Here is a 113,200-nt window from a genome sequence, read left to right as displayed (position 1 = left end):
ATGAACCGTTCTAAACTTTCATGTTTTACATTATGCTTTCACCTTTTTAAAGCTTTTAATATTATGCGGCGGTTTCCTTTAAAGTATAGAACGTAGAAAACCACACTCCCCCCCTTGCTAAATTTAAAATAAGAGGGATAGTTTTTCTTGTGTTTGGGTTTACTTAGGTTAGGTAAGGTTATTTTCAGTAGCTCAGGAGGGTTGAGGCCCCGCAAATATTTTGGGGGAAAGCACCCACTAAGCAGGACCAGAATAAAAACAATACAAAGAAAAACCAGATAAGATATTCACGAAACCTAGCCATTTTATCCTTCACCTTTAGACTATTATACTGTAGTTAGTTATAGAATAGCTCCGTTATTTACAAGTGTTATTTAAAGCAATAACATGTCCTGAGAAGTAAACTATTTTTTTTGCTTCAATTTATAATTACCTAGTGGTTTCACTCACAGTCTCTCCGCTTGGTTGGGAGGTCAGATTTTTTATTCAAATTGAAATGACAGAAATTATGCGGAGTTGAAAACCCTTTATCAAAAATACATTTATTATTCTTCCATTTGCTATTTCTCTTGGGAGGTTTGGCCTCCCTCCCTCCAAAAAAAATAAATTAAAGAAGAGTCATAAAAAATTGCGTTTTCACGTTTTATAACACAAACTTTATTAGGAGCATGAAAACAATTTAAGTGGTAGGTTTTATTTGTCGGAAAAAGATTTGAGATAAGTTTCACATAGGTTCTGTGATGGTTTTAAGCTATTTTATTTTTGAATTTAATCCTGGGCTGGTTTCAAGCTATTTTCTGACCCCTTTCTTCACTAGTTGCCAGGTGCGTATATAAAGTAAAACAAATTTGTCCATAGCTTTAGATATCTATTACTATTGAACCGATTGAGTTCCCTATTTTAGGGAAGCTTTACATGGATCTTGAGATGCTTTAAGGCCATTTCTAGCACTTCAAATACAAAGCCCTTTTATTCTAGAGGCGCAGCCTCTAGTTGATTCATAAAGCGTCAACTATTTCAAGAATTTCTCTTATTTGTTTTTCAGCAATTGTAGATAGATTTTTAATAATGTGTTCTAAGTGATACTGTGGTAATACGACACCCAGACGGACAGGCCGTTTACAGAGTTGCTTCGCTGTGACTTATGATAACAAACCCCCCGCACTAATCCTATTATATCACCATCCATCTCATGACCGCTGTTGACCCCGCACCCAGCGGTCAAACTAGCCTGCCTAAATGTGGGGAGGGGACTCAAACATGCAACTATCACGAGTCCCTCACGCGCTTATATAATCGGGAGGCGTTGCCTCCCCTTTTACCACCGCTGCCCCCACAGCCTGTCTACCGTCGGGCGCTAAGCCCTAGCGCCCCACACCCCCTTCAAACCTAACCATTGTCATATTTTGTTGTATATATATAGTAAACATAACTTGTAAATATTATTCAGTTTAAATATATAATTTCTGTATGATTGAATCCTGCTTGTTTGTTTGGTAGAATACTTAAAGGCTAGGGCTCGTTGAATCCGAACTCGTTACCCCGTGGGCCGAGAACGCTCGGCTTACCAGAACTTGGTGTCAGCGTGTTTCAATCGAGCCTTACAGAAACTAGCCTATTCTACCTCTGATTGGACCCTTTGGCAAGTAAGGGGACAATCAGCCGCCAACTGACCCGTGAGACGGCCTTTTTAGGTCGAATTTCCATCATTTTGAACGCAATATGTGGGCCTCTGGCCTACGGCAAGCAGATTTAGCCTGCTAAAAGCGCCAGTTAAGACGCTTTTTCCGTGTCGTGTAGGAGTAGCGCTAGGTGCGCAGCCACGGCAATCGGATAATTTAGCTCAGACGGCTACAGAACTGAGTCTAAATTGGCAAGTGTAGCTGGGACAAGCCCCAGGACACCCAGGCCAAACCTACGAGACAGACAGCTGGGTGCTGGTCTCCCTAAGAAGGCAATGTGTGGCTGCGAAGCTTCAGCACACAAGTAAGCCCTACCACTGCGACGGATAGCAGATTTTGAGCCACAGGCACGGCAGGACGGGACATTCCCTGCCGCTGCCTCCCAGGATTCGAACCCGAGGCGCTGCAGGACGGGCCATTCCCTGCCGCCATTTTCGGGATTCGAACCAGCGGCGCTGTAGGACGGGTCATTCCCTACCGCCGTCACCCCTCTGAACCTTGCAGGACGGACATTCCCTGCTGCCAGTGCTTCCAGAATCACACCTAGAGCTCCTAGTGATAACAACACATAAGTGTGTATAAATGTCAACCAAGTGATAAAAATAAATATAAAATTGTTGACCAAGTGATAATTAATAAGCTCTAGTGATTCGAAGCTACAGTCTAAGCCACCATGGTAAGCGATACCACCATAGCTGCGGTGCGGCCACCACCAAAGTTTCTGCCAACCCCAGCCGAACGAGAGGCCCCCTTGTCTCAAGGGCAGGACCTCCACTTCCCCTGCCATGTCAGGGTGAGGTTTCCTACTCCTGACCCTGCCCAGCATGTACAGGTTGATGCCATGATTGATTCTGGCAACCGTGTACCAGGGTCTGCTGTAATTTCTGAGCACCTCATGCACGCAATGGGAGTGCAACGCATGTTGATTCCGGACAACACCCAGATCCTGACTGCTAATGAGGAAGGCCAGCCCCTCCAGGTAATCGGAAAATTAAAAGAGTTATATATGGCAGTCTCACACACTCTTATACTCCATCTATACCACGTGACTGTGGTCCGGAATCTCTCACACCCTCTGAACCTAGGAGGGTATTTTCTCAAGGAGTTCGGAACTAGGCTCTGTTTCGACATGCAACCACCTTGCTTGTGGGTGCGTGGGGAGTTTATCCCACTCCGTGGCGTCCCCATTGACCGGGAGACAGCCGAGAGAGAGCTAAGCTATGAGGGGCCTCTGCCAGGCCCCCTGCCTGAGCAGCCGCGTGTGGTTGAGAAAGGCACACACTGGGTGGACGCTGAGCTCAACGCACACAAGGGAGCTAACCTGCTAGCCATGGGGTTGCCCCCAGTGCCCAAGGTGCCAAGGGAGAGCCTGCCAACAACGTTTCCTGAGATTGCCAGCCCTCCAGAACCAATCTTCTCCGCCGACACCTTTATCAACGGCCAGCCGTGTCCACCTGGCCCCCTCTACCTGGGACCTCCAGCCAGTCCACCAGCCAAGCCCGAGTCCAGACCCGTCAAGTCGCGGTCTGATGTACCCGGAGCCACACTCAACTCTCAGGCCCCAGCCTCTCCCGGCGCCGTGCCCGTCAAGTCGCGGCCGGACGCCCACGGAGCCAAAGCTGGACCCAGCACTTTGGCCTCTCCCAGCGCCGAGCCCGTCAAATCGTGGCCGGACGCCCCCGGAGCCACACCTGGCTCCGACACGTCAGCCCCTCCAGAAGCCGAGCCCGTCAAGTCGCGGCCGGTGGGTCCCGGAGCCAAAGCTGACCCCGCACCAGCCACGTATAGGCTAAGCGCTGTCACTCCAACTGATGGCCAGCCACCCCAGCTCCGCACAGCCAAGCGGGTGGTCCTGCCTGGCCGCGGGGTTATGGCGGTCCCTGTTGAGCTAGTAGGCCATCGCACCAAGGATGCCATTCAACTAGCTGCCCCAGAACAGAGGTTTGGGGAGGATCTTGTTATTCCAGAGGGCCTGTATGCCCACAGGCCTGGCTCTGCCACTGTGTTTAGAGTACTGGTGGTCAATGAGGGGGAGGTGCCCCTCTTGCTGGATGCTGGCCTCCCAGTGGCAGGGGAGCTGGTCAAACCCGACATTTTAGAGGTCTCTGATACGCCTCCCCCGCGTCTCCACTCGTTCCAAGAACCTGCTGAGCCTATAGACATGCAGGAGTTGTGGGAGGCCCTGGAGATGGAAGACAATGAGTTCCTACGCAAGGACCCCTTGCTCAAGAAGGAGGTCTGGACTATGTTGTCAGAGTACAGGGACGTCTTCTCCAATTCTACCCCCGGCTGCACAGATGTGGTTGAGTTGCAGCTGCGCCTCAAGCCAGGGACCCAGCCGATCCGCCAGAGATTTAGGGATCTGAACCCGCGGCAAGAGGTTGAACTGGAGAAACAACTGGACACCTGGCTACAGGAGGGAGTTATAGAGCCGTCAGACTCCGCCTGGAGCAGCCCCCTGGTGCCCATCAAGAAGAAGGACGGGAGCACCCGCTGGGCCGTTGACTACAGAGCCCTCAACAAGTGTCTGGAGCTGGACAGCTACCCCCTGCCTAGGATCCAGCAGTTGGTGGAACGAGCTGGCGGGCACCGTGTCTACAGTGCTCTAGACGCGGTGGCCGCATACTACACCATCCGTGTGTCCGAGGACAGCCGGCCCTGCACCGCCTTCACCACCCCCAGGGGCTTGTATCAATGGAAAAGGATGCCCTTTGGCCTGGCTACGGCACCGTCTGTCTATTCCAGGTTTATTGCAGGGGTCCTAAACCCACTAGGCACAGCCAACCTCCAGTCATACCTTGACGACGTCCTGACCTTCCACCAGGATACCAGGGCCCACCTGGCCAGGCTCCGAGAGGTCTTGGAAGCCCACCCTAGGGGAGGGATCCGCCTCAAGCCAGCCAAGACCAAGTTGTTCCGATCCAAGGTGGATTACCTGGGCCACACCCTCAGCCGTGAGGGGATAGCCATGCAAGAGGACTATATTGACCGTATCTTGGACTGGCCAGCCCCTAGCACCCCCAAGGATTTGCTGGCGTTGCTGGGGTTCTTTGGATACTACCGCCTGTTCATCCCAGAGTATGCAGACCTCACCTACGAGATGAATCGGCAGAAGACGGCCAAGGCCCTAACCTGGACGCCTGAGATGGAAGCCCAGCTGCTGCAACTCAAGGACAAGTTCCGCAAGGCCCCCATCCGAGCGCCGCCCAGGTTTGATTTGCCAGCGGTGTTCCAGCTCACCACAGATTTCAGCAGCCGCGCCATCTCTGCCATACTGAGTCAATGCCAGGAGGGCAAGGAGAGGCTGATTGCCGCCGTGGGGCGCAAGACAACCGACCCTGAGACGCGCTACCCGTCCTGGAAGGGAGAGATGGCCGCCATCATGTATGGGATCCAAAAATTCCACGGCATCTTGTCCTACCGCAGCTTCCAGATCAACACTGATTCCTCTGCCTTGCTACAGATGAAATCACTGAACACATCCACAGGGATGGTGGCCCGCTGGCAGGAGGAGCTAGCGGCCTTAGACTTTACCGTCTGCCACAGGCCTGGCACCCAGAATACCAACGCCGACGCCCTCAGCCGCCGGGAAGATGACAACATGCCAACGGCTAGCGCCGAAGAATTAGCAGAGCAGGCTGAGTATATCCACAACCTTTGCCAGCTAGGGGAGGCCGCAGCTAGCCGGCCTCCTGCCGCCCGACTGGATTCAGCTAGAGTATTGGAGGCCCAGACACAGGACCCCCTCCTGCTCCGTGTCCGCCAATGGGTGGCTGATGGCAAAGCCCCAACCAAGGCTGAGCTGCGTGGCAAGGAACGAGACGAGCAGCAGTACGCCAGCCGCTTCCCAGCCCTGGGGCTTGACGAGCACGGCTGCCTCACCACCACTGACCAGACTCTGACAGGAGAGAGGACAAGATACCTGCTGCCTTCGGCCCTCCAGCAGGACGCGTTCTTTCTAGCCCATGGGACCCCCATGGCTGGGCACTTTGGGATGGACGCAACTATCGCCCGCGTTGCCATGCACTTCTGGTGGCCCAACCTGGCCCGTGACGTCCGCCTGATGGTACAAACCTGCCCTGAGTGTGTCCAGAAAGTTACCAAGGAGAGGCTGAAGCAGGGGATCCACGTGCCCTCCCGCCAGGGGTATCCACAGCAAGTCCTATTCATCGACCTGGTGGGGCCACTGCCAGAGACCCCAGCTGGGAACCGCTACATCCTCACCTGCCAAGATGGATTCAGCCGGTTTGTCAGCCTCTACGCCATCCCCAACAAGCGCACCCTCACGGTGGCTGAAGCCCTGTTGCACCGCCACCTGGCCACGTTCGGATGCCCCCTGAAGATCCATTCCGACAATGGAATGGAATTTACCGGCCAGGTATTCCAGGAACTGGCCTCCAGGCTTGAGATTGGCCTGACACATCCACCACCCTACAACCCGCAGTCCAACCGAGTGGAGAGGTTTCATAGGACGCTCAACACAGGCATGCGCCTGTTCCTAGACAGAGACGATAACAACTGGGAGCCACACCTGCCTGCCATCGCCTTTGCCTACAACACCAAGGCCTGCAGATCCACTGGCGTGACCCCGTTCCTGGCCTTCTTTGGGAGAGAGGCCAAACTTCCGGTGGACATGGTGCTACGGCTGCCAGAGACCGAATATGCTTCAGTTCCAGCCAACGTCCAAGCTCTCTTGCAGCGCTACTATGCAGTGTATGATGCCATCCAGCAGAAGGAGGAGGGAGCCATCAGGAGGAGCGCGGCAGCTTACGAAGGCACGGCCAAGTATGAGGTTGGAGACTTGGTCTGGTACCTGGCCCCCCGCCTGGTGCCAGGGAAGGCAGCCAAGATTACCAAGAGATGGACTGGCCCCTGGAAAGTAGTGAGGAAAGCTACAGAAGTCCATTATGTCATTAAACCTGCCTCTCCCGTAGCCAGGATCTCAGAAGTTACCGCGCATGTAGGCCGACTGCGCAAATACACTGGAGATGTGACTGCCCACCAGATCCCAGAAGACATCCAAGTTGACATGGACGGCGACGAGGATGCCACCGAGCTGCCAGTTGGAGCGGCGGCGCCCGCAGCTAGCAACCCAGGAGAGCTCCCAGTGCACCAGCCAGCCGCAGCCGCCCCACAGCCTAGCGGCCAAGATCGTGACCCAGTGGAGGAGAACCTGCAGGAGCAGCCCAACGAACCACCGCTGCCGCCGCCCGCTCCAGAGCCACTCAGAGATGCCATCTGGAACCCTGACGCGGACATGGAGAACCTGCCAGCCAGCAGCGAGCCTGTAGGAGAAGAGCCAGCCACTGCGATGGAAGAGGCCGCCCCAGAAGAAGAAGAAGAAGCCATGTGCCCCCTGCTGATGACAGCCATCCCCATCCGGGTAGGAGCTAGGAGACCAAGCAACCTGAATCAAGCAGGCGCCCCCATGGAGTTCTATGCACCCTTTGCCATCACCATTCCACCCCTAGGAACCACCAGAGTCTGCCTAGGCCTCCGTGTCCAGCTACCAGCCGCGACAGAACTGATCCTGCAGACGAGGCAAAATTTCCAGCGGCGAGGCTTGGCCGTCGCCAACCCACGCCTAGAAGCCAACCAGGAGCTGACAATGCTGATCACCAACCACAGTCAGACCGAGCAACGAGTGTCCCAGGGAGCCTGTGTAGCCCGAGCTGTCCTCCATCGAGCTGTGCCCCAAGAACTGCCTGTCCGGCGCAGGCATAGGCTGTCGTATCCCCAGGTTCAAGGCCTGGTGGCTCAGGAGCCACGCAACCCTTGAAGGGGAGGTTGTGGTAATACGACACCCAGACGGACAGGCCGTTTACAGAGTTGCTTCGCTGTGACTAATGATAACAAACCCCCCGCACTAATCCTATTATATCACCATCCATCTCATGACCGCTGTTGACCCCGCACCCAGCGGTCAAACTAGCCTGCCTAAATGTGGGGAGGGGACTCAAACATGCAACTATCACGAGTCCCTCACGCGCTTATATAATCGGGAGGCGTTGCCTCCCCTTTTACCACCGCTGCCCCCACAGCCTGTCTACCGTCGGGCGCTAAGCCCTAGCGCCCCACACCCCCTTCAAACCTAACCATTGTCATATTTTGTTGTATATATATAGTAAACATAACTTGTAAATATTATTCAGTTTAAATATATAATTTCTGTATGATTGAATCCTGCTTGTTTGTTTGGTAGAATACTTAAAGGCTAGGGCTCGTTGAATCCGAACTCGTTACCCCGTGGGCCGAGAACGCTCGGCTTACCAGAATACATCTCTTAAATAATGATTATTATCTCTTTGGAATGTGGCCTCTTTTAGTATCGAAGATACTCTATATATGTGCAAGTCAATTAAGTATAGGTAGAAACATGACTTTATCTGCTGCTATCTAAAATAGACAGCTGAAATGGGATTTGCCTATAGCAAATGATTTACTTATTCCATATGTGTGTCTGTCTGTTTTTCTATAACTAACTCAAATATATATTTTTTTTTTATCTTTTAAGACCATATACTATTGTAGAAAAGTATTATTTTAGAATGCAAGGAAAATTATGCTATAGCTGTATAACCTTCATGAAAAAATCTTGATTATATATTTTGATTTATGCCTATTTAAAATAAAAATTATCCTGATGAGAAAAGAATATGCAAGAACAATTTGCACATAATAAATCACATTTACCATGTTAAAATTTGTTCATTTGTGCTAAAATTCTTACTAATGATCATTTCTTTTCCGCATTTTTTTTGGTTGTTAAAAGAAAAAAAGACCTTGATTTAAATGAAGAATATATGCTATGCTTATTATATGGATCATAGCTACTTTATAGTTGTAACTTCTGTTAATGTAAGTTTTTTTCCAGGGATATAAAGGGATAAGACAATGGCCGATGAATTGATGTAAATCCCCAAAGATGATTCACAAAATTACCCCTTCTGTACATAACAATCAATGGTTGAAAAGCTTGGAAACTTAATAAATCAAAATTCATTAAAAGTCTCCAAAGTTGTTAAGCTAACGAATAAGAAAACGACAGTACAAAACGTTGGGGACTAGTGTAAAAAACAGCCTAATGTTCTCTCCATCGCTTATTCTTTGAGAGGGAAAGCGAGAGATTCAAAATTAAATAAACAGGTATTTTCCTCTCTCTCTAGAAAAATATGACACATTTTGATGTTTTAAGAAAATGTAAATGTTTCATAAGAAATATAAGAGCTCTCATTTTTTTCCTATGAAAATGTTATCCTTGTATGAAATGTAAAGTTAAATAGTTAACCATACGGTCATGTTTAAGTATAAAAATATATTAATATCATAGCGACCTTAATCAATCTTTAAAATAACAACAAAACTATTCATTTAATTGTGATAAAGTAAAACACAATTTTTAAAAGCGAAGCTTTTCTATAATTAGGGTCGGTTCGTACGTCCGTCCGTCCGTCCGTACGTCAGTCCGTCCGAGATAGTTAGCTTTTATTCGTTAATTTAGGCATGTTAGAATTGTCCTATCGATTTCAAACTTTGCATGATGATTCCTGTAGTAGTTAGGTACGATTTAGAAAGCGTAGCAACTCTATAATCATTCCCAGAATGTCCGTACGTCCATTTTAAACATGTTGATTTTTCTACTTTTTTAACAATAAATTTTTATGTGATCTAATTATCCGTTTGATCTGATTTTTGGTATATTGATTCCTGGGACAACAAAGAACAATATCTAAGCGAAGCAACTCTATAATCAAGTCCTAAAAATGTAAGTATGTCCATAAACATTATCCTGTATCAAGCAGTTTTCCAACAAATTTACTTAAATTTTACTTCGACTCTTTCGATACTTTTATATTCTGATTATTCAGTTCAGACACTATACAAGCGTTAATGTCCGTTTGTCCTACCGTTTCAGTGCTTCGCTTTTATGGATGTTGTCATCCTTGTTATAAGTTATATCATGAGGGGGCTGCACACCCCCCCCCCTCTCATACACTCCAATTATACAACCCCTTTACTATTTTTTAACCTTTATAAAACTAGGTAAATAATAAATAGTTGCTTTTAAATACAGACAGCTGTTATAGGGTATATTCCTGATATTTTGAGCATCAATAAGCAATGGTTTCTCTTTGTACGTCCGTCTAAAATACTATGAGGGAGGATAAATAAGCTTCTTGGGATGAAAATAATTTATCCGGCTCCTCTTTGAGATAGGATTCTGATATTTCTTGCGAAGATTTCTTCACACAATGCAATGTGTAGCTGTTATGAAATCATGGAGGTTTCTCTCATATTGCATCTTGACCACAAACAAACCTTTTAAAAAAGTGCTTTTATGCTTTTGTTAGGTTAGGTTAGGAGAGCCCTCTTGGGTTATTTTTTGGGATAATGATATGTTTTTTTTTCAAATAATAAAAATAAGGGTAGGGGGAGGGGGGTAATCGTTGGTCAAAAATATGATTAAGTGAAAGTTCTGAAATTAAATTAATTAAAATTTAAAATTGATTTAACTTAAATAGTGATTCAAAATTTGAATTATTTCTACCCCTAAAGAAGAAAAATATGTTTGAAAATTAGAGAAACCTGGTAAACAATTAAGAAATGTGTGTAGAGTATAAAGTTGTTAATTACAAATTACACAATTGTGATAATAACAAGGATGACAACATAAAAAAAATACTTTATTTTATACAAAGCATATAAAAAACATTGAAAATAACTGACAAAACTGGCATTGATTTCAGGATTTTTATTTTAATAACTGTGGAAACTTGTCTGTAATTTTTCAGAGTGACGGAGAACCTGTTCTAATCTAGCGGATATTAATCGGTTTTAAAGCCATACTGGAAACATTATTTCCAAATATAAAATACAAAAGTATATATTTAGGTTTAGACTTCTTTTTAGTAACGATTATAAATTTGCTTAGCTTTAAAATAATACGGACATACGGACAAACAAACTAAATACAGAAACGTTTCGCCTTTAACAATTACATAATGATATAATATACCCTTAAGAAATTACAAGTGGCAATTAGCAAAAAATATGGGATTATATTTCTCATGTTTTCATAAGTCACGCAGTTGAAATTGATTTTTTTTTACAGCAAAGCATCTCTATAATCAAGTTCTAAAAATGTTAAATGTCAGTATGTCATTAAACAGAATTCTATATTTAAGAAGTTTTGTAACAAATTTACGTATAATTTTGTCAAATCTTGTATATTTATATTTTGTTAATTCAGTTTTGACACTCTTCAAGAGGTACTCTTCGTTTTTCATACCGTTTCAGAGCTTCGCTTTTATGGATGTTTTTATGAGAACCTTTTCTTACGTAGTAGGGTGCGTACGTCCGTAAAGGTTGGCTCTTAATGTTAAATTGGGCATGCTATGATAATTATGATTTTATAGTATTATAGTTAGAGATGAATATAGATATATCTTTTATCACTTATATAAAGGGTTTTAAAAAATAAAGATTCAATTTAAAACAGTGGATTGATTGCTTATAGGTTTTCTAACAGGGGAATGTTTCTCGATGGGGTGAACAAAGAAGAAGGATGGCCGTCTCAGTTTTGATTTTAAGAGGGATGTTAACACTTAACACCCCTTACACCCGTTTTTTCCTTTCGCACGCTTTTGATTTAGATTGGAATGATTTAGATTTAAGATTAAAATTACCTCTAAGAATTTAAACAAATATGTAATTTTTAACAGGGAGGGAAAGGGCATTGGACTGTATAATACACTGGTACCCAAAGTATTATAATAACGTTTTCTTATTCATTGGCTTATCACCTATTTTAAGTTTTGATTGGTTGGTTCATAAAGTTACTTGTTCAAACGTTTCAACCACTCTTTGCAATCTGCCATTGTCTTGTCCCTTTATTACTATTATCCATGAATTGGTCAAATCAAAGGATTGAGATTTAACACATGATTTCTAAGTTTGATGAATCAAGATTAATTATCTAGATTTTGTATAACATCTTACACTCATGAAAAGGAATACAAATTAGTAAAATCACCAAATAAGGAGGGGTGAGGGGTGCTTTGGTCGCTAGGTACTTGGAAAGAAAATACCCATTGTGGGTTAAGGTCGTAAAGTTTTAGTCCATATCTAATTAAAACTGTAATTTCTGTCAAACTCGTGGCCTTATTTGTTTTTCAAAATAATTATCCCAAATAAATAATACTCAATAGTAGTAAGACATTAAATTTCAGGCCTTGTTACAAGTGTTTGTCTAAAATAACGAATAATATTAAAAGCTTAAATTATAATTAAGTCATATATGTATGGAAGTATACTGTAGGCATACCTATCAATTTGCAATTTAAAAACCAATAAGATGGTTTTAAATAGCTTAGGTGTCAACTCCGACGTTTCTTATTTCTGCGGTTGTCCTAGGACTGTTTGTATGAATAGTATCTACTTTAAAGGAAATCTTTATATAGGTTTTTATTTTAAAACAAAAATCACGGAAGAAACAGGGGGACACTATAGAGAAAAAATGCTTCAGGAATTTTCAAAAAAAAAATAAATAGAATGATTATAATGTAGGCATCTACCGTTCTCTATTCCAAGGAACTAGAAAAATAGTTTGAAACTATCCAAAGACTTAAATCTGAAATAAATAGCCTAAAACCATCTCAGGACCCAATTTAAATATACCTTAATCAAAGAGAACCCAATAGTTTTAATAATAATTAAGATTTTAGGCTTCATTAAAATAAACTCACAATAGGATATATTGCAGCTATAAATTCTTCATGAGATTTTATTTGTAGTTTTGTATTACAACTTACTTGAAGTGTACCAAATCATACCATTAATACTACATCCCTATTAATTCAGGAATTTAAGGATAATCATATGATTGTATTCATTCAATACATATGTACAGATATTAAGCAGGGAGGGAGGGGTCATTGGGCTGTTTATTACACTAGTCCCCAAAGTCTTAAAATTTTTTTGTATACAACTTTGCTGCAAAATTAAATAATGAAAAACCTTACCAGGCATAAAAGATTCTTAGATTATAAAAATCTTTATAAGTTTACAATTAGTTCACTTATTCCTGAAATATAAATTCGCCTTCGATAAAATCCTAAGTTATTAGTTACATTCAGAGGTAGGGATATGCAATCCACATAAAAATATGTTTAACAATAAATAAATATGGTTCATATCAGGCTTTTGATAGTTGCTGATACCATAAAATTTCTCTATAGTTTTACAGTATGACAAACAGACATTCAAAGTGAATTATAGAGTAGGCACTACTAAATTATAATTAGAATTTCATAAAAGTACCCAAAAATTTTGAGCAAACCTAAGAAATATCGTGTTTAGAAAACTATGGGTACCAGCATAATTTACACTCCAATTACTCTCCACTCCCTGTTTTTATTTTCAGTTGGAATATCACAATCCCTGGGTACATTTGGGTAATATGTAATTACTTATCTATCATTGCTCTAGTTACTTGTATACATACACAATATTCTTCAGTTGTTATATCACTATCCCTGGGTACATGTGGTTAATATGTAATTACTTATATATCATTGCTCTAGTTACTTGTCCGTATGCGCAAAGCCAAATAATTTTTATTAAGAGTAAAGCTTTTATACATTTAGGGCTGGTCTGTTCGTCCGTCCGTACTTTTGTCCGTCTGTCCGTAACGGATAGCTCTCATCGTAGATTTAAATCTGCATGGATTTAGACTATTTAGTGTCCTACCTATCATAGATGCTAGGGTTGCAGCCGCTAGTATAATAAAGTGACACAGTGGCACACGAAACTTAATTATATTTAAATCTACGATTATTTTTCACAGTGCAGTGCCTGGGGAAAATTATAGACAAAGGGAAAAATTTACACATGTAATATTTGAGTTGAAGTCCTAGAACGAAGGCAGTGGGTAGTATCCATATAAAACAATTAACTATCTTGGTAAATATATAGCTAAATAATAATTTTTGTAAAATCATATTTTTATATTAGGAACAATGCAATCTATAAGTACCTTAAAATACACAAACAAAATGGCTAAAAGTGGCTAAAAGGTATTGATATAGCAGCCTGGCTCATAGTGCTATAAAATGCTTAAACTGTGAATCTAAACAAAAATTGAAACAAATTTACTTTCTAAAAGTTTAGAAAATCGTATGACTATTCATAGATAGATACATAAAACTAAAGAAAGAAAAAAACTAAAACTAAGTGAAATAAATTGTTGGCTATGTTACATAATATAATCAAAGGGTTGGGAAGTGATATGGCCATTTCTAGGGTTATAAAAAGATTCAGAATTTCTGTTATATTCTAAATGAGTTGTCATTAAATTTTGGTGTAATTATATATAATATTTAGACTTTAAAACCATTATAAACTACAAGATACCACTTCTGTTATACATGTAGGGATAGGGAATGATATTGGGCGATTTTGAAATGATGAAATCGATGATGAGTTTGCTTAAATATTCATTGTATCATGTTATAGAAATTAGCAAAAGAGAAAGATTAGTAGAAAATTAACTCTCCAAGGTAAAAAAACAAAAATTTTTTTTTTATCTTATTATATAAGGCTGTAAGGTTTTTGTCTGTCCGGTAAGATCTAGCTAACCACTGAACCGATTGGGTTCTCTTTTTAGGAAATTTTCACATGGGTGCTAGGTTAGTTTTGGGCTAATTTTAATTCGATTGAAATTATTGAATATATTTCCCAGTCTTTGACCATATGAGTTATTAAATGCCGGGCAGACGACTTATTGGTGTTTAGACAGATTAGCTTAAAACAAACATTAGCAATTTAAATTTTTGATATAGTGAAACGAAGCTACACTATCATGCTTATACTGTTGAAAGGCTTTAGTGCAAGAATATATATATTTATTCCAGGGTTTTATACAAAGTTATCCACGCATAGGAAAATTAAAAATTATAGTATTTGTTTTCCTTTATAATAATACATGTGTTTTTCAGCACGGTTCAAAACCTGTTTTTTATTTGAAATGATCACAAAAAAGTAAATCAAAATATTATAAGATAATTCATTTTGATTCAACTACCAAAGAAACCAAAAGTAAAGTAGCCTAAAAGCTTCTAATGCCTAACTGCTATAAGGCATTTTTGTAAAGATCATATCCACAAGACTATTTTTTTTTATATTTTGTTGAATATAAAAAAATTGGTGCTTAATACTTTATTTAATGACAATGTTATTTTTTAAAATTTTGGTTTTAATGCATAAAAACCGATCGGAGAAAGAGAGATATTCTTACAGAGTGAAGGAGAAGAGGGGGATGAATGAGAGAGAGAGAGAGAGAGAGAGAGAGAATACTAGGACACTTAGGGACTAAAGCCAATGGCGCGAAGGGGAACGGGGTAAGAGAGGGGTAGGTATGGTGATATAGAACCATATGTTGTTGGAAAATTTTTCCGTCTTCTTATTAGCAGTTTCACACTACCAGTGATCATGTGAACTAACATATAACAAGGACGATCAAACTTATATATAGCCCAGCTCTTTGTTTAGAAATAAAAAAAATATTCGAGCATCTTTATCATATTACAGAAAATGGAAATATAAATATGCAGGAATAAGGTATAACCAACAAGCAAAATAAATCTAAAATAATATTTGGGGGGCAAATGGAAAGGTCGTCAATTTTACGATGTGTTGCCCCCCAACGACAGCTGAAAACACGTATAGGTTTCGTGATTTTCTTCCGAATTAATTTTGTTATTGGTATGAGCTGATAAATATGTAATGTAAAATATCTCTTTAAAAAGAATAGTTAAAATAGGTAAAGAAAAAAAAAGTTAAAATAATATTTCCATATAATTTCTTCGAATTTAAGTTATTGTTGGGTAAATAACTTAAAGTATTATATTCTAAATTTAATTAAAGACAAAATTTAATGTAAAACATTAAAATAAAATTAATGTTTAGATTTCCTAAACACTCTAAATTCATAATATAAATGACAGATTGTGACCTAATTTAAAAATTTGCGTTGAAACCTTTTATTTTACAATTATCTGTATTTTACAGGGAAGGAGAGGACATAGAGCTGTAAATTATAATGGTACCCAAAGTTTTAAAAACACGTTTACTCATTTAATAGATTAAAAAATTGGGGGACATTTTTAATTCTTAATTACAAACTAACAGTGTCTAAACTTTTCCACCAATAATATTAATCTACAGATGGATAATATCTTAAGATCACTGGTTTTCATAGTCTTCCTTTCTTGTAAAATAATGATTATTCTAGTAGCTTATCAAACAATGTAATAAAAGTTTGTTTATGATTCTTTTCGTCTGTCTGTCCGACCAAGACCTATAGCAAAAATAACCAAAACATTTTCAATTATCGATTACTTTTTATGAAAGCATAAATAATTTATAAATATGTGAGCTATTTAAATGTTTTAAGCTTTAAGTTTTAAAAAACTGTAAGTTTACTTATTGTGGATAAAATTGACCAGGTTAAAATTCTTATTTGTTAAACAAGGATGTCAATATCAATAGAGCGAAGATCAATAAATCAAATGAACAAACGAACATTTTTCATTTTAATATCCCTGGAAAGCTGTCTATATATTGTTCGAAATTTGAACAAATTTGCAACGTTTATATTGCTGCTGCGCTTTCTAAATATGCTTAACTCCTTCAGAATCAACATAAAAAGTTACAAATCTCTAGGACAATTCTGACAGACTAACTTGCTTAAGTTTAACGACCATAGGGGAATGACGGAATGACCCTGCGTAAAATAATCTTCGCTCTAAAAAAATATTAGCATGGAAAAGTCTACTGTAGGGTTTAGACGCTCAAAAGAGACATAAAAAGTTATGCTAATCTGTTTTTTTAATTATGCAATTTTAAAGCAAATTTTATGCAATTTTTAGAAAAGTTTATGAGCTAACTTTATAATTAAGAAGCGACAAATAACTGTTTTATCTAATTATTTAATCTAGATGCTATATTATGGGGTTGAGGCTAATATTTTTAATACGTTTTTTAACAGAAAATCATGAAAAACTACAAAGAAACAAGATAGACAACATCCATAAGTAGCGACGCATAAAAATATTAAAAGATATCATGAAAAGCATAAACAGTACTAATATCTAAATCTGTAACATTAATATATCAAATTGTAACATTAGGACCAAAAATATCAAAGAAATATAAAAATAATAATTACTTTTGAGCGGGTAACGTGGTTATAAAGCTTTGGGTACCAGAGTAATTTTTCAGTCCAATGTCTCATCCTTCCTTGGATAACGTCGTGTCTTTGTGTCTTGACTTTTCAAGATTAGACAAACAGACAGATTGCGGTTAAGTGCCTCTTTTTCCTCTTATCTTTGGACAAAATGTACTTGCAGTAAGATTTCATAACAGAACATGGATTTGTATTCTAAACAGTGGTGTGCACATCAATTCACCGCTGGGGGGTGTGGACCATGAGGGGATGATAAAGTGAAATGCAGGCCTTCCAATTTTAAATTTAAGGGTGTTGTTGACACCCCTCTACAGCATGCCAATAAATTCTAAATGCAATAGATAGATCTTATTAGCTTGTTATTACTGCGCTACTTATCGATGTATTGTCTTTGTTAAAACCGTCATTTATGATTAAATTGAGTTTGATCGTTTGTAGATGATATTAAAACAATATTAGTATGATTTTTTTGATACAAAAATTATCCAGATCCTTTCCTAGATGTCCATGGTCGTATGTGTGTGTGACAACATCATATTGTGTTTCTCATTTATTAAATTAAGATGTGGTTAACGTATTACAGCATGAGTTGTGCTTGTAATGTAACTTGGTTCTTATCTTCATAACTAGCAAACAATTAAACCGTTTCCCTTAAACTATCTAGTCGAGCACCTTCCTTATTTTAACATCAATTGAAAATAGGAAAAAGGGGATTTCTTGTGTGTTTTTTTTTACTTTATAGCAAGTTGGTTTAGATTATGATGGGTATAGGGTAACCCTGCAGGCTTATGATACATCATAATAAGGCCTTGCAGAGTTAGGGCTTCGGTAGGGGTTAGGCAAAAAGAAAAGAATCTCCCTTATTTCAAACTATTTTAAAAAATAAGGAGTTGATTTATATGCTCGCTAGGCACTTTGAGAGAAAGAACAAACAATTAGTATATTTTAGCTTTAACTATCTCGTCCACCAAACTGCATCTTGTATGTTTTTGAGCCAAGAACTTGAGATAATTAGAGCTTACGATAAAACATACAATACCTGTTTTTAAGGCACACCCAATAACATGTTAAAATTGTAATCTTCACCAAGTTAAATTTTATCCAAGAATCTTAAGGAATAAGGTTAGAGAAGATAAACTGACATACATCTCCAATAATGATAAACAAAATCACCCCTTCTATAGATTACATGCAGAGATTCTAAAGTATTCAAGCTATCAAATGGAAGAACTGTACAAAACTTTGGAAACTAGTTTGATTTACAGTCAAATGTCTTCTTCCTCTGCGATTATATTCAACTTTTAGTCATGTTTGTTCGTACTAACATATTCTACTTATAGAGTAGCTGCGCTACTGACAGATAGAAATTACATGATTAGGAATATTTTTTCTCAGCAAGACACAAATTTATAATCTATAAAGAGTAGCAATTTTCTAAACTATCATTATCATATATTTAAAAAAATTATCAATACATTTATTACATCTAGTGGCTCTGTATTCTAGACAGGATGAAAAAGGAAATAGCCTAAAACTATCCCAGAATCTATGTGAAGGATCTGTTACTGTAAAATTGAGAATAGTAAATTTCATGTTTCTGCTATTTTAGGAAAACGTCATTCTTATTAATCTTTCATATCATACTTAGTTTAAACAAGTATGACAACATCCATAAAAGCGAAGCTCTGAAATGGTAGGACAAACGGGTATTAACACCTGTATAGTGTCAGAACTGAATAATCAGAATATAAATGTATGAGTTAAATCTAAATTGTAAGTAAATTTGTTGAAAAATTTCTTGATACAGGATAATGTTATGGACATACTTACAATTTTAGGACTTGATTATAGAGTTGCTTCGCCTATAATATTATTCTTTGTTGTCCCAGGAATCAGTATACTAAAAGTCAGATCATTTGGATAATTAGATCACATAAAAATTTGTTGTAAAAAAAGAGAAAAAATCAACATGTTTAAAATGGACGTACGGGCATTCTGGTAATAATTATAAAGTTGCTACGCTTTCTAAATCGTACCTAACTACTACACGATTCACCATACAAAGATTGTAACCGATGGTACAATTCTAACATGCCTAAATTAACGAAAAAAGCGGACGGACGGACCGACACTAATTATATAAAAGCTTCGCTTTTAAATATCTACATATGCAATTAAAATATCTAGATTGGAAATTTAATTATTCTTTTTTTTACACTTTTGATAAGAGCAATTAACTAATTTTAAAATAGGGACAAGTATTCTGTAGAAATTAATCCTCTCACATATTAAATTTGAATGGGGATGACACTATCCATAGGTAGCGACGCTTAAAAAATTATAGAATGGACAAACGGACAAAGTGAGGTATAGAGCAGGTGAAGCATAACCGACAGACAGACGGACAAACAAATGTATAGATTAGATATACATATGTAACAGGAGTCTTCACTGAAAATTTCAGCTGTCGATCTTCGCTATTCAAAGCACATTCCCCCCATCGCGTTACGAACTGACTGACTGATTGACGGACAGACAAAGTGAATAATAGAGTAGCTTCTCTACTAATAAGGGCATACATTCCAAGGTGAGTGAACTTTGTGTTTGGGTCTACATATACATATGTTATGCCATGTGTAGAGGAACTCACTTTTGTCCTTTTTAAATGGTAGTTATAATTACTCGAATAAATTAAATGTTTTATAGCAATAAATTCATGCTTCTTATAAACATTGTCATCCTTGCTTTTATTTTTTCAATGTTTTTTTAGTATAGATTGCATTTTGTTGATAACATTTTAATTTCAGAAAAATAAGATGTTTCTTATCAACCGGAATTTAGGATAAAATTAACAAAAAGTGATTTCACCGCCGTCAGAGACAAACGTCGTTTTGTCGTAGGCTATCCAACGCCGATGGCGTTTCTGTAACGTTTGATGTGTTAGTCAGTAATACATTTTTAATAGTGATTATTTAGTGAGAAGAAAAAAGTTTTAAGATGACCGTTATCGGCGATTTGCCCGATCAATCGGAGGCTACCGGCGGCAGGCATGGATTTGGCGGGGCCAGTCCTGTTGGCCTGAACAGCGGCGGGGCAAGCCCAGTTCAGCCGCCTGAAATACCAGGACAAATATTACAGGTAAGAAAACATTTTTCATTGTATCCTACAGGGACGTCCAAGCTTTTTTTGATGGGAGGGGGTGGGGCTTCAATCAGTGGCTTCAAAAGTTGGGGGGAAGGGGGTAATCTAGTGTTTTTTTTTATATATTTTTGAGGGAGGTAAAAATAAAATTTACGGTTTCAAAGTTTAGAGGGGGTAAACACCCCTTTACCACCTACCCTTGGTATCCAATAACATTATTATAACTTTTATAGTCATTAAATTTCAGGGTGGGATGTGACATTGTAATGGAAATATTTTTGAAGTTTGTAAATCCGTTTTCTATTCTTTAGCTTTAAAACTTTGGGTACTTTTGTTAAATCTTGATTGAGTTGTATAAACAAGCATTGTCGATTTCTTTACAAACAATTGTAATCTTTAGTTGGGGTAATTGTGTTTATCATCAATGGGGATGTACATAAAATTGGCTTCTAATTCTTCTCCCTTAAAATTTCATCATTAGAATGGTTTTCCGGATTTTGTAGTTTTATGTCAATATGATATTTTTTACACGACCTTTTTATGTTATGATAATGATTGATTTTCTTTAATGACAAAAAAATCATATTCAACTTTCATTGTTTGGTATTTTTGAAGAAAAAAGTTCTTATTAAAGGCAGGAAGCAACATATTTCACCGTTGTTCCGTCTCCACTAGCATATAAAAAAATACATCATTGATCAATTGCAACATGCTAAAATTTGAAAACAAAATTTTGTTTTTATAAAACTCTAAATGGAAACATCCATAAAAGCTCTTGTAATGTGTCATAACTTTATGAGCAGAACATTAATTGTAGGTTTAAGCAATTTTGGACATAATTTGTTTTTTTCTTCTTCAAAATTGAGTAACATGGGCTATCGTAAAAAGAGAAAAATCAGATAAGTAGGATAATTAATACAAAAATTTGTGGTAAATTAATAAAATTGCAAGTTTTAAATGGACGTACGGACTTTCTTGTAACTATTATAAAGTTTTATGGCGATAGAACAATTTTAACATGTATAAATTAAATAAAAAGAGCTATCTGTTACGACCGGACGGATGGACGGTCCGGCCCTAGTTATAGTAGCTTTTAACAATTATATATATAAATTATAAATATGATTATGGATAAAAGATTTAAAAGAGTTTCACTATAAATTAATAATAAATTAATTGAAAATCTAATCTCAATTAATCACTATAGTGTGAAGTTTTTATGGTTTAAGCCCCCGCCCAAACTATATTGGTAATTAATAATGCTAATACATCATTTTTATCTCAAACATTATTGTTGTATGTAGCTAAAAAAAAGCAAAAAGATCTGTTTTGTGAATTTTTTTATTTTCTAGTAATTAGTTGTACTTTACTGCTTATCGGTGTTGTCATCCTTGTTTTTTAGACCTTCATTTTTGGATTTATTACTTATAATAGAGAACGTTTGATATTTTAAATAATTTCAATGTAGATATCAATCATACCAGAGACGTAAAATAGTATTTTATTGATGCTATGTTTGGTGCTTTACACCAATAGTGATTGTATGGGGGAATTTCTTTGCCATTAAATAGGTTAAAATATTACCATGCTAAGCTAGAACTTCAAGACAAAGATCTTACAATCAAAGGATTTCTTATCTGTTTGATGTTAATTAATCTTATAACGAAGGGTGATTTAATTAAAATTGACGATGCCCTAAGGACTATCACTTGAAGTGAAAAGATTCCTCGCCCCCATAAAAAAGAATGATTTGGTTTAACTTTTGAAGCAACTAAATATTGGTAATATTACAAGAACACTCCTATTGCAATACTTTTAAATGGGCGGACTTACATTGTTAATGAGCCTTAAAAATAATTGGAAAAATGTTTTAGATACATTAGTATGTATTATTCTGTCTAACATATTTTTACTTGAAAAGCTTTTTATTTTTTTTAAAGCTAAAATATGCCGAGTTGTGATATTTAGATTTTATATTAATAGAAATTGAAAAAAAGAGAGAATGTTTTTAAATGGACTATTAAAATTATAATCTCTAAATAATCAGCGCTTATGTTGGGGTTTTCATCATACTAAATATAAAACACTAAGAAAATAGCTTAAAACCAGCACAGATTTTAAGAAAGTGCCGGACGGACAGACAGATAGACATCGATGTACTTTGTATTATAGATAAATTAAGATTTCTCTCTATAGCCTCTGAAATTGAGAAATTCTGAAGATCAAATTTTAATATGAAATTAATCTCTATAATCTTATTTATATATCTGTCTTGAATAAATTAATAACTTTCAAGAATAGAGGGATATAGCCCAATTTATTTTTTGTCTAAAAAATTAACATGAGAATGTCGTCAAGATAACGTGATGTCGATAAAAGTCGACATAAAATTGTATCACATATAATTTCAGAATTTGCATATCGATAATATGTCATAGTTGATCACTTTATCTGATGCTAAATAGTCGACTTACACATTGAAATAAGTTGTACAGTGATACACAATAATTGATACATTTTAGAAATAATTATTTATCGCATCGTACTATAGACATTTTTTCGCGGTTATTAAAATGAAAAACTATCAAGAATAAAACCAGTTTTATTGAAAATTGTCTATGATACGATGCTATACATGATTATTAAGTATGGCTAAGAACCGGTTCTAATCCAACGTATATTTATCGGTTTCAAAGCCACATTGAAAAAAAAACAGTGTAGCCTCATAAGAGTGCCCAAACCCAAAGAAAATGTTAGTAAATGTATCCCTAAACACCCTGATAACTGATATCTATATTTATGCAGATAGCCATGGGCGATAACCAGTGGTTATTCCTATAATTGACCAGATTATATCATTCTGGCCATTTTGTGCAGTCGCAAGTTATTTGTTTTGTGGTCATTTTTTACATATTTGAATAAAATTTACACATTAAAATGAATTTTCATAAAGTTTGACCGAGTTTTAACGTTTTAATCATAGTTATTAGAGAGGGAGAGAGGGGACAATGTACTGAAAGTTACAGGATTGTGTCCAATATTTTATAGACACCATATCTTGATTGTTGTTTTAAAAACTTTAGGTACTGTAACAAAACTTTTATTGATTGGTTCAAAACGTGTAGTGATTATACATTCCAACCAATAGTTTTAAACTACAGAAAGAGGTAAGTTTGTTCATCGTCCATTATCCATCCAAACATTTAGTTACTGATAAAAGAAAATAAATATTTTATTCAATTTAAATAATGTATTATTTGTGTTCAATTGAAGATAGCAAACATGCTTGAAAAAATTTGTAATGTCTGAATGATATGTAAAATTCATATTTTGTTTTTGAGTTAACCTCTTTACATGTAAAGTTAAATCTGTATTTTAGCCTTAAAATCAAATAAGAAAACGGTTTTTTGGCTTGGGGTACCAGAATAATCTACTGTTCTAGTGTCTCCTCCCTCCTTCTTTGTATTTTACCCATAGACACATTCACACACGTTGACAAGTGTCAAGAATATTACAGCAGTTTAGAAAAGCTTTGCTCCTTTAACCACAAGATCTGTAATTCAATTATAAGAAAATTGTTTTCTCACATCTGATGCACGTAATTTTATTTATAGCTTTGGTATTGGTTGGGGACCTGATACATATATTTAAAATATTAACTATAAACGACGTCTTGCTTTATGTTAAAAAGCCAAAAACTATCCTTAGACTTTTCTATGAATGGAGAACAAGATCGGTTGTGGTGGCTGTTTAACGGACAACAACAAAATATTAATTCGTTTTTAACTAGCGAATACGCCCCTAAAGGACTCACTAGAGGAGCACCAGAGAAAACGGACCGTTCATCATAATCAATTTTGTACCCTCCCCAAATATAGTTCTAATCTATACATATAAGAACCTATAGGTCCTATAAGAAACTCCCTATAAAGGAGAATCCCATAGTTCATCGGTTAATGAGATCTATACATACACACTCAGATAAACTTTCTGTTTCTTTATATATGGATCAACATGAATTATTAGTTTTGTGGACATAAAACGCTATTCTAGTAAGAACATAAAAATTTGAAAGGGTAATAAGAATAAAGAATTTTAATCATTTTGTAAGATCTGCAACTTAAAATGCATTAGCATTACTTTGTAATACAGCAATACATTTTCTTTTAACACATAAATATAGTAGGTAATTTTCACTGTATATTATTTTAACAAGGATGACAATATACAGAAAAAGAAATTTCCTACACTAAAAAAGCCAGATGTATAAAACATTAGGAAAGGAAGAAAAGATGAAAAAGAAAATTCTGATGTAATTGATATTATACACCCCAGTGATGATAAACAAAATTATCATTTCTTTAGATTAGAATTATTGGTTGAAAAGGAAGGACACTAGTAGTTTGAAAATTGAAAATATTCAAAGTTTTTGAGCAAACAAATAAGATAACGAGGCTATAAAACTTTCCGTACCAGTATAATCCATAGTCCAATTCCCCCCCCCCCCCCCCCAAATGAAAATAGTAAAAGATTAGAAAATAAAAAATTGTACTTAAGTATAATAACCCACACAAGTTGATAAAAAAGCAATTAAAAACGTATGCAATAAATAAATAATAAATCACTGCATATATAAGGAATTTTACACTCAATCAAATTTTACATGAGAAAATTTTACATTTTTTTCTGTATTTAACCCTTTAGGAACAATAATTTAATATTTCATTGATTTATATTTAAATGTGTCTTCATAAATGAGATATTAAATAAGCCATACAGAAAAATTATGTATCGTATTACATATGTATTTACAAGAAAAACAAACTAAGAATTAATTGATACGTCCTTTTTTGTCGGCCCAGGCCTTCGGCCACTCCTATATCTTTTTTTGCAATTATATCCGCGGAAAACTGTCTACAATACGATGTATAACAGTTGATGAAACATGGATAAGTAAGTTGTAGAGTTGGTCAGGGGATTATACACAAGAAATTGTCCCCTAATTGAAATTACATAATGAACACACGGATGGACATGCGAATAATAAAGAAGTTTTTTAGTGATTAGGGGCATCAAGTTTCTTAAAAACAGAAATTTTAAATTATAGATTAAGGTTATTTTGTTAACCAAGAAGAATGATTTATCAGGTTTTTGTCCAATAAGTATTTTCAATTTTTGTTATTCGAACAAAAAGTGTAAAAGAGTAAAAAGAGTAATGTTATTTTTTATTGATGTTATGTTATATACTTAATGTCTGAACAAAAATAAATTGTCGTAGGGCCGTTTTATAAATGATTTTGTCTTTGGAAAATGTCTGGCTTTCCATTTTATTAATCTTAAGAATTGCTTATTTTATTATTTTAGAATTGTCTAAGCGATGTAAAGCTTTGCAGGGAGTAAGGGAGGGGACAATGGATCGAATATTCAATTTTGAGGAGTCTCAGACTTTGGGTACTGGCTTAAAGGGAATGTGCAGGAATTTAGCAGGTTCTGACTGACTTTGTTTACTAGCGTATCATTGCCGCTAACTCGCTGAGTTAGTTTTTAATATAGCAGACAAAAAAATTTGTTAGGAAATGGCGGGTTTTAACAATTTTTTCTCTAAAAAATATCATTTCATAGATAAAAACTTTATTGTGACATTTGTGTAATAAACAATTTAAGAACCCTTAAATTTAATTCTTGTATATAGTGGCATTTTAAAATTTAGGAATATAGGGTGAACGAGTTCCAGGGATGATTTTTCTAGTTTTTTTGAGTCAATTTTACACCAGGAGTAGAACCGTAGAATGGTGTACTCACCCCTCCCCCTTCTTTTCCAAGAGGCTTCACCTACCTTTTACACCCCACTGTTTCTCATTCACTTCTACGACCTTCAAATACACCTCCAATAAAATTTAAATCGCAAATTATACGTTAAATATCAAAAAACGTCGAAAAATATTACGATTAAATTTCTAATGGCAAATAATATGTAGAACATTGAAGAGAAGGCATTTGGTTCTAGCTGAACATAAAAATCAGCGTTCAAGTAAAAAAGTGGAATTTTCAGAAATCAACAGCAAATATTAATTTAATGATTTATATAAATTGGAATCATTATATGATTATATCTTTGATTTTTTAAACAATTACTTGTTAAAGATTAAGATTACTTTATATTTTTGTTTACAGCTAAATTGTATTGCTTATACCTAAAAACAACACTATACTGTTCCCTGAAAAGCAAAACTAATTAAAATCTTACAAGCCATTTTTGACTTATTTTTCTCCAATCGGACAAACCATAGTGATATTTATTATTTTAAAATTACTAAAATAAATTTATTTGTTGTATCGTCTAAACAGAACAGAAAAATCAGTTTCCACCATATGGCCTAAAATTAGCCTGTTCCTTTGAACATGCTCCACACTAAGATGGATACTTGTATTTAATATCTCTTATGTTAAATGTTACAAGATTTTTAAATGTTGCATCATAGACAGTTTTACAAAGTAGGTTCTAGAGCTACACAAAGAAAGAATAAACAAGGACAATTTAAAAATCAATTTGCTAAAAAGCGGATACGTGGATATCATGCATGACAGGAGGAAAATTGTCGTTAATATAGGACTCTTATTGGTCAGTTTTTAGGTCAGGTATGCGAAGGGAGGGGATGTAAAGGGGGTGGAATGGTAATGGTCGTTCTTTTAGCCAGCTACAAGTTTCACTTTATTAGAGTACATTATAATCTGGTGTAAGATCTAAGAAAGAATAAATCCATTGGAGCGGTAAGATAGATCTTCTATTGCCTAAAGTATTTTGAAAAAAAGTGTTGTTGTCTTTGAAATGGATATTACACAGGGAGAGAGGGGACATTGGGCTGTTTATTACACTAGTCCCCAAAGTTTTAAATTAACTTTTCTTATTCATTTGCTTAGAAACTTTGGATACTTTCATCGATTTCTCATTGGTTGGTTCTTTAAGAGTGTCCAAATGTTTCAATCACTAATTGTAATCTACAGAATGGGTAATGTTGCGTATCATCATTGGGTAATGGTATGTATATTAATTAATCGGACTTTGTCTTATCCCTTTAAAGTTTAATTCCCTGAATATTACAACTCTTGTTATCTTGATGTGCATGAAACGGGGATAGAGATATACATAAATGGCAGTTTAAGAAATCTTTGAAATTAAATTATTTTGAGATAGCATAAAATGTAGTTCAACTCATTATGGATAGTAGGGGTATTCGGCTAGGCTATGGGATCTAAAGGGAAAAGACAATAGATGCTAAATTAATGTACATCTCAAAAGATGATAAACAAAATTACCCCTTCTGTAGTTTAAGAAGTTTGGGCACTACTAGTTTTGAAGTAACCAATCATTTATTTAATAAAAGTATGTTTTGAGCCAACGAATTAGATAACGTGCTTTAAAACTTTTGGCCAAGTGTAATCCCGATGTCCAATGTCCCACACCTCCCTGGTTAAAGTCTACATTCGTTATTGTTAGCACTGCCAATTATTTGGGCTCCCGCAAGGATAAAAGACCTGTAATTTTAAGGATCTTCAAGTATATTTTTTTCTGTGTTTGTAAAAAAATAAATTTTATATCCAGATGATGTTTAAATACTGTCATCATCGAAGGATTAGTAATATGGTAAACCTAAACTCCAAAGTAGTAAAAACTTATTACTTAAAATCTATGTAAAAGCAGGGTTTTATTGGCTTTACTTTGCAGGGAAGCTTTGCAATGCTATTCCAACGTTGGCCTACTTAGACAACACATGCAAAAATAATAAGCATATTCTTTGAAAAGAAGAACATTCGTTTGCATTAAAACATTGGGGACTTTGTTTAATCTTGAATATTTTTTAGCAAACTAACAGAGTCCAAAATTTGCCAGGAATAATTGTAAATCACAAAAGGTTTACTTTGTTCATCAAAATTGCTATAGAGCTTTAAAATATGATTATCATACAAGCTTTGAAATAATAGGACAATGCTAATAGTCTAAATTTACAATTAATTCTATCAATTGAGGTGAGATGGAAGGACGGACAGACCGAAAGCTAAATAAGATACGAATTAAAAAAACGGTATGACGTTTGTTCAAGTTCATCCATTACTTTTAATATTAGCTGTTTGTTCAATATGGCATTGGCCTTTTCATAATATTTGTTCATAGCACTTTTTTCATTATGGCCCGTTAACCAATAAAGTTCTCATAATGGATTTATTATTACTTGGAACTTACACTAGATTAATATGTACTCTAATAAAAAGAAACTTTTAGCTGGCGTATATAACGATCGACCCCTTTTATCCCATATTCTCCCCTCTAGTAGATAAACGAACTGACCAATAAATGATGTCCATGTTAGCACTCTAAATTAACGACAATTTTTTCCCTGTCATAATATCCACGTATATTTTACATCCATTGTACTCATATAAATGTACTCATGTACCTTGATAAGCTAGAAGTGTCAAAACTTTTCCACTGATAAATTTAGTCTACAGAAGGGGTAATTTTGTTCATCATAATTGCTGGTATACATTAATTTACGAATTCCTAGAGATCACATTATGTGCATCTTGTCTCTTACGCAAGAGAGCTGTTTATTTTTAGAGGAATCTTAATGATATTGATGTCGAATTGACGATTCTAATTGGCCTAAATCCGAGCTATCCGTCCAATCATTCTGATGAACAGACACATCCTACATGAGAGAAGCTTTGTGTGTAAAGATACAGGGAGGGAGGGGATAATGGGCTATTTATTACACTAGCTCCCAAAGTTTTACAATAACCTTTTTTTATTAGTTGGCATAACAACTTTGGGGACATTTATTGAAATTTGATTGGTTAGTTCAACAAGTTGAGTGTCCAAACGTTTCAACCACTAATTGCAATCTACAGAAGGGGTAATTTTGTGTATCATGTTTGGGTATCAGCCATTGTCTTATCCCTTTTAATCCCTGGTAAATATACTATTTGTTTGTTGATGACAATTAAATTGGATTAAATTAACAAATGTGCCAATAATAAGAAGGTTAGTATGGGCCAGTTTTGTAGATGTGTTGCATCTCTATAGGTTTGTATTCGTAGCTCTTAAATTTCTTAGTTGATAACAATCGCAGCATGCTATTGAACAATCATATCAAGAAAATCTTTTCATTTTTTTTGAAATACATCAATTTTCAAATACACTTAAATAAGACAATACACGAATAATTAATGCTCAATGATTATATCTGTATTTTAAGATTATTGGTTTAAAAGTTTATACACTGCTGCTTAGGACCAACCCATTATATCTTGGAATAAACTAATGGAAGATTAGTTGATGAATATCATCAATGATGATAAACAAAATTACCCTTTTCGTAGCTTAGGATTATTACATGCTGCTTATCTATGGATATTTTCGTTCTGGACGCCAATTTATCAATTTAATATCAAAGTCATATGTTCACGACTTTTTGGAGTCTTTTTAGGGTCAGCTGTTTGCTTGCGATTTTTTATATGATAATTTTTTATATATGTGTAGTTTTTAATCTATTTTTTTATGAGGATAATTTTAAAAACCTTTGGAGATGTTTGATTGTTTTGAATAAGAGTAGATGTAATCTTAACTTTTGGAGGTCCTATATATTTACCTAATATATATATTTGCACCTGTTTATAGGTCAAAAGATGTCCACCACTAATATTAATTCTAAGGGCCTGACATAACAGAAAAGGACGTATAATTTTCGTTCTAGAAAATTGCGCAATGTGTTGCATAAAATTGTAATAAATTGGTCTATTTATATTCATCATGGTTTTTTTATGATCAAATAGATATATACAAAACATAACTGCATATAAAAGCCTTCAATTAAGATGCATTTACCAGATTTCTTACTGCAATCAGGGATATAGGCATGGGTAAAAGATTTTCCTTGTTGATACTAAAAAGTTATATTATGATAGTGCTTTTCGTCCCCACAAGGCTAACAGAACTGGTTTTAATCTTATATTTTTTCATTTTAATTTTCGCGGAAAGCTGTCTGTAATGCAATGCAATAAAAAACTAATTTTTCATTTACTTATCCCTGTAAATGTGTTGTTAATAAAGATGCCCTAGGTTAGTAATAAAAAGGGTTATTTATAAGTGATTAGCCCTCTTTTATCTTGTAGTAGAACATCTTCTCCACATATAGTTCTAACCGTATATCACTTAGTATTTTTTCTTTCTCTATCTTAAACTATCTCTCTCACTGTTAATATACTAGAGGCCTCTGGGGCACTTGAGGTAATTGGGGGGGGGGGGGGGTGTATTCTCTCTCTCTATCTCTCTCTCTTTCTCTCTCACTCTCTCTCTCTCTCTCTCTCTCTTTCTCTCTCACTCTCTCTCTCTCTCTCTCTCTCTCTCTCTATCTCTTTCTCTCACTCTCTCTATCTATCTAACTATCTATCTAACTATCTATCTATCTATCTATCTATCTATCTATCTATCTATCTATCTATCTATCTATCTATCTATCAATCTATCTATCTATCTATCTATCTATCTATCTATCTATCTATCTATCTATCTATCTATCTATCTATCTATCTATCTATCTATCTATCTATCTATCTATCTATCTATCTATCTATCTATCTATCTATCTATCTATCTATCTATCTATCTATCTATCTATCTATCTATCTATCTATCTATCTATCTATCTATCTATCTATCTATCTATCTATCTATCTATATATATATACAGGGTGCGCCACATATCCTCGGACTTTTTCTAAATTGTAAACAAATGAACATAAAATCGTCAATTTTAAAGGTTTTATTAAATTTTAAAAACTGGGAAGCAAACTAGGTATATGATTATTAGATTATTGATTAAAATCGCCGCCAGCATCAATCACCGCCTTTATCCGCCTCCTAAACCGCCGGCAGGCCCAGGTCAAAATGTACCTGTTCAGGATGGCGAAGTTCTCCTTGATAGTGGCAATGAGGGAGGTCTTTGTGGCATGGGCACGTCTATTGGTGCATGCTTCAAAGTAGCCCTAGGCCCAAAAGTCCATTGAATTAAGATCGGGCTGCTGGGAGGCCCCATTTCCTTAGGAATGTGATTAACCGCAGGATCCTAATTCACCTAACTTTCAAGCTACCATTTGACACGGAGGCCTTTATTTAGACCACAGTTGAGCTAGAACGACTTTCTATACCTTTTTAGAAATGGCATAAAGATTCAAATAGGGTTGTCAGCGCAATCCATAGTCTAAAATGAGTTTTTAAGTTCCTATGAGTCTCTAAAGTCGAGAACCGAGAAATTTTCACGATTTTACACGATTTTTGACGTTTTTGACATCTCTAAATCTGTCACGTTTCACTTTGCCGGAGTACTACAGCCAAGCCATTTTAGATAAAGAGCTCTAGTCTTTTCTAGTGTCTTACTTATATATCTAACAATATCCCCAGCAAGTTGCATAACTCTACCTCATCTACATATGGGCTGAGGTTGGATTTATTGGGCCCTAGTCGAGAATCCAGATTATACCACCGGCGCAACTCGAATCTGCCTTGTTGAACATAAGCGCGGCCAGCTCGGAGTACGAGCCTATCTCCGTCCAAAGATTTTTTTGTGCTAAAAGCTTATTACCTAAGCTTTTTATAGTGGGGTCAAACGTCCTGATTGGTCAAGTAGTTTTGACGCTATGGCCGTTTAAAGAAAGTCCGAGGATATGTGGCGCACCCTGTATATATATATATATATGTATATATATATATATATATATACATATATATAGAGGAGTAGTTTCATAACTCTGTTAAACTACTACACCTAGAAAGATTGCTGTTTTTTTGTGAAGATTCTCATAAACCCTTATGTTATACTTCGTTACTTAAGAATGTTGTCATCCTTGTTAACATGTTTTTTAGTAACTTCGAAACCGATTTATGTTTGCTTGATAAGAACGGTTTCTCAGCCATAAGGAAAAATCATGTATTACATTTAATTTTCCACGAATATTAAAATAAAAATCATAAAATAATTACCAGTTTTGTATATCGGGGATGACTAAACTGGTTTCAATTTTTAAATTTTTCATTGTAATATCCGCGGAATATGGTGCGATACGACTATCTTACACTAAGAAATTGATAACTGTTGATTTCTCATTTAACACTATAATTATTGTTAAAAATTATATTTTAATTAATATGTAAAAAATCATTCATTTTTTTAGTTGCGCACAAACTTTATAACAATCGTAGTACTATTCTTGCTACGGTCATTACCTGACGATTAGAAATATGAAATATCTCTTTTAATTGAACGATTATGACAAATTTTAAAAAATTGATATTGCTCTAATATATATATAAAAAAAAACGTTAAAACCCTTAGTTTAAAAAAGCCATAATTTTACACTCCACCCCAAGAAAACAAATTAGGGAAAGTAATCTAAATTACCCCCATATGTAAGTGTTATATCAACCCTGCCCCCCCCCCCAGAAAAGCTTGGACTTTCTTGGTGAAACTTAATTGTTTTAAAAAGTTTTATTATTTATTCGCTAACTATGGACAAAATTATACTTGCTTTGCTTTGGATAAAAGTTTCCCTTGTTGCTTCCGGTGTAATTATTAATTATTCAATAATTTTCAACATTCAGAAACGATTTATCATATAATTCACTTTATCTGTCCATCATTCGTCATTCCGTAACGCTATCTAAACAATATTTTTTTTAGTGAAGATATTTCTTGTTCTATGAGCTTCAACTATACAGCCTTCCTAATATGTTGGTCCCTAGTTTTTTTTAAATTCTTTTCTTAAGTCCTTCATTTCAATCTTCTCTTTTTCTAACATTTGCACTTTAATTCTTTGTCCGTTTGTCAATCAATGATTTTTTTGTGCTTCGCTACTTATGGATGATGTCATACTAGTTTAAACATTTTTAGAAATTTTAAAATTTTATAATTTTGTTCAGGAATCTGAGTTTACTATTGAGATGAAATCTGTTTCCAAAACTCCAAGTTTAGCCAGCATTTATCAGGTACTTTTGATTTATAGTTCCTTTGTCTTAAAGTTCTCATTAACCATTTTTAGCCAAGGATCTCACTAACCACTGAACCGATATGGTTCACCTTTATAGGGTATCTTGTCATAGGTACTGGGAAGGTTTATAACTATTTGAAGGGAAGGTACCACCACTTTCCTAAGAGAAATTGCCCCTAGAAAAAATTACCTAACCAAAAAAAATTAAAAACTTTTATTACAATGGAAATTTTTTTGGGGGGGGGGAAACGTCCCCCCCCCCACGCCCTTAAGGTCCATTAGAGGCATCTAGGGGTATAGTACTTATTTTGTTTAAAATCAGATAAGGGAAGTCTGCAAAATGGTTCTGTAACTTAGGGAGAAAGAATGGCTCTAAAGGCTAAGAAGATAGACGGGTCTTGCTTGAGAATGTCTTTTGATTGAAAAGCCTGATCAATTTATCCACAAATCTTCCTATTTCTATTCATCTATCTAGTTTACTATCTATCTATCTATCCTACTATCCAACTGTCTATATAACTATCAACAAATCTATCTATCTAGCAACCAATATATCTCTCTATCAATCAATCTAGCCATATATCTTCCCTGCGTCCATTTATATCCCTTAGGTTAATGTTTTTATAATTACTTAATCTCAAATCTAATTTTGATAATCGGTGATCGGTAGCTTTTGATTTTATGCGGTTTATACTCCTAAATTAAACTCTCTTTTTTGTTTCCATATTTTGTTTTAAACCTTCCCTGGATCTATTAAGAGCTTCACTGTAAAGAAGAACCATAACAGTTAAGCGGTTAGCAGGATCTTAAGCTACACAGAGGCAGACAAACATCCTGTTATTTTTTCAACTGGATTTTCCATTTTTATTTACAAAATGCAACAGCAACAAAGTAAGATAAGTTATTAAAAAAGTTATATACCAATCTTGTTTGTTTATCAATAAATCATCGAATATGACATTTTAAAATTGTATTATAAGAAAGAAAGATGGGACATAGTTATTAACTAGCTGCTTTGCTATGATGATTTAAATACTGACCAATAGCAAATAATTTGAATAGAAAGTTATTAGTCTGTGCCCTAAAACAAACTTTAAAATAATCAATCATTATTAGGAGCAAGGCTACTTTAAACACCACAATGTCGGTTCTTCCCAGGAATCGTAAGGGATAGGACAATTATGGATTAATTAATGTATATCCCTCATTTCCTCATCTGTAAATTTAAGTATTGGTTGTAAAGTTATGACACTTCTTGCTAATCAAGATTTAAAATGATAACTTTATTGTTAAACAGACCAAAATAAAACTTTGGGTACCAGCTCAGTTTCTATAAAAATAACAATCTAAATTTTTTGTGAAGAATTTAACGATTTATTCCTTACTTTAATGTTGCCATCCTTGTTATAATGAAATATTAAATACTCTTTCTGCAATAAATTATGCATATAAGAAATTAATAGTTTTGGCATACTAAAGCATATTCATTAAATATATATTTGCTAAAAATACTGTTCTGCTACCACAGGGTAGACTAACTTTAAAAATACGTCTACTCTAAAACTAATATTGAGAACATAAAAGGGGGAGGTAGGTTGTGCTCAATTCCGTAAATGTGTGAGTTATAAGAATTCAAAATAGAAGTAGAACTCTAAAATTTGGCATAGCAGTTGCTTTAATGGGGTATAACGTGGATATGTAATGTATTAGAGCAACTGCCATACACAATTTTAGAGTTCTACTCCTATATTAAAAATAATAGGTCTTCACCGTCTACGAAAAAAATCGATTGCATATCTAAATTCTATGGTTTATTTTACATCTACTACTAACTAAAAGCACCGACTAGCTATTTTTAAAAAAATTACAAAAGTTAGGACACGTTCTTTAAACAATCCTTATAATAACGTAACAAGATGTCTGTTTGCTTGTCTGTTTGTCTGTACCCAAGGATCTCACCATCCAGGGTAGTTTCTCATTGGTCCCGGAAGGTTAATAACTTTTTTGGGGGAGGTTACCACCACCCTCCCAAGATAAATCGCCCCTAGAAAAAATTACCCCCATTCTTCGCAAAAAATGATATAAAGGAATCTCTATATTTATCACCTTCTGTGCTTCGCCCCTTATGTATGTTATCATACCTGTCATAATACACGTTATTTAGGCCAGAAAGTTAGGAGAGAAGAAAACAGTGGAAGCTTTGGCCAAACAATTTCAAGATCAAATTGAAAGAATTATTTCAGGTGAGTAAATATTGAGCAACTATGGTTCCAGTATGGCTTCGAAACCGATTAATATCCACTTGATTAGAACTGGTTCGCAGTCATACTGAAAAATCATCGTGTTACAAACAATTTTCTACGAATATTTAAATAAAAATTATAAGATTAATACAAGTTTTGTTGAGCTAACAACTTATTTGTTCTTAGAATTTTTCATTTTAATATCCGCGGAATGATGTATTTAATACGATGCAATAAATAACTATTATTAACACAACTTTTTTTCATAAAATTTTTTAGCTTTTCATAATTAATTAAAAAATAAGCCAAAATTAGTTTCTCACTTTATCATTGAAAATAATGATAAATTGTTTTATAAGAATATTCAATCAAAAACATACACTTAATTTAGGTTTTTTTTATGAAAATGCCCATTTTACATAACTTTTTCAAAACAAAATATGTATTACTATCTAATTGTTATTTGTGTTTTTCCTTCTTTTAAAATTAGCAAAATGTTTGTCGGTGTGTCTGTCTGTACCGAAAGATCTCGCTAACCGCCACAAAGCCTCCAAAACAGTGGAGTTACTTTTGAAACCTTAAATAAAAACAATTGTACTTGTTATTTTTGAGTCTTTTTGCTTATCTTGCCTATTTTTTAACAAGATTTTTATTTTTTAATTTGCTGAAAATATCAGAAAAAAATTTCAGACGTTATATGAGGTTTGTATGTCTTAAGATTTAATTTGACGCGACAAATCCAACCTTCTTCATCTTTTTAAATGGCAGGAAAGCTTTATTTGGATCATATCAAGTTTTAGACCCTTTCACTTCAAGAAAAAAAGGTTACAAAACGAAAACAATTTGCTTACACCTTGAAGAAATCAAACAAAATGAAAAGAAAATTTTTGGTATTTTCCCTAATAGTGCTTATGGAACACTGAACCCTCAACCCCTCCCCCATTTGTCCTGCCTTAACCCTGAGGGCTGCCCACTCCCAGTTCCCGACATGTCTTACTACTACAACCCTTCCATATTTTATTTTCATTTTTTAAAATAAGGGTGTTTTGTGTGTTCGACTAGGAACTTTGAAGGAAACCGCCAAAATTTGTAAGACACGGTGACCAATGAAGCGTATAAAAATATATACTTGTCATCAATCTTGTAGTTTTACACATACAATGTAAGGATATGTAAAGTCATTGGAAAGAAAGAAGGTCCATTTCGGTTCAGCGATTAATGAGACGGAAGGATGAAGTACTCTCAATTTCCAAAATTAATTAAGTTTTCTTTTGTTTGGGAGAGGGGGGGGGGTTGAGTTAACCTTTTTTTAGGGCGAATCATCTTTTAGGTCGAGGTAGATAGAAAATAGTTGTAACTCTTTCCTAGTCATATAGAAAGCTTCACTGTAAAGAAGTTCCATATTTGTTTTTCGAATAACGAGATCCTTAACTACAGACAAACGAACACCCTGTTACTTTTAAAAATCTTCTATGAACAACAATATCTCAAAACATATTTTATTCTATTTACATATCTCTGTATTCCTGACTGTGCTTTAACTAACTAAAAATCAATTGACAATTATAATAATAGCCATCCAAGGTTAATCCTAGACATTATATCAGTTTCAATTAAATATGAAACAAGTCACATTTTTTTGACATGCACAGTGTATTCTTTAAATCTTAGCTTTCCTTACTAGTAAAATTTTTACCCTTGAAAATATTACAAAAAAATTAGGCGTACATAGTTAAGCACAGAATCCCCCTCCCTATTTAAAAAAAGATTGAAAATAAGGGGGATGGGATAATTTTTCATTTTGTTCATTGCTTTAGGTTAGGTTACATAGGCGTCCAAGGGGGGGGGGGGTAATGGGGCGATTACCCCCCCCCATTTAAAATTTACCCTTACCCTGGGGGTAAGGGTAACCCCCAACCATTTAGGAAGGGGTATTTACCCCCCCCAAAATAGAAAATCTCTAACAAAAAAAATTTTTGCGCGCTTCGCGCGCATTTTTAATTCTAAATTTTTTATAAATTTAACTTACCCCCCCCAAAAATTTTACCCCGGGGGTAAATTTTGGGGGGGGGGTAAACAAATTTTACCCCTGCCAACAGATTTCAGGGGGGGGTAATTACCCCCCCCCAAGCAAATTTTACCCCCGGGGTAAAAATTTTGGGGGGGGTAAAAAAAATTTGCGGCGCGCTTCGCGCGCCATTTTACCCCCCCCCAAAACCGAATTACCCCCCTTAAAAAAATTTTACCCCCCCCAAAATAAAAAGCTTGGACGCCCCTGTTAGGTTAGTTTGCATTAAGTTCTGGATATTAAAACTTTTGAATAATTTCAGTTTAATATGAAATTCTTTCTTAGATATTTAATTTTTTTTTGTATATTCCAGTATGGCTTCGAAACCGATTAATATCCGCTAAATTAGAACAGTTTCTCAGCCGTACTGAAAAATCATGTATAGCATGATTAGTACAGACAAATTTCTTTGAATATTCAAATGAAAATTATAAAATTAATTCCAGTTTTGTTAGACCGGGCCTTCGGTCTCTCGGAGTTAACAAAACTGGTTTTAATCGTATGAGTTTCATTTTCATATCCGCGTATACCTGTCTATAATACGATGCAATAAATAACTAGTTTTATTTCATATTTGTCATGTTAATGTTCTTGTCATTCTTGTTTACACTGACTTAAACTTAACACGTTAAGATTGATCTGAAAATGCTAAAAAGTTAATATTATTTTTCTATTCTTTTGTATTTTTTTCTTATTTGTTTTGAAAGTGTTGCTTCCAGAAAAAATAAAGCTTCCTTAAAATTGAAAATTATTGTTCAGTTATTTCAATAACATTTATTGTAAGCTAACATCGCAAGTCTCTTCGGCAGTTTCCGATAAAATGCATTTCATAGTTGATAGTAATTGAAAATGTGATTGGGGGGGGGGGGGGGGGGTTAAGATTTTCGTGTTTTTTCAATTAAGTCATGTTAGATTAGGTTATATTGGGTACAAGGTACCCTGCCGGGTTAGTGCACGATAGGTAAAGGCAGGTAAAGAACCCGTAGGGTTAGGGCTCCCCCCCCCCCGTAAGCATAATGAAACCTCTTCTAAACAGAAATTCTACTTTATTGAAAGATTTTCAGATTAACCTACTAAATTTTATAGACATAACTGTTTTTAATTACAAATGTGTATAAATGATAACCCATTATAATAATGCTTTTAGACTTTATTTAACAGCCCTCTATATCATTTAATGAGCTTTGGGCTTAGAAATTTGGTCTTTTTATTGTTAGTTATATTTAAATTCATTTTCTCACAGACCATGTGCAGTAAGATGTATAAGTTTTCCGGAATTTTAAAGTTAGGGGGAGATTTGAAATCTGCATTAAATTTTAAGGATTATTTATAAAATTCGTTTTTTCTATAATTCTTTATCTAAAAGCGGAAATGCATTTTAAGTTAATTAATTTTGGCATCTGTGATTGGTGGATTTAAAAAATCTGCGCTCTGATTGGATGTCGTACATCATTCAACCAATTAGAGCGCAGGTAGTTTAAAATCCACCTATCCTATTGGTCAAAATTAATTAACTTAAAATGCATTTCCGCTCTTAGATAAAGAATTATAGAAAAAACGAATTTTATAAGAAATCCTTAAAATTTGACGCAGATTTCAAATCTCCCCCTAACTTTAAAATTCCGGAAAACTTATATATCTTAATGTGCAGTGTTCATAGCCAGCCAGGAATGCATGGATTGGTCATTGGAATTTAAATTAATTAAGAAAATTTAAATAAGATTAAATCGAGTTTTGTTAGCCTCGATTTTCTTTTCATATGTATGGAAAATTGTCTGTAATACGATGCTATTCATGATTTTTAAGTACGGCTAAGGACCGGTTCTAATCCAGCGGATATTTATAGGTTTCGAAGCCAAGATGAAAAAATCGTCCTTTGGCTTATCCTTGCAGATTAGCTAGTACACTTGTTAATTAATTACTCTTTTTACTGTAATTATGATGATACAAATTTATAAATGATTCAATTTTGTAACTGGTTATTAATGTGGTGCATTTTATAATTGTTTTAATCAAAATTTCATAACACACATTTAAGTAGTTTTTTTCCCATTATTAAAGTATTAAAATTTAACAAAGAACAAAATAGCCTAAAACCTGCTCAGAACTGCAAATTGTTTACAGATCAGCGAAATCTTATTTAACCTAAATCCAGCTACTTTAGTAAAAGCATGGAGGGCTTCAAAACTTTGGGGACTTTCATTGCATCTTGCTTGGTTATGGTTACTTCAAAAAACTAAGTTCAAACTTTCAAACATTTCAATTTGTAATTTTAATCTCCAGAAGAGGTAGTTTTTAAAATCAATGTATCATCCATTGTCCTATTCCTTAAGATATCTGTATTCTAATGAATCATTTTTTTCAATGATATAAGAGCCGTGTTGATTAAATGAATTGTGATACTTATTTAATTTAGATCCAGGTCAAGTGCAGAGGTCCCATATTCCTTCACATCATGAGAGAGAGGTGGAATCATTTAGGTAAGTTTATCTTTGTATTTCCGCATGGGTTAGGTCATTCTTATATTCCTTCACATATTGAGAGAGAGGTGGAATCTTTTAGGTAAGTTTATCTTTGTATTTCCGCAGGGGTTAGGTCATTCTTATATTCCTTCACATATTGAGAGAGAGGTGGAATCTTTTAGGTAAGTTTATCTTTGTATTTCCGCAGGGGTTAGGTCATTCTCATATTCCTTCACATATTGAGAGAAGTGGAATCATTTAGGTAAGTAAATATAAGTATTTCCCGCAGGTGCAAAATCGAAAGGTTGCTTTCCTCTAATTACCTAACGACTAAAGAACCCTTCCCCCTTAATGCAAATAAATTGAAAAAAGGGGAGGTGGTTAGTTTTTCGTGTGTGTTTTACCTTTGGTTAGGATATAATGGGTACAATATAGTCCAAAAGATAGGATTAGATTAATTGATGCTTTATCAAAGATATTTTTCAGAAAATTGGACAGAGAGAAATCCTTTGATGAAGCGCGAACCGCCGTACAAAGTCAAATAGAGAAAATATTCCAGAAGGCTAACAACAAACGGACCAACGCCGCCTCGAGTGACAACCACCCACCGTTGGCGCGCCGGTATAAGATGCACGGGATAAGTCACATTGCCCCGGGCGATGATTCAGACTCGGGGCGCAACCCGCCCCCTACACACCTTGGCATAAAATACGCCATTTCCAACCACCCATTAGCGTCTAAATGGAATAACGGCAACGATACGCCGCCACATTCAGTTTATAATCATTCCCCGCCTGTCATTTCCCGCCATGATAGCATTGAATCGTTAAATCACGGCAACCGCCATTTTCAACATCAGAGTCACCATCATAACGGCGGCGAATCTGATAACTCTATGAACCGCCTAAGCCATCATTCCTCCATGTTTTCTCTGGCTAATTCCTCTGACTCGATCCCGTTACCTTCGACACCGCCGCAACGTAAATCTGGCTCAGCCCCACCCGGTCATCCCATACCGGCGCCCCGCGAAACGCTACGCCGCAACAAACCCTATAAGTCACTGGCCGATTTGAGCACTGTACAGTTGCAACAAAATGGCGGAAACGGAAACAACATGGCGGCCGCTGTGTCCCAACCAATCAGATTATCCCCTTTGGATCGCAGCTCCAGTCAGCTGTCGTTGTTGTACGGAACCGGTTCTGGAAATGCGCTGCAGCACCAGCCGCTCAACACACAAACTTCAAATCTGCAGCGTCAAGAGTCGCTGCTCGACCAGGCGCGCCGTATATCTTTGGGGCAGACTCCCTCGCCACCGGTCAGAGTTGCAAGACATCATTCACAAAATTTACATATGACGTCACGCGCACAGGTGGGATTTCTATCTAAATAAAATTAATTTGTTTAAATATCAATTTAGTGTTATTAATATTGAAAGTACTATTAGTATGAACCAATTTAAGCAGTGTTTCAATTTATTATTTATCTATCTCTTTCTTTGTTTTTCTTTCTTTCATTCTTTTTCTCTCACTCTCTCTCTCTCTCTTTCCTACTATCTCTCTCTTCACTCCATTTCTCTCGCTCTCTCTCTTTTTCCCACTATATCTTTTTTCACTTAATATTGAAAGTATTATTAATATGAACCAATTTAAGCAGTGTTTCAATTTATCATTTATCTATCTCTTTCTTTGTTTTTCTTTCTTTCATTCTTTTTCTCTCACTCTCTCTCTCTCTCTCACTTTCCTACTATCTCTCTCTTCACTCCATTTCTCTCTCACTCTCTCTCGCTCTTACTCTTCTCACTCTCTCTCACTCTCTCTTACTCTTTTTTTCTCTCTCTCTATCTCTCCATATCTCTCTCTCTCTCTCTCTCTCTCTCTCTCTCTTTCTCTCTCTCTCCCTCTCTCTCTCTCCTCTCTCTGTCATTCTTAGTTTGATAAATTTTCACTGCAGGAATTACTTTGATATAGGTTGAACCCACTAGCGGACAGGTAAAGATGACCCGCTCCATGTCCTACGTGTCCTCCTTCAGCCACCTTTCTGTGGCCAGGAACAATGACCTACTCAATGAAGGATTGAATGGATCCGCTGACCAAGGGTTTGGTTCCCATCCTGGTGTTGGGGGTGGCAGTGATTCCCATGGACTTTTCCAGAATCCTTCCAGGTAGTAAACATACTTTTTCTGACAGTCATTCTACTACTTATTGTGATTTCTTTTATTTACTTTGAACTGTTTTTTTTATAGAGCTAAACGTTGTACTTTATATGGTCATAATTTCATTATGAGAAAAGCGATAATTAATTGTCTATTCTTACTAATGCAATTTACATGAAGTCACCAGAAAAAAGTATGAATCATTTGACTAAATTTCGAATTTAATGAGTCGACATATACAATTGGAAATGCATATCAACATTTATTAAATCCAATAATAATTTTTCCAGCATGGCCTTCGAAACCGAGTAATATCCGATGGATTAAAACTGGTTCTTAATCATTTATAGCTTCGTAAAACTGACAATTTTTAATGAATATTAACACAAAAATCATAAAATTAATACTAGTTTTTTTCGTCAGGGTCTTTGGCCCTTTAGGGCTAAAAAACAAATCTTAAATCTTACAAATTTTCATTGGTAAAAATAAATATTTTTCTTTAGTTATAACAACAACAAGGGAAACTCTAGCAGTGAAGAATATACAGTCATGAGCACTCCATTTGATATGACTCAACACAGGAATAGATATTTTTTAAAATGAATTATAGATGGCTATAAAAATATAAGCTGTAGTTTGGTTTTGAAGTTGTTTTTTCTTGGATATCCTACTGTTGGTTTCAGAATCCTTAAAATGAATAGGTATGACTAAGAAAATCATAATACCTAGGCTAGTCTTAGAAACATTACAGGATTTTGCCCAATAAGTATTTTTACTGAATTGATGAACATATTGATATGGAGACTAAATTAAGTTTCAAGACAGTAAAATGTTTTTAATCAAGCCTGGAGTCAGGGATTAATTAACCTTAAATAAGAGGAATGTGTGAAACCATAAATTCTAGACTGGCCTAAGAAACTTTAATGGATTTGACCCAAAAAGTGTTATGAGTCACATATAAAAAAAATGTCTATCTCCAGAAGTATAACAAGTACACACCAAGACCATAGAAGCATGTCTAGCAGCAACCAAGATCACAGGAGTATCCCCGCCCACAATGAATTCAAGGGAAGCAGCTTATAGTACCTTATAAAAATAAAGTCATACAATACAAATGTAATTGACCAATGGTAAAATTTATACTAGCCTATCATTGGTCATTGTATTGTATGAGGTAATTTTTTATTAGGCACTATAAGCTGCTTCAATTCAAGGGTCATCACCAGCGGATGAGCAGCAGCATAGATGGAACTTCTGCAGCTATTCAGAGTCTTCTCCAGAGCTCACCTGATGACCACAAACAGCTGGCAAGGATTGCTGGTGGCAATATTATGGCTAATAGAGCTCTACCAGCTGTCCCGCAGCCAGGCAGTGATAGAGGACGTGAAGAGAACAAAGGGAGGGCTTCCTCGTCAAATGATTTGGCTGGGAGAAACAGCAGAAGTCCTTCTAAGCTGCGCAGAGGCCGCAGTGTCTCAAATAACAAGTAAACACTCATTTGCTTTAGTTATTATTATTCAAATAAAAAGTTGTTGTAGTAATGTAAATATTCTGTAAATAATCATAAAATATTTTTAAATTTTTTTTATTGAATTTGAATTTTATTATCTTAGTGTTTAAGTTTTTGCTATTATTTTCTGTAATCTACGTCTGCTAGAAGAATAACTATTTAGCGGTATTCTGCGTGCCAAAAGTCTTTTTGAAGCAGTCAAAGTATGAAAAGTTTCGTTGGATCTAGTATACAACCTACATAATGAATTTTAGATTGATTGTCTTTATACCTAATTTGTTTAGGTGGAACAGCGAGGAAAGCCTGAACGGAACCATGGGTCGCAGGAACAGAGCCCTGCCTAAACCCAGGCATGGAGGGGAGGGAGTGAATGTAATTGGTCCAGGTACAACTGGCATACCTGACCTAAACACACCTAAATCTGGGCTTAGGTAACTAATATTTTTTTTCTGTGTTATATTTGAAAGAAATTGTTGTCAAGGGATTTTTAAATATTGTTTTAGATATGTAGAAAATATTGTTCTAAAAAATCTATCCTTTCTCAATTTCCTAAATTCCTCTGAAATTAAGATATATTAATTTTATATGGATTTAAAAGATTTGAATTGGTTTGATAATATTTTATCCTACTTCCTTTTACTTAATTCGTGATTTTTACCTTTGCCAACATAGGACACTAAGTTACACTTTTTTAGACCCATTTTAGAAAAACATTTTTGACATATTTAGGAAGAGTGATTCATTGCCTGGATTGGACACTGGGGGCAGCCTCCACTCCTGCCCACCCTCCTGCACATGCTCCTGCTCAGAGGACAACATTAGCAGGATAGAAGTAGGCGGGGACGCGGGGGACAACAAAGCAGACAAAAAGGGAGGGGTGCCTCGTGGAATTTTGGCGGGAAAAAATCAAAATGGCGGCAATGGCACACTGAAGCGCGGGGAGTCGAAGAAAATAAAGGTGGAATATCTTGGGTCTATTCCGGTGGAGAGCAAGGCTACGGATCTCAGTAGTTTACAGGTAAAGATAAATTTAGATATTAGGGATTTGAAGTTTTAACATACAATATTTTTTTTATTTTTTTTTGCAAAAGCAAAACTAAAATACTCAAAACCTAAAGTGGCCGTTTTAGAAGTTTAACTATTCAAATAATTATCTTAAATAAGCATTTATTAAAATGTAAACATTCCTGAAAGGTGTAAAGTATAATTTTTACAAGAATATTATGGGGTGTAAAAGCATAACGTTAATGCTTGTAAAGGTGTTATTAAATAATTTTTGCCTAAACAAGGATGGCAACATCCATAAAAGCGAAGCTGGTATTATCCACTTTTTTTTTGTCAATTTTGAAAATTTTTAGGAATCAGTATTCCAAAAATCAGATTAATCGGTTAATTTTATCACATGAAATTTTTTTGTTAAAAAAGTTAAAAATAAACATGTTTAAAAAGCACGTTCGGATATTTTGGTAACTATTATAGAGTTTCTACGCTTTCTAAATAGTACCTAACTACTACAGGAATCACCATACAAAGTTTGTATTCAATAGGACAATTCTAACCTGTTTAAATAAACGAAAAGAGCTAACTGTTCGTGACGTACGGACGGACAGACCGACCTTAATTAAAGAAAAGCTCGCTTTTAAAAATACATACCAAACATAAAACAAGAATGAATTAAAACATTTAAATGTTGGAGATGTTCTAAACAAAAAATTACAAAGTTGAAGTTTCTCTCATAATTTAATGTAGATTACAAAATATACTATGGACGTACTTACATTGAGAAAATTGTAGAGTAGCTTCGCTTGGCATGGCACAACATACTGGCACATATAATTTTCCCTTGTGAAAATAACTGCATTTTTGGTCAATGAAAAACGCAATTTTCTACTTAGTAGTTTAGACAGCAGTAGATTAAAACAGAATTTTTACTGATAACAAATGTAAACACCCATGTTTTAAAAATAAACTGAAAGGCAAAAAATGCTATAAAAATCAACAACTTAGAAAGTTGTAAAATACATAAAAACCTAATTATGATTTGACTTGTTTTGTCACAAGAATCTTTAATGAAGGTTCAAAGTGAACTATAATAAATAAAAGATCTTTCTATTTTAAAGTAGAAATGGACTGCAGAAAAACCTGAACCTAAACATCCATGTTTAGTTTGAAGGTGCATTCTATGAAACTATGAGACTAAAGTAGTGATGGTTGTATAAGATAATAGGATGGGCCAATCAGAAATAAGAACCATGTCCGATTTTGTTTTGAGTCTTTGAAATCAGTTAATAGCGTCGGAAATGTAAACACCGCGAAATCCCTACAAAAGAATCGAAAGCAATTTGCTAGCAGACAGAAAGTTGTCTGGATTGTATATATTTGAATACATAGGTGGGTATATTGTGTACTCCTCACTGCCGGATGCAAGTTGCTGAAAAGTTAATTTTTCTCCTATTTACCTATCCTTATTTCCTATTCCTAGTTGTAGTTGTAAAGGAATATAATTATTCAGGGAGTAAGGGAGGGGACAATGGATAGAATATTCAATTTTTAGGAGTCTCAGACTTTGGGGACTGGCTTAAAGGGAATGTGCAAGAATTTTGCAGTTTCTGACTGAGTTTGGGGACTTGCGCATGAAATGCCGCTACTCGTTATGTATGTTTTGAATATTGCAGACGGGGAGAAGGAAAAAGGGAAGTGGGGGCAAGGGAAATAAACACTCGTTGTGTTAGTTTGGAATGTAGCAGACGGGGAGAAGGGAGGTGGGGGCAAGGGAAATAAACAGAATAAAAAGGGGCAGTAATATTCTTGCTAGCAGCTGGTCGGGTCCAATAATCTTTTAATATAAAAATCACACCAAAAAACCTCAATATATTTCATCAAAAACAAGTTGTGATTTCACTTTACATGACGCTATGAAAATCTATTATTCAATTAACAATCCCTTTATAATTTCCTACAAATTTATTGGAATAAACTGGATTCATGCCCTTTCTTTGATAACTCTTATATTGAATTAATTGCCCATTGTCCCCTCCCTTACTCCCTGATAATTATTAGTACCTCCTAACCTCTAGGTATGCTATAGGGAAACACTCTAAAAAAACACCAATAACCCCATAAAAAGTCTTGAATGACAGAAAAAATAACGTTACATATTTTGAGCATAGCACCTTTGTGACTGTTATACTTGAATACATTTGTTAAAGTGGCTAATAATCCAGGAAGGAAGGGAAAATGGGCTGGTTATTAAAGTAGTCCCCAAACTTTTATAATAACGTTTTCTAATAACTTTGGGACTGTTATTGGATTGTGAATGGTTGGTTCAAAAGAGTACAAACGTTTCAAGCGCTAATTGTCATTTACAGAAGAGTTAATTTTGTTATTCATCATTGGGGATGTACATACTAAGAGATATAAGTTTTCCGGAATTTTAATGTAGGGAGGAGATTTGAAATCTGCATCAAATTTTAAGGATTTTTTTTATAAACTTCGTTTTTGTATAATTCTTTATCTAAAAGCGGAAAAAAAAATTAAGTTAATTAATTTTGGCATCCGTGATTGGTGGATTTAAAAAATCTAAGCTCTGATTGGATGTCGTACATGATTCAACCAATTAGAGCGCAGGTAGTTTAAAATCCACCTATCCTATTGGTCAAAATTAATTAACTTAAAATGTATTTCCGCTTTTAGATAAGGAATTATACAAAAAACGAATTTTATAAAAAATCCTTAAAATTTGATGCAGATTTCAAATCTCCTCCCTACATTAAAATTCCGGAAAACTTATATCTCTTAGTACATACATTATTCGGCCATTGTCTTATCTCTTTAAATTCCTACTGACAACAACTAAAAGATCGTTAATTTTTACGCATTTGCTGAAAATTCTATTAATCTATCAAAATGTATTCAAAAATCTTCTCATTTTTTTATTGTATAACACTTTTTATATTTTAGTTGATTTTTTACAGTGAATTAAAAAAGAATAGTTTTTGATTTTAGTGAAAATCGTGTTTACTTAAATCATTATCATTTTAGAGCATTGTCGTAAAAATTTGCTACTTTTTGTCCGCAGTAAATATATAGATGTTTCTACAAAGTTGCATAATAAAAAATAATTTGTGGTTGAATGCTATCGCATCCCAACTTTTAGGGTAAATTTTAATTCACTAAATTTAATACGCTGCTCTATTACATCTTCTCCTCACCCTTAGACTTCCTTGCATTCAAATCAACTTAGATTGCATACTTGTTTGCTCATTTTTCTTTGAAATATTTGAATCATTACATAAATACCTGTAAAATTGAATTTAAACGCCTTAGCGAGATAGGGAAGAATGTTTATTTTTTTTTGCAGGGGTTTCCTTTGAAGCAAAATGTGTGAAATTTTAGAAGCAACACTTTTTACAAAATTAATTTGATGGTCTGAAGTGTCTTTATTTTACTATATTTGAAACTAAAGCATGTTGATTTATAGAATTAAGATATAATGTTTTTAATGTGATAATATTATTTTTAAGTTTATTTGATTAATCTACTTTTTAATTAGGTTAGGCTATTAAAATTGTATAGACTTTATTATTTATTCTTAAGATTTAAATTTGTTTATAATATCATTATAAAAAGTATTTATTTATATGTTTGTGTGTATGACAGACGAACGTTACATCTCAATGTTAATCCCTGGGTTGGTTGACTAAGCTATCGGAAAATTCTATATACCAGCTTTGGCTAATTCTGACAAATGACATCTAAGTTGATTCTGTTCCTTTTAAACAGTAATCACTAATCCTTATATAAAAGTAACAGGATGTCTTTCTCTCTTCCTGGGAAGGTTCATAACTATTTAGCGGGAGGATATCACCCTCCCAAAAGGAATCACCTCTAGAAAAAAACACTACCCTCCCCGATTTAAAAAAATCTTTTGTGACTCCTAAAACCAATAGTTTAAATTTAACTGTCGTTAACTTGTTTTAATTATTCTAATTAAATGGCTTACAATATAATAGCAAAATAAATATTTGCATTTAATGATCATTGAACGTTATTCTAATAATTTAGTATGTAGTGAAAAGGTATTTAAAAGAATATAATTAAACTGCCATTAATTAATCGAAATGATTCTAGTTTAGTATTTTAAAGATCTTTAACTATTATTTTACAATAATTTTATCTTCTATTTCAAATTGCAATAAATTTAAAACTACTAGCCCATGTAATAAAGAAAACCTTTATTTGCAATTATAAGTTCATAAACTTGTGTTAGGTTGATTTATACTGACAGTTCTTTAGGTATTCTAGTCCTAAAAAATATTTTGGTGTAAATCCTACATTCTTATAAAAAGTGTTTCTTGAAATGAAATATTTTAAACTTGTTTTGCATGTAATGAATGTTTCTTGCCTGCCAAAAATATGCTTTACAGATTCTATATTAAAACAACATTTTTTTCCCAAGTTAAGGAAAGGGACATTGGAATATAAGATACATCTGTACCCAACGTTTATAACAACTTTATCTTATTTGTTGGCTAAAAAACCTTGAATTTTGCTTGGTTGGTTCTAAACTACGTGGTATAAATACATAATAATTTTAATCTACAAAAAGGGTAATTTTGTTTAATGTAATTGGAGATTATATCAAGACACAATAATAACATAAAATCTTATTTAAGATCCCAATGAAGAACATGTACTTGAAGTACATAGACCTGAAGAACATGGGCCACCAACATCTTCCTGGCACGCTCGACATTTCAGAAACAGGTTGGCTTTTAATTCTTTTTAAGAACGAACAGACACTTGTAGAGTAGCGTCGCTACTGAAAAAATATATTAGACGATAAAAAAATTTAAAATGAATAGGAATACTTTCTGCTTCTTGTTGGATTAATATAATGGTGTGATTTTATCAATGCAAAATATTCACACCTTCCCCCCTTTTTTCCTACTAGACTTATCTATTTTTAAGTGCTAAGCATGAGTTTGGTCCCTGCCCTGGACGAGATCGCGAAGCCGCCAAAGGTTCTGAGGCCTGTTATATTCTGATATTCTTGAAAAGGGTGAACTAACACAAGCCAAACAGCACAAACTTTCAGTAATACTAATCTTAAAATTGTGGATCGAATGGTATAAAACTTTTGAGTTCTTATGAAACATGAGCATAGTCAAATCTTAATTGTTAAGCTTTTTGCATTTTTTAATCAGTTTTTTCAACATCATTATACCTTGTTGCTATAATTTTTGCGAATAAATAAAATGAGAGTTTATGCGGAATTGATTTCTCACCTCTGTCAACATCTTATTTTACAACTATGCAATTTTAATTCTTCTTGTCTAGGTACAGATAGTAAAATAAACAAAACTAGTTTTTAATTTCTTACTTTTTTACTGTGTTTTAATTGTCTCTCTTTCCCACTAGATGCTGGTTAAGCACTAATACCCCCCACCCCTCCTCATATCTAATCAAATTTAAAATGAGTACGTTAATTTTTACAGTGCCTTATTCCAGCGGGGCTAACCCAGTACCTAATATAACCTTAGATAAAGTGAAAAACATACAAACGAAAAATTATTATTTATTTCAAATATGGGGGGGGGGGGTATCACTGTTAAAACGGGTATTTTAAGTACAAAAATACTTTTTTCTGAAAAAGAAATTGTAAGAGAACTGAGTACCAAACTAATTTTAATTTAGATCATAAGGAAAAAGATAAACTAGCTTAAGCTTTTTTTAACTATTCCGTTAGTTTATCAACAGGGATACAGAAATGGTCCCAAAAATGTTTCAGACATAAAGACGGGCATATTGAATAATACAGTGCTTCGTTACTGAAAGGTGTTCTTGAATTTGTAATTTAAGATTGCTTGCGACCACTGGGTTGGTAAATGCAATTGTTGGTTGCATAATATTACAATATTTAAATAGAAATATGAAGTTCATAATTTAAGCAATATTAATTAATGTTCTATATATCTATCTCTCTATCCCTGCTTATTTAGATATAGCTTAAAGATACAATTACACACTTTAAAGTGATATTAACAGTTCAATTTATGCATAGAATAAAACAAATAATGATTGGCCTTGTAAAACAGTAAAAAAATATTTTAAGCTTAGAATTTCTAGTTAATGCCATTTCTAAACAAGTCCATGATATATTTAAGCATTCAAAATCGCCCTAACAATTCAAAACTTTGCATGATTATTCATGTAAAAGTTATGTATAGTTATTAGCTTTATTTTTTTAATGTTGATTCTAAAGACGATTTGGCATAATATTTTAAATTAGGGTAATCAACAAAAACGAAATTGACTCTATTTTTATTTTTTCATCTTATGTGAAAACTTTATTGAATATTTGAAATTTAAAGAAAAATAAAAGAAACATTAATAAATATTTCTTTCCTTTTTGTATAAATGCTGTTTAAAATTTGAGCATAAAATGTGTGCATGGCTTGCAGCTAATATGTATGGATTACTAGTTTTCTTATAATAGAGGCTTTTCATTAAAGTATTAATATTTGTTTCCTAATGTTTTATTGTTATTTCTGTATATAAAAATAGCAATTTTATGTGATCTGTAGCTTCAGACAAAGAAAACCTTAAAACCTTGTTTTATAGGATAGGTGAATGTTAGAAATATGACAATTTATAAAAATTTTTAAAATTAAGTTTTCTTCATATTTCTTGTCGGTCCGTCCATACAATTTGATTATATTAACATAGCTTCATGTTGGTGTGAGGTAAGCCAAAAACTAAAATTTTAGCAGGGATGTCTAGCCTAATTACAGATTAGAATATGCTAATACAGGATATTAATTGAAAAAAATCGTTTAGATATGTCCTTCATTATCTTGAATAAATGGTACCTCATAGAAATTCGGACATTTTTACTTTTTAATAGTTGATTATAGAGATTCTTCGCTCAGAACAAAGTGTTTAATTGTGCTATAAATCATTATTTCAACAATCAGATGAATAGGATGAGTATTTCATTTGATATAGTGTTCCAAAAAGTAAATGTTGTAAATTATGCACTTATTGGTAATTATTAAAGAGTTGCTACGCTTTCTAAATTGAAAATTATAAACTAGATATAAGAGCTATTCATTACTTACGGATCGACCCTAATTATATAAAAGATTTGCGTTTAAATAGGGACATTGAGACTTTAGAAACAAGTCATATCTAAATATTTAATCTATTGTACGCTTAGAATTTTACATTTTTATTAACACTTACTTATTTCATAACTCTGCATAATAAAGAAATTAGAAGAATTCTTTAGTAAAAAGTTATAAAAAATAAAGTTCCATTTTAAAGTAATTATAAAGGGAACACGCAATCTTATAAGTAAGAAAATGGAATATTATATAAAAGAAATTTAAAAGATTTTACAAAAAAAAGTGAATTTTAAGTGACTTTCTTTTACTCTCGGTAGTTGTCGAGGAGGTTTTGGGTTAGAGTCTTGGAAATTAAACATTTTACTGATTGATCTTAAGTGATAAGATAATGGATGGTAAATTGTTACACATACTCAAAATAATAAACAAAATAGATTGTGATAATAAAACTTTGAATACCATGTAATTTACAGGCGATTGTCCCTCCCTCCCTCGTAATTATACTGGCACCAAAAGTTTTAAAAACATTCTCCTTCATTTGTTTGCTTAAAAACTTTGAGAGACTTTTATAATATCTCTTTGGATAGTACACTTTTTCAGTATCAAAACTTTTTCACCAATTGATTTTTATTTACAGAACGGGTGATATTGTTTATGATAATTGGGGTTGTGACTCAATTTAGTCTGTAGCAGTCGCCTGAAAAGAAAATCATTACTTTTGCACATATAGTAAGTTGCAAATAATGGGATGGTTGTCTGTTGGCTAGAGTGACTAAAACAATATGTTTTACTTTTTAGGATTGAAAGTGAATTATATCCGCGAGCTGCACAAAGGTGTCCAGGAAATATTCAATCCATTCCCCACAATTGCGGTTTGGGCGGCTGTCAAGTTTGTCCACAAGAAGGAGCAATACAGGTATGACTTTCAAACCGATCAATATCCGCTGGATTGGAACCGGTTCTTATCCATATTGAAGAATCATGTATCACAATCAACATCAACAATCAACTAGGACTAACAGAACAAAAATGATAAGTTGTGTATTTTAGAGAAACTTAATTAATTCGTTATGCTGGTTTTAGACTAATGACCATGTACCTCTGTACTCAATATTTAGGCCCATAAAAGTCAGAAGCGCAGCCGCTAGTAATATTAAAAGTTAAGTCCAAAACTATACGATGCTTTCATTGTATGCGTTAAAGTCTTTGAAAGAATATCATTTCATACTAGCTTAGAAAAATAGTGAAAAAAATAATGTTTCTGTCACTAAAACCAAAATAGTTAAAATGTTCTCTTGACCTATAAGAATCTTCACTGCAAAGGAGAACTATATTGGTCTAGTGGTTATAGAGATCCTAAGATACAGACAGAGAGATATCCAGTTTTTATATAAAGTTATTGTATATTTTTCTTTATTCCCTAGTAATGGAGAGATCGGTCACAAATTTGCATTCCTGCCTTTAATAGCAGATCCTGACGATAGCGGTAAGACACAGCTGTTCAACAGTCTGTCCACCGAAGAGGCCAAGGTCATGGGTTCGGGGCCCACACACCCAGCAATGTTTTCTGCAGTCATGCGCAAGTCTGGTGTTCCAAAGTAAGTAAATTTATTTCCAGTGTTGCTTTGAAACCGATTAAAATCTGCAGGATTAGAACCGACTCTCAGCTATAGCATCGTATTATAGAAAATTTCCCCAGAATACTAAAATTAAAACCAACTGTCTTAGCACCGAGGGGCCGAAGTTTATTACATACTTATAGATCTATAATACAATTAACTATTTTTAAATGGTTGATAATAACGTATAGCTAGATATTTCGATAATAGGCCCCAAAGAATAAACATCCCATTTATTGCATTCCACCTGCTTTGGCTTCTTAGTGCATTTTAACGTCTTTAGTTCTGCCGAGGTTTGATTATTTTTTTTTCTTTTATTGTCCATTACCCACCCTTTTACTTAAGTCATGAAATATTGTTCAATGTTTATGCCATTCAAATAATAAATTATTTGAAGAAAAAAAACTCCATGCAAAATGTGTTAAAATACTATGCAATTCTGCAAATGTATAATTTTCAAGCAAAAATAATCAAATTTTACTGAGAATAAGCAATTCATAATTTTTTTTCTGCCAGCATTTTTACTTTTTTTTCTTGACTTTGGTTTAAATTAAAGCATATGTCAACATAACCTCGCTCTAAAATGAAAAAAAATGTTGGTCATATAAAAACTAACAAAGATGACAACAACCATAAGTAGCGAAGCATAAAACATGGTTGGGCAAACGGACAAAGTGAGTTATGATAATAAATATATTATAATATATAAATATATACTTGGAAAGAAAAAAATGTGATATGTTTTGATATTAAGCTAGCAGGTACGTCACTAGAAGGCTCTAGGGCCACTTAAGTTAAAAGTAAAAAAAATGTGGGGTATAATTTTGTATTTTGAAGGTTGGAGATACCCTCCACAAAAACATCTAAAAACCTTCCTTGGACCAATAAGAAGCCTCACTGTCCATATCGGTTAAGGATATGTATCGCTCTTTTGTAGCAAGACCAACAGACCAACGCACCAAGTAATTTTTTATAGGATGCTCCACAGTATGTAGAATCTTCACAAGAAATTAGCTGTCTATCTTGAATAGCAGAAAATTATGTTTTCCTCGTACCATTTCTTAAATAATCTTGTTAATTTAAGAAAATAATTTGACCATATAGAGTCAATTAGCACTGCAGTTTCTATTTGTGATTCAATGCATAAGAAGACAGGGGCTCGGCAGCCGTACACGTTCAAGGGGTAAAGGGGTTGTTACTTTGTACTCATTTTAATCCCCTCAAAATTTGAAAACCAAACATACATTAGATTACTCCCCTAAAACATTTAAAACCCCTCATTTTACCCCCTTTCCTCCCCCCAAAAAAACATGGCAGCTGCAAAATCAAATAAAGCAAGAGCCGCAAAATAATCAATACAGAGGCCATTACCACTTAGAATTTCAGCTGCCAGCAGCTATATACTTTATTCCTTTAACCGCACCCACTGTTAATAGATATCAATTATCCGCTGCCGCAGCTGATGGGATCAATGGGCTATTACACTGGGCTAAAGTTTTATTACAACGTTTTCTTCTTCGTTGTCTTAACAACTTTAGGGACTTTTATTAGATTTTGATTGGTTGGTTTAGGGTCCAAACGTTTCAACAATTAATTGTAATCTACAGAAGAGGTAATTTTGTGTTTCAACGTTGGGGATGTACATCAATTTATCGGCATTTGTCTTATTCCTTTAGATCCCTTGTCGAACCCAAAGGATTGCATTCAATCAAGCTTGAGAACAATAGAAAATAAATGCTGTTTGCTGAGTTATATAATTAAAATGTAATTTGTATTTGTTATTTAGTAGCGAAGCTACTCTATGATCTGTCCGTCTATCCGTCATTTGTTCCATCTGTATTGATTTTGCGGTCATTTGATTTTCTCGGCTGATATATAAGATAGAGTGATGATTTTTGTGGTTATGATACTCCGTAAAAAAGATTATCTAGAAAACAATTAATTTTTGTCCGTCAGTCTGTTAGTCATGACATTTTTCCTAGTGATTAGTAATATTTTTGCTTTACTACTCATGGATGTTGTCGTCCTTGTCTTTAATTATTATTGATTATAAACTAAACTAGAATAATTGCATTGACATTGGACCACTTTTTGTCTTCATTACTTTTCAATGAATGGTAATGTGTTTAAATTTCTTCCATTCAATTTAAATGATTAAAAATGTAATTGTAATGCATTTTAGCAATAATCAACAGATCTATATTATAGATTTATATACAGATAACTACCTACCCCTTTTTCCAAGGACCTTTTTGGTCTGCTAGCAAATTGATTTCTGCTACTTGACTGTGTTAATATTCCTAACACAATTGGTTGATTTTCAAAGACCCAATTGAAAGTCGACTCAAGGTCCTAGGGTTAGAGACATACAGTTATTCAACCCCTTCCCCCCCTAGTGTTTTACTCTAATCAATAATCTAATAATACAAAATAGATCGATGTCTGTATGTCTCTCTCTGTACAAAAAGCTTAAGACCTTACTAACTAGTGAGCGTTTCAGACTATATCCTATTTATCATACAAGGATTTGGTAGTACAAACACTTGAAATATAAAAACTTAATAAGCAGAATATTAATTTATAGATCCAAACACAATTGTGTAAATTTTGTATTCTAGGGATCATTGTTCTAATAATCAGATACATAGGATGATGAACGTACGGACTTTCAGATAACGCTTGTAGAGTTACTTCGTTTTCTAAATCGTACTTAACTGTTTAAAATCTATAAGATATGTATATAATAACATACATATATTATATTATAATAATTATATAACATAGTTATATGTATATGTAAGATACGGACGGACGGGCGTATGGGACGACCCTAATTATAGAAGAGCTTTGCTTTTAGAAAGAGAAAACAAAGGCCTAACCAGTGAAGAAGGTGCATAAAAGGCTTAAAAGAAAAAATAAGATATAGAGAACTAGATAGGGAAAAAAAAGAGAGTGATGTTAAGATTTAGTAGATATTCATAATATAATTTGCCTCGGCATATGTTACAACTAAACTTTTATTACTATTTGCATAAATATTACACATATTCTCAGATTAGGATACACATTCATAAAAAAAAACTTTGCAATAGTTATTTAACATATTGTAGACAAAATTTTATAAATTCTATTTTAATATTCGTGGAAAATTGTCTGTAATACGATGCTATAATGCTATACATAATTCATTAGTATGGCTAAGATGGTTTAATCCAGAGGATTTTATTTGGTTTCGAAGCCTAACTGGAAAATTTGAAAATTTACTGTTAGACTGTAAGCCTCTCAATATTTTAGGAATGTTAAAGGATAAGCCAACAACGATAAAAAATCTAAATAAATGAAAAACAAAATTACCCCCGTATGATTAATCTTATTGACTGAAAAGATGGAACAGATTTTTAGATTTTAACCAACCAATTAAGATTTTTTAAGAGGACCAAATTTATTTGACCAGCAAATGTTTAGATGTGTTTATACGGTCAACTGAATTTGAGTTTCCGATTGTGTACATAGCACATTCATCCTATCTCAATATATACTACTAGCTAAAAAAGCTTCAAATTTCCAAAAAAAAATCTAAATTTGAAAAATTTAAATTTTAAATATATAAACGATTTATATATTATATGTATATTCCAATTTTTTTTTTTTTTTTTTTTTTTTTTTTTTGAAGTTTAAAGCTTTTTTAGCTAGAAGTAAATATTGAGATATGATGAGGAAAATATGTAGTATGTACACAATCGAAAACTCAAATTCAGTTGACCGTTTATACAGATCAATTTCCCCCTCTCCCCGATGAACTTTTTAAAGCGAATAATATTTTTAAGAAAATTTTTTTAAAATTTATTTTGTAGTGTGGTTTGTTAGTAGATCACGTAAAAAGTATAAAATGTATTATTTGTTCACTGTCTATGTTTTAAATAAAAAAAAAATAGGTAAAAGAATTAAAAACACGCTAATAGTGCATATTCTCATGTGCAAATATATTTTGCTTATTTCCTACAACAATTAATATATCAACGTTATTTTTTTTTGCAGTGGGTAACGCGAAACCAAGTCTTATATCAATTATACCTACTAAAAGTTAATATTTTGTATAAAAAATCCTATTTTGGGAGGTAGGGGACATTAGGCCGCAAATTATAATGATATTAATAGTTTATACAGGGTGTTTCAAGAGAAATGCGTTTTTAAAAAACTTAATTAGGCATAGAAAATGAAACGATTATATAAAATGCTTTATATATTTGGAAAACCTATTTTGAGACATTTATGTTTCAAATATTTAAAAGGATTTTTGGGAAAATTATGCCTTAAAAACCGGTTTTTCCAAGAACCTTAATTTTGAATTTTGAAAAAATGTGCACATTTTTAAAATTCAAATTGCGCGGCTTGTATAAATAGTAGAAAAACGTTATGCAAACCGTTAGAATTGTCATAAACTCTAGTTTTTGGAAATATAAGTGCTATTTTTGTGCTATTTGTAGTTTAGGAGCTACATTGAAAAATGTGAGAAAGGTTGAAAAGTTTTAAGTAAGTTGAAAATTTTGCCACGTAGCTCCTAAACTATACGTAGCCCAGGAATGATTCTTATACATCCAAAAACTAGAGATTTTGACAATTATAACGATATGCATAACATTTTTCTACTATTAATACAAGCCGCGCAATTTGAATTTTTAAATGAGGGCATTTTTTCCACAACCTTTAATTCTGTAAATCTTCAAAAATAAGGCCTTTGGAAAAGCTAGTTTTTAAGGCATAATTTGTCCAAAAAAATCATTTTTAAATATTTAAAACATAAATATCCCAGAATAGGTTTTCCAAATATATAAAGCATTTTATATAATTGTTTCATTTTTATGCCTAAATAAGTTTTAAAAAATGCATTTCTCTTGAAACACCCTGTAGAAATGTGGTCCTATTTGTTAGCTTGAAAATGAAATTGTTGGTAAAAATAGCAGAGAGCCTTTTCAACAACGCATTTTCAGTCTACAGAAGGGGTTATTTTATATATTTTTTTATATTTATAACGTCTTCCATTAAGTTTCATTCCATCAAATCATAAAATCAAAATATCAAAATAAAAAGCTTAATCTTTAATCTTTAGTGTAAGGGTTCTACATAGGAAAGCGTAGTATCGCGCTCCCAACTTACCATGCTAAAACATAAGTTTTGTTAAAATAAATGATTTTCTTAATTATAAAGAACAATATGTAATATGTCTACTAAGGAATATAAAAAGTAAAAATATTATCATTATTAAATGTATTTTAATTCCTTAATTCAAGGTTTTTAAAATACGGAAGACTTTAAGTTAATTATGGTTAAATTTAAGAATCATAAATTTGATTACATGTATGTTTTACTTTATAAATAGGAAGAAAAGTGTTAATTATTTTTCCATGTATATGTCCTCGGTTTAAATTATGTTAATAATTTTATAATTGTATATATGAACCAAACTTCTTTTGAGGATTTTCTTTAAGTTAAATTAGATTGAGTGATTGGCAAGTGAGGGAGAGAAACATTGGGTTGTTTAATACTCAAGTCCCCAAAGTTTAATTATAACGTTTTCTTATTCGTCGCCTTAGCAATTTTGGGGACTTTTATTTGAATTTTGATTGGTTGGTTCATTAAATTGAGTGTCCAAACGTTTTAACCACTAATTGTTATATACAGAAGCGATACTTTTGTGAATCATAATTGGGGACATAATTAAATTTATCAGCCATTGTCTTATCTCCTAAGATCCCGTTTTAAATTTCTATTAATAAACTAAAATAATTTATAGGCAATTAGAATGTCATGGATTTGTTTGTGACAGCCCAGAGGAGGCCATTCTTATAGCTGCTAATCTATATCAGGTAGAGAGATAGATAGATAGAGAGATAGATAGATAGATAGATAGATAGATAGATAGATAGATAGATAGATAGATAAATAGATAGATAGATAGATAGATAGATAGATAGATAGATAGATAGATAGATAGATAGATAGATAGATAGATAGATAGATAGATAGATAGATAGATAGATAGATAGATAGATAGATAGATAGATAGATAGATAGATAGATAGATAGATAGATAGATAGATAGATAGATAGATAGATAGATAGATAGATAGATAGATAGATAGATAGATAGATAGATAGATAGATAGATAGATAGATAGATAGATAGATAGATAGATAGATAGATAGATAGACACAGAGACAGACAGAAAAACATATACATATATATAAATATAGACCACATAGAATGAACAAATAAATAGATAGCTAAAGGAAGATAACTTCTTTTTTGACATTTTTAGGCACTTCTCGAGACAATGAAGAGAAATAAGGGTGCAAGCTCCTCCAATTTGGTAAGTAAATTAAATTTTGGGATAAAAAGGAACAATTAATCGGTCCAGTGGTTAACAAAGAATACTGCCATACATCTCAACCTTTAAATTTTTTCATACTAATAAAATATTCTTAATTAGCGGCTACGCCCCTAGAGGCCTCTAGTGGCACTTTAAATGTTTTTTTTTATATCTAAAAAATGGCTATTTTGCGTTTGACGTTTATTTTTTCGTTGAACTCTCTTTCTAAAATCGAATGATTAAAAAAAAATGTAATCTCTCTTGGGAGGGTGGTGGTACCCCCCCCCCCAACAAAAAAATAGTTATAAACCTTCCCGGGACATATGAGAATCTACCCTGATAAGAAGAACCTGATCGGTTCAGTGGTTAGCGAGATCCTTCGGTACAAACATGCAAACACACAAACATCCTGTTACTTTATTATAAGAATACCCTAAAGGGAATTTTTATTATTATATAAATTTTAAAAAAAGTTAAGGAATGACTTAACATAGTATTTGTTGTTTAATCAAGATATTTTAAACATTTTTTAATAACTTTATCTTGTACTTTTACTTTTATAATTACGACTTTTTCCTGCCAGTTAAAATAATCTTATAGGTTACAATGGTTACTTTTTTCATATATCAATTTAAGAAAAAAGGAAAATAGTTTTCCTTCTGATGTTTTTTTTTTCACTCACTCTACCGAAAAATAGTTTGAAACCTGACCATATCCAATACAAAATATTATTTTACCAATAATTGCAGACCTTTCATTTTTTCATATTCTCTGGTCACATATTTTAATATATGGAATCGATTTCTGTAGTAAGAGTTATTTAGTTATATGAATTCAATTACCTATTTTTATTTTCTCTCTCTTTACTTTCTCTCTCTTTTCTCTCTCTTTCTCTCATTATCTCTCTTTCTATTTCTCTCTTCCTCTTTCTTTTTCTCTCTCACATATTTTTTTTATGTGTGACTCTCACTTTCTGTCGTCTTTTGTTTGCATGATGTTTAATTTCTTTTCACACACACACACATTTTCCTTTAAGAATGAAAGGATAAGCTATACCAAATAGATTAAAAACTAAGACAATTTTCCAATGAAGGGCAAACATATTTTGAAGAAGTATTTGAATTCTACATTATATTACAACAAGCAATTGTGCCCCTAGCAAATAGGGGACATGTATTCTTTTTGAGACAGAGGGGCTTAAAATTAAATTATCTTAAATAACCTACAAAGAACCTACGAAGCTTCCCTAACATGGAGAAACAAATGGGTTAGTAAGATATTTACAGAAAAACCAAAAGACTTTTTAAGAATATGTAGAAATTAGCAATTAGTCATTTTTTAAGCTTTTAGTTAAACTGTTAAATGTTCAATGTACATCATAATTTCTTGTGACAATTCCCCGACTCTTGGTATTTCGCTATATTTCACTTTGTTCGCCATTTATTCCACCAGGCTATATAAAGAAGTATTTTTTTTTGTCTGTAGCTTAAGATTTCGGTAGTAACTGATATGATCGAGTTCTACATTTTAGGGAAGCTTCACAAAGGTCCTTGGATGATTGTCATTGGTTGTTTTTATTAACTAAATCTTGAGATGGTTTTATGCTATTTTCTGCCCCAGATGCTGTGGGCGCAACCGCTAGTATTTTATTATTAAGCTATCCCTTCCTTTCTGAAGTAACTAACTGTCTCTCTCTCTCAATTAATGTTAAAGAAATTAATTTGTTGTGATTAATAAACTCTCAGACAAAATTTGCAATTCATTATTAACTTCAAATAATACGACAAATTCAGGGGGACAGTGATATAACACCGGAGGTAGGTTTTGCTTGTCTGCCAATAATATAAATACTTTTTTTTACCACTGCACTGTGGATGTTTGATTATGGCAAGACCTTTGTAATAGTTTGTCATATTTAAGTATTAATTGTATCGTTAGCAAATACTAGTGTTAGACTAAAGTCTAATTTTATTTTAAAAGCAGGGAGGGAGTGTTCATGGGATTGTAAATTATAGAGTTTTATAAACACGATATCTCATTAGTTGGCATAAAACTTTGTGGACTATAATAAATCTTGAATGGGTTGTACAAAGCTTCTACAAAACAATTCCACTAATAATTTTAACATCGAAAGGAGTTTACTTTGTTTATCTTAATTAGGCATTATATTATCTATTGTCGATTGTCTTATCCCTTAAGATCCCAAGGAAAAGAAAATTAATATCTTTAGTACAAATTTCTAAGCGTAATCTATAATACAAAGTAGAACGATGTCTGTCTGTTTGTTTGTGTGTTTGTTTGTAGCGAAGGATCTCGCTAACCGCTGCACCGATTGGGTTCTCCTTAACATTATAGCTTCTCATAGGTCACAGGAAGGGTTATAACTATTTTGGGGGAGGGTACCACTACCCTCCGAAGATAAATCGCCCCTAGAAAAAAATCCTCACTCCCCCAAAAAATTTAAATTTTTTTTTTAAAACTAAGATTAAAAATGGTTAGTAAAGTGCCTATCTCAGCCTCATTTTGTTCCCAATATCATGTAGGTGAAATGGAAAGAATTGTAGTGAAAATGATATGTTAGATATGCTTTGACAGAACAGAAGAAAAAAAATATCAAGGAGAAAGGGTGCATTAGATGATGTTTACTTTGTACAAACTTGCATTGTCAAAAATAATAATCTAGAGAAAGGATAATTTTGTTTGTCATTATTGTGGATGGATGTACATCAATTTATCGTCCATTGCCATATCCTATAAGATTCCTGGGAGGATGTCTAATGATATGAGAATAAATATTTGACAGATAGAAAGATAGATAATGATATGGGAGTTAAAATCTGACAACTAAATCTATATTTGAGTTACATATAAAGAATGTACAGTAGCCCAAAAAGAAAACAGTACATAAAGCCGCAGTTTTTGTTTGTCCGTTAAGTTCTCGGTAACAACTTAACTGATTGAGTTTTCCTTTTACTGGGGATTAAATATATCTAGGGTTGGTTTAGGCTTTTGTAATTGATCTTCTTGAGTTGGTTTTAGGCTATCTTACTGCTCTCCTTACTCTAGGTAATTGAGACGCAGCTAAAATTTTAGTTTGGAGAATTTCCATAGTATTAAAGTAAAAACGCGTAAAAAAACATTAAATAAATTTTACTCACTTTTGACACATAGTGAAGCTTTCACCAAAAATTGAAAGAAATTATTAATAAAGCATTTTAGGAAAGTATAAACCAAATATTTTTATCTTGCCTCGGGCTCCCACTAGTAAGTTAACAAGGAGGGAGGGAGGGGACTTTGGACTGTAAATTGGACTGGTACCCAAAGTTTTATAAATGCAGTTACTCATTCGTTTATTAGATTTTGAGTACTTTTATAAAATCTTGATTGTTTGCTTCAAACTAGCAGTGTCCAAACTTTTCAACCAACAATTATAATCTAGAGAAGGAGTAATTTTGTTTATCATCATTTGTGATGTATTTCTATTTTCGTTCGTTGTCTTATCCCTTAAGATCCCTGGTGAACAAGAGTGAGGTTAAATGGTTTCGGTTTCCCTTTGATAGCCCGATTTTGATCAGTCATTTCATAGGAAACCTTTCAAAGGTACTAGAAATTTTGTGTCAAAATTCTAATATAAAAGTAAACAGATGTCTAACTGCGTGTCTTTTCCCTTACAGTGAAGCTTCTTAAAGGTCAAAAAATGTTTATAAATATTTTGATGGAAATCTTTAGTGGCGTAGCCGTTAGTCCTATTATATAAATGTTTTGTTTGTCCGGTACGATATTGCTTACTAGGCAGCTTCATATAGGTCCTTAGATAATTTTAGTTTAAAGTTTAATGATGGTTTTAAGCTATTTCTTGACCTATTCATTAAGATATAATAAAAACTCCAAAGCACTAAATGCTTGCTAGATAAATAAGTTTACCTAGAAAATTTAAAACTTAAACTAGAGTTTTGGAAAACAAATATTAAATTTTAATTTTAATCCGCCTTTGATAACTCTGGACGCAATCGTCCTTTTTCTGTCGGTTCATCTCTTTAATTCTGTCTCTCTGTCTCACTCTGTCTCTGTCTCTCTTTCTTTCTCTCTCTCTCTCTCTCTCTCTCTCTCTCTCTCTCTCTCTCTTTCTGTCTCTCCCCCTGTCTCTCTCTCTGTCTCTTTGTCTCTCTGTCTCTCTCTATCTGTGTCTCTCTCTCTCTCTCTGTCTCTCCCTCTCTCTCTCTTTCTCTGTCTCTCTCTCTGTTTCTCTCTCTGTCTCTCTCTCTGTCTCTCTCTCTGTCTCTCTGTCTCTCTGTCTCTTTGTCTCTCTGTCTCTCTCTGTCTGTCTCTCTTTCTGTCTTTCTCTCTCTCTCTCTCTCTCTCTCTCTCTCTCTGTCTCTCTCTCTCTCACTTATTTCTAAGGAAAGTATAGAAAGCTCTTTAATATTATGGTTAAGCCGATGGTTTAATATCTTTGGTTAAGCCCTGGGCTTCTCTTTATTGACAAATATCTTTCTATCTAACTATCTACTACCAGCAGACTACCAGGGATCTTAAGGAATCAGACAATAAATTTGTGTACCTACAAAATAATGGTAAACAAAATTACCTTATCAGTAGATAAAATCATTAGTGGAAAAATTTAGATTCATTAATTTTCTTGCTTTAGATAATCTCTGCTTTGAGCTATTGTCCTATTGGACAAAATTGTCCTTGTTATTTATCTATCTATCCATCTATATGTGCATCCAATTTTGCTTTGGGGTGAATTATATTGTCAACCAAATAATGATGCATTGGCCATCTTAATCTTTATTGCAATTCTTACATTTTTTCATGCTCTCTTTTTCGGCTTCGACCCTAGAGGCCACTAGGGACACTTGAATTCGATAACTCATTTTCTTTATTTTATATTTAAAAAGAAAAAGTAATAAAAATTATGGTGCGGGTCGACCACCCTTCCTGCATTTTTAATCTTTTTTTTTGGGGGGGGGGGGATTTTTTAGGGGCGATTTCTTCTTGGGAGGTATGTGGTACCTTTCCCCAAAATAGTTATAAATCTTCCCAGGACCTATGAGAAGCTACCCTGCAAAGAAAAACCATATCGGTTCAACAGTTAGCGATATTCTTTGGTACAAACAAACAAACAGACATCCTGCTACTCTATTATACTATTCTTTTCGGCTGATTTTTTTTCATTTTTATATAAAAAGTCACTTTTATCCTATCATTCTACCGGTCTAGCTTTCTAAATTCTATCTATCTATAAATCTATGTAACTATTTGTTTATCTATATATCTGCTTTTCTATCTATCTGTTTATTTATATATTTATTTGTCTATCCCACCTTTCTTTCTATCTTTCTATCTATCCATAAGGCCATCCATCTATATATGTACCTGCCTGTCCATCTATCTATCATACATCAATTTGTCTATCTATCTATCTAAGTTAAATATTGTAGTTGTAAAATTGCGTAATGTTGTATCTCTGTTCCTAAACATATGGTATATTTTAAAAGGGTTTCAAAACAGAATTTAATTATTCTATTTAGACCCTTTTGTCAGAGGCATAGCTTTACCATGACTCATTTCTTCATTTCTTACATACAGACACATATTATTTTAAATTTTGTTTTGTCTCTTTTCTTTCTCTTTCTCTATATCTCTCTTCTTCTCACTCTTTCTCGTTTCTCTCTCTCTCTCTCTTTCTCTCTCTCTCTCTCTCTCTCTCTCTCTCTCTCTCTCTCTCTCTCTCTCTTTCTCTCTCTCTTTCTCTCTCTCTTTAATGAATATGAAAGATTTATTGTGTTATAATACAGTGAGGTGACAGGACTGTTAAAAAATACTGCTACACAAAGTTGTTTTTATAAATCTCTCGTTAATGTATCCATACTTATCACCGATATTTTTTTTATTTTGGGTTGTTTTTTATTGGTTTGTAATTATTAGGAGTGTACATTAGGATGGTTCATTGTCTTATCCATTAAGCTCCCTGGATATAAGCAAAATTATGGTACACGTATCAAAAATGGTAATTAGTAACATATTTAACCCATAATTACTTCACAATTTCTTTCCATTAACCGAAGGGAGGAATGGAACATTGAAGTGAAAATTATGCTTATATGTTTATAGATTAGATAAAATTTGTTTAGTTAGTAACTTCGGGTTCTCTAACTGAAATATGATAGGTAGTTGGAAACTAGAACTGTCCAAACTTTTTAACAATTTATTTTCCATTGTCTTATCCCTTAAGATCCCTGACGAAACCCTTTTTTCCCCATCTTAAGTTTTTATTAAAATTTCTAAATTAATTCCGTCAAAATATTTGAAAGAAAAGTGTAGGGGCAGACGCTAAGTATTTAAATGGGTGTGTTTACAATGACGCTGAAAATAATTGTAATCTTAAATTAGCTGGAGGTCTGTTTGACATTCTGTATTTATGTTAATAAGATATATTTAATGGCTTAAGCTTTGATTCAGTGAAGTATTTAGTATTTGTCAAGAGCATACAAAAAGCTTTTTTTCAGAGTATATTGCCTTTGATTTTATCATAATGGATATACCTACGTGAATATTTTTACAAGGGGAAATTTGTGGTCGATTTAGCTTGCTAATTGGGCCTTATTTATTGGTCATTTCGTTCATCCAGTAGGAGGTAAAGGTATTGGGTAAACGGGGTGGATGAAGGTATCGCTATTTTGGCCAGCTGCGAGTATTACTTTATCACAATACATGAAAACCTGTTGCAACATCCAAGTATTACTATATTAAATACTAGCGGCTACGCCCCTAGAAGCCTCTAGGGGCACTAAACGCTCGACCTCATCTCATTTTAAATTTGGGTTTCAAAAGAATAAAAAAAATATTTTTTGGGGGGGAGGGTGTCTTTAAAACCTTCCCAGGACCTATAAGAAGCTTCATTGTAAAGGAGAACAATATCGGTTCAGCAGTTAGCGAGATCCTTCGGGACAGATAAAAAACGCTTACTACTTTATATAATAGGATTATCATTATAAGAATAGAAAAAAAACATAATAAGGGAGTAAGTAATTAGCAGTTTTAAATGTGCACTTGTTGGGTGATTTAAAAAGAGGACTAATTATAATTAATTTGGCCACAGGGTTCCTCTATTACACAGACACTTACTTAAGAGGACACTCTTAATATTACTTTTTAAAAAACCTTATTTATACGTAACATTCGTATAGTATCTTTTTGTATTTCCTTATGTTAAAGTGCGCACACCTCCACGTTATGAAATAGATTGAACATTAAAAGGGGGGGGGGGGGAGATAATTACTTTTGTGTGTTTGAACTTAGGTTAGGTTATATAGGGTACAGTGCAGCCCAGCAGGGGTAGAGCCCACAGGGTTAGGTATAAAGAAAAATAGCTTATTTAAATTAATTTTTAAGAAAATTGCCAACTTAGATTATGAGGTATAATTGTAGAAATGTTACACATATATATTATTATTACTTAATCGACCTGGTAACCACCACTTTAAAATTAAGTAAAATGGGTCAATTATTTAATTTAAATAAAGCTGAAAATAGACACAAGATCAAGTTATACAACTGTACGTTTAAAGATTTAACCCAATCATTACAGGAATCATCTTGCAATGTTTAGAATAGATAGATTTATAGCATTCATAAAAAAGACCAAATACGGTCGTCAAAAGTAGAAAAGCTTAGCCTAATATTAATAAGTTAACAAATAAATAAAAACAGAGTTGCCTTTGAAAGATGTTTTACATAAAGTAATTTAGGTTAAGATAGTAATCACTTTTCATTATGCATAAAACAATTTTAAAATATCTTTTTAAAATTTATCTTTTGTTACAGTTTTAATATTTCATACCCATTTAATATAGCAATTAAAGTTAAAACCCAAAATTACCCTTTTTTGGCTTAAAGCATTAGAATACATTTTTTTTAAATTCTATGCAATATTTGAACGTTTATCTGAATGTTTGTTTGTCTGTCTTTATAAAATATTGCGTATCTTTGCCATTTTTCATCAGATCTAGATGTCCTATGTGGTTTGTATGTCTGTATACAAGATCTAAAAATATAATTATGTCCATAAACATTATCCAGTATCAAGCAGTTATTCAACAAATTTATTTATACTTTTGCTTCGACTTTATACATTTATATTCTTATTATTTAGTTCTGACACTATAATAGAGTTAATGTCCATCTGTCCTACCGTTTTAAAGCTTTGCTTTTATGGATGTTGTCATCCTTGTTTTAAAGTATTTAACAAAGCTTCGTTACTATTGGACGAAATCGTTTTTTCTCTCCATATTTTCAATGTCCGTTTTTAAGACGTATGAAATTTATTCTACTGCTACTTAAGATGTCCAAAACAGCTGAATTATGTAAAATAAGACAATTAATATAAAACTAATAGGTATATTTTAAACCTCGTAAAAGTAATAAATCTGACACAAAAATTACATTTTAATATCTCACTTCATATACTTTAATGGGCTATTTTCTAAAACTATGAACTATTTTTGCTACAAAATAATGTGTTTTTAAATTCTTCATTTTAAAGTCAAAACTTCTCTTTAGTAAAGGTATGTTGTTTTTAAACTTGTTTGCTAGTTTCCAAAAGAGTTTAGAATATTAGCCTCCTAAAAATATAAAAGCTTTACGTTAATTACGTATAGACCGAACCTAATTGTGAAAAAGCTTCGCTTTAGAAAAAACTATAGTTTAACCTATAGACTAGCTATATTACATTATTTTTGTGTGTGTTAAGAACAAAATTGATATCAAGATTGAACTCATCTATATTTTGAATAGCAACTTAATGATCAGTTTTTCAGTAGCGGAGCTACTCTATAACTAAAGAATGTACGGCCGTCTGTCATTACGCCAGAGTAAATGTTCTAGTTTGCTTGCTTATCTCAACAGTTTGCAGCTTTATTACAGTTAACTCTTTTTTTTATTCTGAACCATACTTTAATACTATTAAACAACATAGAATATTCAATGCTGTTCTAATAATGAATATAATTGTCCTAGTTAAGATATGCATAGATATACTTGTGAGTATTCACTATTATAAATTAGCTGATCACTGATTTTATTTGTAAGCAGGATGATATGCAGAATTAAACATATAATACAAGAATAGAAATATTTGCTATGCTTTTGTGTAATTTACAAATAGGAATAACAAAGTAATGGAGTAATGGATATATTATTACTTGGATTTTATACTAGATTTTAATGTTCTCTTTCAAAGTAAAACACGCAGTGGGCTAAAATAATGATACCCCCTCCCCTCTTCTCCTACTGGATGAAAGAATTGGAGCAATAAATGAGTTTTGTTAGTAATCTTAATAGCGACAATTTTCCACTGTCATAATATCCATGTATATACTACATCCATTAACAAAGACTTGATTCCATAAGTCAGCAAAAACAAGTGACTTCTTCCTTTACCTTCAAAAAATTTGGAATTTGACATTTTCGTATTATAATAACATATAGTAAAAAACTGTTGAAAGTTTCTTCTTTTAAATTAATGTTTAAAATCTTATAAATATAAAATAATGTTTATACCTTGATTAAATTTAGTCTAGACATAGTTTGTAATTATTTCTATTGTTTTCAATTCATTTTTAAGTCATGCAAGTGAGGAATTATTATTTTTCAAAAATTTGCATTGTTTTTCACGAAAATTTGTGGTATAAATTGTTTCTTATTGGTGTGGTATTTATGGACTAAATTTTCCTTGTTTTTAATAACAAAGCTTCTCTATAATTCACTGTGTTTGCCTGTGCGTCAGAAAGTTATTTTTCAGGCTACTGTTTTAGAAAAATTGCTGATTCATTTATTTACAAAGTGCATCCAATATATAACTTTTCTGGTCCGACGGTCTATCATGCAACAAAAGGCATTTAAAGTATAAGCATTTTTATGAAGAGTTTGTTATTTTCTAATATTCTTTTATTCTTTTATCATTCTTTCTTCCTCTCGTTTTTATAACCACTAAACATTTGCTCCATAATTACCTTATCCGTGATTTCTTTATGCTTCGCTACTTATTAATAATGTCATTCTTGTTTATTTTCTAAACATGCTTCCCTCGTTTATATAATGACTTAAAAAAGTATTGACAGATTTTTTTTTAAAAAACGATTCAGAGATTTTTATTTATGACAAGTTATACAAAAACGTTTCATCATTTTTTTTCTTTAAGGCTAGCTATAAGGCTGATTTTCTTAAGTGATATTATGTAATCTACCGCTTTAAGAACCAGTCCATTATGTCAATAGGTTCTATTCCGTTAGGACCTTTCAATAAAAATATAAAATGATGGAATGTGTCATTTTTTGAGATAAATAACATTTTACATCTTATCTTATTATTATTAGAATTACATTAAATAGGAGTTAAAATAACTGTATTTTAAGTTATAGGTATTTCCCCAGGTTCTACGAAATACCAGAAAAAAACAGTCGTTTTACCAGAAAAGTGGTAAAGCTGGTCAACCTGGTAAAATATACCAGTTTCGTGGTAAATTTTACCAGCAAAAATTTTAGCCAAAAAATTAGTCAAATTTTACCATTTTTTTTGTAAAATTTGACGAAACAAAAAAACCCGTTTTTTGTGTTTTAAATAAAAAACAGCTCTTCATAATCAGTTGTAGTACTTTAAAATAATGACTTCTATACAATGAAGCCTAAATTTAAATTTTTTTTTTTTTTTTTAATTTTACCACTTTTGGAAGTTTTACCAAAAATGTGGTCAATTTTACAACTCTATTTTTCAGGTTAAGTCCGAATTTTCGGACTTAGACAAAAAAACGCAATTTGGTCAATTTTTACCAAAAAGTTAGTAAAATTTGACAAGGTATTTTTTTAGGCTAAGTCCAGATTTTTGGACTCTGACAAAAAAAATGAACTTGGTAAAATTTGACCAACTTTTTGGTAAAAATTGACAAGGTAAATTTTTAGGCTAAGTCCAGATTTTTGGACTTTGCCAAAAAAAAAAACATGGTAAAATTTGACCAACTTTTTGGTAAAAATTGACAAGGTAAATTTTTAGGCTAAGTCCAGATTTTTGGACTTTGCCAAAAAAAAAAACTTGGTAAAATTTGACCAACTTTTTGGTAAAAATTTTTACTTTTTATTGAATTTTTTCGCATAAAAGAAGCTAACTTTTTTTTAAAACCTTGAAAATTATTTCATCATTTCTTTTAAAACATCCTCCCGCATCGTCAAAAATATATCAAATTTAATATTTACTTATTTGAGCTAGCTTCATACGAATTAAAATTAAAAGAAAAAAAATCCAGGTCTGTGTGTTTACGCAGATGTGCCGTGTGCATTTGAATTTATCGATTTTTCATCTTTAATATAAATATAAGCTTTCGTATATTCCCCTGAATGTTTCTAAAAGAAAGACAGAGATTTCGAATTATAGAGTAATTTCGCTACAAAACTTATATTTTTAAGTTTTGAAATTTATGGCACCTCTGTGCACGCATGCGCACTATTGATAAGCTTATGATTATTTGAATATAGAGTGCCAAAAATAATTATTAGTTTTGATTCAATTTAATCAAATATTTTGAATCAAGAAGTAAATTACTACTCAATTTTCTCTAAATATTTAAATTTGTAGAATTTACAATTTGTTTGGAAGATTTTTTTTAAGCAAGATGTTTAAAAATGTGGCAAAATTGTGGAACAACAATGTTTCATGATTTCTATATTTATGTTGTCTTTGCCAACCGGAAATACCACCGAGATGGGTTTTTAAAAGATGAATGCCACATTTTTTCGGCGTTTTTTAGACATTAATTGATTGAACGTTGACGATAGAATTTCAAACAGAGTATATAACATAAAAATACTGAATTTTAAATTATTTTTTTAGCAATTTTTCTAATGTCTAACACAGCTCTAAAAAGATGCATTAATTAATATGCAGCAAAAATGGATTGAAGATAATCTTTTTTTTCTATGAAGGCCGTACCATCAAAAGCGAAATAATTAAATAAATCATTGTATACTCTTTTAGATTTCGCGAATGTCGCGCTTGTTATTCATAGCGTAAAAAATGTCGAAAAAACGCGGCAATATCTTTTAAGAACCCGGCCGGAAATAGATTCTATATGGTTAACAACTATATATATATTTAAATATTTTTTTTTAATATTGAATGCACTATATTTTTTTATATTCTATCGAATATATATTTTATATGTCATTACAAAACTATATTACATTTAATATTAACATTAAAAAAAAAAACATCAATTTAAACTTTCGTAACCCTGTAATTAGGTATTGGCGTTAGAAGTACAGTTCACCACGGTCCACGCTTGGGCTAGCATCACTCACCAGCATGGCTCTGCCTAGGCTTATAATGAGAAAGGCCAGGGTATTATTATTACAGGTATTGTGTCTTTAAAGGGACTGTGAACGTAAATTTTTCTCATCTTAATATCAAATCTTAACATTATCTTATTCATAATATCTCACAGATAGAGCAAAACGCGCTTTTGTTTGCTTAAAAAACGGCTTTTTCCGACGATTTTTATTTGTTTCCTAAAGTGGCACCTCCGCCCCAACCCTTCCTTTGTTACCTACATTTTATTGTGTTTTAGTCAAAATTTATTATAGGTATTAAAACTGTGGCAGTTTACAGTGACAGTGACAGAAACTCTATGCATGTAGCCATGGCGGACGAAGCTGTTAGAATTGGTCCAGCTGCCTCACAACAGAGCTATCTCAGGGGAGATACTATTTTAAAGGTATATTATACCAGAGAGAGGAGATACTGTTTATTAAACTAGTGCCAAAAGTTTTATAATTACGTTTACATTTTTGGTGGTTTACAACTTTCGACATCAGGACTTTAGTGAATTTTGATTGGTTAGCTCAATAGGTTGAGTGTTCGAACGTTTCAACCACTAATATTAATCCAAGGGGTAATTTTGTTAATCATCATTGAGGATTTACATCAATTTATCGACCATTGTTTTGTCTTATCCCTTTATATCTCTGACATTATACTGTTAGGTATTAGTTTTAGATGGACATTACAAGAATTGATTGATTAAAATAATCCTTAAATAAAAGTAACAGGATGTTTGTTTGTCTTCGTTTGTAGCGAAATATCTAGCGTACGTACACGTCTCTCCTCTACATTGAAGCTTATTGTATGTCTCGGAAAGGTTTTAATTTATACATGGATTTTTTTATAGGCCTAAGAAAAATTACCCCAAAAATTTTATTTTTTAAAAACTTTGAAAAATTAAAATTCAAGGTAGTGGGTCGGCTCTTTCCCAGCCCCCCCCCCCCCTCCCCACACCTTTCACATTGCAAAAAAATGGGTGTTGTTTTTTGCTTAATGGTGTGATTGATAATTTAAATTGAAACTTGGAAGAATCTACCTATTAAGATTTAGAATAACTCTTATATGCATCATCCTATTATATAAAGCAGTAAGACTTTTTTTCTAAATAACTACTGATCCGATTGGGTTCTCTATTTTAGGTAGGCATCACATAGGTCCTGAGTTGGTTTTATTCTATTTTCTGATCATATTTAAGCCTTAAGATGGATTTTTTACTTTTTCTATTGAAACTAAAATAAAAAAATGTTGGGATCTATTTCAACTCACCACTAACTCAAGTGCCCCTAGAGGCCTCTAGGGGCTTAGTTACTATTGACCATACACTGTATTATCTTAGGTTGCGGCGGAAACCGGCTCCGATGCTGTACATCCTGGCTATGGATTTCTCTCCGAGAATGTCGAGTTTGCTAATCTTTGCCAGGTAAATGCAGGGAGGGAGGGGACAATGGGCTGTTAACTACACGTGTCCCCAAACTTTTATAATAACGTATTCTTATTCGTTGGCTTAACAACTTTGGGGATTAAGTGATCTCTGATTGGTTGGTACATTAAGTTGAGTGTCCAAACGTATCAACCACAAAAGGTAATCTATGTAAGGGGTAATTTTGTGTATCATCAATGGGGTTGTACATGTACAGTACATCAATTTGTCGACCATTGTCTTATCCCTTAAGATTTAGGGTAAATGGATATATTATTACCTGGATGTTACACCAGTTTTTCATGTACTCTAATAAAGCGGTACTCACAGCGGGCTAAAATAAAGATACACCCTTATTCCTCCCTTACAACACCCCCTTACCTCCTTCTGGGTAAACGAACTGACCAATATATGAAGTCCATGTTAGGAACCTAAATTCATGACAACAAATTTCCATGATATGTCATTAATAATATCCACGTGTATTTTATATCCCTGGGCAGGTAATATTTTCCATTTGACTGCAGGGAGGGAGTGGATATTAGACTGGAAGTTATACTGGTACCCAAAGTTTTATAAGCATGTTAGCTCACAACTTTAAATCTTGATTGGTTCATTCAAACTAGCAGTGTCTGAACTAATCTAAGGTGTTGTTTTGTTCAATATATTTGGGGATTTATATATGTATATTTCGTTTATTATCTTGTCCACGGTCATTAGTGTGAGGAATGGGATTGACAACACACCCCTTAAAATTAAAATTATGTAGATTCCCCCCCCCCCGTTTTTTAAAAACCTCTAAGATTACATCCCTTCCCGTAAAAACCCTGTGCACGCCACTGTACTGCTTACGTTTTTTTCTGGTTAATTTCAAGAATGTAATATTATATTAATAAGAATGATACCTACCTTTTAATTTAAATTTTTTTTTATCAGGAGAAAGGAGTTATATTTGTTGGTCCACCGTCCACTGCCATTAGAGATATGGGTATCAAGTCTACATCTAAGGTAAATGATAGAGTAGCTACTCAGGAACTTATTTTGGTTGATTTCAAGTAGAAAGAAATAACACTCTATACTATACCGGAGTAACAGGATGTCTGTTCATTTGTCCTCTACGATCTCAATCTTCTGGTCTTCCATAATTTTCAGGGAATGTTTATGCTGTTTTTTTGGCGGGGGGGGGGGGGGGGGGTATGACACCGCTTCTTGGAAAAATGACCTCGAATATTTTCATTGGTAAAAACCCTCCAACCATCCTCTTTTAAGACGAAACACAAGTAGGCTCTAGGAAAAGCAACTGTGTATTTAAAAGAAGTCTGTCGTTACAATTTTTCTAATATTTAACCTGTTTTTTAGATGATCATGGAAGCCGCTAACGTACCTGTAATCCACGGTTACCACGGAGAGGACCAGAGCCTGGACACCTTGAAGGCGGAGGCAGACAAGATCGGGTTCCCTGTTATGATCAAGGTGGGAACAAGGACAAGTATGTCCACATGTACCGCAATAAAATAGTAAATAATATAAATATAAAACAGGATGTTAATATGGACAATGACATAATATATTTCAACTTCAAGGCTCGATTATAACATTATACCTTAGGTATAATTCTGGGAATCAATGTTAAAAAAAAAAGGAATATGTAAGTTATATAAATTATATATATGTATGTAAAGAAATGTAGTGTTATATTTTTCTACCATTGTGTAATGATATATAGTACAGTCAGACGGAGTGACGGCATACCTTATTGTAGAGTAGCTGCTAAATTTTATATTGTTTTTATTTTTCTACCTGTGGAAAACTGTTATTTGATATTGTCATAGGCTGTCCGCGGAGGGGGTGGCAAGGGTATGAGGATTGCCATGACCGCTGGCGAGTTCGAGGCCCAGCTGGAGTCTGCCAAGCGCGAGGCGATGAAGTCCTTCGGTGACGAAGTGATGCTCCTGGAGAAGTTTGTTGTTGACCCCAGACACGTAGAAGTTCAGGTCAGTTTTGTTCCAGGGGAAATTATCAGGAACGCATGGGCTTTTTATTTCACTAGTCCCCAAAGTGTTATAATAACGTTTCCTTATTCGTTTGCTTAACAACCTTTGAGACTTTTATTTAATTTTAATTGGTTGCTTCATTATGTTGATTGCTAAAACGTTTCTACCACTAATTGTAATCTTCAGAAGGGGCAATTTTGTGTATCATCATTGGGGATGTATATCAATTTATCGGCCATTGTCTTATCCCTTTATATCCCTGGGAAATTATACTTGATTAATGCCTATGGAGAGAGATGGTTGATTTAAAACGTAGTTAGACATTTGTATAAAGTTCCAAACATTCTTACTGCCTTGCTAAAATCTTCTAACAACCTATCTCTATTTAGGATGTACCCAAGCCTGGTTTTCACTGCCTACCCCAGCGGGCTGCCTTGCTAAAATCTGTGCTCAACTTCTTAAAGAAGGCTATTCAGGAATGGGTTATTAAATGATTTAAGACGAAGTAAAATATTGTTTAAGTTAAAAAAAACATTGTACTAAAATAATTTACGTTTCTGTAGACTTGATTAATCAACCATTCAAAATTCAATAAAAGTCCCTAGAGTTGTTAAAGCAACGAAGAAGAAAATAAAGCTTTGGGGACTAGTGTAATAAACAGTCCACTTCCTTCCTTCATTTAATCCTCCATAACTTAGGACCCCGCGTTCCACGACTCCATACGCCACGTGAAGCATATATCAGTAATGCCGAGTACTATCCTGTTCTTGTTAGCCACGGATGTTGTTACTGATTATGTTTTCCAGGTAAGCTTTCCCTTTATTTTTTCTCGTTCTGCGTTTTCAAAGATGTTTAGTTAGATAAGTTTGCTGATTTTTTTGCCACGTGTCAAGATGCCTGTAGGAAATGAATGAGGGGGGAGAGGGGGAGTCGAACCTACACACTTTTATTTTTGCTTTCAAAAGAAAAAATTTAGGTGTGAGAGTAAGGGGGGGGGGGGAAGTTCTGACACATTTGCGTAAACAGCGAGTATAGGCTTTATCTTTGGGACGGACGGACGGACGGACGGACGGACGGACGGACAGACATCGTTCTACTTTGTATTATAGATTAGATATTTAGTAGGGAGGGATGGGACATTGGGCTGTAAATTACACTAGCCCCCAAAGTTTTCAAATAACATTTTCTTATTCTTTGGCCTAACAACCTTGGGTACTTTTATTGATTTTTTATTGGTTGGTTCATTAAGTTGAGTGTCCTAACATTTCAATCACTTATTGTAATCTACAGAAGGGGTAACGATGTGTATCATCATTAGAGATGAACATCAATTTATCAGCCATTGTCTTATCCCTTTATATCCCTGTACTTATCTAATTAACTAATGAGCAATTTTATTCCAGGTTGAATATCAGTGATACGAGGTCGAATGGGGCCGGTGCCCAGCAAATCCAGGAGGTTGCGCAACAGTTTTCTTCGGCCAGAGCAGTAGAATCAAGAAAAATATGTTTAAGTGTTTCAATCAATAAAGATAAAAATGAAAACAATTTTTTTTTTATTTTTGCGATTTGTGTACAAGCGATGTTTTTCTATAATTAAGGTCGTTTTTTACCACTTTCTCGTGATTTTTACCACCCGTTTTTACCACAATTTTTGGTAAATTTTTACCATATTTACCCTATTTCTGGTAAAATTTTACCAATTTAGGGCAAAAATATTACCAGGTGTTGAACAGTTTTACCACTTTTTCGGTAAAATCTTACAGAAATTTGCGGTAAATTTTACCAAAAAAGTGGTAAAAATTGGTCAAAATCTGGTATAAATTTGCGTCCTAAAATGGTAATATTTTACCGGAAATCTGGTAAAATTTTACCGATAATTGTGGTAAAAATCGATGGTAAAAAGCGTGAGAAAGTACCACAAAAAGTGTTTTTACCACAGTTACGGTAAAATTTTACCACCTTTTAAATCGTATAGGCTGGTAAAATTTTACCATAAAAGTGGTAAAAACTAGGTTTTTTTATGGTATTAATTCCGTCCTGGGTCATCACAACAATATAAATTTAATAAAGCAATTTTATCAAAAGATAAAGATTTAAATATAGGTAATAGTTATATAGTTAGATTTAAGTTTTTTTTTAAAGAAAGGCAGTTATAGATAGATAGATGAATAATCTATGAATATAGATGCCCATAAGAATTTAAAGATAGATACATGTATAGTAGAATATTAAATACATAGACAAATATGCAGGGACGTTCAAGCTGTTTAATTTAAGTAGTGTTCAAATGAGTGGTTTCAAAGGTTTGATGGGTATAATCTAATGTAATTTTTAAAAATTTTGTGGGGGGGGGGGGTAAAATAAGGAGTTTGAGGGGGGTTAACACCATTTTACTTCCACCCTTTGACATCAATGAATAAGTTTTTTAAGAACTGTTGTTGATGATATTTTACTCACTATAAAGAATATTCGACAAGGTTACATTCTTAGACAGTACACTCTTAAAAATATCAAGGCTATGCCTCGATACTTTGAACTTTTTTCTCTGTTATCTTCAAATTATTGGAGTAAGAGGGTGTTGTAGATCAGTTTAAGCGACAATGATCTTTTTTTCTATCTTATCTCATCTGATTAGGGGGGGAGGGGGGTTTATGCATTTTTCGTTATAGTAATCGCAATTTTTGACAAGTTTAGCATGAAAATAATTTTTTTCTCATCTACTAAGTTTAGAACTATTTTGCCCCTAATTTTTAGCAGTGTGTCTAAAGGATAATAATATAATTACTTGCATAAAAGATAATCTGTTTACAAAAAAGTGAATATAATATTCAATCTTATGCAACTGTCATCATACTTATTTTCTTAATTTTACTTTCAATGTTAAAAGTATTTAAGCTTTTTTATTAGCAAGAACGTCCAAGCTTTTTATTATGAGCGAGGGAGGTATAAAATCAAAATTGCGAAGGTAATTCATGTTTTAGTGGTGGGTTAAGACACATGATTTAAAAAAAACTAAGGGCTTTGAACTAAAGTTACAGGGTGTCTGTTTGTGTGTCTGTTGCTTATGATCTTGCCAACCGATAGACCGTCATAATCAAATGGAAGGGTACCTCCACTTTCCCAAAAAAAGACCGCCCCTGAATACTCATCCCCCTTTAATTTGTTTTACTTAAAAAAAATTAAAATGGAAAGTATATGGTCTACTTACCTTCGATCCCCCCCCCCCCCCCCCAACACTTTACCTCAAATGTCCCTATATATCTCTAGGGGCGTAGGCATTAGTTATAGATAAAGAAAAGTAGAATTTTAACATAGTGAAAAGCAGGAAAGTGGGATATGAAGGTTTCTATACTAATAGGTCTATTTAATTAACATTGAACTTTATGATTAAATATTAAACCCAGTCCATATGTCTTAGTCTTTCTATGATAGATATAGATATTTCAAATTTTGAAAAGTATCTAAAATCACTAGGTAGTATCAAATAAAATTCAAAACTTATCAAATATAAAATAATTTTTTTTGTAAATAACATTTGGAAAAAGAATAGAATTTTAAATTCAATATTTTTACTGTTACTTAGGTTTTTATAACATAATCCAATATTTTTTTCTGGATATTTATATCTATCCATTGCAGATTTTATGTATATGTATAATTTAAAAATTTCCCAATCTGCCATATGGGTTTAGTACAGTGTATGGTTATTAGCGCAGCTACTCTATAATTAGGATATGCTCTATGTGTGTACGTCCATTCATTAGTAATGGTGAATTAAAAAGGGCTAAAATACATGTTTTATGTAAATTTTTAAGATCCCGTTGTTTTTTAATCAAGAAAAAGGTTTTATTGTTGCTTTTAATGGATATACCCTAGTTTATGTAATTTTGTTTTATTTGATCAAATATGACGGCATTTAATTATGTAATCTTATCCTATTATATAAATTAGGAAAGTTTTTTTTGTCTGCATTAAAGTATCTTGTGAACCACTGAACCGATATGGCTCCCCTATATAATGAAGCTTCTTATATGTACAGGGAAGGTTTTAGTCTTTTTTAAACTTTAAATTTAACCCGTCGGATGGGATTGGCGTATTTTCTGCCCCATGTATTGTATACCTATTTAAATAAAGATCCCCTTAGTTGCTATGGGCGCACAGCCGTTAGTATAACGATAATTCAACAAAAACTAATTTTTAGTTCTTTGATTGGAATCCTATTATACAATAGTATGGTTATTTTGATGATCTGTTTAGATCTCGCTAACCACTGAACCGATTGAGTTCTCCATTTTAGGGATGCTTTACAAACATTGGTCCCGTTTTTAGGATCTTTAACTGTCCTTATCTCTAGATGCTATTGTCAAATCTTAGATAAATACTGAATAAAAAATCTTAATATTTTTTTCTTAAAATACGTATCACTCTTAAGATTATCTTACTGCAAAGATAAGAATTTTAATGTCATAATCACCTAATAAAGGCATGGCCATCAATGATTAAATCATAGTGACGCAAACTGACGCATTTATCTAGTATAACCCCCCAAAAAGAGTTGCGTAATAATGCGTATAACGCGTGGTGTTTATTTTCTTTGGTAAGGAATTTATATACCAGAGATAATCATTGAAGGAGGGGACATTGGGATGTTTATCACACTAGTCCCCAAAGTTTTAAATTAACGTTTTCTCATTCGCTAGATTAACAACTCTGTGGACTTTAATTGAATATTGACCGGTTGGATCATTAAGTTGAGTGTTCAAACGTTTCAACCAATAAGTGAAATCTATAGAAGGGGTAATTTTGTGTATCATCATTATGGATGTACATCTATTTATATGTCATTGTCTTATCCCTTTAAATCCCTGAATTATTTAATGCACGCCACAGGAATAGTTCAATAGATAATAAGTAAATTTTTTGTCTATTCAAAAATCAGTAAAAAGCATTTGCAACAAATGTTTTAATACAAAAAATATTTTAATTTTTTTTAGGCTGACGGCGAATCTTCCGGGAGAATGTTGACCTCCGACTCCGATGCTCCTAGCCGACCTCCTCGACGCAAGCGGACCAAGGACAGTATTGCGAGTAGGCGCAGCATGCGCGGAGATGATAGGCGCAATGGTGCCTCCCACGGTGGTGCTGGAAGTAGCGGTAAACATTTTATAATAAACTAGTTACTTCCCCCATAGCCTCTAGGGCAGGGCAAAGAAGGTCAGAAAAATATTCTTTAAAAATCCCAAGACAATTATAAAACTTCCCTGAAAAGTATAACCTATTCGGCCTAGTGGTTTCCAAGAAATTTAGCTTTATGCAGAAAAAACTTTACTTTTATATATAATAATATATAGAAAGTCTTGATGAGCAATCACTTAACTAATCTACGGTAACAATCCGACTACATTTTTGTGTACACACTTTTATATGAAAGTAATTTTCTCCATTCCATCTACTAAATAGGCCAGCTTTAGATAGTTTAATTATTAGATTAAAGCATAATTTTTTTTTCGAAAATCCTCATTTATCGGATTATGGACCATGTAGATTAATGAATCTATTCTTTTTACTTACCTACATAACTATAGTAAAAAGTTCTGGATTATATAAAATAATAAAGGTACCTTTACAAAGTGTCTCAAAAATCAGCCATGTGACGTCATAAAAATGAAGGATTATCCAGATTTTTTCCAGGTTTTTTCTTTCCCACTTCTCCTCTTCTCGCTCATTTTTATGGCGTCACATGAATGATTTTTGTTATACTTTGTAAAGTTACATAATAATGAAAACTGTTTTGATCAAAATTGTTAAAAATTTTAAAGCTTCTTGTTGTTAAACTTGTATGTTTTTTTATAGGAATAACAGTTGGCGGTACATCTGAATCCATGCGACGCAAGAATGTGCGGAGTGTAAAGAGGGCGGGAACAGTACGCCGCCAAGCAAACGGAGCTCCCTCTCTTGACACCGGCAGTCTTAGTAAGTAGTTTTCCTAATATTTTTACTCACAAATATACTTGTGAAGACTTTGATGGTTAGGTTGAGCTTTTTAGGAAAGCTTTGTATAGTTAGAGCCAGGAAGGGCCGTGACAATTAAATTTAAATAGACTACTCCCTAAGTTTATAACACGTTCTACAATTTGTTAGCTTAAATACTTAATGCTAAGTTTGAATTTATATTGGGATGTACAAATAAAAGGGTCCAAACCTTTTTCCCAATGATTAATATCTATTAAAAGGATAATTTTGTTTGTTATAATTGACCTACCAATTATTTTAATTAATTATTAGCATCGCTTTTAATCCTTTAATTATATTTTCTTTCTAATTTCAGCAAAAAGAAGTTCCCTGCGAAAATCTGGGTCAATGCGGCGAGCAGAGAAGAGGCGGACGGTCACAGGAGACCCAAAGGGGAAGGACAAGGGGAAAGGAGATATTTATACTAAGGTTAGTCCAAAGGGGAAGAACAAGTGGAAAGGAGATATTTAGACAATTTCAGTTTTGAAAATAAAAAAAAATACTAAAAAGTTTTGGGGGAGGGCATCCTTTAGTTGTTATTTTGGGAGGGTTGTGGTACCCTCCCCAAAATTAAATATAAACCTTCTCAGGACCTATGAAAAGCTACTTTGTAAATTAGAAATATATCGGTTCAGCGGTTAGATAGATCCTTCTTTACGGATAGATTCCTAACACCCTGTAAATATTATATAAGGATTAATTTAATTTAGGTTGCAATACCACGGAGTAAGAGCTTTATGAACGTATCTGGACAATATAATTTACAAGAGCTCTTTAAGGAATTTGTTCATTTTACAGAAAATAACGATTCTGAATTATGTCAGTTTCACTCAGTTTATAGTCGAGCAAAAAAACCCTAACCCCCTTATTTTGAAGGGTGGGATAGTTTTTCGTTGGTTTTGTTTTTCTTTAGGTCAGGTAGCTAGGTTATATTTTATTGGATACAGGTTAGTCCCGCAGGGTTAGGATACCACAGGTATAAGCTTTGCTGGGGCAAGTCCCCAGCAGAGCTTGGACATAAGAATAAAATAATCTTCCCTAATTTTGTTTAAAAATTTCCCAGTTAGGGTAGAGGGCTTTATTATTTAATTACTTGGCACTTTGAAAGAAAACACGAATAAATCTTTTTAGTAATGGTATGGTACTAATGTTATATATAAAAAGAAAGGGTTGTATATTGATTAGACCTCAATTGTATTTTTAAGGTTTAAAAAACTAAAAAATCTTTCAAATTTGAAACAAAAATGTTCCAAAAATGAAACAAATTGTTGATCTGAAGGAGCTGAAAGAGAAAGAAGGAATAGAAAGTGTTGATGACATACTCAGAGAAGTTATCAAGTCTGGTGGAATGTCTTTTAATAATATCAAGCCAGTCTACAGGTAAATTTTACTAGCTATTACAACCCTAAAGGCCTTGATGGAAGGGTAGTCGACCCTTAACGTTTTAGTTTAAAAGAAAAAGAAGAAAAATATTTGGAGGTGATTTTTTTCCACGGGCAATTTTCTTAGAAGGTTGGAAGCAATTGCCTATTGTTTGAGAACAAGCCCAAATTGCTGAACCTTATTGGTTTAGAGCGATAGCCAATAGGAGCTGGCCGCCAATTCATTAATTTAATGTGTTAAAAGTTGCAAATTCATTCGAAACTAGGCTGGGACCTAATTTATGGCCAGGTTTCCTATCCCTTACCCCTGAATTTTATATAGGGATAACTTTAAAAACAAAAATGTGATGACTTTAACGATGAAAAAAATGTATCGTAATTTATATTTTTTTTTTTAATATTTAAGTTGTAAATAACAGTCTTTTATCTACAATCTAAATTATTTGTTTATAATTTTCATATATTTTAATATGCTTTGCTAATAACAGATACTGTCATCCTATTTCCATGAACAATGTATACATATTACATATGTCCATTTTAAGAATAGATGCATAGACATAGATTTATATGTATCATTAAAAATTCTAAACCAAGCTATAGTCATAAATTTTAAAGAATATAATAAGTATTTAGTTTTAACTTCATAAATTATTATACAAAACATTTTTAAAGGCAAACAATAGATTAAACAGGGACTTAAAGGGATAAGACAATAATGATACACAAAATTTCCTTACTGTAGATTATAATTAGTGGTTGAAACGTTTGGACAATCAACCAACCAAAATTTAATAAAAGCTTCCCAAAGTTGTTAGGCCAACAAATTAGAAAACTTTTGGAACTATTGTAATGAATAGCTCATTGTCCCCTTCCCTCCCTGAGATGTACACTTTCTTTTTAAGTCATCTGAAAAATTATTTTTCCCAAAGAGTAGGTTTTCTCAATAGCTTTTAATAGAAGCTTTTTATTTATACAAATAGAGGTATTGGATTATAGACGATAAATTTTATAAAATAAAGATATTTAAAGATACTTATGGTATCAAAAAGCTTTTGACGGACAGACAGACAGACAGACCGATAGACTTACATACAGACAGGGGACAGGACAGACAGTAGAACGGACAGACCTACAGACAGACAGACAGACAGATAGACGCAATACAGACAGCCAGTTAAGAAATGTTGACTGACAGACAGACAGACAGTGTGATGGACAGACATAAAGACATACAGTCGGATGGACAGATACTAATTAATCTCCTGTGAAACCAAAAAGAAAACATATTCATCTTAGAAAATCTTTACACATATTTTGAAATAATCTTTATTCTAGTTACTTGATATAAATAACTAAAAAGTTAGTTTTTATATATCAGCCGCAAGCAGATAGTTTAAATTAGACACTTTATAATGTTGCCCCATCAATTCCAAATTTTATCATATTCGCACAATTACATAAAAGTGATCCTTCTATAAAAGTAACAGAATGTTTATCTGTAGCGAAGGATCTCGCTAACCGCTGAACCGATATGGTAATCCTTTGCAATAAATCTTTATATAGTTCAAGAGATAGATAATTTTTTAGGGGTTTGGTGGAGTACACCTCTACCCTTACGAGGGAAATCCGCCATTCTGCCAGTTAGAATTAAAGGGCTGTTTAATGACAAATAGTGAAGCAACGAGAAATTGGCAGTTTGTGCTGTAGTAATAAATTGCAATTTTAATGTGTTAATACGATGATACATTTTGTGAAACAAAAAGAACACCTATTATAATAAGATTATACATTCTTGCCCTTAGCAATTATTTCATAGCTGTCTTAGAAAACATCAAATTTTTTGCAAAACAAGATTTTAGCATATACTGGTTTCAAAGTAGAAAAGCAATTACAAGTAAGGTATTGTCAATAAATCACAGTATTGGACCAAAAATTCACAAATGATCAAGAAAACACAATGTATTTTGCTTAACCCTTACAGATCGGGCCCCTATTCCCACCTTAATAGATTGGGGGGGTTTCTACCTTATATACAAAGTCATAATGTAGAAATTAAGAATTATTTAGAATTTTTTTTTAATTTTGGTGCTACCCAACCGACTTTGACCGGACACCACGACCGACACAGACCAGATATCCTAATAAAATCAACTCTTGCCGACGTATAATTACTAAACTTAAAAAGTCATGAAGTCACAACTCTCTATCTTACCTACAAAAAAATGACATTGAAAAAATAGAGGGGGGGGGGGGGGTCAATATGACCCCCCCCCCCCGATCTGTAAGGGTTAATAACTATCAAACTTAAATCTAATGCTTTTAATTACAGAGATGTTTCCTTGAAATTGAACCTTTTTGTCCTATAAATTATTAATCCAAAAAACCGTTACGGCTCTACGGACCATTTCTGTTTACATAAATTATTTTATATAAAATTATATTAACTCTTATACTGGCTATTCCAAAATATGCTTTAACATTATGAAAACACCAAATTTCTCTCTCTCATCTTTCACATAATTTTTTAATAAAAGATTTTGATTAATCAAAAATGTATGTAATAAACATAAAGCTTTGTTCTCTATTTAGTTTTTTTTACTTTTAAAACTCGAAAAATTGCACATTTGTAAAAATTTAAAGCGGTGTCTTAAATAAAAATTATAAATTATCTTCGATTTCAATAACCAATTTTACAAAATTGATTTATAAATGTTCTATCTTTGTAACTGTGCGCTACTTTTTGAGAAATGGTTTTATAATAAATGTATAGGTATAGATGCATAATCCAGACAACTAACTAGATCCAGTGTTGGAGAACTTTTTCTTCTGCTAGCAAATTGCTTTCTACTCTTTTGTAGCGACTTTGCTATATTCAAAGACCCAATTGAAAGCCGGTACAGGGTCCACGGGGTGGGGATATGCAGTTATTTAACCCTTCCCCCCTCTATTGTTTTACTAATGTTTTTATTATGTTAATATTTACATAATTGATCTGTCTGAGAGAGATGATTTATAAAGGCTATTGTCTGGTTTTCCTTTTATATTGATTGAATTTTGTTAAGCCTAGGTCACTTTTAAATTAACTTTTTATAAATAAAAAACTAAATATGAAACAAAATCCTTAGATTTATTAAATTAGTGTAGGGAGGGATGGAGGAGACATTGGACTATAAAATATACTTTTTCCCAATGTTTTATAATAAACATTATCCCTAATTCGGATATCAAATTTTGATTAGTTGGTTTATACTAACAGTTTCCAAACATTTTATTAAAAAGTTATCATTTGCATAAGGCGTAATATTGTTTACCTTCCTTTTGTTTTCTCGTCCATTGTCGTATCCCTTTAGATCTTTGCATAAAATAGGCCAAATTAACTATTAAGAGCAGCAACAAGAAGATAAGACAATTAAACGAAGAAAACTTATTATCACATAACTTTATTAAATGACAAAATGACAACTAATGCACATATCTCAAATTTGGCAAATTTGTTAACTTAAAAACACAATTAATATTGAAATTTTACTTGTAACATGTAATGAATTGAAGATAAAGATTATCACGAAAGCTTCTTCTACATGAGAAAATAATGTTTCAGAGTATTTTAACGGAAGTACATGTGTCAAATTTTTTCGCAAACTTTTAAATAATACTATAAATATTATATATACCCTTAATTTGTAACTAACTGCCTTCTTGATGATTAAACTCAAATTGCCTATTTAAGGATATATACTCCTTGGGCTCAAAGACAAAACTTAAAAATAAGGATGTGTAAATCTATGTTTTAATTTATTTTTGGATACTTTGACAAATGTTCTGAATGTGTCATCTAAATATGACAAGTTTATTATACTATTGGTGTGAAAATTAAAAATGAATTTAATCTTTGTCTGTTAGTATATCTAGAAAAAAGAAATCGGAATTCAGAAAAGTTTTAATCAATTTTTGGATTTTTTTATTCACATAAGTAAGAGAATTGTTAAAAGAATAATGATTTGCACATGGTTTTGGCATAAGTGTGAAAACTGAGGGTTGTTGACATCCGCAACCCTTACATTAAAAAAGGGCAAATGAAAGCCATTTACGAGATATTACTTTTAAAATACACACATACTACTTTCTAATTAATAAAAATTTATCGCCAATCTATCTATGAATCTAACTATCAGCCAATCCATCTATCTATCTAGCAGGGGCGTCCAAGCTTTTTTTTTTGGGGGGGGGGGGGTAAATACCCCCCCCAAAATTTTTTTTTAAAGAACATTTATTTTGGGGGGGGGGGTAATTACCCCCCCCCAAAATGGTTTGGGGGGGTAAATGCCCCCCCCAAAATCGTTGGGGGTGCCTACGGCACCCCCAAGGTAGGGGTAATTTTTTTTTGGGGGGTGTATTGTTCACAAAATTTTGGGGGTGCCTACGGCACCCCCATAATCGTTTGGGGGTGCCAAATGGCCCATTACCCCCCCCCTTGGACGCCTATGCTATCTAGTGTGAATATTACGTATGATTTGACAGAATTATCACATAAGGAAATAATGTTCCTACAAATTAAAAGAAAATAAATGATAGCAAATCCTAATTAAGTTGGTAGTAGCTTGGCAACTCTATAGTTAAGTAATGTTCGATCGTCCCACCTGATATCCGACGACTTTGAACCACTACAATTTTATTATGTACTTACAACTTATAACATAGAAGCGCTATTGATTTAACATTTTTCTATTAGTGTTATATATTTCTAAAATATTTGTTGAAATGAAGGAACACCGGAATAACAATTATGAACTGACGCCTTGTCCTGTGAAATTGTCACATAAAAAAAATTTCCGTTGTCTTTCCAATAATTTCATATTATTACAACTTGTTTTTTTTTATACTGTTAGTCTAAACTAGCGGCTACGTCCCTAAGAAAACTTTTAGTTTTAGAAGAAAAAAGTAAAAAGAAAATTGGAGGGGAGGAGGGGCGATTTTTTTAGAGGGTGGAGTTGCTCTTCTTCAAAAAATGACCAATGGAATCACCAATTAAAAGGGGAACCATATAGATCTTTTGCAAGGTAGACATACATCCTGGTACTTTTATCATCTTGCTATCTATTATACATTAAAATTTGTCTATCTTGCTATCTATTTTTCAATCTCTTCTGCATGTTTCTATATCTATTGATTTTTAAATAGCTCTTTTTTTCTACTAGTAGCTACGCCTCTAGCATCTATGGGCTGTGTGATCGAAGGGAGAGAGAGGGCCTAGAAAAATAGCTAAAACCATCTCAGGGCTTAAATCTTAAAATAAAATAGCCCAAAAATATCACAGGATCTTTGTAAAGCTTACCTTAAAAAGAGAATTAGATCGGTTCAGTACTTACTGTGATCTTAAGCTTCAGACAAGAAAACCTTTCTACTTCATATGGGATACTAGCGGCTTCGCCCCTAGCCTCTAGGGGCTTTATCCCAATAGGTAATTAAAAAAAATTGAGCTGCAACCACTCATTTGAAACTGATTTTAAAAAAAACAGGAGGATTTTTTTTTTTGGGGGGGGGGGGTTGGCCTATAACCACCACAGGACCAGTGGGTGTATTCCCTAAAGGGTAGAATCGGTTCAGTGGCTACCAAGATCTTAAGGGACAGGGGACAGACAGACGGAGATACATCATTCTACTTTGTATTATAGGTATTCTAGATATGTGAAATTATCTGGCTTTCTAACTATTAATTGTTCTAAATGATTATAAAGCTGTCAGTCAAACTATCTTTCTATCAATCTAAGTTTTAATATATCACATAATTCAGTTTTATAATGAAATCTCAATAACTTCGTGATGCTTAAAAGGCCTTAAGACACTTTCAAAATTGTTTTAAATGTTTTCTCTTAGATTAGATAGCTTTCACTATTCTAATCAAATTATCAGTCAGTTAGCAACTTTTACATTTATCAAAGCTCTAAAGAATAATATTTCTTTCTTTCATAAGAAGAATGATCTATTCCAAAGCAACGCTTTTTTTTATTAAAAACCATTTTGTAATTTCCTTTTAAGTTTATAGTAGTAATATTGGCGTAATCAGCAACTGATTGTAGATATAAGTTTATAGTAGTAATATTGGCGTAATCAAGGTAAATGCCAGGCTATAAATTGTATTACTGTTAACAGCATAATGAAAATAGTCATATATGTAGGTATGTTCAACACAATTATTCGAGTTGACATAATGAACTTATTCAGGGAGATGTTAATGAAGCTGGTGATGACTATGAGCAAAGATGAAATATTCATCAGATCAAAAAACATCATGAATGAACAGAAGAAGAAGAACGGCAAATCATGGGGAGGCGTTTTGGGCGGCGGCGGCGGCAAAAATGCGGGAAAGTCCAAGAAGTTGTCGGATTTTTCGTCGTCGGGCGGGGAGGGAGGCAGTAAAATGAAGGCTGGTAAAAATGCTGCCGGAAAAAGAAAGATTTCTAAAAATGAGATAGGTAATGTAATATTTACAATTTTAACATTGATGCAGTCATTTGAAATGTTTAAAATTGAGGCAAAATGCATGTTTTTTTCTTTAATCTTTTAAAACAAACAGTAATGTGATGTACTTAGAGAAAAAAAGTTTTAGAGTGAAAATTTCTCAAGAAAAGAATTATTAAACAATTGAAATGATTATCTCCAAAGGTTCCCTGAAAGTCACAAATAAAATAGATCTGTTATTTATATATATATTGTTAATAAAGAGGCATTTAGAATCGGAAATTTTGATTTAGGTAACCCAGTACCAATTGATATTCCGAAAAAGTTTGCCGTATCAGTTGAGGAATTATTAGAAGGAGTTGATCTTAAGAAACTACACAAAGCACAGGTAGAATTTTAATCTTAATTTTTAGGATATTAAGAACCCAGTAAAAGTGTCGGACTGATTATGACGTAAAAAAAATAATTAGCCAATGAGAGGCCACTATAAATTTTTCCATTGGTCAATAATGGCCTCTCATTGGCTAATTTTTTTTCTTACGTCATAATCAGTCCGACACTATTACTGGGTTTGATATTAATCTTAAAAATTGTCTAAAACCTGCCTTTTGTAAATTCGATGATTCTTTTTATTTTAATACAGTTGCTTTTAAAGAAAACTAGCGGATACGCCCCCAAGATGCCTCTAGGGGCACTTGAGATAGGGGAGTAAAATTTGATAAACCATTTTTTTATTTTATCCTTCGGTACAAACAAATAGATAGACAGACATCCTGTTACTTTATTAAAAGGATTATTATTTAAGAAAAGTTATTGATCTTATTTTTATTAAGGAAAAATTAAAAGGGCTACAGACAAAGGACGGGAAGATAAAGCCAGAAGACATTTACACATCCTGCAGTGAATGTGGATACCAGTCTGCCTGTGGTTCTTATTGTTCTTGTTCTCTGCCAGGTATAGTTATTATTTACACATCCCAGTAGTGTGGTTACCAGTCTGCCTGTGGTTCTTATTGTTCTTGTTCTCTGCCAGGTATAGTTATTATTTACACATCCCAGTAGTGTGGTTACCAGTCTGCCTGTGGTTCTTATTGTTCTTGTTCCCTGCCAGGTATAGTTATCATTTACACATCCTAGTAGTGTGGTTACCAGTCTGCCTGTGGTTCTTATTGTTCTTGTTCTCTGCCAGGTATAGTTATTATTTACACATCCTAGTAGTGTGGTTACCAGTCTGCCTGTGGTTCTTATTGTTCTTGTTCCCTGCCAGGTATAGTTATTATTTACACATCCTGCAGTGAATGTGGATACCAGTCTGCCTGTGGTTCTTATTGTTCTTGTTCTCTGCCAGGTATAGTTATCATATACACATCCTAGTAGTGTGGTTACCAGTCTGCCTGTGGTTCTTATTGTTCTTGTTCCCTGCCAGGTAAAGTCTATATATCGATTTTAAACTATTATTCCTATAACAGTTAGGTAAGATTTGGGAACAGTAGAAACTCTAAAATCCATACCAAAAGTCTGTACGCCAGTATAATTATCCTATTCATCTGTTGTTTTGGAATACTGATTCCTGGGACAACAATGTACATTAATAGAGGATGTTGTCCTCACTGTTTTTAAAATAATGCTTAAATTTACATTTTCTAAACATGCTTAAAGATTTTTATTTCAGGAACAATCCGAAGGAAGAAAGCTGGCGGTGATAAATCAGATTCAAGTGGCTGCAGCTCCTGTGAGTGCCAGGACTGTAGGGAGATGGGGGATGTTTGCTACTCTTGCTCACTCTACAATGAGAGCTCTAATGCTGGCTCTGTCAGGTACATAGATAGATAAAAGATGAAAGAATAGACGGACATAAAAATAGATAGATAGATGGATTTAGCATGACTTGTATTTCTAATTGAATGTCAAAATATCTTTTCCACTACATCATATTTGCGAGGGGACATTGAAAGGGTTTAATAATCATGGAGAAAGAGTTTATCAAATCAGGGCGTTTTAAAATGTAAAACACAACAAATAGTGTGCTTTTATTCATTGATTGGTTGCCAATCATTAATGAGGATTAGTTTATCGAGATCATGGAAAGAAAACGAAGTAACGGGTTTCGTCGTATTTTCAAAGTAGCTTAGGTTAGGTAAATTTTAATGATTGCCCAACAGAGTTTTATATGAGAAAAGCTTCTGCGAAAATACTACAAACCCGCTACATCGTTTTCTTTCCATGATCTATTTATCCCCCAAGATTCCTGAGAAAAATGGCGAAAAGAAGGCAATTTTTTTCTGGCCATAGAAAACTATTCATCCATATATTGTTTTAAATATCCATTATGTTGTGATAGAAGGACAAGAATTGATTACATTTTTATGACTTAATCAACTTTATATATTATGTTTTCTCACAGCCACCTCTTACTTTAATCAAAAACTGTAAAAAGTGCAAAATAATAATAAAGATTAATGAGATGTTTGTTTGGAAATAAATGTATCTTAGAGAAAGCATACTTCAAAAGGTATGACTCAGAGTAAATTTAACTTTCATCTATCAAAGTCCTTCTGTTTGAATGGTCTATCTTTTCATTGTGAGGAGGTGGGGATATATTTTCTAGAGGATATTTCTCATTAGAGGGTGGTTTTACTCTACCACAAAACAGTTATGAACCTTTCTCGACCTATAGGTAGCTTCAATGTAAAGGAGAACCATGTCGGATCAGCAGTTAGAGAGATCCCTCGCTAAAGTCAGACTGGCAATCAGATAAACACCCTACTACTTAAATATAAGGATTATTTTTTTTATATATTTTAGAATGAAGATCATAGATCCTGAAACAGCTGCAGCAGCAAAATTGGCGGGAAACTCTGGTACTAATCAGCTGTTGGCGCCAGACTCACCACTCACTGCATGGAGGAAAAATATGATCAGGTATATTATTAATATAAGAGTAAAACACTAATTTTATAATTTAGCTTAATGATTACATGTATTACAAATTTGTTATAATTGTAACTGAACTAAACAGACAATACAAAACTAAACCACATCCAACAATTAATAATGTTTAAACACCTATTATGAAATAAACTGAAAGTGAAATCAACCAAAAATTGAAGAAAAAATCTATTAAAATAATTTTCAATTTTCACAATGAGATTACAGCAGTTGGGAAGTTGCATTTTTTCCCTTTTGTTAATGTTGCTGTATGAAAAATATTTTTAAAAGATAAGGATAATGGTTTATGTTCAAAATGTGAAATAGATCAAAAAAGCATAACTTATTTATATCAAGTGAAATCTTTAACCATGAACAAAGAAATGATGTAGAAAAATGGATTATAAATTAAATAACTCCAAATTTTAATATACAAAATTACTCTTTGTGCAGATTATAATTATATACACTGTAACTTTATACTCGGTGCTAACAAAACTAATTTTAATCTTTTAATTTTTCATTTTAATATCCGCGGAATGCTGTTTATAATACGATGTGATAAATAATTATTTCTAAATTTAAATTTTCTTTGTCAATGATTGAAGTGATGCGAAACCGCATTGATATTCGTTTAATAGAGGTGATATATATTCAACCTCCTTACTACAAAATGTTAAGTATAAACCACAAATATACTGCTCACAACTGGGTGAATAATGTGAAAGAAAGTAAAAGATTACAAAAAAGTACATTACAGGATATTTAGTTAGATCAATTGTATTTATGTATATATAGGTAAAAAAGTTATAGCTGTAGGGGAAAAGGCAACTTAAAAAATCTATAAATATTTACTTTCAATAAAGATCTTTAAATTTATTTAAGGAATACAAAAATTATTGACTTTTTGGTTATTTGGTTTTAGTAATTTAGACAAATTTGTAATACAACATGAAGCATTTTGGATTGTCTTTATAGTTTTATAATGTTTTTGCATTGAAAATTCTCGATTTGTTAGTTTTTTTTAATTTCTAGAACCTCTGGTGGAGTTGGAGACCCTGAGGAGATAATGGAAGAAATGGCGGGCATGTCCTCCACTGCCCTGCCCCGCCCCAGTCCCTCCAGCAATAGTGGCCCCGCTAGTGCTTTACCCTCCACCTCCCGCCCTAACCAAACCAACAACCCATCCGGGCCGGCCAGCACGCCTGCTTCCCTGGCAGCTGGGCTGATTCCTGCCAAAAGTCCCAAATCAACCAAGTCGTCACGCCGCCAAGCGCGTGAATCATTACGTGAAGCTGACCTGCAGAGCAGCAGCAGCGAATGTCCGTCCTTGCCGCGTACTCACAGGCCGCCAAGATTTCGGTCAGCCTCGCGAGAGCGGTCAGTCGGCAGGGGAACGTCACGTGATAGGTCTGGGGAGGGGGGACGGGCGAATAGGTCTATACCCTCATCTGTGAGAACTATCAATTCTGTCAAGAGGACAAGCTCAAGTCAGGTAGGCCAATTCCATTTTTTAAAATGTGTAAGCCAGGCGACATCAGTTAACTATACTCAAATATCAAGTATTTATAGACATAAATAAAATTATTGGGGGCAAAGAATTGGACGCTAAGCTACTAGTTTGAACCACTCAATCCCAGATTTGATAAAAGTTACTAAAGTTTTCAACAATGTAAGAACTTAGGAACCAGTATAATTTACAGTTCAATGTCTTCTCTCTCCCTGTACATAATAGATGACACAATATAAACATACCTTTTTTATTTTAGTCCGGGAAGCCACCCTCTGGTTCAGTGACAGGTTCTACAAGGTTGTCCTCTAGCTCCACCAACAGGTAAATATAAAGATATATATATATAGATACCATTTTTTTCGTATTTGTGCTTTACTTTAGCCAAGGCTGGGTTAGATTTTTTTGTGATCTTGGTATCACCGCAGGGTTAGGGCTCCGCGGGATTAGGCCCAGGAAATTTAGGTCTCCTGTAGTGGTCAGGCATGTTGATTGAAAGCATCTATTTAAATGACATGGAGAAGTTTTGTAATTCCAAGTTAATTTTTATATTATTTACAATTAGGTTGGACAACTTTCCCAATATAAAGAGGCCCTACAAAATAACCCCCCTCCCCAACTTCCTATATTTTTCTTTATTTTTAAAAAGAATTTAATGTCAGAGGACCTAATAACTTGTAGAATATAAAGATACATTGCCTATGTAAATAAGGTTCTAATTAATATCTTTTAAAACTGCATATAATATTAAACAATTGTTTTAATTACGCATAAGAGAGAAAAAATGTATAAGAAGTAAACCATTTATCTATTTGAAAATATTTAAATTGACTATAATTGCTTGGAAACGAAACTTAATCCTTTAAATAAAATTCAAATGATTATTTTTGCCATTTTACCTATTTTTCTACTCATCCTATTGACGAAGCCCAATCTGTCCTACTTTTAATTTATGTGACGTCATAAAAATGAGGGATTTTCCAACTCTTTTTAGGGGTTTTCTTTCCCACTTCTTCTCTTATCTTCCTCATTTTTATGACGTTACAGGAATCAAAAGTAGGACAGATTGGGCTTCGTCATCCTATTGCTAATTTATACATGTAAGTAAAGCTTGTTTTGTTTTGTTAACCCTTACAGCTCGGGCCCCAATTCCCACCTTAATAGATCGGGGGGGGGGGGGGGGGGGGCTCAAAGAGCCCCCCCCCTCTATCTCGGCTCCTGTTGCAGATAAAGACGTAAAATTTTTTTCTGGTGGTTCATGTGTATTTTTAGAGAAAATTACTTTTTCTAGTCATAGCGGCCAGGCCGCTCCTTAGCTGCTTTTTAGCGGCCAGCCGCTAAATTTTAAAACAGCTGTAGAGCGGCCAATTTTGCAGCTAGGATGACCAAATTTTAGGACAAACTTTTATTTTTCATAACAAAAAAATTACTTTTTCTGATCATCGCCGAAAAACGGCAAATAACGGAAACCGCCATTTTCGGCGGTTACGGCGGTAAAACGGCGGTTGGCGGCGCCAATTAATATTTTTATCTGTTTGATGTTGCTCAAGGATTTACCAAAAATAATTATAGGTCTCTAGCTGTAATAGAAGCAACGATATTCATGTCTGTAGTAAAAGCCGGACAAAAATCGGTCATAAAGTCGGTCAGGGAGCGGTCAAACGGTCATAACACAACTTTTCTCAGAAGGTCATTGATATCTAAGTATTCACCAAAAAAATTTTAGGTTTTTCCTTATACACAAAAGTCATAATGTAGAAATTAAGATTTATTTCGAATTTTTTTTCTAATTTTTGTGCTACCCAACCGACTTTGACCGGACACCACGACCGACACAGACCAGATATCCTAATAAAATCAACTCTTGCCGACGTATAATTACTAAACTTAAAAAGTCATGAAGTCACAGCACTCCATCTTACCTACAAAAAAAATGAGATTGAAAAAACTAGAGGGGGGGGGGCTCTTTGAGCCCCCCCCCCCCCCGATCTGTAAGGGTTAAATGATGCAATTTATGTTAATAAAAATCCCCGTAGCAAAGAGTTAGTAAGACATATGCAAATGTTATTATGGAAAAAGTCATAAATAGAAGGAATTTAGAATTCAAATAAAAATTTATACGGCCACTTGAATTTGACTAAAACCTGTGATTAATTAAAAGTATAACGAAAAAGAAGAACCAAATTGGCGTATATGTGCCTATAAAAATGACGTTATACAATACAAATGACCAATGAAAGGCCATTACAGAGACTAAATTACCAATGGCTGTCTGGTATGAATTTTAGTTGGCCAACGGTAGGCGAGTATGACGTCATTTTTATAGGCACTATAAAAAGTGTTGTTTATGATATTTCATGTTTTGACGGACAGCTTTAAGAAACAAATTGCTATGCTAAATCTCCTGAAAAGAGTATTTACACATTTCAAAAAAATAATTTCTCGGCCTTCTTTTGCGGTTAAAGTGTGCTGATTTTTCCCACATCCGTTTTTTGCACTTGCTTTAGATTTACTAGATCATATTTAATAATAGCGAAGCTAATTAATAATTCAAAATGTTAGTCTGTCTGTTGTTGTCTGAAAGTGTTTATTTGAAACGTGATTTTTGGCTTCTATGAAAGTTAGACGGCTAAAATTGCTTTCTTATAGATTTTTGGTTACTTGTGTCTTTTACAGCTGTTTCCATTTTTTGTTTCTGATTTTCAATTCAAATTTAGCGAATAATATCAAGGTTTCTTAATATCTATTGCAATTTTGTGAAATGGATATTGTCATCCTTGTTTTGCTATTAAAACAAGGAATTGCTTCCATTTAAAACAAGGAATTGCACCCATTTAGTAAAATAGCCAGTAGCCAATAGCCAATTGCGACTCATGTAAGTTTTAAACCCATATATTAACAACTTGAATGGAAATCATTTAAAATGTTTGATTGAAAAGTTTGAACTAATTGTAAAGTGTCCTTGCATTTGTTTTAAAATATCAAAATGTTAGTTAAGATTGGGGATTTGCGTACAGTTAAACAGTAGATGAATTAATGCTACCCCAATCCTCCATGTAAACTCTATGAGCTTCAAAGAACTCAAACTTATTCAGAAATTTAGGAAATGTTGATTTATCTTCTAGTTCTAGTGATCTAGTTCACACCACATCCGACAACGACGGATAAACGGACAGACTGACAGACAGACAAACGGACAGACAGACAAATTCTCAGAAAAATACCACAAATATTTATAACATGTTCCTCTAGAACAGTTAAAAATCCTAGTTCATAAAACTTTGTTAGTTTTTAAAAGTTAGAATTTTTATTTTTCCAAGAAAAATTAACAAGTCGAATCTGTTGAGAAGCCTTTTAATTTGATATGGGAAATATAAAAAGAATGTTAGAAATTTACATATTGACATTCTGATTATGACTTGGATTGAATGTTTTAGTTTTATATTTTTATATTTTATAGTTAATTTGGCTGTTTTCTAGTGTAATATTTTTGTTGTTTTCTTTGAAATGAAATGTCCATATGATCCATTTTCACTTTCTATGAATCTTCTTGTGAATTTTTTAATATCTGTTATTAACTTTATTACAATATTCACAACTAGCGGCTACGCCCCTAGAAGCCTCTAGGGACACTTAAGTTAGGAGGAGGAAAAGTCGACCTCATCCCATATTAAATTTGAGTTTCAAAAGAATAAAAAAAAAAAATTTTTGTTGGGAGGGGTTCAAGACACCCTTCCCAAAAATAGTTTAAGGACCTATAAGAAGCTTTACTGTAAAAAAGAACAATATCGATTTAGTAGTTAGCGAGATCCTTTGGGACAGACAAAAAACGCTTATTACTTTATATAATAGGATTATTTGTAACCACAGTTTTATGAAGAAATAGTTAGTATAGTTAGAAAAATAGTATAATTTAGATATACAATCGGCTGCGCCCTAGAGGCATCTAGAAGCGCTTGAGGTTGGTAGGGAGGGAAAAGAAAGCCAAATCCCTCTCCCAAAATAATAATAAATATACCTTGGACACAAAAGAAGCTACATTAAAGGAGAACCATATCGGTTTAGCGGTTAGCCTGATTCTTCGGTACAGACAGATATACGAAAACACATACACGTTACTTAGATAGATATGACATAATGTTTAATTATTGTAAATTATTTAATATCTGTTATCTAATTAGGCATTTAAAAATAAATTTAAATTAACTTAGCTTAAAAGTAAGTCTGTTTTAATTTTGTCTTTTAGATTAATAAAGTCCTTTTAAAACTGTCTTAGAAGCTTAAATAACCTCTATGAGAATAGTTATTTATCGCAACGTATTACAGACATCATTCCGCGGATATTAAAATGAAAAAATAATTAAAAGCAGTTTTGTTAGCCTTTAGGGGCCGAAGAACCTGTCAAACAAAACTGGTATTAATTTTATGATTTTTATTTTGATATTTGTGAAAAATCTTCTGTAATACGTTGCTATTCATGATTTTTCAGTATGGCTGAGAACCGGTACTAATCCAGCGGATATTAATCGGTTTCGAAGCCATACTAGAGAATACATTCTTAGTGTATACATCACATGGTGAAAACAATTAACTTTACATAAAAATTCTTCTTTCTGGTCAACTTTCCTTTACAACGCATACCATAAATTACAGGCCAGCCAATGTGTAAATAAAAATGTTTTTTTTTCTTACACCTCAAGTTATTGATTTTAAATTGCAATTTCTGCGCCAATAATATGTGTGAAAAAAGGGTTGGTTGTCATTTTGGCCAGAGAAACTTATATTGGTTTCAATCTTTATATTGATATTGGTCATTTTTAGTAATAAAGTGAAATTTTGAATATTATTTTTTTCATAATACTGTGAAAATCGTACTAGTTATTTATCGCATCCTATTATAGACTAATTTTCGCGGATATTGAAATATACGAATGAAACCATTTTTGCTAGCCCTGAGTGTACGATGACTTTCGTGAACTGGTTCTAATCCAACGGATAATAATCGTTTTCTAAGCCATACTGAAAAAAAGGTTTAAAATTGAAGCCATTGAGTAAAAAATTCAGATTCATGATATTATTCCTTTTTTCTAGACACCACCAATACCTGGATTCTGAGGCTGGAGGGTCCAGCAGCCAGACACCAAAGTCCAGGAACCCCTCGGCTACCAGAAAAGCGTCTACTGCAGCCCGTGGCGCCAAGGATGTCGTCGTTGCTGCTGACGGGAAAAATGGCGGGAAACCAAGGAAATCGGCTGATGGCGAGGCCAGCGGTACAGCCATTAAAACCCAGGCTGTTGTAAATAAGTCAGCTGCAGGTGGTGGACCGCCTAGTGGAACACTAAAGTCAGAAATATCAGTGTCTGCTGACTCGCTGGGTTCGAGTCGCAGCACTAAAAAGTCGTTTTCTGGGACAAATATGCATTCCTCCCTCGGATATTTACCATAAAAATAATTATTATTTTTTAGAAATTAAGTTGTGTTATTTTTATAGTGATATCAATAGTATTACAAAATTATAAAAATGTTAAACATTAATACAGTAACATATCAATTATATGTGCAATATATCGAAAACTATGGCAATTTTTTTGTGCAATAATGTGATGGCAAAATAAATTGAAGTTGTTATTAATTTAACAAACTATCAAAGAATCAATATTATTCAAAGAATATCAAAATTTAAACTTTAAAAAACATCAATAATTTGCCTAAAATGAGTGAAACAAATCATCAAATAATTTCTAAGTGCAATAATTGAACAAAATTTAACATGTGCAATTCAATTTAATTATTTTACTGTATTTTTTTTGCAAATGTATAATTTGTAATAGCGTAGCTACTCTATAGACATTAAAAACACCTTTAAATGATAATATTTTACCATATATTAGAATCAACATAATCATCTTTACCTACAAAAAAATATTTTTGGAGCTTCTTTTGGTTTAGAACGAACACTCCCAGCCCCCTAACAACAACAATGGTTTTTGTTTAATAGAATGCCAAAGCCAAAAATGAGCATTGTTACTTGTTGTTTAATCCTGTATTCATTAAACACATTCTTGTTTTATAAATAAACCGCAGAAATATTTTTGACTAAATTTTTCATTTTATGTTTCTTAAAAAAAATAATAATTTTGTTGGTAACCTGCAGTGGCACATTTTCACACGCGACCAAAGCAATGGATGTAGAACATTCATGGATTTTATGACATGTGAAGAATTGTCGTCAATTTAGGTTGCTAACATGGAACTCAATTGGAGCATGGTCAGTTTGGGGATGGGGTAAAGTGGGTGAAAAAAATCGTTATTTTAGCCCGCTGCGATTTTAACTCTGTTAGAACATGAAAATCCAATGCAACATCCAAGTAATATTATATCCATTCCCAGAGCCTTGGTCGTGGTAATGAAATATTTTTGTCATGCATTTTTAAAATTAGATGTTTAATTAAGGAAGGATTGCATTTAAAGGTCATCTTTCTTTGTAATTTTTGTATTCTAAATTTCTATTTGTTCAATAAGATCTATGGAAAAAAGCTTACATTCTTGATTTTGATTTTCGGTAAATCTTTTAATTGTTTGTTTTTAGCAAGTAAAAAAACACAATAATTATTAAGTCAAAGGTTACTTTCATTCAAACCTTTGAATAAACCATCAATACCCTTCCCCCCCCCCCCCCCCATAATCTTCAATATTGTTTCTAATGATTTTAGCCAACTTGAGGGGCTCAAAACATCTGGGGTCCTATTTTAACATCAAACTATTCCTTCAGGGCTCATTTAATCCTTGTAAACCTAACCTAAGTTTGGTTGTGGTCATACGACAGGAAACTTCTGATAAATCTACAATCAATTTCATAAGTACCTGCTCCCTTAAACAGAAGTCAAATACTTAAAAGAACAAACAAATCAAGGTCAAAATTAGTAATTATATCTGGTGCTTCCTAATCATATATAATTTCTTGTTTGTTATAACTTAATACAACCTCCCAATATATTGTTAAAGGTGTCCACATAAAATTGTCCCACAAACAATACTAACACAGATTTATTATAACATATTTTAATTTAAGACTATTATGCAGTCCACTCAAACTATTGAATTTACCCCAATGTTTTTAAAATCTTTTTATTTATATCCTAATTTTTCAATTTGGGGATTTTTTGGTGAAATTTGAAGAACACCTTTGCTAATAGATCCTTTATACTTGACATCAATTAATTTAGAGCAGACACAATCACTTCAATAAATCAGGGACTCAAGGGGTAGGTTAATTATAAGTAGTAAGATAACAAATTTATCTTCCTATATTTTAGCTACAATGAAAAATACAGTTCCTATTTTATTTAGTTTAAGATTTGTTTGTAATCCAAGGGCTCTACTCTTTCTTCTAATATTGAAAATATTTTTGAAAAAAATGAAATACCTTTCCCATCCCTCTATCTCTAATGATAATAAACTTGATAATAATAATCTCTACTATAAAAGTATAGTTTTTAGAGGGAAAAAGATAGTTTTTAGCTTGTTAAAGATGCATTGTTTAATACTTAATAGTGTTTTGTCTTTAAAAAGTAGGCGTTATTTCCTTATTATAAAAATGACAATCTTTAATTTGGGATTATTGGCGGTTTCCCTCTAAGTGGCTAGCAAGCATTGACCAACCCCCTTACCCTCTATAACTTTTTAAATAAAAGGAGCAGAGTTTTTCTTTATCTTTAACCCATGTGGGGGCCCTAACCCTGTGGGGTTTATACTTGTATAATAATTAAATCAAGACACTTTTAGATAAAGCTCTAGTTACAAAGCAACAAAATATCCATGTCTATAACATTAAGCTTAATATATTAGTTTAATTTATTTATTTGAATAAAAATATATCATATCTGAAATATATGGTATAAACTTTTGTGGAAAAAATAGAGGCTTGTTGAAAGGGGGTGTGGATGAATACACCCACTACAACTTTCTACACGCCATTGATACATTACTTACACCCCTCCTGTTGTCTCGAATTCACCCCTCTAAATCTCACACCTACCTCTATTTTGGTTTAAGGGAAGGTGTCACAAAAAACCTCTGCACGCCATTGTTAAAAAAGATTACAAAAATTTGGAAAATAGAGAAAAATATTTTTCAGTATAAAAACCAAAGGAAAAAATTGAGAAAAAAGAGAAAGAAATTTGTAAGAGAAAATGAAAGTTGGATTCTGTATAACATATTATGTAGAATGCTCTTAAAGACAGGTATAGGTAAACTAAAACGTAAATCTGTAGTGTTTATTATATGCAGTTAGGGAGGGGACATTGGGCTGTTAATTACACTAGTCTTATAATAACTATATAATTTATTCGTTGGCCTAACAAACATGGGGACTTTTATCAAATCTTGATTGGATGGTTCATTTAGTTGAGTGTCCAAACGTTTCAATAACTAATTGTAATCTACAGAAGAGGTCATTTTGTGTATCATCATTTGGGTTGTACATTAACTTATCGGTTATTGTCTTATCCCTTTAGATCCTTGTATTACAAGTTCATATTTTAAAATTGACTAAAAAAAGAAATGGTAGAATATTGTCATTTAAGATACCAGCTATAATCTTACAACAATACCATGTATTTGGCCAAATCATTCTTTCTGCACAGAAATAATGCAGTTTCTTAGATCTTGAAAATTAAAGTTTTTAGAAAACTTTCCCCTGTGAATGATGGTCGGACAGTGGTTAGTGCAGTGCTCCCATTCTACTCTCTCATCAGACAAGCAGACCATCTGACGTCATATTAGACATCTTTGCTGTAGACCAATCAGAATTAGGTTTTTTAGTTTATTTTTTATGAATTAATAATATATTGAATAATGCATTAACATTGTGCATTCAAAATAAGTTACAAAATAAGGAAAAGGTAACTTTACAAAGTCTCTCAAAAATCAGCCAAGTGACGTCATAAAAATGAGGGATTGCCCATCTCTTTTTTATGGGTTTTCTTTCCCGATTCTCCTCTCATCTACCTCATTTTATGACGTCACATGGCTTTTTTTTAGAGCAAAAGCCTTTTATTATTTTGTAAGGAAATGCCTGTGAATAGAAAAAACTTCTAGACTAATCTAATTTAACTCTAATACATCAAATAAAATAAGAAACATAATGCATTTAACACTGCATATCGAATGTACTTTTACGGTTTCTTATATCTATTTAACATTCTAATGTTAACTATAGAGTAGCTTCACTTCTAAAATATTGAAAATATTATTATGTATATGTTAGTCAAATTATTTTATTTTTTAAACTGTGATATTTAAACCTTTGTAAAATTTGTAAATCAATTCTTGTACAATGTATATACATGCTTTATGAGGCTTTTCTGTTTGCTTTAATATTTCAACTTTGCTTAAAGGCTTTATTAGTTATTTATCGCATCGTATTATAGACAACTTTCTACAGATATCAAAGTCGAAAAATAGAAGATTAAAAACAGTTTTGTTAGCGTCGAGGGGCCTAAAGCCCGGGCAACCAAAACTGTATTAATAATATGATTTTAATCTTAACATTCTTGGAAAATTAATGTCTGTAATACGATGCTATACATGCCAGATTGGTTGAGAACTGGTTCTAATCAAGCGGATATTAATCAGTTTCGAAGCCATACTGGAAATGTTATTCTATTTTAAACTTGACTTCTTTGAGAGGTTGGGTGTTTTTAATAAAAAAAAGATATTTATAAATTTTTTAGTAGATTAAACTTTTTCAATTTGAAAATATCAATACATTTTTTATTGTCTTTTTCTAGTCAAAGAAATATCAAAATTTATTAAATAATCTTAATTCGCTCTTTTATTCTTTAGCGTTTTTAATCTTTATTTTTTATCGAGCTATTTATATATGTATTTGTAAAAAATGAAATAATTGTTACTATGTAATATGTTATAAAATGTGAATATAGTAATAATAATAATTGGCTGGGATAAGTGCAATACAAGTAATTATTATCACAAAGCCTTTTGTATCCTTATAATAGTGTGATTGTTATTATCTTATTTTGTTAAATGTATGTTATTGATTTACAAATAAAGTTTGAAAATAACATTTTTTTGTTGTTAAATGTCATTGTTTTTTATGCTAACTTAATAAAAATATCATGATAGTTTTGATTTCATAAAAAGATATTTTAGAATTTTTGGGTGTTACGCTTACGAATGGCAATTTCCTTTATGACTTAATAGCAGCTATGCCCCTAAAGGCCTCTGGGAGCACCTAAGGGAAGGGGAGAAGGTGTATGTTGATACTTAATATTAAAAAAATATTTTACAGGGGATATTTTTCTTAGGGGTGGAGATACCCTCCCCAAACTAAAAATTAACCTTCCCTGGATCTAGAAAAAGCATAACTGTAACGGAGAACCATATCAGTCCACCAGCCATTATCGAGATTTTTACCTACAGAGTGCCAGACATCCTTTAGATAAAAACGCCTTAGACTCCTTATTCTATGACTCAAGTCCGTCCGTTTGTATAATAATATTAGGATGAGTAATAAGTTTTAAGAAGAAATAGCAAGCAAAGTTTTTTAGTTTATAAAAAATATTTCTTATCTCGCTGAATTTTTATAATACTTTGACAATTTTAAATGTAAGCTCAATAAGAGATAAGTAAGGCTCGGCAGCATCTGCCATAAATAACTACAATTGCCGCTGACCGCCGTCAAATCACCACAATTGCAGCAAAATGATGAAAAAACTTTCAAGGCGTAACTCTATTTTTTGTAGCGACGCTACTCTATAATTCAATTTGTCTACGTCCGTCATTCATTCAGTCCGTAACGCTAAAAGGAAACTTGATTTTCTCAGCTCCAGTTCAAGATAGACAGCTGAAATTGTAAGGGAGTAAATATGTTTACATTCTACACATATCAACAAAGTTTCTTCAAGATTTGCCCATTAATTGGGGAGCTAGATCGTGATTTATAAGCTTAATTTTTATTTCCTATGATTATGCTCCTATAGGTCATTTTTTTCTGGATGTCCGTCCATGATTTTTAAGCTTCGAATGTTGTTATTTATTTAACAATATATAACCCAGCCATTTTTATTCATAGGCCGAGCCCTAAAGATAAGCATTCAAAATTCCAAAAAATAACAATTGTTGCTATAAGATTTTTTTTAGTATGCTTTTATTAATCATCATAAACTCAAATTTATTTTTGTTTTCGAATTTATAAAACTAAGTGATAAAACCTAAATTTATTAAGAAAAAAAGATTAAAGTGAAGTAAGAGTTTTTTTCAATTTTAAAATGTCGTTTATTTGTACTTTCTTTTCAAATGAGTAGTATTAGCATTCATCACTATTTATTTTTCTTCAAGCTTTGAAAAAAAATTATATAAAGTTACCAATTACTAATGACTGCTATCAAATATATTTTTTAAAGCGAAGCTTTTCTATAATTAGGGTCGGTCCTTACGTCCGTACGTCCGTCACAGACAGATAGCTTTTTTCGTTAATTTAGGCATGTTAGAATTGTCCTATCGATTTCAAAATTTGCATGGTGATTTCTTTAGTAGTTAGGTACTATATAGAAAGCATAGCAACTTTATAATCATTACAAGTATGTCCGTACGTCCATTTTAAACATGTTGATTTTTAAAACTTTTTTAACAATTAATTTTTATATGATCTAATCATCCGATTAATTTGATTTTTCGTATGTTGATTCCTGGGACAACAAAGTATAATGTTGTAAGCGAAGCAACTCTTTAATCAAGTTCTAAAAATTAATGTGTTAATGTCCGTTTGTCCTACCGTTTCAGTGTATCGCTTTTATGGATGTTGTCATCCCTGTTTAAGTCAAAATTGCATTTTAAAATTTATATAGAAAACTACATATTTACTTGATAACCTCAGGATAACTAAACCTTATAACAATGGCACCAAAAGAGGTTTTTAAGGGGTAATTTTATCATAATTTTACAGATAAAAATGGATGAGGAAGATATCACTGAGATGACAGAAAAACTGTTTGCACATGCTGAAGATGTTGCTGAATTGTCTCCAACAATTGGCGACTTCATTGAAAATGTAAACAAGAAAAAGCCCGAGCTTGCCCTTGGACTTGCAGTTGCAGCTAAATTGTGCAAGTAAGTAAGAAATAAAACGAGGTGTGGGTGTTTTGTAACACTTTTGTTTTAATGCATATTTGTAAAAATTGAATTAAATGTAAATCTTTACCTTTCAAAGAACACCGACAGTTAAAACATGATCATGATTGATTTGTTGAAATTTTTTTCAGAAAATTCAAGAATTTCTAATAATTATTTTCTTTCCAGTATATGAACTTTTTGACTCATAAGAAAGCTTATTAGAATAAAAACAATATGTTGGGATTAAGAATTTTAAGATAATGGACGACAAATTGATATTCATCCTTAATAATGAAAAACAAAATAAATTCAAATTCTGAGTTGAAAAATTTGGTCACTTCTAGTTTAATTAACCAACCATTGGAATGAAGAAAATATTCTGGTGCTGTAGTGGTTTTAAGCTATTTCGGGAAGATTAATTTATCAAGAGAGAAAAAATTACGGTGTTTTTTATCAAAGTGCCATGAAAGCACAGAACACCTAACCTTATTTGTATGTCTTATGTATTAAAAAAAATAATCCTAACTAAAATTTTTTGTTGGAAAAAATCGAATTACATGTGAAGGGTCAAGTTCACCCCCCTCCCCCATTCTCCTAAGTGTCCCTAAGGCCCGTCGGGTCATAGCTGCTAGTAGATAAATATAAATAAGAAAATATAAAAATCTGTTAATTCTGTTTTATTAGTGCTGCTGGTGAAATCTCTGGATTCTACCCAATTACACTGCTCGCAGTATGTCTAGCTGTAACTGCCAGTTTTCTGGATCCTGACGCGGCCGCTGACCTTGACATGCTAAATAGACACATGAAAAAAATCAACCAAAAGTTGACGGCATTAGAGGTGAGTTGTTTTCAGTCTTGTGCACAGGGTTTTGCACAGGGATGCAAATTTTTTTTTACACTTCCCACAAATTAAAAAAATGGTTCTGTTAGCTTTATGGAGGTGTAATACAGACAACAATTGAGTGATGTAATTTTAAGGTCTGTCTACCTACATAATCAATAAGTTCAAATAATGTCCACACTTTCGCTTAATTAAGGAGTTTGTGACTTTTTTTAATTGACACCACCCTTGACTGTTTTGGGGGGTATAAAAACTTGGATGTCAATCTATTAAGTTAGTAAGTAGTATTTGTGTCTGTCTGTATAAATTATTGTGTATCTGGAAATAAACAACAAATAAATCTATCAAGTTATTAAGTAGTATTTGTGTCTGTCTGTATAAATTATTGTGTATCTGGAAATAGGGTGTCTGTGTGAAGTCATATTCCATTTACAATGTTTAGAAGCTAAAAGAATCAGTTGTTCTATGATGTAATTGGTTGTCTTTCTGTAAAAGTAATGTTTGAATGTTGGTCTTTTTGTTTAAATCTTGTTTATATAGGTTATTTTCATTAGAATATCCATTTATTGAATAAGAGTCCTAAGTTATGTTGTTTCATGAAAACTAGTCTTTTGATTTCATTACCCTTATAGTCTATTGTTATTTTTAAAATGATTTGACTCTATGTTAGCCTTTACTTTAGAGCAAAACACAATTATTACCCCTGAAACAATTTGCTGCTTAAATAGGAAGCTTGAATATTCAGCATATAGGGGTGGGGGGTTGAGTATTGAGAAATTATTTATAAAAAAAACTACCAATCCTTTCACAACAGGGAAAGATGGACCTGATCTTGGACCACATTGTTGAAGCACGTTTCAAGGATGGGATGAATGATATCAGAACTCAATTTAAATCAATGGAGCAGGTACCCTGTAAAAGAGTATGGGCAGGAGAATTCTACGGCAATGCAGCACACTTTGTAAGCTACAGAAAGTACTTTGATGCGAAGAATCTACAAAGCCTATTTAAACATGAATACGAGACAAAGGAATGCTTATATACTTTTTAGTGGTCTAAAATATAAAAAAAGAATTAATTACAATACAGATATTTTGTAAACTCGCATAAAACCACAAATTCCTCAGTTAAAAGTATTATTTTTAGTACTTCATGTATTTAAGCATAATTATTATTATTAGTGTGCCAAAGACTTTGATAGTTTGAATGAGCTGTATGTGTTTGTGCTTACTACCAGAACTATGTACCTCCATATTAAGGTTAACTACATCAACAACTATGAATCTTTCACAACTGAAGAGAAAGAGGCTCAAACCATGAGTGAGATGCAATTCTTCAATGAAGAAATGAAAATTATAGAAGAAAGCATGTCAACCATTTGTAATTTCTATCATGCAGTACGAACACTTCCAAAAACATGCAAATTCTCTCCAGGTATCTATACTATATTTATATTTATATTTTCAAAATTAATATTTCTTATCTCTAAATAACTAGTTACACGCTGAATTATTTCAGCCTATATTCCTGAAGTGCCTGAAAAACAACAGATGAAACCTTTTAAACGTGAACATGGAACTGTTTATGCTGAAAAGAGTGTATCAGGATATAGAGTTATCAAATTCACTAAAGAAAGTGTCCAGTTTGGGAGAAAACTCACAGCAAAATGCAAAGATGGATTTAAAAGCACTCACCTGGTTGGTGGTCCCACACGAGTTGAGACTTCTGAAAAAGTTATGATAGGACATATGAACGAGAATGGCCAATGGGAAGGGGGAAGAATTGATCTTTTCCACAATGGCCTAGGAATTGTTTATAGAAAATATGAAAATGGAGAAGAGGTTAAAGATTCCTTGTGTAGTTACAATGACTATGAATGGGTATCTGCCACTGGTAAGCCTTTAAGAAAAAGCTCATCCTTTGCCAATGTTGAAAGGCCTAAAACTAAACTCAAAAATGATAAACATAGAAGGGCCACTCTTCCAAACAACAAACAATCTATACCAGAAGAGAATGTAGAAAAAGAAAAAAAATCATCCTTCTCTGGTGTTCCTAGAGATGTGGATACAAATGTAGCTACAGATCAATTCAATGGTGTTGATGATGATACAGCTAAATTACTTAACCAGCTTGGCTTGTCAGATTTAGCTTCAAGATCAGGTACGAATGTAACAGTTACAAGAAAAACAACTATTAACAATCTTCCAACTTTTACAACAATGAACAGTAGGTCTGTAGTAGACGCTCCAATAACTATCACAGGTGGTAGAACTATCAACATTCAAGGAGATCACATGCCTTATCAACAACAATCTTCTAGCTTTACTTCAACATCGGCTCAAGAAGGAACCAAAATTGTTGTGGATGGAAGAACTATCAATATTGGAGGACTTCAGGGTGGACGCACAGAACATCATGTAACTGAGGAAGTAGGAGAAGATGGAACCATCAGGCGCAAGGTTAATATAACAATACAACGTCAAAATTAAAAAGTTTGCCAATCAAATGTATGTTCTCCAACCTTTTCTGTGCTAAATATGCTTGTATCAAATAAAATGTTTTGTATTATTAATTTGAATTAGAATATAGTTAAATTATTAATTTATCAGTTTTTAAATAATACGATTATTAAAAAAAGGTCAATGACCTAATATTTCTGTTATATAGTATATGTAAAGATAAGTTTTTTGTACATATTTAACTAAGACTTGATAAAATGTTTTAATATACATATATGTATTATATTATATTTGTATGTTTTTATTAATCAATTTGTAAAATTATAGCAATCTTGAAAGTTTTGAACTACAACCCCCCCAAAATAAAAAATAAAAAAAATTACCTCTGGTGTAAATAACCCCTCATTATATTTCAATGGGGTAATTATCCACCTCTCCCCCAACAACAGATTTTAGTGGGGGCAATTACCCCCTAAAGCAAATTTTACCCCAAGAATAAAAATTGTTTTGAGGGAAAATTGATTTAGGCGCCTAATTTTACCCCTCCCCACAAAGGAAATTATCCCCCTCGGAATTCCCCCACCTCCGCAAAAAAAGAAAAAAAAACGTTGGTGTACTTGCCTTTGATAATACTTCCATGACCGTATATCTCCTTTTGTTAATTTAGATGGTTGGAATTGTTTCATTGATATCAGTCTTGGCATGATGATACTTGTATTAGTTAGTTAAAGCGTTGCAACTCTACAATTGTTACGAAACAGTCCACAGTTCTGACACTCCCACCTGAATTTAATGCCTCGCTTTTATGGAAAATTTTAAGGATTATTTGCTTGATCTATATTTACCCTGCCCTAAAAGATAATTACTGAACCAACTTTCTGTTTTAATAGTTAAACAAAGGCCTAAGGCTTTGAGTTGATATTAAAAATTAGCATATCTTCCACCAAGTAGGAAAAGTTGGGGCCAGTCAATCAAATAATATTTGTTCAAAAAGGTAAGTCATAAATATGGCATCGTTCCTAGCCTCTAGGAGCTTCGCAATATTTCATGTTTTGTTTAAGGATTTAAGTTGTCTTATAAATCTTAGATCACGCTGTTTTCGAAACAAGCGGCTGCGCCCCTAGCATCTAGGTGCTCTTTATGGAGAGCTAGAGGGCAAAAATTAGCCAAAAACATTTCAAGACTTAAATCTAGAAATAAAATAGACTAAAACCTACAGCAGTTATCAAAATCTTAAGCTACAGACAACAAAAACCTTACTACTTTATATAATAGGACAAGAGTATCGACTGTCCATTTTGATGTAAATCCGCAGTGTTATTAAAAATCAAGTGATACGAAAAATTGTGTGATATATCTATTTTAATCTAGTTAGAAGAGGAAGAAAAGCAACATAATTTTAACCACACAATAACAAACAGAACAAGGACATTGAAGTCCAATATTTAGGAATCTCAGTATACATAAACTAATAAAAAACAATTATACAAGAACAATACACGGAACTTTTGTTGAAAATAGACTTTTTACAAAATAATAATACAGTAAAATAATAAATAATAAAGTAATACAAATATACACAGCTCAAAAGTAGGAATATATTTATATCAGTTACATCTAATCATTGTCAACCTTCTATGGTCCTTTTTGCAGAAAAGTTTGCAATTTTTTTAGCCCCCCCCCCAAAAAAAAGAGAAAATTTTGCCCCGGGGTTAAAAATTTGCTTGGGGGGGGGGGGGGGTAATTACCCCCCTGAAATCTGTTGGCAGGGGTAACATTTTTTGGGGGGTAATTTGATAATGTAAAAAGGTACCCCCGAATTTAGGGGAAGCTAAAAAGTTAAAGAGAAAGCAATGAAGATTTAAAGAGGAAAAGGAAGAGGATATACTAATAGAACAAGTATTAAGTCTACATGTGTATTGAGAAAAAGAGAGAAGCGGCGCAGGGAAGTAAGGCTACTGTATTTGGCTCGTCGAATCCCATTTAATATACATTTAATTCATAGAACTCCTGGTGCTTTCTAACAATTGTTTTAACGTTTTAAGCTTTGTACCAAAAATCAGACAATTTTACTGACAGACAAAAGAACATACTTTAACTGTTGTAGAGTATCTTTTCTTAAGCATACTATAGTGCAAAAGTTACTGAAAATAAAATAATTCAGTTACATGCTTTGCTTACCCTTAGACCAACCACTAATTGTAATTTACATAAGGGATAATTTTATGTATCATAATTGGAGATCCACATCAATTTATCGATCATTGTCTTATCCCTTTAGATCCCCGAACAAAACCTTATAAGGTGGCTCTGCTATAAATCTATATCCTGTTTAAATTTAGCAACATGATGACCCTAGTTTTAATTAAAAAGTCCATATCTAATTACTTTGTATATGTTCCGACAACATTAAGATAATAAGATATTAACCAATGTGGTCATATTTAACATGTTTACACCAAATGCTATGATATTTTGTGATTTGAAGTCCTCATAGATAATTATATGGGGCTGCTTTTAGAGTGACTTTTAGGACATTGGGCTGGTCCCCAAAGTTTTGTAAACACGAACTCTCATTCGATGGCTTTAAAACTTTAGAGGCTTTTCATTTTGATCTTGATAAGTTTTATAGCAACTATCAGTTTCGAAACTTTTCCACCAATAATGTTATCTGCCGTAGGAGTAATTTTAGTTTTCATTTTTGCTTCGAAACCGATTCATATCCGGTCGATTATAACCGGATCTCAGCCATACTGAGAATTTCCCACAAATATTAAAATGTTATTAGCCCAGGTCTTCGGCCCCTCAGGTCTAACAAAACTGATTTTTTCCCTTATAATTTTTCATTTTAATATCCACGGAAAGCTGTCAGTAATACGATAAGATGAATAACTATTACTAACTTAAAGAGTATCATCACCATTACCTTGTTGAAAAGTTATTGCAAAATAAATAAATCACGAAGAAAATAATTGAAAATTATAAATCAATTCATTGCAGTATTACCTCATAATGTAGCATAACCAAAACAGGAATGGGTTCGAAACCGATTAATATCCGCAGGATTAGAACCGGTTCTTAGCCTTACTGAAATATCATATATATCATAACATATTTTCTTCGCTCCCTTGGGGCTTACAAACTCGCTTTAATCTTGTAATTTTTTATCTAATATTCGTGGAATGCTGTCTATAATACGATGTATACCAACGAGTAAAATCTAACATTATATCTCAAGGAAAGGGATATTAAGCCTATAGGTAGATTAATGATTTTGTGTCACCTAAAGTACTAGTTTTCTATCACTAGAAAACCTGGAAGACTACATTGTGGATGTTAGTTAATTCACCCAGGCTCTATAAAACACCTCCCATTCTTGCCTTTAACTTTATACATCTCGCATAGCAGTTATCCTATTATAAAAAGTAGTTAGGTTTTTTTAAGCTTAAGATTTCAAAAATACTTACCTGATTGCGTTTTCCTTTTTTGGGAGGCTTCCGATAGGTTCTGGATGGTTTCAGGCTATTTTATTTTAGACTGAAACCGCCGCGCTAGTAACGAAACTAGTATAAAGTTTTTTTTAAAAAGTCAGTTTCGAAGGGACAACGTTCTATACCCAAGACAAATATTTTTAAATCCTAATCGTCCAGAGGCTAAAGTTATGAAATAATGATAAATGGCCTAAAATAATTTATTCGCAGTTGGTACTTTAATATAATTTTATTTTGATTTCTGTGTTTTCTACATGTCTGACTATTGGTCAGTAAAGCTTTTATATTATTGATTATCGTATGTAGACATTTAAATTAGGGTTGGGCCGGATACTTTTTTGGCCGGATACCGGATACCGGATATCCGGCTGATTTCAAAAGCCGGATATCCGGTAACCGGCCGGATATCCGGCCAACGCCGGATATCCGGCAAATTACCGGATAACCGGCCAAATTACCAGATATTAAAGTAGTAAAAAAAAAATTTCTTCAGAAATCTTATATAAATTTACATAAAGTTAAACTTATTCA

At 33.3% G+C, this 113,200-nt stretch overlaps 5 protein-coding genes across 6 annotated transcripts; all 5 read left to right on the top strand.

Moving 5' to 3' along the window:
* The first annotated feature begins 19,737 nt into the window (after positions 1 to 19,737).
* Positions 19,738 to 42,636, top strand: LOC145314847 (uncharacterized). The gene is made up of 7 exons (XM_080154928.1): positions 19,738 to 20,064; positions 33,041 to 33,106; positions 35,273 to 35,351; positions 39,836 to 39,899; positions 40,368 to 41,250; positions 41,849 to 42,042; positions 42,537 to 42,636. Exons 1-7 carry the CDS (start codon positions 19,924 to 19,926, stop codon positions 42,634 to 42,636), a joined length of 1,527 nt encoding a protein of 508 aa, XP_080011054.1. The 5' UTR covers positions 19,738 to 19,923.
* A 90-nt stretch (positions 42,637 to 42,726) lies between these two features.
* LOC145314846 (uncharacterized) lies at positions 42,727 to 99,871 on the top strand. The gene is made up of 22 exons (XM_080154927.1): positions 42,727 to 42,734; positions 43,223 to 43,519; positions 43,828 to 43,974; positions 44,273 to 44,561; positions 49,219 to 49,309; positions 52,468 to 52,585; positions 53,094 to 53,267; positions 59,083 to 59,155; positions 59,609 to 59,659; positions 80,442 to 80,601; positions 81,301 to 81,420; positions 81,776 to 81,888; positions 82,170 to 82,244; positions 82,739 to 82,839; positions 89,070 to 89,320; positions 89,600 to 89,694; positions 90,140 to 90,260; positions 90,978 to 91,122; positions 92,111 to 92,227; positions 93,269 to 93,728; positions 94,003 to 94,067; positions 98,835 to 99,871. Exons 1-22 carry the CDS (start codon positions 42,727 to 42,729, stop codon positions 99,187 to 99,189), a joined length of 3,426 nt encoding a protein of 1,141 aa, XP_080011053.1. The 3' UTR covers positions 99,190 to 99,871.
* LOC145313948 (methylcrotonoyl-CoA carboxylase subunit alpha, mitochondrial-like) lies at positions 71,002 to 76,982 on the top strand. Of its 2 annotated transcripts, XM_080153612.1 has the most exons (9): positions 71,002 to 72,067; positions 72,295 to 72,425; positions 73,368 to 73,451; positions 74,388 to 74,459; positions 74,811 to 74,924; positions 75,284 to 75,445; positions 75,835 to 75,923; positions 76,146 to 76,251; positions 76,849 to 76,982. In XM_080153612.1, the coding sequence occupies exons 2-9, from the start codon at positions 72,339 to 72,341 to the stop codon at positions 76,861 to 76,863; spliced, it is 729 nt and encodes a 242-aa protein (XP_080009738.1). In that variant the 5' UTR covers positions 71,002 to 72,067; positions 72,295 to 72,338; the 3' UTR covers positions 76,864 to 76,982. The 2 variants fall into 2 exon arrangements, with proteins under 2 accessions (XP_080009738.1, XP_080009741.1); XM_080153615.1 differs by lacking the exon at positions 76,849 to 76,982 and having other exon boundaries at positions 75,835 to 75,901; positions 76,133 to 76,186.
* Positions 99,872 to 105,710: 5,839 nt separating the features above from the next.
* Positions 105,711 to 107,770, top strand: LOC145314845 (uncharacterized). Its single transcript, XM_080154926.1, has 3 exons — positions 105,711 to 105,875; positions 106,563 to 106,716; positions 107,534 to 107,770. The coding sequence occupies exons 1-3, from the start codon at positions 105,718 to 105,720 to the stop codon at positions 107,768 to 107,770; spliced, it is 549 nt and encodes a 182-aa protein (XP_080011052.1). The 5' UTR covers positions 105,711 to 105,717.
* A 134-nt stretch (positions 107,771 to 107,904) lies between these two features.
* Positions 107,905 to 109,463, top strand: LOC145315209 (uncharacterized). The gene is made up of 2 exons (XM_080155249.1): positions 107,905 to 108,153; positions 108,238 to 109,463. The coding sequence occupies exons 1-2, from the start codon at positions 107,961 to 107,963 to the stop codon at positions 109,206 to 109,208; spliced, it is 1,164 nt and encodes a 387-aa protein (XP_080011375.1). The 5' UTR covers positions 107,905 to 107,960; the 3' UTR covers positions 109,209 to 109,463.
* Positions 109,464 to 113,200: the final 3,737 nt, after the last annotated feature.

Source organism: Acartia tonsa, chromosome 3, assembly GCF_053477335.1.
Source record: "Acartia tonsa isolate MP-2025a chromosome 3, ASM5347733v1, whole genome shotgun sequence".
NCBI lineage: Eukaryota > Metazoa > Arthropoda > Copepoda > Calanoida > Acartiidae > Acartia > Acartia tonsa.
The sequence above is the reverse complement of the archived record's forward strand: the minus strand, read 5'-3'. Positions and strand labels throughout refer to the sequence as shown.

Bases quoted from the DNA above. Each gene is read 5' to 3' on its own strand.
- LOC145314847 (XM_080154928.1), top strand. From the start codon at position 19,924: ATGACCGTTATCGGCGATTTGCCCGATCAATCGGAGGCTACCGGCGGC. The intron at 33,107-35,272 runs GTACTTTTGATT...CACGTTATTTAG, and splicing joins GTTTAGCCAGCATTTATCAG to GCCAGAAAGTTAGGAGAGAA. The intron at 42,043-42,536 runs GTAGTAAACATA...ATTTTTCTTTAG, and splicing joins CTTTTCCAGAATCCTTCCAG to TTATAACAACAACAAGGGAA.
- LOC145314846 (XM_080154927.1), top strand. The intron at 49,310-52,467 runs GTTGGCTTTTAA...TTTACTTTTTAG, and splicing joins GCTCGACATTTCAGAAACAG to GATTGAAAGTGAATTATATC. The intron at 82,245-82,738 runs GTTCATTTTACA...GTTGATCTGAAG, and splicing joins AAGAGCTCTTTAAGGAATTT to GAGCTGAAAGAGAAAGAAGG.
- LOC145313948 (XM_080153612.1), top strand. From the start codon at position 72,339: ATGCATGTAGCCATGGCGGACGAAGCTGTTAGAATTGGTCCAGCTGCC. The intron at 73,452-74,387 runs GTAAATGCAGGG...TTTTTTTATCAG, and splicing joins AGTTTGCTAATCTTTGCCAG to GAGAAAGGAGTTATATTTGT. The intron at 75,446-75,834 runs GTCAGTTTTGTT...ATCTCTATTTAG, and splicing joins CCAGACACGTAGAAGTTCAG to GATGTACCCAAGCCTGGTTT.
- LOC145314845 (XM_080154926.1), top strand. From the start codon at position 105,718: ATGGATGAGGAAGATATCACTGAGATGACAGAAAAACTGTTTGCACAT. The intron at 105,876-106,562 runs GTAAGTAAGAAA...CTGTTTTATTAG, and splicing joins GTTGCAGCTAAATTGTGCAA to TGCTGCTGGTGAAATCTCTG. The intron at 106,717-107,533 runs GTGAGTTGTTTT...CTTTCACAACAG, and splicing joins AAAAGTTGACGGCATTAGAG to GGAAAGATGGACCTGATCTT.
- LOC145315209 (XM_080155249.1), top strand. From the start codon at position 107,961: ATGTACCTCCATATTAAGGTTAACTACATCAACAACTATGAATCTTTC. The intron at 108,154-108,237 runs GTATCTATACTA...GAATTATTTCAG, and splicing joins AACATGCAAATTCTCTCCAG to CCTATATTCCTGAAGTGCCT.